Source organism: Lacerta agilis, chromosome 9 (genome assembly GCF_009819535.1).
Source record: "Lacerta agilis isolate rLacAgi1 chromosome 9, rLacAgi1.pri, whole genome shotgun sequence".
Lineage (NCBI taxonomy): Eukaryota > Metazoa > Chordata > Lepidosauria > Squamata > Lacertidae > Lacerta > Lacerta agilis.
In genome coordinates this window covers 4,865,521-4,987,416 of record NC_046320.1, presented here as the reverse complement: position 1 = coordinate 4,987,416, position 121,896 = coordinate 4,865,521, and the positions used below count along the sequence as shown (strand labels likewise).

Here is a 121,896-nt window from a genome sequence, read left to right as displayed (position 1 = left end):
TTATCTATGGCAGGTGTAAAAATGGGGAATGCTTCACAGTGGTCTGTAAGTATCCCAAAACCGAACAACAGATTCTGCAGCCAGCATATATATTATGAAAGAAAACACCATTTTTATTATTTCAGTTAACAAAAGGAGGAATTAAGCTCCAAGGTCAATGCAATGGAAGCTTCACAACAACAGAAAAGGCTGTGCACAGTACAATAAATAAAATACTTTTTTAAATTATTCAACTCAAGCTTTAAAAATACACTTTTGGAAAATGGGCAAATATCAGTGTAGGTTGCCACCATCTTACATGCAACAGAGTATAAATTTAAATGTGGACTTGAAATAATTTTTCACCTTTGCCGACAGCTCAAAATCTGGATGATGAGAGTTGCACACGTATCAGGTGGACAAGTGACTCTCAAGTCCCTGGTGCAAGTTTCTCTGCAGTAAGGTCTATGCTGCCGGGGGGGGGGGGGCATTTTGTGGACCTGCTCAAAAGCCATGCCGTTCTCTTTCCTACAAAGATTTGAATACTGCAAATGACAGACAACAACTTGGAGCCGAGGAACGTTCATAAAACTTCCTTTCAATGGAGAAAAAAAAATATTACAAGTTATGTCTTTAAGCTGCTGGGAACTGCAAGAGCGAAGTGGACCTCGCGAAACAAATTGGCCAAAAGTAACACAGCATATCAATGATACAGCTTTAACATGAATGAGGTCTCGACATCCAATCTTGGCCAACAGCTGTATGTGGTTAAATTAGAACCTGGTAATCAATTAGGATTTTAGGGAGGCTTACTGGAATCCCTGGAGAAAAGGGGGGGGGAGGAACGAATCATCATCAGGAAAAGATTGTCTGTCCCGATGGCAGCGCGACTCAAGTCACGCAGCAATACGAGCTTAGACTCAGCGAGTTGATACACAAGTTCCTGGACCAGCAGGGGCTAGGAAAATGGCAGATGCAGCACATTCAGCTCCTAAAGAGGAGGTGGGAGCTACGGGGGAGAAAACTATTGACGTCATTCACAAGCAACTGCTTTGGCTCACGTTCAGAAAGGCTTTGATAGGTTCTGAAGAAAGCTGTGCCGAGGCATTTTTATCTGTAATACAAAGCTTTGCAAATCAGAATCACCACAGACCAAGGATAAAGGGGTTGAGAATAAGTTGGTAAGGGCTGGAGGAGAAAGATCAGTTTCTTTCACGGCACGGAAGGTTCTATGATAAGGACAACTGTTGCCGATCGGTCCTGCTGTCAGCTCCAAAACGAACAGATTTTGGAGGTTTTTGGAGTGTTTCAAAAACTGACAAAACCTGTTGGTCCAGAGGGAACTGCAGGGCAAAGGGGAAAAGGAGTACGTCACAGAAAAAGGATGCCTCCATCATACCACCTTCAACTCTAAAAACGTCCTCCGCCTCCAGCCAAGAACAATAAAACAAGATGCTTCTTCCATCAGGAATGATATAGAAAGGTTGCAAAGAGAGGTATTGCTGTGATTTTTCATAGGAAGTGTTATTATTACACTTTTAAAGTTAAATACTTTAAAGAAATACCTTTTTTTCAAGTATTGCAGGACTTTTCAGATGATGGATGGTGTGACTGGATAATATATTATAACTGAAGACATCCCTTCCCACCTTACAGCCTCAGAAAGGCAGAATTGAACTCTAGAATGATTATACGTTATTTCCTTTTTGGTGCATTTAATTGTACATGCATTTGGGGGTTATCACTTAGGTGGATTGGCTGTTATGTGATTTGCATTACATCCAGGTACCGCAGTTTGGCTAAAATTCAGCAGCATGCAGCAGCGCTAACTTGATATGCGAAAAGCATTTTTTTTTGGGGGGGGGTTTCCAGGTGAGAAGTGCAGTTTTAACTCTTGCAGAATTCTGCCCATTAAGGTTTGAGCTTGATTTTAATGAAAGTGTTGCATAGTTTATTATTAGCGTCTGATGAAAGTCTAGCAGTGCAGCACAGCAGCTCTGAGGAACATCAAGTGCCGGTGGCGAACAGAAAAATCTGAAGAAGAGGCATAACTTTCAGGGTCGAAAGATCAGCAAGTACAGCCTGGAATAAAAGGGGAAAATGTCACGTTATGTTTATAATTAAGAAATGAATGTTGCTTTTTAAAAAAAAATTGCAACATTAACTAATGACATCTTCATTTACCTGCTTTTGCTTTTACCTACAGAAATTCACTTTAATTCTGAACCGTACTATGAGAGTCCTATACATAGTGGGATCAAGTACACTGAATCCTTATTTTAGGATTTAGGCCTCATTCAAATATAAGTGGTACCATGGGTGCAGAAGACGGTCTAACATTTCACCTTGTATCTAAAAATAATTGTACATTAGGAACCCTTATCCTGCTTGTCTGGAGTAGTACTTGAAAAATAAGTCTTGATTTGTAAGAATGCTGCACAGTGAGCCTTCTCAGTGAGAGCGATGTTTATTTTTTTAAATCTTATTTTAAAGTAAGAGTGCTTGGCATAATCATGTACAGACAACCCATTTTCATAAAGGCAGCAAAATGCAAAGATCACTCTCCCCAGTCCAAATATTTTGAGGGACGTTTTGTCCAGACGGAAATGATGCCTGGACAGAAAAGGTTATACCATGCAATCTACAAAATATCATGAAACTGTTAAGAAGTGGGACAGGGCTGGGGGGGGGAGAGAAGGGATGAATGGTGTTATATGTTTTGTTTAAAAATGGTTTAATAAATATTATTTTTTTTAAAAAGAGAAGGGATGAATGGAAGGATCATTTATGGAAACATAATAAATCATACAGTTAATCTTCTCATGGCAACAAAGGTGTTAATCTTTAAAGCTTTAGAGCCCAGGTCTTGGATATTTAAGTAGCCATATCCTCTGACATTTGTCTCCCCATTTTTTTTAGTTTTGGAATATGGCCTTTTTGCAGGTGGCATCACCATCTGAAATGGAGGTCATCACTACTGATATTAGGGACTTTTCTGTGGTGGCTCCATGGTAATGCTATTTCCTTCCATTAGAAATTTATGAGATCTGTATAGCCAAAGGTTGTAGGATGACCGTGGACCCCCCACAACAGAATTTTAGATTGTCTGCCTTAGATAGGGAGTTTCTGTTTCTGTATTGATACCATGCCTTTTTCTTTTTTTTAGGACAAGTTTTTTCTAATCATATAGTAAATGGGAAAAAAATGCTGTTTTTAAAAATGTTCTAATAAATCTAATCAAATATGGGCCACTTGGGGACCAAAAAGGCTTAAAAATGTATTAGTAACAACAACAACAACAAAAAGCAATAGTGCGAAACGAGCAAGGGGAGGGGGGAGGAAGAACCAAACACCATGAACATCTGTGGTTTCTGAAAATATATGACGGTGCAAATACTGGAAAGTGTACTCATCAGCTCAAAGTTTTAAATTGCATAAGGGCACGACTTATGTCCTGCAGAATGAGTATGGATGGACCTTTTAAATATAGCTCCCTTAATTGAGTTAGGCAAATAGCGGGTGTGTGGATAAATAACTCTTGAAGCGTTGAACACAGAAAGAAGGTGATTGGTAATGAACTGGTTTTGCATTTTCTTTAATACTACCTTTCTCAGGGGTTCAGGACGATCCACTATTATTTAGTAATGTTTTAAAGAGTTTCACACACACACACACACACACACACACACACTCTTTCTGGCTTATCACTGTTAACTGAGAACAAGAGCAGGTAGATAGGCGTGTTGGTCTGCCATACTCAAAACAAAGTAAAACATTCCTTCCAGTAGCACCTTAGAGACCAACTAAGTTTGTTCTTGGTATGAGCTTTCGTGTGCATTCACACTTCTTCAGATACACAAGAGTGTTCTAGTGTACAGCATAATCACTCCCATTTCATTTCCCCCCACCTCCCAATATGAATGGAATAAACCAGGGGATATTTCCAAAGCACATATTGTGTGTGTGGGGGGGGGGGGTGTTGCTCCTTAATAAGTCATGAACAGCTAGCCAACAACAAACCACGGCTGTATCTTGGGTAGAATTGTTGCCTGTTACGAGAGCCAAGCGTGATCCCTGGCTCAGAGATAACACAAAGCCAAGGTTTGTCTTGTTCTTACCAGGGGAGGGGCGAAGTGAGAGCCACCTGGCAGCCCATATAAACACAGAACTGGTTCTCGGAAAACCACAGTAAGTTAGAAATTGGCCTTGTTATGTGTGAATGGGGCTGTAGTACAGTCGTACCTTGGAAGTTGAACGGAATCCGTTCCGGAAGTCCATTCGACTTCCAAAATGTTCAGAAACCAAAGCACGGCTTCTGATTGGCTGCAGGAAGCTCCTGCAGCCAATCAGAAGCCGCGGAAGCCCCGTTGGACGTTCGGCTTCCAAAAATGGTTCGCAAACCGGATCACTTCCAGGTTTGCGGCATTCGTGAGCCAAAACGTCCGAGTACCAAGGCGTTAGGGAGCCAAGGTAGGACTGTATATGAACATTTTCTTACTGTCATTGCTCAACAGTTCACAGCTCAAGTTATATTTATTTATTTGTAATATCACAGCCCAAAGGCAAAATGTCAAGAAAGCCGCAAAGAGTCAGGCAAGATAAGCACCTGTGCACACATAAATTAAGCACAACCCACATTAAAGTTAAACCAGCGTTAGAACGGATTTAAGAACAAAGCCCTAAAAAGGTAATCCTGCAGCAATTTACAATTTTTTACCTCTACTCTGGCAATTAAGCCAGATTAACTACAGATAAGCCTTAACAGAAGCAAAGTCTGGAAAGAGTAAAGCTAGCGTATTTGAAGTGAAAAGCTCCAAGTACAGATTTAGTTTAGCAGTAGAATATAGTTTAGCTGAATGGGCTCCAACATGGGTGCAGTACAAGCCTATGTATGTCTACTCTTAAGTCATAATCAATTTATTGCATGTATCCAAAGGCATTCACAATAAAATCTGCCCCACTCTTTCATGGGACTGAATGTGTTTGTTCGTGCCTGCTGAGCTTCATGTTCCATAGCAGCCAAGTCACCTGAATTGCTTTGGGGCTACAAACTAGCCAAACACACCCGTTTTTGAAGGCCACCCATTTTACACAACTGGGGGAAAGCTAGCCATATTTAGTAACAGTCTGGAGAGCTCTGCAGATGAGCTGGGGCCCTAGAGATGAAGCATCGAATTGAGGAGTTGGGAAAGTTAAGAACTTTTGCGTGTTTGCCAACACAATGGGGCCAGGAAACTAACAATCATTCCCTTCCCCCAGGGGCGTCGCTGGGGAGGGGCGGTAGGGGCGGTACGCCCCCAGTGACAGGGTGAGCAGCGGCGGGTGGGGGTGTCAAGCGGTGGCCCCTCCCGTCACTCCCACGCGCCGCCGCTCCCTCCGTCACCCCGGGAGCAGCAGCGCTGCACGGACGGGGTGCTCGCTCGGTCCGTGCAGCGCTGCTCCTCCCGGGGTGACCGGTGGTGCGTGGGGAGTGGTGGGAGGGGCCGTCGCTTGACACCCCCACCCGCCGCTGCTCACCCTGCTCACCGCCGCTCGCTCCGTCGCCGTGGGAGCAGCAGCGCACAGTGTGTGCGGTGCTGCTGCTCCTGGGGCGACGGAACGAACGGCGGCAAAAGGGAAAGGGGGGAGCAAACGGGCGCTTTTCTCCCCTTTTGGCTGCTTAAACGCGCCAGCTTTGCTTCTCCCCCCCCCTTTCGGCCGCCCCTTTCAGCGCTGGCTGGGCTGCGGAGCCGAAAGGGGCGGCCGAAGGGGGGGGAGAAGCAAACAGGCGCGTTTAAGCAGCCGAAAGGGGAGAAAAGCGCCCGTTTGCTTCCCCCCTTTTCATTTTCGGACGCTTCTTTCGGCGCTGGCTGGGCTGCGGCTCTGCAGCCCAGCCAGCATTGAAAGAAGCGTCCGAAAGGGGAGAAAAGCGCCCGTTTGCTTTCCCCCCCTTTTCACTTTCGGAAAGCAAACGGGCGCTTTTCTCCCCTTTCGGACGCTTCTTTCGGTGCCGGCTGGGCTGCAGAGGCGCAGCCCAGCCAGCGCCGAAAGAAGCGTCCAAAAGGGAAAGGGGGGGGAGCAAACGGCCGCTTAAACGCGCCTGTTTGCTTCTCCCCCCCCTTTCGGCCGCCCCTTTGGGCGCCAAAAGGGAGAGAAAAGGAAGCAAAGCGCCCGCTTTGCTTTCCTTTTTTTCCCCTGCGGGGGCATCCCCAGGGGCGTGGCATCGCGCTGTGCACGTGCGTCATGACGTCATGACGCATGCACATGCCGCAATGCCCCGCCCCCAGGGGTGCCTCTTGGCTTGCCGCCCCTGGCAGCCAGGGGGCTAGAAACGCCCCTGCCTTCCCCAACCAGAAGAAGCTTTTCAGAAAACATCACCAAACCTCACAGTACTGGACTTAGCTTAAAAAGAAATAACAAACCCCAAAAAGAAAACCCCAAATTAGAATGCCATCCAGAATGCCACATGTACAGCTATCTGCCTGCTGGGTACAACTTGTGTCGACGTGATGCAATAACTGAAAAACTAGCTCTTCAGGACAAAGTTCATTCCTTTGAAGGCAAGGTGACTAATACAGGTAAGATGAGAGAAGCAAAAAGGGAGACCTTTAATCATATGGTAGGGAAATCCCAGTTTCCTGTTGGTAGTCCTGCTGCTCTTAGGGTTTGGACAAATGGGAAATAAAACGGGCAAATGTGATTAAGTGCAAGTATGTATAAAGTGTCGTACATTGGGGCAAAATATCCTAACTTCATTATAAACCTTCATGCGCCAGGGGAAAACGTTCCTTTTTAACCAGGCCTTTGGTTGATTTGATTGATATCCTATGCCCTTTTAAAATGTGGGTGTTGTTTTTTTTTAGGGGGGATGTTATTGCATTGTTGTTTTTATTCTGATTATATATTTTGTGGTTTTATATTTGGATTTTGTTGTGTGAACCACCCTGAGACCTCCAGGTATAGGGTGGTATATAAATTCAATTAATAATAATAATAATAATAATAATAATAATAATAATAATAATAATAATAATAAACCATGAGCCAGCAGTGACTGGCAGGAATGAGATCTTGGGGTCATGGCTAATAGCTAGGTGAAAAAGTCCACACAGTATTGCAGCAGCTATGAAGAAGGTAGATTCTATACTATGGATCATTAGGGAAGCAGAAGAAAACAGTGGTGTGACCAAACTCGTAATAACTATCATCAGGATATTGGAGACATGGAAACTGGCAATCGAAATGCTAAGAAGAAGAAGAAGAAGAAGAAGAAGAAGAAGAAGAAGAAGAAGAAGAAGAGGAGGAGTTTGGATTTGATATCCCGCTTTATCACTACCCGAAGGAGTCTCAAAGCAGCTAACATTCTCCTTTCCCTTCCTCCCCCACAACAAACACTCTGTGAGGTGAGTGGGGCTGAGAGACTTCAGAGAAGTGTGACTAGCCCAAGGTCACCCAGCAGCTGCATGTGGAGGAGTGGAGACGCGAACCCGGTTCACCAGATAACGTGTCTACCGCTCTTAACCACTACACCACACTGGCTCTCAAGGAAGCTGGAAATCTCCCCTATGAGAAGAGGTTACAACATTTGCAGCCATTTTGTTTAGGGGGGAAAATCTGAGTAAAGCAAAGGCACAATAGCAATGTGTAAAATTATGCATGGCCAGTTCTGTCTCCAGGACAGCCATCTACCAGCTCCATCTGGTACGCAGGCTGAGAGCCTACATGCCCACAGACTGTCTCGCCTGAGTGGTGCATGCTCTGGTTATCTCTCGCTTGGACTACTGCAATGCGCTCTATGTGGGGCTACCTTTGAAGGTGACCCGGAAACTGCAACTAATCCAGAATGCGGCAGCTAGACTGGTGACTGGGAGTGGCCACCAGGACCACATAACACCGGTCCTGAAAGACCTACGTTGGCTCCCAGTACATTTCTGAGCACAATTCCAAGTCTTGGTGCTGACATTTAAAGCCCTAAATGGCCTTGGCCCAGTATACCTGAAGGAGCATCTCTACCCCCATCGTTTAGCCTGGACACTGAGGTCCAGCTCCGAGGGCCTTCTGGCGGTTCCCTCCTTGTGAGAAGTGAGGTTACTTAAGAGTAGATGTTTAGAACTGCACTGTGAGAGTGTTATATTGTCTTTTGAAAACCTACACATAGTGGAAGTGGTTTGTAGTAAACATATTTTTTCCAAAAAAGTTATCCATGTTGGCCCAGGAAAAGGGTTCCAAAATCCATTATTAGGGCAATACCATTTATTAAGGCAACTAACATGTCACAAAATAGCCTTTATCAGGCTAGATGGTAAAAGAAAGCAACGAGGGAGAAAGCCTCATCTGAATACTTGCTGCTTCCACCAATATTCTGGAAGACTCTTAGCAGATGAAGATTCAAAGCTTCACCACCAGCCAATTTCTATCCTCTCCACTTGCCTAGTTCGGCCTCTGACTGAAGTTCAGCAGGAGTTGAAAACTCGAAAAGTATTGCCCTAAAGTGGATTTAGGAATTTCTCTCTCTTCATCTAGATGTTCTATCATTCTTCTCAGAACAGGGGCACGCATTTTTAAAAGTGTACACTCAAATTATATTAAAGGCCCTAAGTGGAATTGGAAAAATAATTCAATTATTTCACAGCGTTTACAACCCAGTTTAAACGTTCTTCTTTGTATTTGTCGTAAGAGTATCATGAGCTTCATCCATATATTTTCATAACTTCCTCTGAATATTTAGCCGAGATAAGAATTTCAGCAGAGAGCCTCACATTGCATGCTATGTGCACACGAAGCTTAAATTACTGTGGTTGGCAAGTTGTCACAAACTATTTCCATTTTCTCCCACTGAAACTTATCCTTACTTCAGCTGCAGCCAGTGATGTCACCTCCATTAGATTCACAGCTCGGAAAGCAAACACAGCAGCTGCCAGGACTGAAAAAGAATGCACAATATTTAGACTGGCGGCCTACTAATTAGTTGCTACAAATATTTTGGTCTAGCTATTCTTTACGTTCAATTCAGTAATCACTTACCGGTAGTTTGGGAAATACTATATAGCCAGCTTAAATGTGCCATTCTAGTAAATTTGTGACAGTTTCATGTTAAAGAAAAGCCGTACGAGAAAGTCATTTAAAGTGCACAACAGAATAAATATATTAAGAATCTCTTAAGTTAATGTGATCTTTGCCTTACTTGTAGTTCTATAAATCATGTGTCAACACGAATAGAAGTTATTAATATTGCAGCTGTTGTATAAGGGATTATTATTTTGACCAGAATATAATTGAAATTAATAAGCTTCTGGAACGCAGAAATAAAGAAAACAATCAAACCATCGAATCTAGCATGCTGGGAGCTACCTAAATTATATAATGCGGTATTTGAATTATTGGTATTAGTATTTGTATTATCAATGGGACGCGGGTGGCACTGTGGTCTAAACCACAGAGCCTAGGGCTTGTTGATCAGAAGGTCAGCGGTTTGAATCCCCGTGACGGGGTGAGCTCCTGTTGTTCGGTCCCTGCTCCTGCCAACCTAGGTGTTCAAAAACACATCAAAGTGCAAGTAGGTAAACAGGTACCGCTCCAGTGGGAAGGTAAACGGCGTTTCCGTGTGCTGCTTTGGTTTGGAGTATTCATTTAAACAACCTTAAATCAATGACTTCCCTTCTTCTCTTTCCATGGTTCAATTTACATACCATAAATCCCTGTATACTTTTACATAAATTAACCATTCAATATTCCATTATTACATCCATCAAAACTTATCTACACTGTTGAATTTATCTTAATGCTGCCAGCATTTTTAAATTTATACAATTTTCACCCATATATTCAATAAACATTCTCCAATCTTCTTTAAATGTATGTTCTTCTTGTTCTCTTATTCTACAAGTTAAATCTGCAAGCTGCGCATATTCCATCAGTTTAAGTTGCCATTCTTTGGTTGGGACCTCACTTGTTTTCCATTTTTTGGGCTAACGAAACACAGGCCGTGGTAGAAGCATACATAAATAGTATTTATTGACACCTGGGAATTTCCATCTGATTTATCCCCAACAACAAAAAATATTCTGGTTTTTTGGGAAAGGTAATTTTAAACATTTTTTTCAGTTCATTATAAATTATTTCCCAATACCCTTTTATAAGTCCACCACATATAGCAAAACATACCCTCAGCCTCATTGCATCTCCACAGCACTTATCCAATTCATACTTAAACATTTTAGCAACTCTACTCAGAGTTAGATACCATCTGTAAATCATTTTCAGATAGTTCTCCTTCAAAAAATAACATGCTGAACCATCTCCTTTCCTAATTTGGGTGCAACCCATCCAAGTTATAGCACTATCCTTAGTATCACTGGGAGCAATAAACTTCTACTTAAATCAATGGGAATTCAAAGGATTATAACGAAAGAGATTGTTCCTCGTATACCAGTAAGAAATTAATGCCAATAGTTTATGCATAAATTTGGGTGAATAGCTTTCTTGACTCTTTAATCTTAGCTAAGCCAGTTCTCAGAATAGCAGAAGTGAGTGACCAGGACAGAGTCCCAGCCACTCTCAGTGTCCAAAATTCTAAGTTTTAAGACATTGAGTCGGAGGTCACACAATGAATAGCTACTGAAACCATGCAATTGCACACGAGGAAACTGAAGCCTCTTGTGTTGATATCATTTTTCTTTAAAAAGGGAGAATATCAATACCATCAACAAAATATGTTTTCATTACCAGCAAGAATTTCCAGAGAGTTGTAGCCCAGAACTCTGTCCCACAAAAGCAGAAGCTGATCTGTAGCTAAGTAGCCGGAGAATGCTCGTACCATCCATTTAAATGATATCCTTAGACTACGAGTGGGGGGAAAACACACACACTATTATATTTTCCTGTAACATACAATCACAGTGGATTTGCCTTTTGACTTACATGTGCTTATGTGGATTTCTGAGCCTTAAACGGAAAAGAGCGCAGCTAAAGCCAAAGCCAGCTAAAGAAAGTAATTCTTCTTAATGCTAAATCTGGCATGATACACTAAGTTCACTAATTCAGAATCTATTTGCTATCTGGTTCTTGATCTTAACAGTATTTCAGTATTCAAAATCGAAAAAGAAAGTACTGTTTAGCATCAATTGTAAATGCATTCTCATTAGAGTAACAGCAAATGCTATGTGTCTCCACGCAGGTAAGAAAAGATGTCAACCTTGATTTTCGTTACTCTGAGTTTGTACCTTGAAGCAGGAGTCTTTAACTTCTTCAGACCTGAAAAAAACATCTTTAACCCAAAAATGTGTTTTGGGACCTGCTTCTTAATTTTTTAGCCTGTATTTGAATTGTGATATTTCTGGTGTTCCTACAGACTGATTCAGTAGTGGATCCCAATGAGTTACTGTAGACACCACTGGGAGGAATGATATACTGTACTTTCCCGTGTATAAAACTAGGGGTTTTTTCCCCCACTAAAAAATAATGTTAAAAAGAGGGGGTAGTCTTATACACGGGGGCAATCTCCCCCCATTTTCTTAATTTTGAGTCTCCAAAAATAGGGGTCGTGCATGACGGTAACATGAGGGTGCTGGAGGTGAAATAGTTAAACCAGGTTACCAATCAGAACCCAGAGGGGGTGGAGTCAGAGTGACAGTTAGTTGGCAGTTGAGATAGAGAGGTGGTTAGTTGTGGGAGTGGGTTGGAATTGGGAGGTTGGTTGGAGTGGGTTAGGAAAGAGTGTGGGTAGGTGAAGTTAGTGTAACAGGAAAACTGAGTCAAGACCAGTTAGGAGAATAGAATACAAGTAAAATAGCTGAGAGGTAGTTAAGTGAGGGGAAACCGGTAGAGGGAGTTATAGGTCTGGAAAGACACCCATGTTTGACGTTGTTTGCAATTGTTTATGAAACCACATGGTTGTTATTCTGTAATTAATAAACATAAGTTTGATGTTACAATTTAACCCTCACTGGACTCAATAGATTTACCAGGTAGGGCCTGGTTGGTGGCAGCGAGAGAAAAGAGCGTGGTGGCACAGGGATCAATCGACCGTGAAATGTCCGGGGAACCTGTGTGCGATCGCCACAGCATGTTATACACAGGGGTGCGTTATACATGAAAAAATATGGTATATGGTTTTTATTTGATTTTACAAGTGTAAAGTTATAACAATACCAAATACATATCCATATAAAGAGATTTCTCTGAATCTTGAGACTTCCCACCATCCCCTCCCTGGGTCCTATTGTCAACATTTTCAACTGCATATTATTTCATTATTTCTATATTTTGTATCTGTCCATAGTGTTTGTTACAAGTGTTACTAGAATCCTGCTGATGTTTTCATCTGCTTAAAGTGGTCTCCTAAATATGGGAGGAATCATAATTTTTAGGACATTCCAAATACAGTCAAACCTCGGTTGTCGAACGTAATCTGTTCCGGAAGCCTGTTCGGCTTCTGAAATGTTCGACAACCGAGGCGTGGCTTCTGATTGGTTGCAGGAGCTTCCTGCACTCAAGCGAAAGCCGCATTGGACGTTCGGCTTCCGAAAAACGTCCGAAAACAGGAGCATTTACTTCTGGGTTTTCGGCGTTCGGGAGCCGAAACGTTCCAAAACGGAGGCGTTTGGGATCCGAGGTTTGACTGTATCAGTTAAATTGCTACAGGAGTATAAAGTGGCTAAATGAGAGTTTTCCCATGTTGGTGTAAGAATACAAAATATTTACTTTTATGGACGTTTAAAATTTCAGTATGTCTCACGACCATCCGTGAGTCTTGGGAGACCTTGCAGGCCTTTTCCCTCCTGGCTTGAGAGTACGGGGCTCCAAGTGCAAAAGCTGAGGCTACTGAACAGACTCTTGGGCTGGGATATTGTTTAGGGAGTTTTCTTGGGGACTTTTCTTGCTATTGTTGCCACTATTTTTTCATCTTTATATCTTATTATGATTGATGTGGAAATTGTTTGGTTTGGTTGTGTACTTTTTATGTGTTTTATTGTTTATGACTAGTTATGCTATACAGTGGTACCTCAGTTTTCGAACAGCTTAGTCAGAGTTCCGGTTTGCAAACTTTGCTTCGAAAGTCAAACATGCTCCGTTTTGAGTCCTGAGCTTCTGTTTCTACTGTTGTGCTGCCAATTTGCGCCCCCCTATTGTAACTGAAGCCTTCTGTTTCCAATTGCAGTGTTCTGAGGTGATTATTTGGAGCTTATATTTGGTGCTTTTGTTTTTGCTATTTATTTTGCGTTTTTTGTTTTTGAGGATTTTTTGGTTAATTTGTTTTTGTGACTGTGTGGAACCCAGTTCAGCTACTGATTGATTGACTGAGGAAATGGATAAAAGTCCCCCATCCAGACAGTGACTATCATCAGTGCAGGTAAGAAAAAAAATTAATTTAAATTTTTATCATCTACAATACAGTCTTATTTATTTTATAGTACAGCACATTGATTATTGCTTTCATTTTATGGATCAATGGTCTCATTAGATAGTAAAATTCATGTTAAATTGCTGTTTTAGGGATTGTTTTTAAAAGTCTGGAACGGATTAATCCATTTTGCATTATTTTCTATGGGAAAGTGCACCTTGGTTTTGGAACGTTTTGGTTTTGGAACGGACTTCCGGAACGGATTAAGTTTGAGAACCAAGGTACCACTGTATTTGTAATTTAGTAAACTTTTTCAAGTTGTAAGCTGCCTTGAGCATGGTTTTAACTACAGAAAGGTGGAATGCAAATACAATGACAATGGTTTCAGTTTTTAAATATAAGGGAAAATACTTACGGCTGTGCTCCGATTTCTCGAAGGTGATAAAACAGCTGTGGTAGATGAGTTTGGAGAAGGGTTTCAAACAGCAAACATAATGATACAATGCCCTTTAAAAAAGAAAGACTACAATAATTCCCTTAAAAAGCACAACTATACAACAAGAGTACCTCTTACTACTACTGAGTTTTAAATATAGACAGTGAAAAAATATCCAATGTAGTTCATGCATAGATTGAAAACATGCATATAACAAGTGAAAGTAGTACAGTAAGATTTGATAAAATGAAGTTGTGGACTGTTTCACATTAAAATATTGTCAGTTGCAGACATAGACAACAGATTCTTTCCTAGATACATGCAATGAAGGGCAACAAACCGGAATTTAAGGCCAACAAAATTAATGTATGAAGATAATCTTGATTTCAGCATGAGTTTTATTAAATATAGGTTTAAACTACAAAATCAGCACTAAGCACACTCCACACTAAAATAAGAAAAACTGAATTCTGTGATGGATATTAGTTTTACAAAATAGCAAAGCTTCCATTTTTTCCTGTTATGTTGCCATTTTTACTGTTTTACATAATTTATCCTGGTGTTGTTTGTCATGAGGAAGTTGGGATTCCACCCTCCTTCCTAGGATTCAGTAGATATTACATCTTCCAGCATTTATTTGCAACCAAAAACATGAGAATTATGTTCTTGGTTGTTGTTGTTTTTTAAAGAAAGCTAAAGGATTCTTAGGAAGCCAAATTTAGCACCTAATACCTTTTCTGAGTCCCTGTGAAATCACAGTATTTACATAGCCTTGCACGTAAGGCTTGACTAAATATCTGGCATATTATTAATTCACCCATTGCGTTCTCCTGCTTTCTTTGCCTTTTGGGCTCAGGGTTTTTGATTATTATGTACCCAGTCCAGGCATGTAGGTATATGGAGAGGGTCAAAATCTGGTCATCTTGATTTGGAGCGGTCTCAGTATCGCCAGGTGTTTGGGGAACTTTCAAAGGGGGATAACTCAAGCTGAAGACAAATTAAAACTACACTCATCAGACTTCACATCAGCAATGCAGGAACAGCTTTAGCAGGGCCACTGCTTTTAGCCTTGGCTACTGTTTCCCCCCTTCCAGCCCTACCTTGCCCAAGTCCATTGGCATTCTATGCATGTGCTCTGTCACTGAGCTGCTATTGTTATTGTTATTGTTATTGTTACTGTTATTAATTATTTAAATTTGTATACCTATACCTGCAGGTCTCAGGGCAGTTACAACATAAAATCACAATATAAAAACAAAAAATACATAATAAAAACAAAAACAACTCAATAATCTCCCCCTGCCCGTAGGGCTTTCCCTCCCTATCTTCTCACTGTGAACCCCATAAATCCAGAGCAGATTTAGGGGTTGTGGCAACACACAAAGGCAGGGTAGAATCTTGTTCCATGAATGCAAAAACTCATTTAAACACACACACACACCCCGAGCCAACCTAAATCCCCTGGATAGAAAATATCAAACTTCTCCAGAACATTTAATGCATGGAAAACACTCTGGCCTGATTCAAACATAACACCTCTCTCCCTGCCTAGGTTTTAAGCAGCAAGCAACTCCTGTTAACCCTGGATAAAATTAACCTGGGTAATTTTGCATCGGGTAATTAAACTACAATCTCAAACTGAAGAGGATGTTGTCATGAAGGCTCAGTACGTTAGCCGTGGTTGAACATGACCCAAGGACTGCAAGACTTTGTTTCCAAACTCACTCCCATTTCTGAAATTCTTTTCTATCCCTGTACGTATACATCTGTCAATTTTTTTACATTGCTTTACAAATCTCACAAAGTGGACCCTCGCTCAGAAAAAGCTCAGGCCGCAAGAAATGTGTTTGCCTTTTAAACTGACACATAGTAGCATAGCTTTGCATGCAAAATGACATGATAGATTGTACAGTAGTAGCTCGGGTTAAGAACTTAATTCATTCCAGAGGTCTGTTCTTAAACTGAAACAGTTCTTAACCTGAGGCATGCTTTCACTAATGGGGCTTCCTGCTGCCGCTGCGCTGCTGGCGCACGATTTCCGTTCTTATCCTGGGGCAAAGTTCTGGAGCAACCACTTCCTGGTTAGCGGAGTTTGTAACCCGAAGCATCTGTAACCCAAAGCGTCTGTAACCCGAGGTACCACTGTATTTTAATATTCTGCTGGAAGTCGCCCAGAGTGGCTGGGGAAACCCAGCCAGATGGGCAGGGTATTTATTATTATTATTATTATTATTATTATTATTATTATTATTATTATTATGCTCCAGGTACAAACTCCAGGCCTCTAGTTAAAGAATCGCAGTAGGATTGGAAAAGATATCCAACCGAGGCTTTAAATTGTTGCTTCAGCTGGTTAAAGCGTGGTTAACACCAAGGTTGCAGGTTCAATCTCCAAAAGGGACAGTTGCATGTTCCTGCATTGCAGGGGGTTGGACCAGATGATTCTCAGGGTCCCTTCCAACTCTATGATTCTATTATCCCTACAAAACAGGCCAGTAATCTGACAGTATAAAGCTGTCTTGTGTGTTCATATGAAATACGCAAGAGATTTTATCAACACAGAGGTCTACGTTTTAAAATATTTTTGTACAAGTCAAACAAAGCGAAGGTTTGCATAGACAGCGGTCCTGAGTTTTTAGAACAGGCACGGTAAAAAGAGACAGGCACATTTTAGTTCGTTGCATTTTGCACGTTCAGATTTGTTCAAAGCAAACTTACAGACGGGTGAGAAGAGATGGAATGAAGTCGGAAGAAATAGCGCACGTATATTTCGCGAAACATCTGATACAGCTTGGAAGGTTCGTTATACAGGAAACAAAGTGGAGCAACTGAAAGGATAAAAGGCACTTGTTATCTCACCACCACTACTTGTTAAAATTGCAGGGTGCATGTAAAACAAAATCTGGATATTCTGAACAAACACCAGTTCTTTATGGAGGTAGAAATAAGAATAATACGTATGTTAATGCAGCCGCAGCTATGGAATAATTGTGTCTTTTCTCTCTCTCTTCCATAACAGTCATTCAAATATTGCTTTTTTATTGACAAGTGGAGTAACAAAAGGCCACTTTAAACATGTGATTACTTTGGGAATGCCAGTCTGACAGCTGAGACAGATTTGCTTGAAGGACCAACGCATGGGTTGCACATTAAAAGTCACAGTTTGTTTGTTTGTAATTTTTGTAAACTGCTAACCCGTGAAGAAACTGCAGCAGCCACATAAATACTATCCATGGATAGGTACTTCCATGCAACCCCAACCTGGATGCAAAATATGAACCACCTCAGATCCTGCGATCATCACCTGAGGCCCTTCTTTGTGTGCTTCCTTCCATGAAAGATCATGAGGGTGGCAACACAAGAATGGCCTTTTCTGTGGTTGCTCCCTGTTTATGGACTGTTCTCTCCAGGGAGGCTCACTTGGCACCGTCGTAATATCTCTGTATGCACCAGACACAAACTTTCCTCTACAACTAGGACCTTGGCCTCTAACTATCTGTGGCCTTTTAGAAGTGGGTGGGGTGTTTTTAATGTATTTTTTAACCTTAGTTTAAATTTATCTATGTGGGGGGGGGGGCGTGTTTGGTTGGTTACTTGGTTGGTTGTAGGTTGCTTTGACTTATCTTGGGCAAAATAAAGTGACTAACATTTAAATAATAATAACAACAAGAACAGCAGCAATAGAAAAATTAATTTAAAAAAATCAGAATTAGCCTCCTGGGCAGGGGCAGAACGTGGAAGAAGACTCTTTTTCCTGTGTATGATAAACACAGACAGATATTATATTGCAACAATATAAACTGACTTACTTATTCAATTAATCAAACTTCCATGTTTAGCTCCAGTGCTAGTACTGAAGAATCACTTACCGTACATTGAAAAGCCATGGAAAGGGATTACACCTGCAAAACAGAGACGTTCCAGTTTACTGTGAGGATTGTTCATGATTCCACAGTTCTTTATGCTTTGTAGGGGGAAAACCCCCAGACAAAAGTATACCCAGGGAGAATTGCACAACATATTTCAGAACTTGATTCTTTTCATATGCATAAGCACATCTTTAACTTTAGAGACTGAACTAATAACTGCTCTGCTGGAAACTGGAGATCAGGATAAATGAACCTGTGACCCAGCAAGCAGAATGCAGTCCACCTCTGATTTATGATTGCTAACCAGTGGATCAATAAAATCTCCTTTGTCTACAAATGCCAAAAACAGAAGGCCTAACAAGCTCAACAGATGGCTGGTGAGCTACGTTCAGTGTAAGGGTCATAAATTCTGCAGGCTTCTTTTAGTTCAGAGTTGATGGCTTTTTTTGAGCCCACTGTCAAATGCAAAGTTAGCCACCCCTCTAAGAGCTGCATGTCAACAATGTGCACACATTCATTGCACATATATGTTCACCGCACACACTTGCTGCACATGCAGACACAGTGTTTTCTCTTTGTCTTGAACTTCCCACTGTGATTGGAAGGAATAATAATAATAATAATAATCTATATATATAAAATGCAAGTGTCTCTGCGTCCAGTCCGTGTGTCTCTGGGTTTGCGCAACTGAGCATGTGCCCCAGGGACACAGGGATTGGAGCAGAGAGACATCGGGCCACGAGCAGCGTCGGCAGTTCAAGCGGGGCGGTTTAAATGGAACGTCCGCGCTGCAGAGGACGAGGGGAAGCCGAAGAGGGAGGTCACGCTGCTGCTCCCGCCGCTACAAGGAGGGCCTGTTGCTGCTGACCCCCTCCTGCCCCGTTGGCCTGCATGGCGCTGCTGCCTCTCCTCCACCCCACCCCCCACCCGCTAAAGCAGGCTTTGGCAGGCGGGCGGGGGGGCAAGCAGAGCTTCTCCGCTTTAACGGAGAAGCCCTGCTTGCCTCTCCTCCACCCCCCGACCACCCGCTAAAGCAGGCTTTGGCAGGGGGGTGGGGGGCGGGGGGGCAAGCAGAGCTTTAACGGAGAAGCCCTGCTTGCCTCTCCTCCACCCCCCGACCACCCGCTAAAGCAGGCTTTGGCAGGGGGGTGGGGGGCGGGGGGGCAAGCAGAGCTTCTCCGCTTTAACGGAGAAGCCCTGCTTGCCTCTCCTCCACCCCCCGACCACCCGCTAAAGCAGGCTTTGGCAGGCGGGCGGGGGGCGGGGGGGCAAGCAGAGCTTCTCCGCTTTAACGGAGAAGCCCTGCTTGCCTCTCCTCCACCCCCCGACCACCCGCTAAAGCAGGCTTTGGCAGGCGGGCGGGGGGCGGGGGGGCAAGCAGAGCTTCTCCGCTTTAACGGAGAAGCCCTGCTTGCCTCTCCTCCACCCCCCGACCACCCGCTAAAGCAGGCTTTGGCTGGGGGGAGGGGGGCAAGCAGGGCTTCTCCGCTTTAACGGAGAAGCCCTGCTTGCCTCTCCTCCACCCCCCGACCACCCGCTAAAGCAGGCTTTGGCAGGCGGGCGGGGGGGCAAGCAGGGCTTCTCCGCTTTAACGGAGAAGCCCTGCTTGCCTCTCCTCCACCCCCCGACCACCCGCTAAAGCAGGCTTTGGCAGGCGGGCGGGGGGGCAAGCAGGGCTTCTCCGCTTTAACGGAGAAGCCCTGCTTGCCTCTCCTCCACCCCCCGACCACCCGCTAAAGCAGGCTTTGGCAGGCGGGCAGGGGGCGGGGGGCAAGCAGGGCTTCTCCGCTTTAACGGAGAAGCCCTGCTTGCCTCTCCTCCACCCCCCGACCACCCGCTAAAGCAGGCTTTGGCAGGGGGGTGGGGGGCGGGGCGGGCAAGCAGGGCTTCTCCGCTTTAACGGAGAAGCCCTGCTTGCCTCTCCTCCACCCCCCGACCACCCGCTAAAGCAGGCTTTGGCAGGCGGGTGGGGGGCGGAGGGGCAAGCAGGGCTTCTCCGCTTTAACGGAGAAGCCCTGCTTGCCTCTCCTCCACCCCCGACCACCCGCTAAAGTAGGCTTTGGCAGGGGGGTGGGGGGCGGGGGGCAAGCAGGGCTTCTCCGCTTTAACGGAGAAGCCCTGCTTGCCTCTCCTCCACCCCCCCGACCACCCGCTAAAGCAGGCTTTGGCAGGCGGGCGGGGGGCAGGGGGGGGCAAGCAGAGCTTCTCCGCTTTAACGGAGAAGCCCTGCTTGCCTCTCCTCCACCCCCCGACCACCCGCTAAAGCAGGCTTTGGCTGGCGGTCGGGGGGCAGGGGGGGGCAAGCAGAGCTTCTCCGCTTTAACGGAGAAGCCCTGCTTGCCTCTCCTACACCCCCCGACCACCCGCTAAAGCAGGCTTTGGCAGGGGGTGGGGGTGGGGCGCCAGCCCCCTCCACATATATTGTAGCCCGTTTTTTTAACGGGCTTAAACCACTAGTAATAATAATAATAATACTGTAATAATAATTTTATTGTTTATACTCCACCCATCTGTCTGGGTTTCCCAGCCACTCTGGGCGGCTTCCAGCAAAATATAAAAAATAATAAAATGTCAGACACAAGAAACTTCTCTGAACAGAGCTGCCTTCAGATATATTCTAGAAGTGGTGTAATTCTTTATCTGCCTGACATCTTATGGGAGGGTGCTCCACAGGGAGGGTGCCATGGCTGAGAAGGCCTCTGCCTGGTTCCCTACCGAAAACTCATAAGTGGAGCCACTCGTGACAGTTCAACTGTGAAGGAGTTCTAAGGATGTGTTGGTGCTATTTGTCTGGGAATGTATTATACTGTCTTGCAAAGGCACCTCTTCTCTCCTTCTAGTGCAGCACCATTGCTAGAAGGTCTTAGCTCAGAGCTGCCATATTCCAGTCCCCCAAATACGGGTGGCCCAGTTTGCAAATTGTGCAACTGACTTGCTACTAATGCAAATCACATGGTGAGTTGGGAAAGGGTTCAGCAAGCCCGCTGCCGCAGACTTCCAACTCCAAAACATGAGCTAGTGGCAGAAAGGCCAGCTTGTGCTGTAAAAATTGTACTGAAGCATATGCAAAATATGTTCAGCCAAAGACAACGGTGGGATTAAGCATAAGATAAGATTTCTTTATTGTCATTGTACAAGTACAAGTACAACGTTGTACAAGTGCAACGAAATTGAATGCCATCCCATAAAAACAAGACAAAAAACACATTTTCAGCCACACATGCACATACATACACACCCATCACAACTCTCTAAGCATGCCCAAACAATGGCTAGAACATGATAAAAAATTGGCAACTCTAAAATAAGAGGGGAGCCCCTTCCTGTCAAACCCTGTTGTGTCTCCAGTTGTCCGTTACATAATTCAGGAGAATTCATGGTCTCAGAAATTACTGCAGTTTCCCCTTTCCCCACTAGAGGAGGCAACAGTATAACTCCTTTACCATTTGGTGGATAAAAGACAGCATATTCTTCCATGCCAAGTTTCCCTGTGAAAAGAACAGTCAATGGAAAAGAGTAAGTAACAGACATACAGTAAGAGAACACAGACTTTTCCAAACTGAAAATGTAGATCTGATACAGTTAAGAAAGTGAAACGGCAGCAGAAGATTAGGAATGATCATGGTATAATGCTACAGAGCTGTAAAACAGACCAATCTACAAAATAACCTTCTAAAAGAACGAACAATGAATGAGATCTATGCAAATATGTGAAACATGTCTTACTCAAACTTTTAATAGCCACCTATTGGATTTCTTAATATGAATTTTGGGGAAACAATCCTGCTCTCCATTTCTGACTTCATATGCAGACAAGCAAGTTGGACAGGATTGATTGATTGATTTTATATACCACCCTATACCTGGAGGTCTCAGGGCAGCTCACAGAACAAGTGAGTGAGTGGGTTTTTCACTTCACTTGCCATTTAGCAACAACAGTTCAAATACTCAGCACCAAAGCAGATGTGATTGATGGTTCGGTTCTCTCAAAAGTAAAGGTAAAGGGACCCCTGACCATTAGGTCCAGTCATGTGCGACTCTGGGGTTGCGGCGCTCATCTCGCATGACAAAGCCACTTCTGGCGAACCAGAGCAGCGCACGGAAACGCCGTTTACCTTCCCGCTGGAGCGGTACCTATTTATCTACTTGCACTTTGATGTGCTTTCGAACTGCTAGGTTGGCAGGAGCTGGGACAGAGCAACGGAGCTCACCCTGTCGTAGGGATTCGAACCACCGACCTTCTGATCAGCAAGCCCTAGGCGTGAGGCTGGTAGTTTGACTGGCAAACCATCACTGGGTGCTTAACCCTTTCTTTCTACAGCATTTCCCTGCTGTAATTATCCTACTTCATATCTATGTTGGAGATGGGAAGGGAGTTAAACATCCCTCCCACTAAACTAGCAGCTGATGCAGCAACTTTGGAGTAAAAATGTCTCTGGGAAATCCTCATCACGGATCTTTCCCATCACATTTCCTTTGCGGCTCAGGATTTGAACCTGCCGTTGCTCAACGTCAAGTGAAGGGACAATGCTCTCTCCTGGGCGGTGCGGAGATACGGGACCCAAACCTGCCTCCATTCCCCTCTTCGCCTAGATGAGCTCTGAAGGAAAAGGCCATTTATCAGGGATAAGACGAAAATGACTAAGCCCTCTCTGCAACGCCACTTCCCTGGTCAAATTAAAGTTCCAATGACAGGGAAAGGAAGTGTGAGGTTCTGATCATTTATGCCCTGGGTCACATCAGGCAGAGAGGAAGGGAAGGGAGCAAAAAGTGGTGAAAACTCTGCTGCCCATTCAGTTAAAGGGCTGCCACTTTTCCTCTGGGGCCTCAAGGGGAACAGAGCACACCATGCTTGGGGGGGGGGGAATCAGCTGAGACCTTCTATTGGAAGGAGAAGAGGATCTTAGGCTGTTCTACCCAGCACAATACAAAACTGCCTTCCTGCCTTCACTTTCTGTGAAGACAGACAGATTTCCATGACAAACTAAAGCGTCATCCCCCCCTTCTGCGTGGTATCAATAAAGCTTAAAAGAAATTAGCAGGACTTAAAAAGTGCTTTGCTTTGAGAGGATCGAACCCATTATTTAAACCTAGAGAGCAGAAATACTATTTGAGTGAAACTGCTGTTTTAGCATATGCCTACATGAATTTTAAAATAGGGTCATTTTCTCCCTCTGAAGTTAAGCAGGGACACATGATGTGGTCTGGAGAGAATGTAAAAGACGACAGTCATGGTTGGTTTTAGAGCCTTAGGTTTCATGGTAGACAAAAATGCTCTCTAGTTCTGCTTTTGATCTGTTTTCATCTTTTCTGTGTACTGCCCTGAGACCTCTGGGTATAGGGCGGTATATAAATTCAATCCATCAATCTTTTATAAATACTGTTCATGTGCAGAATGTTCAGCAGTGAAAATCCAATCCGCAACATTGAATCCTGTAGGAATTTTTAAAAAGCTGTATTATAAAACATAATTAGCATTTTTTAAATGCAGTAACAGTTGGGCACAAAGTCACAAACATTCTGTTGGCCAGGAAATATACATTTGTAGACTTCCTACTTTTATGGCCAGGAGAGAAATCCTATTATACAGCACAGCTGTTTAAAGTATTGAACTGCCTCACATATAGGCAACTGAAAAGAAAGCACAAACACACAGCCAGCTGCCTTTACAGTCACCATCAAAAAAAAGTACGGGTACATGTTATTTTTTCCTCCGCAGGGATAACAGGATCAGTGGGTGAGATTGTCAGGAGAAAAGCACTGCAAGAGGGAAAGATTAGAGAGAATGACCCTCTTCCCCTGGTCTTCAGCTTCAAATTGCAGCCTCAGTATATAGAAGGAGGGAAAACCCGAAAAAAGAAACACAGAACTACACATAATGTCTAGTTCTGCTCTTTGTCAGACTTGCGCAACTCAAGACTTGCCACCCCGAATGAAGCCCACCGGCTAGAGTTTGTACACTGCCAAGTGCTCGACCCCCGCAACAAAAAAGCCAATTAAAAAATCCACCTGTTTTTTCAGGCAGCACAAAAGTACCGATAGGTTATTTGTGGTGAACCACAAATACAGTTTGCATTGAAGTGTTAAGACCTGGGCCAGAGAAATCTGGTTTTCAATCCTGCTCAGCCGTGACGATCACCAGCGGAAGTCAAAGGCTGGTCACCAACAATAATCTTTTATAAATACCACCAATAAATATTTGTTTCTTTACCTCGAACGTATGACTTGGGTGGAGTAGCACTATTGTATGCAAAGTGTTCCAACACTGAAGTGTCTCGTGAAAAACAAAGTAATACCTGTAAAAACAACAACAGGAATACCAGAAACTGTTCAATGAATAAAATCACCTTGAAGTTTGACATTAAACTGCCATTTCCTGCAAAATAAAAATACAGGCAAATAAATTGACTATCTTAGCCTCTTCATCCTCTCAAGTTGAGAAAGGTGAGTTAAATCCTTGAGTTTCTCTATAACATGCAAATTGTCTCACCAATTCAGAGTGAGGTACAGTATATCTAATTCAGACAATAGCTCTGTCTTTACTTTTACAGCAAAATTAAATGTAATGCAAGAGATTCATGATCAGATGTCCAGGTTTCTTGGTTTTCTTAAAAGCAGCTAACAGGGAACCTCAAATTGCAGAAGAAGAGTTAATATTTTCCATCCACACCATCTTTCTTTCTTTCTTTCTTTCTTTCTCTCTCTCTCTCTCTCTCTCTCTCTCTCTCTCTCTCTCTCTCTCACACACACACACACACACACACACTCACTCTCTCACACACACCCCTGCTATTTGTCCAGCTGGGGAAAACACAGGTGAAAACAGAATTACATTTCCAGGAGTGCTTCAATCTCTTCAAAATCTAAACAAAAGAACTGGTCTTTTAGACAACTAATGCAAGTTTGAGGAGGAAACACAGTTTATCTTGCCTTCATTCTGAACAACAGCCAGAACTTCACTTTTCTCTTTGTATTCACCTCTGTTGTTATAAATTATCTTTTAATTTTTCCTATTTATTAGTACTTTGTTGAGTGTACCATGTTTTGATAGTTTAGATAGGATCAAAAGCTGGTAATGAATAATGTTGGTTGTAAAGTGTGTGTTTAAGATAAAGGCCCTTTGTCATCTGAAAAAAAATGTTAAATCTGCAAAATAGTAAGCTGCTCAAGGAAGTAAAAGCCAGAAAATTATTATGTCCTCTGTCAGAAGCGCAGACATTTTCCCAAGACATTTTTGCTTTTGACAAATATAATTATCAAAAGGCTGCGTTTACAAAAATATTAAACAAAAAGGAGCTGTCTGAGTGGATGATGTACAGTGAAACATTGCCATGGGATTCTAGGTAGAATGAAGGCAAGATAAACTGTGTTTCCTCCTCAAAATTGCATTAGTTGTCTAAAAGACCAGTTCTTTTGTTTAGATTTTGAAGAGATGGAAGGACTCCTGGAAATGTAATTCTGTTTTCACCTGTGTTTTCCCCAGCTGGACAAATAACAGGTGGAGGGGGGAGGGAGAGGGAGGGTTTTTACCTCCTTGAGCAGCTTACTATTTTGAAGATTACCGGTAACATTTTTTCAGATGACAAAGGGCCTTTATCTTAAACACACACTTTACAACCAACACTATTTGTTACCAGCTTTTGATCCTATCTAAACTGTCAAAACATAGTACACTCAACAAAGTACTAATAAATAGAAAAAATTAAAATTTAATTTATAACAAGTGGGGTGAATACAAAGAGAAAAGTGAAGTTCTGGCTGTTGTTCAGAATGCAGATCCACACACTTTTGCTTCCTGTTCTGTTTCCTGCCATTTACATTCTCAGCTTCCCCAAGAACAGTGAAAGCCTTATATTTCTAGCAATAAGCAAAGCTGAGATGACCCATCCCTGGGCAGAAAGGGCTGGGCAACCAACGAAGTCCTGCCAATTCAAGAATAGCTCTTTAGCAAGAACACTGTAACTGTTTAAACAAGAATATTCAGGCTTTACGTCACTTTATTTAGGTTTTGTGTAAATTTCATTTTACGTTAGCACTTGTTCAGATAGGGACCCATCAGAGAATACTGCAGTTCACCAAGGAAATTCAAAATGTGAAGTTTGTGTTTTATTTTGGTTTGTGTCCATTGCTATTGGCTGCTAGGTTTTACACTGATATAGAACCCCCTTGCTTTGTGATAGTCTGATGGCACCTATAAATAAATAAATGAATCTGAACAACGGTCAGCAGTGCAAGCTACCTCTCCTGCTAAGCAATGACTTCGTTTTAAAGAAGCTGAGGAGGATATGACTTGATCAGTCCAGACATCGCCTGCAATGCATTCTCCCCAATCTCATCACTGCATTTGCTTGTATGAGACACAGAGAAACATCTGTAATGAGACATTAAGAAAACTGGGGATGATCCCTTTGCAGCTAAAACACACACACACACGTCATTATATTTGTATAGTTATCAAGGTGTTCGTGCTGAATCAAACCTAATGCCATAGTACCACAAATGTCTGTATTTAGCCAAAATGAGATGGGAAAGACAAGTCCCTTCATTCTCCCCAGACAAAGGCGTTGCTCCCAACAGAACTTATACATGTTTAGTGTCCTCTGATGGTTAAGGTGAATGTGGGAAGCAGATTTGCAAAGGAGAATCAAGTAGGCAGGAGGAAGGTACCGGTACATTTGTACCTTGGTTCTTGAGCGGAATCAGTTCCGGAAGTCCATTCGACTTCAGAAAACGTTCGAAAACCAAATCACGGGTTCCGATTGGCTGCAGGAGCTTCCTGCACTCAATCGGAAGCCACGTCGAACTTTCAGGTTCCAAAGAACGTTCGCAAACCGAACACTCACTACCGGGTTTGCAGTGTTCGGGAGCCAAAACGTTTGAGTCACAAGGTGTTCGAGAACCAAGGTACGACTGTACTTGCTGCGCCAGCCAATAGTTCCCTGAAAAGTCCACTAGAACGTTTTCTCCATAGGCGGGCCTGGCTAAACGAAAAAGAGCAAAAAACAACATGTGTCCAAGGATAGAGTAACATTTCCAGGGGAATTGGGAGTGGGGGTGGGTGGGTTGCTGGATGCTCCCCGCCCCAACCAAATGACTCTCTATTCTAAGTGATGTGTCCCTCCCTACAAGGCATATGCAGTTAAAGAGCCCCAGTTTTCACTTTCTAATATGAATTTTTACTCTTAGACAGCTGCCTGCTATGAGCTATAGGAGTGACCACACCTACAAGAAAGTTTAATTCTGTTCATTTCCTGTCCATTCATTTGTTTTCCGTACTGGTCAGTGTTTTCATTGATGAATTAGATGAACAAGGACACATACCATTTTTGTAAAATGATTAACTTAGTACTGCCCTGGAGAGAGCAATTTATGGGTAAATGACTTATCTATATTTATCCCCAGCACTTTGAATGACATCAGACTATTTACTCTGACAGATGAGTTCGCACTGTCGTTAGCATTTCAGAGCTGATTCAGAAAGTGGCGTTTGAGACTTCCATCTGTCAAAACTGTCAAGCGACCACTGACTGGAAAGTATTTTTCATTATACCTGCTGCCAGTCCAGAAGCTGCTTTTGATTATGAAACAGATTTTTGGATTAATTTTGCCTGCCCAGGACTGGGCTGCACTTCCCCTGAAATAGCAGGTCCAGATTATGGGGGTACTTCTGGTTCTACCTTTGTCAATGGGGGCATAGGCAGCCTCAGGCGTTGAAGTGCTTTTCACCAGCTGCACTGGGTACAACAGCTACAACCAGGATAACTTGACCACAGCAGTTTAGGCGTTGCTGACTTCAAGATTGGATTACTGCCATGCACTCGGTGCGGGGCTTCCCTTCTACCTGACCCGGAAACTGCATTTTTTGCAGAATACAGGTGCTGACAGCTGTGGGACTCTGTCACCATGTAACACCTCTGCTCATAGATATTCACTGGTTGCCAGTTTGCTACCAAGCCAAGTTCCAGGTGTCACTGTTGGTAAAGGTTAAAAAAAAGGTAAAGGACCCCTGGACGGTTAAGTCCAGTCAAAGGCAACTATGGGGTTGCAGCGCTCATCTTGCTTTCAGGCCAAGGGAGCTGGTGTTTGTCCATAGACAGCTTTCCAGGTCATGTGGCCAGCAGGACTAAACCGCTTCTTGCACAACAGAACACCATGATGGAAACCAGAGTGCACGGAAACGCCGTTTACCTTCCCGCCTCAGCAGTACCTACTTGCACTTTACCTTCCCGCCGCAGCAGTACCTATTTATCTACTTGCACTGGCGTGTTTTTGAACTGCTAGGTTGGCAGGAGCTGGGACAGAGCAACGGGAGCTCACCCCATCACGGGGATTCGAACCGCCGACCTTCCGATCGGCAAGCCCAAGAAGCTCAGTGGTTTAGACCACAGCGTCACCCATGTACCAACAGTAACTTTACTGTAGGTATATAAACCCAGTAACAACTTGGGACCGGTTCAAATCAGTCTTTTAGTGTTGTGGTACCTGCACTTTGATACTCCCTGTTAATAGGCATTTAGAGAAGTGCTTTTGCTGTATTTTTTGGGCACATGATCAAAACATTCTTGTTTAGGCAAACCTATCAAAACATCTATATGGAGACATACTGGGCTATTTTTGAGGGTTTTCCCCACATTAAGGTTTTTTTTAAAACAACTTTTATGTACTTCTGCAAACTGCAGGGGTCCCCTGAACCTGTTAGTACTTGTGTATAGGTGCTGCTGCTTTGACTAGATAAGGACTCATGCTCAGATCATGAGCTTTCAATTGGTACATTAGTATTACAGTATATTCTGGCGTATAAGACTACTTTTTAATCCAGGAAAATCTTCTCAAAAGTCGGGGGTCGTCTTATACGCCGGGTGGAAAGTCTGTGGTCGAGTATATCTCAAACTCTATATTTTAACTGGAAAGGTTGGGGGTCGTCTTATATGCCCAGTCGTCTTATACGCCGGAATACACGGTACTAATAAAGATGAATAGGGAGGTATAAATTCTGCTGTAGAATTTTAATATTTAAAAAACAGCACCATACATATCACACAAAAAACAGGAGCCCTAATTTTTGTTAATTTCTTGCATTCAGAGAACTAAACGAATCAGTCTGTCCTCTAAGAACAGATATACCGTATTCAGCCACCAGTAGATTTCAGCTTGTCTTATGTAGCTATAATCGACAAAATGACAAGCCCGCCCTAACAGCTGTGACTAATCGAGTTGGAAGTGCCACGAAAACGTGAAGCTTCCCCCATGACATTTATGTAGACACTGCAATCAAATACACATTAGGAAATTTGCAAATGTAATAAGCTTCCATTTAAGGAGACTGAAAAGAAGCAATATTTGCAAGTCCATACAAATGAGTTGGCTCTCCTTTACTAGAAGCAAAGGCAATGAATTACGGGTGCTTGTTTACTTAACACTAGCACTTCCTCATCCTAAGTGTTCAAGGTCGGAAACAGTATTGTATAAATATAAGAATACAACATTTCCTGTGCAGAGCTTTAGGACAAGAGACTGCTTAATACTATTAGATTTAAGTGGTATTTACCTTTTAAAACTAGCATTTCTTTCTGGGAGCTCCTCCCAAAACTCTTATATCACACTTTTCTCAAAACTCACCTTTTCTTTGCCTTTTAATCTTCATCTCCAGTTGAAACATGGCTTTAGCACATCTAACTGCATTTGATCACATTTTTTTTTACCCTCCCATTTCTGCTTATTATGTCATCAGTGACAAAATCTAGGCTGCAAGGTCCTTGGGGTAGTGTACTACCCCCTTTTCCCTCAGGTCATTCTCTAAAGCACCATATATATCTCTATATAAATCATGATCAACAATACTACTTTTCTCCTGCAAGTCCCATAGGACTCCAATGTGTACATGCTTTCGGCATGCAGAATCTAGCCCCAGTATCTTTCAATATGCCTCTGCAGTTGCTCTTAATAGGCTAGATAGCTGTTCTTTTTATCATATAATGAAATGAACAGGATGTTTAAAATAACCTTTGTAAAAAACAACAACCCAGAAGCTTTTCTTTTGGGAATTACCATATTTTACGCTCCATAAGACACACTTTTTCCCTCCTAAAAAGGAAGGGAAAATCCCTGTGCACCTTATGGATTTCCTCCACCACCCCACGCGCTGCCCTCTGATCCCAAAAGCAGGCTTTTGGGATCGGTGCAAGGTGCGGGGGGGTGGGTGGAGAAAACAGCGGGGATGCTACTGCTTTCTCCACCACCCTGCGCCCCGCACGCTGATGCCAAAAGCAGGCTTGCTTTAAAGCGTTCTCCCCTTGTCCCCACGTCCCTTTAAAGCAAGCGGGGATGAGCCACTGTGAAGGGAGAAGGCCCCCTCCCCTCCAGCGCCCCCCTCCCTGCCCTTTAGAGGAGGAAAACCAGGAAAATATTTTTTCTGGTTTTTTCCCTTTAAAAAACAGGTGCGTCTTCTGGTCCGGAGCGCCTGTTTTGGAAGAGTATGCCGTATGGCCAACGGAAAATCAATAGAGGTCCACAAATTACTGCTATAAGTATTCGCCAGTGCACATCAACGGACAGTACAGTGGTACCTCTGGTTAGGAACTTAATCCCTTCCGGAGGTCCGTTCGTAACAGGAAACCACTCACAACATAAGGCATGCTTGCGCTAATGGCGCCTCCCGCTGCTGCTGCGCTGCTGGAGCACGACTTCCGCTCGCATCCTGGGGCAAAGGGAAATCTACTTCTGGGTTAGCGAAGCGCATAACCCGCAGCATTTGTAAGGGGTGGTGGTGGTACGTAACAAGAGGTACCACTGTACAGAAAAATCAAGCATCTCAAAGTGTAACCCTTTCCAGGGGATTCAATTTTCAGACAGTCTTAGATCCTTATAAGCTTAGTGAAACTTATTGAAACCATTCATCCAAACATTGTGGCTGCACAAAATGACAATCTGAATAGGAGTCTGACTTAGCCTGCTAGTTATCTTTAACTTTGGTGGCTGAAGGTTTTTTATGGTAAAAGTTAGCCATGCACAGGCATAGCTGAGTGATTCTGGACAGTGACTGATAGATCCATTTAACTGCGGCACTAAGTCATCCAGGCTGCAATCGTATACACGCTTCCTTGAGTGAAAGCCCCACGAAACATAGTAGAACTTCTGAGTAGGCATGCATAGGATTACACTGCTGGTCAGCTCAGTGCAACTGTAATTCATTACCAGTTTTACTGGGTTTAAAAGATACCTGGAACAAATTGTACCTACTTTGCGTGTCACTTTTTCCCACTGACAGGCTGCTGCAACAACAGTAATTACTTACCTGATATAAATAATCCTCAAACACAAAGTAGTAGTCGTCATTGCTGGCTGTCAGCTTCACATCCTGCAAATGAAAAACCGTAACAATTTGAAGCTGAGAAGTATATTTAACAGCTGGGAAGCTCCTGTGGTGCATAAGCATAACAAGATATTATTGTTGTCATGCTACAGAGTTAATAACCATTCACTCCACCTGTTGTCAACTTCACATTTCCTGCACACAGAAAAATTCTATTAGTATCATCATAACACTAGGCACTAATACCCACATGCTATATTTGATCATGTCACTTCTACTTAGTTTTCATCAATGGGAGTTTCCCCACTCTTTCAATGGGAGAGGGAATGCAAATTATCTCACAATTAACATTTTAACTGCATTCCACAGTCATCAAAGAACTGGAAAACTAATCATGCACCCCTTTGAGAGTTCTAGGTTTGTATTTCTCAGACAATAAGCTTTCCTTTGCCATGGCACGTGGCAATCTCTCTGAGAACTGAGGAATGGTTTAGAAGAAGTTTGTGACAATGCATGGAATCATAGAATTTTAGAGTTGGAAGGGACCTGAGGGTCATCTAGTCCAGCCCCCTACAATGCCATACCAAAAATGCTTGCGGGTCCCAGCTGAAAAACAACAGTAAAACTATCCATTTCTAAAACAACTTCCTTCTTAACTCCAGCCAAAAACACCAACAACCCTGTCTGAATTTACAAATGTTATCATGCATGGAATAGAAACTCTTTACCCACCTCACTGAGTTCTAAAATGAAGAAGTCCCTAAGCTTGCATTTCTATATGCCCTTCCTATCACACCTGATGCATGAAAGAGGCCAGGGAATCTGTTCTCGGTGGTTTGTAAATTGTTGGAGTATCTTAATTTATATATATATTTAATAAAATGGCTACACAAACCTATGATCCACATTCCATTTCTCTGGAAAATCACAGGAAACCACCTAAATAGTCTGAGCCAGTGAATTGTGAAAACATATCACACTTTGTTCTAATCATGTATCACTGCTGTGGCAGAATGTCACACTGGTATAACACCACCACAGACACAACAAAGGAGCATATCAGGGGAGGAGTCAGACTCAGAAAATTTATTTCCCATCCCAAGGTAACATGATACAAAAAGAGATGATCTAAATTAAAACACTCTGAACTCAGCGGAGAGCCAAAAACCATTTCCCCACTCTACGCACCATGCTTTTCCTATCCATTCATGACAAAAGTATAGATGTCTGACTAACAGCCAAAGTAGGCATTGTATAGGAGTCCATGGATGCTTTTATTGTTGGTTGTAAATTAAGGCAGGTTTCACATTTTTTAAAAAAATAGCTTCAGAAGGACTCTTATAAATCAGGGCTGTACTGAAGGATGACATTTAAGACAGAGCCTCTCTCTATTCAACCCAAAATCCTAATTTTCTCACATGCTTTTAGAAATCGACTCTCAACTTCTGTTTCCTTCTGAACAAGCTGTGCATGTAATTGTTACACTGGAAGAGCTGAGGCAACATTTCTTTCTGGAGAAATTGTTTGAATTTCTTCTGTCCGCATCAGAAAAATCTGTCCACTTTGCAGAAGTTTCTCCACCATTTTTTTTGGCGTGGCCGACCACCCCACCCTCAAATGCTGTGAAACAGGACATTGTGAAGGATGCAAATTATTGGCCAGGCTGCCACCACACTTGCAGCTGCAACAACCTGCAATAGTGGCAAGGGGACGAAAAGCCTTAGGGAAAAATGGAAGGAGCTGGGCTAATGCCACTGCTGATGGTGACCACCTGTGATAAGAAGGAAGCTTACCCAATCCCTGCCTGTTCTTTCTTTTCCTTTCCAAAATAATTCAATGGGGGGGGGAGCAGAAATATTAACCATTGCACTGAACCAATGCAGATATACTTCAGATACATGCAATTTCACAAACAATAACAGTTGTTTTTCATCTGAAAGTAGTAAAATAGAGATTCTGACCCTGTGGTCAGTCAGCAAATAGACAGAGAGAGAAGCCTTCTAAATGGAGATCATTATCCCAGTTGGTATCTGCATTGGGCAAATTGCTTTGTGATGCCTCATGGAAAGAGACTCAAAGTAAAAAGTGACGACGATGATGATACAAACAACAACAACAACAGACAGCGATATATAAATTAGAAATACTCACTTTATAAATCAAACTGTCCACCAAAAGGTCATGCTGAATCACATTAGACTTCAATTGTTCATAGTACAAAACATCCTAGAACAAAATAATGCTAAATATTAATCATTGTGTGAGACTAAATGACACACTTCGTAGTTGTAAGAGTTTTGCTTATTTTAATACCATATGATGTTAAAGTTGAAAATGGAGTAAACAGCTTAAAAAGAAGGATATCAGGACACAATCTGAAAGATAATGTTGAGTATATCCCATTACAATAAATGGGATATACTTTGCGCATAAGTCGATCAAAAACCAAAATCTTTTTCAAACATCCGAATATACTTCCTCAAGTCGCTTCCTTCCACACAACCTTCCACACAACCACACAATAAAGTGTGGTAACTCTAGTAACTACAGTAATTCCTCCTGGAGCCATGATGTAGAATCTATCACTCTTATGAATTCAGCAGTTAAGACTGAATCAACTAAGATAACTGAATTTGGATCCAACTGTTTTAGGTAATTTCTTGAACAGGATACAGGAGAGGGTTGGGCCTCATAACTCTTGACAGTCTTATTTGACTGATTATTTCAATAACTAACCTCAAACAGCCAATATTTTAAAGTCTAGTTAATGCATTAACCCTAAACTGCCAGGCTTAGCCAAGTCCACTTCCCCTTACCTTTGGAGGAAATGTGTAATCAAGCTATTGCTCCCCCCCCCATCTATGTGAGAAGAAAAATGTCTGAAGAGGTTTGAGCTGGTTGCTTCAGCTCAGACTGGATGGCTCTTCATCAGCCATTCTTGAATTCATATGCCAATAACTTAGGAACTTTCACTACTTTGGAACTAAACTAAATTTTGCTGCCTGTGCAACCTTTCTGACTGATATGTGGAAGAGCCTATGAACCTGACCTTTGGAGTACTTGTAAGTAAACGGTTTTAAACTTACTGAACATGTGGTCTTTTCCTATTCTGGGGGAAAAGGGGACTATTTTGGAACTCACTTAGAAAGATATATGGTATTTTAAAGGTCCAACAGCCTATATTTCCATGCTTTACTTTGGTGCATATTTTGCAATTTAAAATCTCTGCTGGGGCACTCTCACCGAAGAGTACCGGTATTTGCCCCAAACCTGGATCTTGGCATGCAGGAACTCTTTTAAACCTGTATTTCCCACCCACCCACCCCTGAATAAACATTATGGTGTTGGGAGTCGTTTTAGAGCCAAAGGATAATACAAAATCGCTTTACAAATTAAAAAAATGGCTCCATTTTTGAAAGTTTTTAAACGGATCTTTAAATGCATTTTTATTTCAAGATGCATTTAATTAGGATGCTATGTGTTAAGCTCTATATTGTTTAATGTGCTATTGATAGTTTTGGATCTGTATAATGGTTTTATATATTTTCTAAATATTACCAGTTGAATGAATGCTAAAAGCTATAAGCCGTCACTATTGGTCACAATGCGTAGGATACAAATAATTGATTTAAAACTGAACAACGACAACAACAGCAAAGCAAACATACAAAAATGCAAAAATCACTCTTGCATAAGTTAAGCACTTCACATCTCAAACTCCCCCTTATGATACTTGTCTTGGTGCCTAGCTCTCAACTTATTTGCAGCCAAGGCAAATTTTGCAACTCATGTAGTTACCAGCCAGCAAAATAGAGATTTTCTAAATACTGTAACTAATTATTTTATTTTATTTTTTATGTGAGCCACCCTGGAGGGCTTTGCTCTGAAAGTCAACATACATTAGGATAGCAATCAATCAACCAATAATATTCTAAGCATACAACAGAAGAGGATGATTCTTGAAGAGCCTATAAAACAAAACTGCAGGGAAAAGGAATTCTGTTAAATTCATGAGACAAGAAACTGGAGGGCAACAGTTAACAATTTTTCCTGAGAACGTCAGTGGTATTCCTCTAAATAATTTATGCAAAGCTATAACATCTTCACAAACATAGCTAGCTAGAAGCAGACTCTAGCCAAGCAAAACCTAGAAGCAGAGATACAGCCATAAACATAGCTTGGATGGATCCTATCAGGGAGACAGAAGCCACAGCAGGAAGAATATAATTAATGAGTTGGAATACAAATGTCATGATGGCTAACATCGTTTTGGAGGTGGTCCTGCAAGCACTTTGGCATAAAGGGAAAAAAGGGAGAAAGATAAGAGTAATTTGGTTCTCCTTTTAAGGCAGCATATGAAAACATAATAGTTATAAAATATACACATCACAACTGTGTTTATTGCATTTAATTATCTGCTTTTTCCATAAACACATTTTGTTCTATTTTAGGATTTTGAAGTTGATGATAGGCAATTGCACATCATTCCACAGATGGAAGAAGATGTAAAAAATTCAACAGTGCAAAGGACAAGACTTCATGATGAAAAGGAATGTGAACTAGACATGTTCAGAATATATATAAATAATCCACCTATCAGGTATACAAGCCTTTCTCCCAAACACAGTAACCTGTCTATAAAATGGATTGTTTTTATAAGAAGAATACAAGTCACATATGAAGAACTAAGAAGAACTGATATCCTGTTTTTGAAATTTAAAAAGTTTTCACATGAGTGTGAAAGTGGATTTGTTATTTATATAGCATATTAAATGAATAAGCAACACTATATTGGTGCCCTCTAGACATGGCTTAATTTACAAGTTTTTTAAAAAATGAAGTTCCAAGAATGTGTGGCGGTGAGTCGTTGGATGTTACTGCAACCCTGCATTAAGGGGAAAGAGCCAAGATCCAAAATATGAATCTGACCACGGGGATGAAAAAAGATTACGTAATATTATACAAGCTTCATAATTAAGAATAATATACCGTATTTTCCGGCGTGTAAGACAACTGGGCGTATAAGACAACCCCCAACTATTCCAGTTAAAATATAGATTTGAAATATAGGCCCACTCGACCGCAGATTCTCCACCCGGAGTATAAGACGACCCCCGACTTTTGAGAAGATTTTCCTGGATTAAAAAGTAGTCTTATACGCCAGAACATACTACATCGGTAGGGATGTTCAAAGAAAGAAAGAAAGAAAAGCTTATTTGTGGCAAGTTCTACCTCTCTCAGCATACCATCTAGAACTAGGGGCATTTATTTTGTGCACTGGGGAGCTATTACACCAGGCAGCTTCCGAGGCCCTATTCCATGACACTGGCCATATTTGGTTTGCAAAGTCCACTTTGCTAACTAGAAACCCCAAGCCCACCAACTGGAGTCAGGTGCAGAATAGTGGATGGGTGGAGGCAAAGCAAAATGCTAAGTATTGGGTTGGGGGGCAGAACCAATTATCAGCTGCTGATGAAATCACACAAGTAAAACACTTCAGAGAAGGTTTGATGTGTCTGCACTTTTAACTAGTCAACATACTAAGCTGCCTTATATGAGTTATACGGAGTGGGTGGCACTGTGGTCTAAACCACTGAGGCTCTTGGGCTTGCCGATTAGAAGGTTGGCGGTTCGAATCCCCGTGATGGGGTGAGCTCCTGTTGCTCTGTCCCAGCTCCTGCCAACCTAGCAGTTTGAAATTATACCATTGCAAGTAGATAAATAGGTACCTCTGCAGTGGGAAGGTAAACGGAGTTTCCATGCACTCTGGCTTCCGTCATGGTGTTCTGCCAGAAGCGGTTTAGTCCTGCTGGCCACATAACCCAGAAAGCTGTCTGTGGAAAAACATTGGCTCCCTCGGCCTGAAAGCAAGATGAGCGCAGCAACCCCATAGTCACCTTTGACTGGACTTAACTGTCCAGGGGTCCTTTAAAAGGTAAAGGTAAAGGACCCCTGACAGTTAAGTCCAGTTGCAGACGACTTTGGGGTTGCGGCGCTCATCTCACTTTACAGGCCAAGGGAGCCGGCGTTTGTCCACAGATAGCTTTTCCGGGTTATGTGGCCAGCATCTAAGCCACTTCAGGTGGAAGGGAACACCGAAACCAGAGCAGTGCCCAGAAACGCCGTTTACCTTCCCACTGGAGCGGTACCTATTTATCTACTTGCACTTTTGGCATGCTTTCAAACTGCTAGGTTGGCAGGAGCTAGGACCGACCAAAGGGAGCTCACTCAGTCGCAGGGATTCAAACCACCGACCTTTTGATCAGCAAGCCCAAGAGGCTCAGTGGTTTAGACCACAGTGCCACCTGCGTCGTAACCGCATTGTCACCTTTGACTGGACTTAACTATCCAGGGGTCCTTTACCTTTACCTATATGAGTTACATCATTGGTCCATTCAATTCATCACTGACTGACAACAGTTCTCTTAAGCAAGTCATTCCAATAACAACTACAATATAATTTCTTTTCTGGACTCATAATCTTTCAATTCTTGATATATTAATTAAAAAAAATTGAATAGGCTGTCTCACTTTTCAGTTAACATAGAATCACTGGGCAGTTTTACTCATGCAATGGCATTGTTGTACAAAAGGAATGCTGGCCGAAAAACTAACTCTTTTCCCTGAAACCTTTAAAAACCCCAGACACACACCTTACTTTGTTTCCCAAAAATAACATAAAATAATGCCAGGAGTTTCACAGTTTCAATGTCACTTTTGGTGGCATCATGTGGCAAAAGCCAAACAAAAAAAGTTATATAAATATTTATTATCTGCTTATCACATGAAGGACAGCTTTTATTATTAATTTCAAACTGAAGAAGCACAGCAAACACAATTATAAATAAATTACAGTATAGATAACAACCCAAAGAAGACCTTCATGGTGACTAGTCAGTCTATAGTACAGTAGAAATACAAATCTTATCTCATCAGGTTTCCAGAAACTAAATTTGAATTATTCATTACCATGACAAATATCTTGTTATACTGTGTTTGTTTTCAATAATTTAAAGCTCCGGGAAATTCAATTATAGCAGATCCATAGCTCCTTTGCTTGAATTCTACTTTTCACTGAAACTAAACTAAAATAAAAATATAAATAGGAGCATCCCCTCAGAAAATATAATAGATATTATTAATGAAAACACACAATGATATTACCATTGCTCAACAGCTTCCCTGACTGGGCCGGCCAAGGTATCCCAAATGTGGTGTTGGAGGAATCCCGAACAATAACTCTGGGTGATTTCAACATCCATGCCAAGCTGAGGCTGCTGTTGGATTAGCTCGGGATTTCATGGCTCCATGGCAACCATAGGACCGTCTCAGATTGTTCCTGGCTGAATGCACAGAGCACGACATACCCATGATTTGGTCTTTGCTCCAAGTGGGGCAGGAGGTAGTCTGGAAATAGAGGGGTCTCTGCGGCTCCACTGTCATGGTCAGACCACTCCTGGCCACTGAGGTCACATGGGCCTCTGGTGACAGAGGCAGATAAAGGAGTATGCCAGACTGTGTACCTGCTCCTTTGGAGAGTACAGCTCCATCCAGAACAGGCAGTTGACCTATCTTCCAGACACAGGAACCACATACCTGCAAGGCCATTGCCTCTACACCATTGCTATTTCTCTTCTGAAAACAAGATGAAGTTATCTTTTTAACCAACTAGCATCTATTGATGTTTTTAATTATGTGTTAAGGATATTTATGGGCTGGTATTATACAGTCATACCTCGTGTTACGTTTGCTTGATGTTGCGGCTTTTCAGGTTACAAACGCGGCAAACCTGGAAGTGTTTACTTCCAGGTTCGCCGCATGTGCAGAAGTGATCTGCGCACTTCGCAGAAACACTCTATCGTGCTTTGCGCACGTGTAGTAGCGGTGCTCTACTTATGGACTTTTCGGGGTGCAAACGGCACCCCGAAACAAGATCGCATTCGTAAGTAGAGGTACCGCTGTATTTTGTATTATGTAAGCCAAATTGATACAATTTATGTGTGGCTTGTAAATATTTATAAAATAGATACATCTGGGAAATTTGGCAAGGGGTATGATTGGATAAACGGTTGCTTCCAGCAAATAAAATCATCCTGACTATTGTACAAAAATGATATATAATGAACTGAAAAGGATGTTTAAAATAACGTTTGTTTTTAAAAAAAACCATAAGCTTTTCTTTCGGGAATTATAGGGACAGAACTACCTAAACTGTATTGAAACTTATTCATGTATGTGACTACAGCGGCAAGAATGTGACTCACCCCAAAATGGAAAGAAGCAGAAGTCCCAGCAAAGGAAGAATGGATACAAAAACTTACGGAATATGCAGAAATGGCGAAACTTATCAGAAGAATAAGATAACAAGATAACAAACTTTTTTAAAAAGAATGCAAATGGTTTATTGAATATTTACAGATAAACTGTAAACAGGTAAGAACATTGGCAGGATTATTGAAGTAACCTGAAGTTTTATAAGAGTATATATTTAACACAGATGAATAAATGAACAAATTAAGTTAATTGGGATATGCAGAAGATATTAAAAATAAATTTAAGGAACTGCAGAAAGAGGGGAAAGGAAGTCAAGTTTTGAAATGTTCAAAATAACTGTTAAATTAGTGAAATGTATAAATCTGAAAAGCATAAATAAAATTTAATTTTTTTTTTAATGTGTATATTTTAACAACACACAATTTGTTGTGGTTATTCTTATCTCATAATAGCCACAGAAGGGGAGACTGCTTTCAACCACCCTGCCTCAAAGCTGCCCTAGTGAGCATCGATTCTTTGAGAGACAGTATGACCTGAAATCTGAAAGGAACAAACCAGAGAGTGCTCCTTATTCTAGGCATTCATTCATACCTAACAACATAATATGCACTTTTAGTGTTTTCCTATCAGGATAAGACTTGCAATACTGCCAGCAGGTGTACATGCACAAACTCCCTGAAATGCTATAATTCTTTGAGATGTGAACAATACATCTGGCGCTTTCAGTGTTCTGTTGTTAATTTCAGTGACAAACGGACTGGTTCAATTGAATATTCAGCTTCTTGCAATGTGGATACATGGAGAAAACCCCCAACAGATTCTAGAGTTCTATGTGATTTTAATATACATACAGTACATTCTGCCTTTCAAATACATCCTCAACGTGTCCTATGAACTTGTGTTCATATATCCAAAGAAGTCTGTAGCATGAGTAAGTTAGCCTTTTGCTTATTTTTATATTTGTGCCTCTGTAAACAACCTATTTGTATAATGTTGTTCTAAACTGCAAATTGGCAGCTGTACCTAAACTTCGTGGAACACAAATTGGTTCAAATTAGATGTTCTCCTCTGAAATGAGTGTATTTGAATGCTCACACACTTCTCCCAAAAAGCTTCTGCTGTACCTTTCAGTGTCTTAACAAACTCTATTTCTCTAAATAAGATTTAGAGGTTCAAAAAGTCTTCAGTTTGTAAACACAGAGAAGGATAAATGGAAATTGACATACATTAACGAAGAAAAAGTAGCTCAGCCATTGAGTCAGTTACAAATGGCACAAGGGAGAATTTTAGGACTAAAACTTAACAGCATGGCTGAATTAGAAAGACATACTTTCTGATTTAACTGCTTCTAAAAATTACACTATAAATATATATTTTTAATTATTGTGCAATAAATATACATATCTATGACAGTCAAAATCATCATACTAAAATATACTTGATATCCACAGCTAGTGTGATTTGAATTTTTTAGGATGGAGAGGGGAGATGAGTAAGTGAAAGAGTTTTGTAAAATTATGCAAGGAGTGACTCACCCTTTCTCATAATACTAGAATCCAGGTCAGTCAATAAAGTGGAATGGTGGAAGATTCAGGACAGATTAAACAAAATATTTCTTCCTCTGGCTCCCTCAAGATGTGGTGACACAGTTTAGGAGGCTTTCAAGGGGCATTAGAAAAAGTCATGGAGGATAAATTGATCAATGTCATGGTGGCTATGTGCTTCTGCCAGGATCACAGATCCTCTGATTGCCAATTGCTGGAAAACACAAGCAGGAGTCTACTGCTACCCTCATGTCTTGATTTTGAGGTTCCCATTGGCTTCTGGTTATCTCCTGTGGGAAACAGACTGATGGGATTAGAAAGGGTTTTGGTCTTAATCCAAAGAGATTCTTTTTGTGTTATCAGATTAGCAATGCCAGAAGTTCTCAAACTATGGACCACTGGAGGTATGCAAGTTCCATTCAGTAGTCTGGAAGTCAAACGGAATCCGTTCCAGAATTCCATTTGACTTCCAAAACATTTGGAAACCAAAGTGTGGCTTCCGATTGGCTGCAGGAAGCTCCTGCAGCCAACTGGAAGCCCCATCAGACGTTCAGCTTCCAAAAATAGTTCACAAACTGGAATAGTCACTTCCGGGTTTGCGGCATTCACGAGCCAAAACTTTCAAGAACTAAGCTGTTCGAAAACCTAGGTATGATTGTAGTTGAGAATATCTTCAACCCATCTGACAAAATTTATTTTTCCAATTTTTTAAAATCAGAGCCAGATTATCAAACAGGCTAATAAGGCTTAATTCTTGGGGCAATGATCTTCATAATATAAATGCTCGAGCAGTCGACTTATTTCCCCTAGAAGACTATGGTAACCTAGATGTGTACTTTAATACGTTCAACAAAGAAAAAAATATATTACATGGCCTGAGACTCTGGTAATTTTCAACTGGTCCACAGAAAAAACAGTTTGAGAGCTGACATATTGGGTTTTGGGTGTTTCACACTGACTTACAATGACTCCACCATAACCGTTGGCTCCCCACCCTGTAACATTTCTTGCTATGGGCAAGGTTTATACTTGATTGCTTGTTGGCACAACACTGTAAACAACTTCTAGTTATGATTGGCAAGATTAAGGACAGGTTATATGATAAAACAGAACTGCATGGCAGTGAGCCAGAGCACTGTTGAAGCAGTTTCAAATAGTTGCTGTGTGGCAGCCCGAACTGACCATTTCTTTAGATATTTTACTTGGCAAATTAAGACAAAAATACCACAAATATGGTACCACTACTGTGATATGTAGTGAAGCCAGACAATTACAATTCATCTCTCTCATCCATTTACTATTGGAAAAGAGGAAATGAGCAAGGCTTTAAATGACAGAATAATTTGGAACAATTCAGAGTTAACTAGCCATCACAACATTGGTAAATGTTTTTTGTTATTACAAAAGCAGTGCTTTCTCTTTCAACAACGTATAATCCGCTACTTCTTGGATTGTTTCTTCTTGATGGTCTGATTTAAGCATATGCACCAAAAAACCAAAAATTTCCCCCTAGGCTTAGCAAAATCTTTTACAATAGTGCTTTTAAAATACTGAAGTCTGTTTTCACCATTAGTTACAGCTATCATCTTATTGTCAATCTATTCCCAATCATGTATAACAAGGAATAACATAAATTCTTTCTCTCTCTCATGCACCCATGCAGGCTACTTATTCATCATCTGTCCATCTTTTACAGTACTCTTAATTTCAATCAACTGAAAATAATATCTTCATAGCTACAGTATCAAGCATGTAACACGATACTCTATCTCTATTAAAAGGAAGACTAATAAAGTCATGATCTCTTTAGCTAGGTTGTGTTGGGCATTTTAAAGAAAAATTAAGGCAACGTTTACTGCAGCAGAGAGGTAGAGCAGCACATCAACCAAATAGTAAACATAAAGCAAAATGAGCAAATATAAAATAAAATAAGCAAACCAATTAAATATATGGTCATGTTGTGCGGATGCCTAATTATCGTCTTCCAAAGCAACTACTCTATTCCCACCTTAAAAATGGAAAGTGTAATGCTGGTGGTCAACAAAAGCTTACAACATGAAAATAATACATAAAAACAATCCAACAAAACTAGTCACAAACATTAAATAAAACATTAAAAAATACAAAACCAAACTGAATAATTTCTATGCGATCGCAACAAAACCTAAAATAAATATCCCCCCCCCCAAAAAAAACTGGCAGCAAGTTCTGCAATGTTTGGAGAGACAGGACACACACGGAAAGCGTAACACAGCAGCCGTGGCCTATGGTGAGCGAGGCATGGGGGAAGCGGAAACAGCCTCAGCATCCTTGCAGAGCCTCTGCACTTGTGAGGATGGGAATGAGGCAGTGCAAAGTCATAGGAGCTCTAGGAAGGCAGCTCCACAAGTGGATGAGCACCTGCAGGGCTGCCACTCCACCTTCACAGTACAGTAATATGTGGTCCGAACTTCTTCTGCACTTGCAATGGCGGGGTGCCCTTAAACCATCCAGACTGAACTACGTGGTGGTAAAAATCAACCGGGCCGTCCGCTCTGCAATCATACGTCTTGGCGGCCGAGTGGTTCACCATGAGGACAGCAAACCCAGGAGGGTAGAATTGTTCAGACCTGACGGGGTGTACCTGACCACCTTAGGGAATGAACTCTGGTTGGACGGTATCAGGTGTTGCCTGCAGGATTGGTCGTCAGGATGCTGAGGGTTTTTTCAGCTGTAGGTTGTCTTGGTGGCGAGACCGCAATTTTGTGGTCTCAGGTGGTGGTTTTAGGCCTTGGGCAGAATCTTTTTGTCTATCTTTCTTAAAGGGGGGTGTGAAGTGGTCACACACACACACTGCGGTGGCATTTCAGGGTTCCCCATTAAAGGGGGTTGTGTGAAGGGAGTCACTGGCCATACGCTGATAGGTTGTCAGTAAACCAGTTCTGCAGAGGGGGGAGGGCTTGCTGTGTAAAGATGTGTTTTGCAGTGCCCCCTCTGATCCGATTAACGCTGCTGTGCCTCAGTCTCCTGGCTGGGGGTCTGAGAGGGATACACGCCCAATGCCTAAGCCAAGGTTTCCTACATCTGAAACTGATAATAAAGTTGTGGCCATTTTAAATCCCAAAACACGTTCTCATATGTGTTTCATTGCTCTCGGGCTGTCTCTTGGGGGGCGGGTCTCCACCTGGGCATTCAAAATAAACTAGGGAAAGGGAGGTTCAGATACAAAAAGAAAAACACTGTTAAATGAACACAAACATCCTTGTGTGACCTTGCACAATAAACCAAAACTAGCATCACGCTTAATAACGCAGCCAAACATTGTTTATAATTTAGCTATTGGGTATGTAGCTGCTGCAAGTCTACATTTTTACTACACTTTTGCTACTTACCTCGGGTTGACTAGAAACGTTCAGAATCAGTGCCCACAACTCGGCTCGTAGCAAATTTGGACATCCCTGCCGGACATATTGTTGAGCTGCTGCACTATCCTGCTGTATTAAAACTACAAGAAATTCAGGTGTTAGTAATACCCACAAAAGACATACAAACACATTTCAGTTTTATATTTTATTAGCATTTCACTTAAGTGTTCCTCCAAGCTAATTTAAGATGGCGGGGGGGGGGGCTATCATTTTTTTGGCTATTCCACACAGATCTATGTAGAATATGAAGTTTGTGCACAATTGGAGGCTGAATCACACAAAATAACTTTTCAAAATTAGGGGGATTTTAAAGCAAAGAATACCGTACTTGGTTAGAAGTCACATTCACAGCACGATTCTAAATGCATCTACTAAGAAGTAAATCACACTGAATATTGGGAGGCTTACTATGGTTAATATGTAGAACTGTCTTGAATCACCAAGCTGATTGCCATGGATTAGTAATATTACTTTCAGACATTATTTACTATTTCTAAAAACATATTCTGTGTGTTGTGTTCTCTTCACTTCAGGCACATTCACACTATTTTTCAAACCTTTTCCAATAGTGGCACTACAGCTATAGAACCTGTTGCCAACTGTGGTTCATAATGCCTCATTACTGCTCACCTTTAGAAAATGCTTAAAAACCTATTTGGGGGCTGTAGGACTGAATTTGATTTAGTTTTATTTATCTATTTGAGTTTCCTATTTTACTGTGCTGAATGCTTTTTATTATTACGGCTGGTTCTATTGTTTATTTTAGTGCTATCTTTTACTGTTTTGTGGTTTTTATAACTTCCACCCTGCAAAGAGACCTCTAAATATTTCGAATTAAACACTACTCTTAGCCATTTGTTTTGTACAAACATTCCATTGTGTGAATGGCAGGTATTTCTGCAGCTCACCAATTCTCTACCATCTGCAAGTCCCTGAACCCTCTGAAAAGTCACTTTCAAGAATCTCCAAATCTTCCATATCCATAGTGTTTGAGGTGTGTTAGGCTGCAGATGGTATGTGTGAAAAACTGGCGAGGCAACTGAGTGTACAATTTAGGATTCAAGCCATTTCTGAAATACTTATTGGGTCTGGACAGCTAATTAAAGGGAGCCCTTTGAGTTTGGAAGCGCCTTTGTCCTTTATGTTAGGCCAAAGTAGTTTTAAGTAGAAGTGTGGAGTTTTATTAATGCCACCTTTCAATAGCATGTGCCATATACACCTGAACAGAAGTGCATGGAGTCATCACATGTATGCCCAGTTTGCATACTATCTCCTAAACTGAGGGGCTCAGCTCACTTGTAAGTGGCTAAAATGAATAACAGATGCGATTGCCCGTATTCAAGAAATATATATTAGCATGAACATAGTACCAGCTTTTTTGGATGTGTTCTTTTCACACCTCAAAACATCCCTAGAATCAAGGATGAAGAGTATTTGTTTTCTAATGTATTTGTTCTCTAATGGGGACACAGGTGGCGCTGTGGGTTAAACCACAGAGCCTAGGGCTTGTCGATCAGAAGGTCGGCAGTTCGAATCCCCATAACGGGGTGAGCTCCTGTTGCTCGGTCCCAGCTCCTGCCAACCTAGCAGTGTGAAAGCACATCAAAGTGGAAAGTAGATAAATAGATTGCCGCTCCGGCGGGAAGGTAAACGGCGTTTCCGTGCGCTGCTCTGGTTCGCCAGAAGCGGCTTAGTCATGCTGTCCACATGACCCGGAAAAACTGTCTGCAGACAAACGTCGGGTCCCTCGGCCAGTAAAGCGAGGTGAGTGCTGCAACCCCAGAGTCATTCGCGACTGGACTTAACTGTCAGGGATCCTTTCCTTTTTAATGAAGCAGCTTAGCAATTATGGCAACAGATTATTGCTCATAAGTCTTCCTCACATTTTACAAAGGAGATTTTAAAATATTTAGGAAGAGCACATTTAATAATTAAGTATCAGCAGATAGTTCACAGTGAAGAAAGAGGAAACGAACTGCCTTTCTGATCTTTGCTCAGATGAAGTTGAGAAATACTTGACAAACAGAGAAGCTGGGTGAGCTCTTATCTTGAGAGACAAAGAATCCATAGATTAAGGTTGGTGTACAGTATGTCAGAGAACTGACATTTATACAAAGGGAAAAGCCGTTGACAGTGATCAGTTGACAAGGGAAACTATTAATTTATAACCAGAACAACAAGAGCAGACTGTAGGTTCTGGCAGAGCAAACTGCAGTCGCTTAAGGTCAAAAAGGTGACATAGCAGCTTTAAAATTTCTTCCTGGGGGAAGACAAAAGGAACTGGGGACATCCAATTCAATGTGCTTAAAGTCCGCTAAATGGGAATAGAGCAGCACTTGACAACAAGCTTACAGCAGGACATGACAGGCAATTAAAGAAACCAAGGGCATAAAGGAAATTTAACATGCTAAAGGACTTTGAGGGAAGTGCTGAAATTCTGTGGCAGAGAACGTCCTGTCTGAAACCTTAGATAGCCACTGGAAGTTATGGCAGACAATACTGAGCTACATAGACCAAAAATGTAACTCAATGTAAGACAGCTTGCTACAAGAGGAATGCAACATACTGATGCTTATATGATTTAGTTTGGTTTTGCAGATTTCTACTCTGGAAGGTACATTTGAGCCACTTAACTTGTTTCTTCCTAACATCTGGATTGCAAAAAAAGAAACCGGGTATTGACCCACAAAATAAAGGTTTGAAAGAGACAATGCTACACCTGGCAGTAGATAGGGATAGCACTGGTGAAAATGCTAACGGGATATGTTTATGCTTTTCTGCTTCTTGGCAAGCTATACACAAACCAGAAATAATTTCCTGGGGCTGTCGGCCAAGATAATACTTGGCATTTCCTGGCTAAGCAAGTGGCACAAATATTAAGGCTACTCAATTAGCAGCAAGTCAAAGATAACTCAATAGTAACAGATGCCTTGCTTAAAGGCTATCTGGGACCATGGAAGAGCTTCTGTTCAGTATGAGCTTTGATGCCAGCCCCCAGTAATCAGGACACTGCTGGAAAAACAAAACAAAACAAAGCAAAACAAAACAAAACAAAACAGAAGGCCTGCTTGAAAAGTTTACAAGTGAAGATTAACACCTTTGATGACTAGCTTGGTAAAGCTCGCAGTGCATGAGTCACACAGTGAGATTATGACTCAACACAAATCACGCTTCCTATTTTTCTGCTGTCCACCTATTTGTAACTTACGAGGTACCTCCTGTACCCACACATTTCATTCCATTCCCCTTCCTTTTTTGCCTTTAATATTCAGTGAAAAGTGATTATCCAATATTTGTATAATGTCCAAATTCAGTATTTTGAGGAATTGAAACAAACCACTTTTTAAAAAATGGCTTTGTACAGATCTGAAATGATGCTATTAAATCAAGGAGGTCACAGCTGTCTAGGTTGCTTTCATCATCATCATCATCATCATCATCATATATTATTTATACCCCACCCATCTTTTCCCCAGCCACTAGGGGAGGCTCCCAACATAATATTAATAATATTCTATTAATTTAAGTGGTTGCCCGATTAGAAGAATGTCATTTTGGGTTTTCTCCCCCCCACCCCAAATTATCATAGTTGTCATGCTGTCTTTTAATATAATTTAGAACAGGAGAATGTGACATGGGCATGGCCTAATTCCTTTCACAGCCACTCTTGTGAAAGGAAAGGCAGAGAAAAATAATTTGTTCCATGTGTTTGATTTCTTTTAATTAAGGCGTGGGTTGATTTCCTTTCAACTGGTAGAATAATGACCTTATTTGAAAGGGCATAACCATATACACCATCCTGCAAGATGACTTAGTGCTACGTGTTTCTTTAGGTTTTGCACTAGCAACTAACCACCTGGAAGAATTAAAGTTATATTCTTATCTGATGCATGGACATAAACTCCATTAACACTAATGAGAGTTCTTTGTGCACAGAAGCAACTCTGGTGATTTTAAAATAAAATTCAAACCAGGAATTCAGCAATTTGGAATAAAGCTGTCATAACACACACACACACTTCATTTTTAATCTGCCAGCTGTGACACTCTTTATCTAGAACCCATAAATCTCTAGCAGTTCCATCACGTTAAAAAGGTGCAAGTTACATTTTTTTTACATCATTTACAATGCAATTCTATGGATGTTTACTCTGAAGGAAATCCCAATGCATCCAGTGGAACTTAATTTCTAGTATTTAGGATTCCAGCCTTATTACGCTTCATACCAGACAAAACAAAGAAAACCCACAGAGAAACTTAAAACACTTGCAATTTGTTTACAGCCAGTATCCAGTTCTTACCTTTCTGACCAATACGTACATGTTCATTTTCAAAGAGTTCTAAAACAGCAAAGCAAGAAAAGAGTGCAAAGAGTTCAAAACTATTTAAACTTTACAGAAGGACATTTGATTTAACTATCAAAAAATCTTATCTGAAAGCATGGCACCATACATGCACCAGAATTCCAAGGAGCATGCATACATAATCCACATGTGCAACATTTCTCTCCGAAAAATTGGCAAAACTTTTTAAACCCTTACCCTTTTAGTTCAAAATGTAATTTGAAGCAAGAGTTTGTTTGTTTTTAAAGGAAAACACTGCTGGTTCCCTCTCTCTACTCTAAAAGGATTAAAGGGCAGTTTGAGGATACAGTTATCAGAACGCTATATGAGATGGAAATTCAGAAGATGGCTTTGTGCATGTCCTTATCCTAGCTTCCCTGTATAGCCTGTTAGTGTGCTATTTTAAAGTATCATTTTATTTCATTCTCTCCTTTTGTAAGCCACCTTATGGGGGGGAATTAAGGTCCAATTTTTATTTATTTTTTGTCTAAAATAAACCATGTTCTTCAAATGTGCTATTTCTCATTCATGAGAAAGATGCTTCAACTATACTTATAGAACATCAGCAGTGTTATTAATTTCCACCCATTTAAATTTTGATGGCTATCTGCTTATTCCCATCATGAGACAGGTATTATTTCCAAGTGGCGAATGCATTACCAGCAAGGAGAGCTTCCTGTAATTTAGAGATGGAACTGAAGAGGGCATATGCTAATCTAGTTAGATAATAAATAGAACACAAAAAGATGCCTTGAGGCTCTAACTACTTTGCTGTAGCACAAGTTTTGTCCTTCATCAGTTGAATAAAGATAAATCAAGGTAATGTTAGGTATACAGAGTATTCTATACACACTAAGAATGCCGCCGGAGATAAAAGCCCATGCCGTGCCGCAATAACATTGTTCATCTCTAAAGCATGGCAACACTTTTCCTCTTGCTATTCTGGATTAATCTGCAGTTCTAAACTACTAGAACAATTCTGCCTGACAGCTGGTTTTCAATATGCAGGGATTTTGTCTGAATAAATTCCTAGTCATGTGATCCCACACCTGCACTCTAAAGTGCAGACCAAGGCTTACTACCTCAGTGACTATTAGTCCTAATTTTTTTTGGACTAAAAGATTTACATTCAGTCTAGGATCTGCTGTTTCCCAAATCAGGCTTCTCACATTTGCTTTAATAACAGCAGTGTTTTAAATTTTGCCAAATTCCGACCAAGAAAGGGCCCCAGGAATGAAGATACTGTACTCAGTAAGTTTTGGCTTTTCCTGCTATCATTACCATACAAGTTATACTTGCCAAATCTCTTCCTACCACAGTGCAAATAAAGACACAAGAATTGTCATTGGAATAGACTTTATTTAGCATCTGTATCTCACACGAATCCTTGTAAGAACCAAGAACAATTTTACTACTTTAAACGAAGGCACTAACCTGGAGGCACATGTGCAGAATCATCAATATCCAGCTGGCCTGTGTTCAAGTCTAGCTCATTGAAATATTCTTTCTTGAGAAAAAATGTACAAAAAGCCCACAAATATTTTATCAGCAAAGCATATTTCTTTAAATTTTAATTAGTTGTCAACAAAACTCCAAATTGCTATCAATTAGAAATATGATTTATACTACAATTGTCATTTAGCCCAGTCCTCTGACTTAGGAATGAGGCAAGAATTAAAAGCAGGGATGCTCAACTATGTGGGTACCCTGTTAAGATTTCTTATGAGCAGTACTGCGGTGGGCACAGCATGTTGTGAACAGGACTCCCACCTTGATTTGAGCCACATCCCAAGCAATGTGTCACCTAGTATTCTGTAGGGCAGTGGTTGCCAATTAGGGGTAATATCACAAATGTTATGGCCTGTTTTAGTGCTGTGCAATTTTTCAATATATTGGCCAAAATCGGTTTTGAAATCACACCGCAATAACGATTTTAACCCAGTGTCAGGTTCGGGGAATCGGCTCCCTCCCCCGTGGCCGTAGATAAGCAGAACAAAGGAAAAGGAGTCTGCTTACCAGTTAGAAATTTTACTAATCACAGCAAGAGAACAATCTCCTAGTGATGGTGGTGCTCCCAATTAAAGAGCCCACCCCCTTCGGTCCCTATGAACCTATGTTACTTCTACGTCTCGTAATCTGAGCTTATTCCCTCTGTGATTTCTGTTCTGCCACTTTCTGAGCCCTTCTCAACTTTGGGGAGGGTGGTGGAGGAATGCTGTCTAGAGAGTGTTAATCGGTTAACCCGCTCCCTTCCAGTGTTTCTTCTCCTAGCTGTTCCCCATCCAGTATATCCCAGCTTCTGCCTTCTGAACTATGTCCCTCTGCAAACCACTGTTCCAAATCTATATTGTCCTCCTGCTCCTGGGGAGATTCAGGATCTGCAGCAGGAGCAGGGGGAGGGCAAGTCTCCCACCATTCCTCCTCAGTGCAGCCTCCGCAGCACGGTCCCTGACACCCAGCACTACGCAGCAGTATGTAGCTACTTGCGCGAGGGGAGAGCCAGGGCAGCCGATTTCAAGGCACCACAGATGATCTCAGATGATGGCGCTGCCTTCCCCTGGCATGAGGCGATCAGCCTATTCTCAGTCAGCAAGAAAGCAGCGGCAGTGGACATGCTCTATGCTGGCTGCCCGCTGACAGTGGCTAGATGCACCCCCCCCCATCCCCATCTCCTCCCACTCAAAACCATGCAGTGAGGTGACTCCACTTCCTCTCCTCCCCCCAACCACCCAATCTCCACGGCTGCCCCTTCTCTATCCCCACGCCTGAGCTGCATGTACCACCCACCGCCCGATCTCCCGTGACTGCTCCTTCTCTCATCCCCACGCCTGATCTCCATTTCAGTGCGAGGGCCGTCTGGGGTTCCCTCACTACGAGAAGCCAAGTTACAGGGAGCCAGGCAGAGGGCCTTTCAGTAGTGGCACCCACCCTGTGGAACACCCTCCCACCAGATGTCAAAGAGAAAAACAACTACCGGTCATTTGGAAGACATCTGAAGGCAGCCCTGTTTAGGGAGGCTTTTAATGTTTAATAGATTATTGCATTTTAATGTTCTGTTGCAACCACCCAGAGTGGCTGGGGAAACCCAGCCAGATGGGCGGGTTAATAAATTATTATTATTATTATCATCATCATCATCATCATTATTCAGACATCGTGATATATCGGCATATCGGGATGTTTAGCTACTGATATACGATGCTGAAACCAAATATCGCTCAGCCCTAGTCTGTTTTTTCAGCATACCTGAAATCCTTTGCTTATTTTGGGTTACCCCAACATTTTGTTCAAAACATCGTCTTTGCAGAGGTAACAACCATAAAGCTATCAACTTTTTTAAAAGTAGGGGATCAGTGCTTGGTTCTGAAAAATAGGGGGTCCTCAATAATTAGCTAATTGGGAACCACTGCTATAGGGCATTATTTAAACATATAAAGTAGTGGGCAAATTCCCACCAGAAAACTCACATTTCTCCTGGATGTAAATTGCTCACCTCTGCTTCTTCTTCAACACAAGGACTTGGGTCCTTTGCTCCTCCAGCCTTCCTGGGCCAGAGCCCAGTAAACTCAAATTCTTCCCCACCCTCCAAGTGTCCTTTCCACATTCTTCCCTCCAAATGTTGGTCAGAGCACTACGCAGGCAGGTGATCATAATAAAGCAAATGACAAGAACACCCACTGAAAACAATGCAACCTATCTGAAGGCCCAAATAGGAACTGTGAATGTTTCCAGTATCTCACAGTTAAGAAAATGTAGCTCTTTCATTCATATATATTATTTCTACTATTTTAGAAATGCTTTTGAATGAATGAATAAATGATATTTAAAGATAATTATTATTACCAGTTCAGGGATGTCCTTCACTTTCAGTGGCACCTGAATTAACCCCAGGTGGTTTTCTAAAACTAGGCTGCTCACTGTTTTCATAATTCGGATTGCGAAGGTTCATCAATACCTATAAGGAAAGCAATACAAGTTAGTGTTTTCTATTGGCCTGATCAAGCAGGCTGTTCTTATGTTTTCATGTTCATTCATCATATTAAGCCACTGTCAATAATTCTGATTGCATGCTATGATTCCTAGGACGCTTACTGTAGTGTTCCTGCATCTCTGGACTTGTGCTATGTAAAACATGGTTAGAGAGACAGGAAGAGTCTGCTGTAAGTTTTTCATCTGGTCTCTTTTGTTTATATGAAACACTCCAGCTTGTACATGAATAATTTCTCCAAGTTAATACAGGATTATAGCCTGAATATAAATCTGTAGATGCAGGCCAAGCACTAAAAGGTTAACATTCAAAGTATGTCAAGAGATGTCAAGAAACAATAGAAAACACAAGAGACATAACAAAACACTGTTTACCTTATGCAAAGTGTTTTCATAAGGTTAAACTGAGACAGATTTAATTAGCCGTAATTGCAGATAAATGCTATAGTTACATTATAATTCAAGCCATCAGTAAAATTAAAAAAAAAATCCAAGTACATTTAAAGTTCAATAGTTCAGGCTTGCAATGTAAGCCTTCTACCTACATTTGCATGAGTGCAATAGAACGTTCATTAATATATGCAAATTAAGCTATGATAGAGTCAACCAAACTAATGGCATTTGCAATGCTAAATTGGAAAACAATTCCTATTTACACAAGGGAATTTTTCAAATATGAGACTTCATTTACCTTCAGACAAACGGCATCTCCATATGCTTGCTTTCTGTTCTGTTGTTTTTTATTAGGCAAGCTAATACCGATTTATTCTGCCATATGGAAATAGTTCTTGGTGGAAAAAGATACCATACTATTTTCATGTTCAAAAGCTCTATCAATCAATTTCAGTAGCCACTGGTTCAGGTTTCTTTCTGCTCATGCTTTTCATTTGGATTTAGTAGTTGTTTCCTTCTCTTCTCATTAAAATATGTCACTTTCTTCCTTGCACAACTCGATTTAGACCCCTCTCACTTCTGAAGCCACATGGTAAAAACAAGCAATGTGACCTTAAATATGACGGCAAGGGTGAACACACGGGGGGGGGGGGGTCCCCAAAGGGGCACTCTGTGTTGTCCTCTAGCTAGACCAAAAGATTGAGGACATGGATTGTCAAACTGTTCTGGGAGCCATGAAGTCCTTGGAGCTAACTGCTAAGAGATTCGTAATGACAGGGGAAGCTTTCATGAAAAGCATTTCCCCATCACTATTGATCTTCTCCCTGCAGTGTGCAGCTACAACGTACAACAATGCAATATATGCTGTGTTATGGTGGGACCCAGAAAGCTTGGCCACTGCTATGCATGAGCCGAATGTTGTCTGGGAATTTGCCTTGGCAATATGAATGGGGTTTAATGAACAGAGAAAGTGTGAAACCACTGACCTAGGATACAATGAAGTAATGCAAGTAAGAACAAGGATACAAGACGCAATGGGTGGGATCCAGTGGTGACTGTCCTCTGACAGAAAGGAATCTGTTGGCCATACAGCGGAGGAAATCGCCCATATTTCATCTCAATCTGCTTCAGGGGTTTGGGAAGATTGGGGGATGTTGCAGTGGGGTTCAGGGCACTGGAGGGGCAAGGAGGTCATCAAAAATGGCCTCTGGTCCATGTTCTGCGGCCCAACTTTCCCATCTGATGAAATGCAGTCCTATATTGACAGCCTACTGTGCAACAGACTCTTGAATTCCAATTCTTACAGTTGAGCAGAATTTGAATGCCGACACACAAGCTGACTGAATTGCTAAACGTTTGTTTCTGTCTTTAGTCTGTGCCCAAATACGAGGTTTAAAGCTTACTGGGTGGAATTCAACTTTGCACTAATTTGATTGTTCCAGCAGTGCAAGCATTTCTGCTTGCCAAAGGAAACAATTTCCCCTCTCCCCGCCCCCCCTGTTCTGAGGGTTTTCCTGACCCACACAGAGCAAATCTGGCGAGCTATTTTTTGCGGGGTGGGGAAGGAGAAGGGGAGGAGGTAAGCCCACTGCACTAGCAGGAAGCCTTGCAATGTCTTCCGCTAGCATGCCAGGTTAGCTGAATCCGGCCCAGTTTAAGGAATGGTGAAGGAAATGGCCTGGCGAGAATGCTGAGACCCAGTCAGAGAGGAAATTCAGCCCCAAGCCTGTTTTTCCCCACACCTGCCATAGAGGGAACACCACAACCTTTCTGGCTTTTAGATATTCCCAGTCCTTGTTTCCCCATTTACTTCCATAACCATGCCTGTAGTTTAAGCCATCATTTTGAAATGCCAAAGTCTATATGATCTTCATAACTCCAATAAGACCCTTCATATTTTATTGTAATAAAGATCTATAAATACATAATTGAAGATCTAACTTTATTTTTTTATTACCTCAAGAAAATCTTTAGGTGCATAAACGCGGCCTGAAGAGACTAGATCTGAATTAATAAGATACATAAAGTTATTTGATTAAAAAGAATTAACAAGATTCTTTTCATTCATGGCGTCTGATAGTTCTTTACTATACCAGAGGTTCTTAATGTGTGGCCCATGGATCCCTCTCTGCCCTCTGCTTTTGAGCTCTTGCTCTCCTACTTTCAAGGCCCGCCAGGTTCTGGAAAGGGGGGGGTCTGGAACGCTTTCTAAAGACACTGAGTCTTGTCAGCTGTCGCCCCCCTGCTGCTACTGCTTCTCTCCTCCTCCTCCTTTCCCATTATTTCCCAGCTTTTCCCCTCATCGGCCTCTGAGCTGTGACTCCCTCAAACCCTCAAAATAATTCTGAACTGTCATCTTCTTCTCTGGAAGGCTCAGGTTGGAGAGGTGGTCCTCCACCATTCCTCCTCTGACAGAAGGCTTTGTGAACTGGTGGAGGCTTCCATGAGAGCAGAAATGGGAAAGGTGGGGGAATTTCACTTTTCCCCTTCCCTCTGCACCCCCATCGGCTACAAAGGGTTGGGGAACCTTTGGAACAGGATGGGGAGTGGCTCGGGGGATGCAGGGGAAAAGGAGGAATTTGTGTTTCCCCTCCCTTTCTACTCTACGAAGCCCCATCGTCTCTGCCACTATGGAGCCAGGGCAGGTCCCTGGGTTCTCAGAGAGCAAGAAAGCAAGGGCAGATGATAACTAGGGGGGGGGGGATTAATTTCATTGTTTTTATTGTTTGATTGTGTGTTGGTATATGTTTGTATATTATTGGAACCAAATAAAGATTATTTAAATATTTAAAAAAAGATAACTAGGTGGAAATCTTACAGTGATTATGGCAGAGTGTGGGTGCAAGCACATAACCGCGCCTACCAGATGGCAGCAGCAAAGAAAGCTCTTGAGCTGCACTTTCTAGGGGGCTGGTTGGTTCCAACCTTTCTTCAGGGTCAATGGAACCCTAAGGCCAACCACAATAGATTCACAGGAGGTTAATCCAGTTATGTCAGATAATTACCTTTTTGCTCGGGTTCAGGTCTTCTTGAAATTGCTGTTAAACCAGGCACAGGGAACCTTTCTAGGAATATTTTATCTTGCTGCTGATTTAACATTGCAATGATTTTTATATTTTAATTTTGTTATGTGATTCTGTATTTTATATTATTATTATTATTTGTGAACCACTCTGGCATTTTCTAAATTAAGAGTGTTATGTAAATGGACCGGATAAATAATAAAAAGCCTCTCTATCAGCAATGGGGCAAATAGATAAAGTCAAATTTGCATAAAATAGGATTCACATACCTGGCTCATCTGTTCCCATTTCATTCCATTTACTTAGAAGTTCCTTTTGCTCATTGATTGATCTCTGTAAATGATTTTAAAAAATGCCTTTTGCAATAAGCCAACCAAGAACAAAAAGCAAAAGTTTCTGTTAGTTAGCATTTAATAACATGGATTAAAAATCTGCCCCCACCCCATTAAATTAGGACTAGCTTTGCCTAAGTGCTGCATTCACAGTAAAAGAAATTAACAAAGCTACCTTTTGTGCTAATGGAATGCCGAGTTCTGTACACATACTATTTAGGCTCTTCAGAATGCGTTTTTCCCAGTTTCCCTGCAACAGATGACACAAATCAATATAACCTTTCCATCTCTCCATCTTTCCATCTATCTTTAATTTTTAATTGGTGTTCTGCTTTTTAGCTTAACTGTTTAATAAATAAAAATGACAATAATAATTTAATTTATTTGACATTTTATAAAAAAAAAATACACAGACTTGCAGAACCATGAAATATGAAACAGAGTCAATTAACATCAAATACCAAGAAAAAACTAAATATATGGTATAATATATGCCGTACTTCCTCAAACAATCAATGTACCCACTGAATAGCTGCCACCAAACTGTCTTGTAGGGGAAACACATAGGCTGACAGCAAGTTGGCTTGGCCTAGTTACTGTTCCCAACTGCCACTGATATGGTTTACCATGCTGTTCACCAAAGCCATTGAGTAATTTGTGGAGGAGACTGGATTTTTTCTCTATATAAGCAATACCTTAAAAAAAGCCATAGCTTAGATTAGGGGGATTAAGAAGACTATAGCCTTGATCAGAGCAGGAGAAAGAAGCTCCATCCCTCTGATCAACGTTACAGCCTTCTAAAAACTTTTTTCTAAAAAAAAAGTCACAGAACACATGCATGCAGCTGCATGTTACATATAGTTTCAGCCCCAGAACCATCACTTTAAAATAGAGAGGTGCAATCGTGCTAGCTTGGCAGCACTACGCTGGTGATTTTTCCTCTAAAAATCCAGAACTGGAGTACTCCATATTGCAATATTTTGCTATAGGTCACACTTGTATTAAGCACTCTGAGGACATATAGCAGAGGTGGGCAACCGATGGCCCTCCAACTTCCATCAGGCCCAGCCAACTTGGCCAATGCTCAGTAGGGATGGAAGCTGCAATCCACAGGTTTCCCACCCCTGACATACAGAGAAGGTAAAGGTAAAGGACCCCTGGATGGTTAAGTCCAGTCAAAGGCGACTATGGGGTTGTGGTGCTCATCTCGCTTTCAAGCCAAGGGAGTCAGCGTTTGTCCACAGACAGCGTTCTGGGACATGTGGCCAGAATGACTAAACCACTTCAGGCGCAACGGGACACTGTGGCGGAAACCAGAGCACACAGAAATACTGTTTACCTTTTCATCGCAGTAGTACCTATTTATCTACTTGCAATGGTGTGCTTTCGAACTGCTAGGAGCTGGGACAGAGCAATGGGAGCTCACCCTGTCGCGGGGATTCGAACCGCCGACCTTCTGATCGGCAAACCCAAGAGGCTCAGTGGTTTAGACCACAGCGCCACCCACATCCCTATTAAAAATGTATACAAATACAGTATGTATGACAGTATTTAAATACAAATAGTAAAATTAAATCACAGCAAACCTGGGCTTTCCTCATGTAAGCCAAAGATTCTTTGGTGTGTTCAGGAGGAGCTGATGGGTGGCATGGTAAAGGGAACCTTGAGGAGGAAAGCAACAACAGGTTTTGTTTTTACTCCATTTATTACTTTGATTCTCTCTTCAGAGTTAATGCTAAAAGATTGAATGCATCACCACCACAATCATTTTCAGAGACACTAATGAGATAACAAGCAATCATCCTCAATTCACGGCCACCAGCCTTGTGAAAGATTACTACATCCCATTACTTAACTCTGCGTTGAACAAAATATAGTAATTTACTGGAAAAACAAACCCACGATGTGCCACTCACGACACATGCACCTTTTTTGGATTGCATATCCATTTAAGAAAACTTAAAACAGCAAAACATACTTGAGAGGGGAGGCAGGGAGTGAATTCATTTCTTACTCCATCACTAAAAGATTCTCCTGGTACTCTGTCAGAATTATGTTCAAACAAAGCAAGTCTAATACCATGGTTCAAGTCAGGCGTAGGCAAACTCGGCCCTCCAGATGTTTGAGACTACAATTCCCATCATCTCTGACCACTGGTCCTGTTAGCTAGGGATGATGGGAATTGTAGTCCCAAAACATATGGAGGGCCGAGTTTGCCTATGCCTGGTTCAAGTCATGACTATTCAGTATATATTTTCTAACACATCAAGCCATAGTACCAGGCCACTAGACATCTGAGATTGCCAGGTTGTTCAACTTGGGAAACATATCCCCCTCCATAGCTAAGATGTTAGGGTGCCATTGTCCACTTCTCCCCACAACAATTGTAACATTACAACCCACTCTTGGCTAGCCCCACCCCTCCCTCCAGGCTGAAAAACTCTTCCAGCATTAAGTGAAAGATAACTCCGAAACCTCTGAGGTACACACTCATTTAGTACTGGGAGCATTTCAAGCTTCAGAGTGAAGCTTGTGGTAGTATAATTGCTCTACAAATAAATACAAGCTATAGAGTGAGAAAATAGGGGCCATTTAATAGGGAATAAATTGGCTAAACAAAGTCTACTATTACAGCCAGACTTCATCAAAATACACTGAATTAGAGACCAACCTTTCATCCACCAGCAAAACCATCTCTACTTTTATTAAGATGATTAAAACAAAAAAGCAGTATGTCTCTTTTGTGCCATTTCCCTATTCATTTCTGCAGGATTCTCTACACAAAGCAAAAATTATAATCCATTGCAGATTTGAAAAAGTATCTGGCAGGGCCATCTTTGATGTACACATTAAGTGATATTACAAATGCATGCAGATAGGAAGACAAGAAAGACTATGTCCCATCTCTAAAAATGCAGACAAAAACAAACTCACACACTGAGTTCACTATAAACAGCATTTTGCAGCTTCTTTTCCCATCCTGGTAAAATAAGAGGTGAGAAAATGAAAGTTAGAGGAACTCATATTATTAAAAAAACCATCAAACTTCTATGTGCACTTGGGAGTAAAAATCTTTGAAGTGAAGTAAGCATACAGAGGTTCCACTACCAAAAGCACTCTAATAGCACAATCCCACTGCTCATTTATTCCAAAATTGTTTAACACTACTATCCCACAGTATTTGTTTTATAGATTGCAGACTAAAACTCCAATCCTAAACACATTTGCTCAGCAGGTAAGTTCCCTTGCACCTACAGAATTTACCCTAAGTAAATGCATGGGCAGGGCCGTCTTTAGCAGATGCGGTGCTGAGGTGCAAATATCCGCCTAGCGCCCCCAAATTACCAGGGATAGTGGGGGGTGAAGCTGCCCACTGCTAGCCATCGGGGGGGGCGGACCTCTCCCTCATGCCGCTGCGGGAGAGCAATCCCCATGCCAGAGGCTTGGGAGGGAAGCTGAGCCCCGCCAACCATATGGCTGGCAGGTACGCAGCTTCCCTCCCAAGCCTTCTTGGGAGGAGAGCAATCCCCACAGAGGCTTGGGAGGCAAGCTGCACGCCCGCCAATGATATGGTTGGCGGGGCGCAGCTGGCAGGCGTGCAGGGAAAGGGGAGGCTGCCGGCAAAGCCACACAGCTCCCCCACTTGCTGGGGCGCCCCTGGGAGGCCGGCGCCCTGGCACGACGCACCACTAAGCCCTATGGGAAAGACGGCTCTGTGCATGGGATTGCAACTCAAGGTTGTGGCCCTAACTGTACATGACATCAGCACATACTGCTAGCATGCAAACCATCTGCCTCAGCACATGACTATGTGGCTAGAAGACTATACAAGCGAACAGGCAGGCAGAGGAGCTCCAGAGGCGGATTTAGGAGTGACTGGTTCGGTCGCACTGGGCACGGAGCCTCGAGGGCGCCACAGCTATTAAGTAGACTGGAAGGTGAGAGGCTGCCGCTAAAATGTGACACACCAAGGTCCACCACTGGCAGTTTGGAAACTGGAAAAGAACTGGCCATTTGTTTTCCCTTTTAGGTGTTTACTCTTGCTGTAAGTGACTAGTCAAAATCTGTGTGCCAGTAACACTGACAAATTAATTTACAATACAGGGGTAAAGCAAGCTTCAAGTACATGGATGCTGCCTCAATATTCAGCACTGAGGCAGGCTAATAATAATAATCATATTTATACCCCGCCCATCTGGCTGGGTTTCCTTAAAAGACTTTAAAATGTAACAAACTAAAGAACAAACCTGATGTCTTCAGAAATTCCTTAATATCTTCCTTCAAGGATTCTAGCTTAATTTCTGGATTGTGCAGACTGAGCTAACATAAAAGATTTAAGAAAAAAAGTCAGAAGTGTAAGCATTCTTTAGAAAAATATTAATTTTAAAAATGTAATAGAAATGTAATAGAAAGGGCTATATAAATATTCTTAAGGCATAGCAAATGTTGAACCTGCAAAATGTATTGTGCTGCATCACAAACGACTTCACAAGATGTCACAAGCCTGGATTCAAATGACACAACAGGCCAAGGCATGAGGTTTGTAAATGCCTGTGCAGCAGAGCTAGGAGCAAGGTAAGAGTGAAGCAGGGTATTGTGAGCATCACGAATGTGCACCAGTACACAGCTCATTCACATTAAATTATAGTTAAATATCAATTATGGCTTAACATGACATGCTGACACAGCCACTATGAGCAAAGTCAAAGGAATGTTTTGACTTTGATCAATTGGAATGTGTGAAGGGGAACCGGCAATGAAAGGCTCCTATGAAATTGTGGCCATAACTTTTTCTGTCTGTATCTTTGTGACCATTTGATGTTAAATGATCAAATGTCTGAAATATCTAAACAGTTTCCTTTCCAGGATATTTCCTTCTAATTTTGCAATCCACAATTTTTTTTACCAAACTTGTTTTTAAGTAGGTAAGCTACTAAAACAAAGTGCGGGCTAGTGAATGTTGTGAACCATCACAAGGATATATTAGATACTATAAAGCTTTGAATGTCCTGGACATCTGATTTGACTTGACAATTAAATTATGCATCCTTAAACATTTCATGTTTAAGAAAAACATCCAAGTTGATGAAATGGAAAATAGCTAAAAAAATAAAAAAACTAGCTTTCTCACTCATACATAAATAATTTTGAGTATCAAAAAATTGAAATAACTTCACAGATTGTCTGAAGTGTCTGGAGTCCTTCATGTTGCTAGCTATCAATAAGGAAACAAATATATACAGGTGAAACTCAAAAAAATTAGAATATTGTGGAAAAGTCCATTTATGTAAGCAATTGTTTTCATTAGCTACTGGAGTTTAATATATGAGATAGAGTCATGACATGCAAAGCAAGATATGTCAAGCCTTTATTTGTTATAATTGTGATGATTATGGCATACAGCTGATGAAAACCCCAAAGTTGAAATTGTTAATTTGGGGTTCTCATCAGCTGTACACCATAATCACCACAGTTATAACAAATAAAGGCTTGACATATCTTGCTTTGCATGTCATGACTCTATCTCATATATTAGTTTCACCTTTTAAGTTGAATTACTGAAAGAAATGAACCTTTCCATGATATTCTAATTTTTCGAGTTTCACCTGTAAAGTATTTAACATATACATTACTAATAGCCATCTGTTATACATACTTTTGAAGCACCACAAATTGGTATTCAACGTAGATGTTATTTGTTTTGTTTCGTAAACATACAGCATCTATCAGCTGGCAACTAACTAATAAAGACAACAATTTTACTTTATTTATTAGTTTATCAGGTATTATGCTTCAGGGTGTGTTATTTGCTATAAATTTCAACATAAAGATGTATTGTAAATATGATCATTTTCTACACCACAGATTTCATCTGAGGAAAAGATTATTCTTCTAATAGCAGATGCTTCAGGAGACAAATGAGGGAGAGCAGGGAATGACTGTAAATAGTTAACACTGTAGTAATGGAAAGCAATAACAGGTATTTATTGCAACTCATGTAAATAAATACCCCCCCCCCACTTAAAATTGGTAGTAGGTAGCACTCTAAACTAAAAGGAGGAAGTAGTGAACTATAGCAAACAAAATTGCAGGGATATCAGCAAAAGGTTTACCATCTGTAAGTTACAATGTTTATGAAACATTAATAACAAGTAAACTAAGAACACATTAAAGGAAGAATTGGATCCAGCTACTATAACTAGACAAATTCTTCAGTCAGAACAGTATCTCCTAATTTTAACATAAGGGGAAATTATCACAAATTAATCAATGGCCTTAATCGCAGGAAGAATATATAACATATATAAAAAAAGAATATATAACATATATAAAACAGGTCAGAAAATGCATTGGATTGGCAGATGAAGGCTCATTACTCTGGGATAATCCAGTAATGTCCACCTTCTTGAAAAAAGAAATCTGCTTGTGCAAAGGGACTTACCATTTCTCGTCTTCCTGCTCCAGCCCCTGCGTACCTCCTGAATCTGCTTGAGGGGCCCCCAACCCTTCCCAGCAGATTTTAGGGGTGCACAGGGGACTGCATGATGGTAGAGAGTCCCACTCAAACTACATTAGATCTCAACCTTCACAATTTTTTCAGCACTAACCAGCTAGATTTTTCTGAAGAACTTACAAACAATAACCCTGTTCACTTCTTTGTTCCCAAAATCTGCTGTTCAGACATATACTGCCTCTGACAATGGAACATCCATGCTGCTGATGGACCTTCCTTCATGCTATCGTATTTTCCAGCATTCTATCTCTGCCCTCCAAGTTACAGTATGTAAAGCAAATTCCATCACTATATATTTCAATTAAACAGAAACGACACCTTTATGTCAAGGATTTTTTTTTTTTTTAAAGCAAAATGAACATCAGTTGGGAGGGAGGGGTTGCATAAATTCGAGGGGCCAAACTAAAGTGTGATTTTTCAGACTCCTTATCAACAAAACTAACATTAAATAAATGATACCAAAAGGTGATAAAATAAATTTGGAGAGGAGAAATGAATTGCTGTATCCTTGCAAAAAGAAAAAAAAGACATGGTAATTACACAAAACACAAAACAGAATCTTCTTTTGGCACCATGAGCTTGTGAAAGAAGCTGTTAACAGTTCTACATAGTAGATGGTGGGGGAGGAAGAGTGGAGGAGAGAGATTGGGCACCAAGTTAGAAAAAAAGGAAAGAGGCAAGACAAAGGAAGGAAGGGCAAAGAAAACTAATGTCATCTACACCTGTGGGGTAAACCAGGGAACTCCTAGATCAAACGTCACCTCTGTGCTGAGACAGATCTCTATCAGCCTCAGTCACCAACTCCAGTATGGCATAATGATACATACCGGTAATATAATGCAAGAATGACTGAAATTTGAAAGAGATGTGAAATAGAAGATCCCTGCTCAGATTCCTTACAGTTTGGCCATCACCACTTTGACACAAACTTATGAAGCTGAAAGGGGCCTCAGCATGATTTAAAGGTAGGGTGGTTAACTCACCCCCCTTTCCATTTTACTGTTCTAAATGCCTTCCACAAAGCTGCTATGAACCCTGACGCCGGGCCAAAAAGTCAGGTACCTTCATGTCTGCATTTATTTATTTTTAGGTTAGGCGTTTCACTGTAACTTGCAGGGTGGGGTGGGGGGGGGGGGGGGGAGAGATTTAGATCCAGAAAATGGTAGGAATGGTAATGCTCAAACACTTGTCCCCTGTGTCACTTCCCTTATCAAAATCAGACACACAAGAGAGAGCTGCTTTTGAATAGGGGGAAATGCTTTTCAATTAAAAAAGAGGAAAAGGAGCAAGCAGCAGCCACTGCTTCTGCACGCTCATCTGCAGCTCACTCTCTCTCTCAGTGGTACCCCTGTAGATCCTGCCACCTTAGGTGATCGCCTCATGGATAGCCCAACCCTGGTACCTGTGACCCTTCAGATGCAGGGATTTATGATATGTAAAATGAACCATATGTAAAGAAGACTGGAAAATATTTACGGATTATTTGGGTGAAAATTGTGTACATTTAAAAACGCTGGTAGCATTAAGATAAATTCAACAGCGTAAATAAGTTTCGATGGATGTAATAATGGAATGGTGAATGGTATTTTTTTGTAAAATATGCAGGGATTTATGATATGTAAAATGAACCATGGAAAGAGAAGAAAGAAGTCATCGATATCTTAAGGGTGTAAAAATGAGTACTTTAGATTGTAAAACAGAAATTCAATAAAAATTATATACAATAATTTCATTTACATACTGTTGTATTGGAATGACAGTGGGTTCCCCCCCCCAAGCTGCCTTTTGTTTCTTTTTTATTTTATTTTCTTCTCACTTTTATTTTGTTTAACTGAAATATTTTCAACAGAGAATTGGAATATAAAAAGCTAAAGGGGAGGTACAGGAGAAGGGCGAGGAAGGGGCAGGGCGTGAGGGGAGCGAGGAGGCAGGAAGGATGCTGAGAGAGAAGAAAGGAGGAGGGCCTGCGCGGGGCCGGGAGGGAGCCAGCTCACCCGGGCCTGTCGCTCCAGCTGGGCGTGGAGTCCGGAGCCCTTCAGCCTCTGTACGACCTGGGCAATGGTCAGCGAGAGGCCGCCGTCCTGGCCGAGCATGGTTCCCCTTCCCAGGAGCCGGGAACTGGGACGCCGCTCTCCTCGACGCCGCAGGTGGGGTTGGCGCAGCGGGCGGACGGATGTCAGCGACGCACACACGCCTCGCCCCGTCTCAAGCCGAGGCGTTGCCGGGCAACGGAGGAGAGCCGGGGGCGCTGGCGGAAGAGGTTCCGTGGGAAACGCCGCCTCCGGAAAGAAACGTTCCGCTGGCAAAAGCCCCCGGAAGCAAAAGTCACGGTTTTTGCCTTCTTGTGATATGTGTATACAGTATATGCTTTCCCCTTTTTCACATATTTACTACGTTCCTCCCTTGCGGATTAACTGCATGAGATTTCCCTCAGTTAAAGTGCACTACATCTCATTGCACTTTTAGGCAGATGCTTGTCAGGCAGGTGCCTTTTAGGATTCTGTTATAGTTTTTCATATATATATAAGCTGTCCTTGTAAAATGTTTTATGGAGGAACAGGTATGTGTACACACACACACACACACACACAAATATTTTTTAAAGCTACTACATATTTTTTAAAGCTACTATAGCCAATACTCATTGACATATACATTCTCCATAGACCATTGGTCTAATACTTTTTTAAAGATAGCTTATGACCGGCGAGCCTTGCATTATCATTTTTAAAGCTGTTATGTGATGTATGAATAAGCACATTCTTTTTATATCCTACATCTGATGCTAGCATTTTATTGGATGGCCCCAAGTTTTAATATTATGAGAATGGAAAAGTTGCCTCTATTCCTTTCTATTAATTCCCTCCAGTTTATTACTTTATAAGCCTCTATCACGAACCCTTCTGTTTGTAGCCATATATATATTCTTTTTTCGCATATTTAGGATACTCCGTTCCTCCCTTGCGGATTAACTGCATGAGATTTTCCTCAGTTAAAGTGCACCACATATAATTGCACTTTTAGGCAGACGGTGCCAGGAAGGTGCCTTTAATGACTCTGTTATGCTTTAGTTGAGATTCCTTGCATTGCAAAGGGTTGGACTAGATGACCTTTGGTCTCCCAACTAGACAATTCTATGATTCTACGATTCCATTATTAGAACTGCATGGCTTTTCACTGTCTCATATTTCCTCTTATTGAACTGACATGATCACAATGAAAGATGGTTGTAGTCTATCTGGGAGAGCACATTATGGCATGAAAGCGATATATAAATTAAACCATAATAATTGCTGGTCTCCATTTCATCTTAGATCCCCAAAAGCAATAGAATTTAATCTGCAATACCTGCAACTAAATAGGACTGACTTCTGAGTAGATGGGATTAGGATTGTGCCGTAAATTCATCATGGCTTCCTTATCCATTGGTTCTAATGGGATTTAGACAGAAGTAACTTTAGCAGGTTTACAAGCATGAAATCAAGTATAAAATCCATACGTAATTAAAATGCACAGTAAACCAAATACCATCAGAACATTAAAAACACCCATACTTAAAATATACAGTAAAACAAGCGCATGAAAAAGCACCACTGTTGTAACCAGAAAATAGCTTATCTCCTGAGTTTACGCCAATAAAACTCAGAAATGTGAGGAGTTAGGAGTCCAATGTTGATTATTGCAAAGCAATAGATTACAGTCGGATCGTTCCGCAAAACTGCAACCCCCCAGTGGTCGAGGCAGTGGTATTTATAAATTTCAAACAAAGCATTTCAATTTCCACCAATCATATATCATTGCCTCATTTCATGTTTAATACATGTGCAATAAGCACCGGCAATTTCTGCTGATTAAGTTCTGATTCCCACCGTGTTCTGTTACGTTGTGTTAGTGAGCATGTTGGAACCTGTGTTACGTGTAGCCATTTGCACCATGTACAACTTATGTTCTAGCTTTGAGCTGTATCTTTGTGATTCACATATTAGCTTGTATACTTTTGCTTCTTAATGATTTTGCGTTCTATGCTTATGTACAGTTATTTTTGTGTGCTGATACCTTTTTTGTACATACTGTACATGTTATATGAATAAAATAGACTAAAAAAAGGTCTGCAAGCAGACAAGATCCATGAAAAAAGAAAGGCAGAGAGATGTAGAAATGTTAAATATGTTGATGAATTATGTACCAATACTAAGGAATCTAGCTTATCATAGCAAAGCAGTTTGTGCTCCAACATTGGAAAGGCAGAAGCACCACCAATTATGCAGTGGGCTGCAAGTCTTAATGAGTTAGCAGCATTTGAGAAAGTGGCCTGTTGCAAGCTTCATCAATAGGAAGACAAATATTTAGACATCTGGACTCTTTATATGGGCTTGTTTCCATGATGTGCCACTGGAGTATGGACTGCAATGGTGGCAGCATTTTATTTTATTTTAAGGACTAGCGAGTTCTAGGTCTTCAGTCTCATCTTGTACCCCCCAGATCTGTCCTTGCTGAAAGAGGGGGACTTATATTTTTCAAGAAAGACAAAGAGTGAATTTGATGTAATCAAGGCATGATATGCTTGCTGGAGGAAATCCACTGACTCAAAAAGGAATGAATAGTTCCTGGAATGTAATCATTGTCTGAATCAGATATGGTACTGGGTTTAAGGAATTCAGTTAGGCCAGAGGATCCCAACTGTTGCAGGCACATTCAGAAAATTCAGGAAAGCGTTGTGCTGGTGGTCAACAAAAGAGGTTCAAAGACTCTCTCCAGGCATCTTAAAAAATGTAGTATAAACACCGACAACTGGGAAACACTGGCCTGTGAGTGCTCCAATTGGAAACAGCCTTTGCCAAAGGTGCCATGGGCTTTGAAGATGCTGGAACTCAGGATGAAAGGGAGAAACAAACTAAGAGGAAGGCATGCTTGGCAAACCCTCACCATAATCCACTCCCACCCGGAAACCAATGTCCCCACTGTGGAAGGACGTGTGGATCCAGAACTGGCCTCCACAGTCACTTACGGACTCACTGTTAAAACCTTGTTTATGGAAGACAATCTTACTCGGTTACAAGTGATTGCCAAAGAAGATTCACAGAATGGCTGCTGTGTGGTGGGTGCAGCCAACAAAGCATACATTTCACAGAAAGGAAACCGCTGTGCCTGAAATACATCAAACTTGGCCAAAAAACTAAACACAAGATAGCCATGGGGGAATGTGGTCATGGTGCAAAATATGTGTTTGACCCTCCAGTTTTCTGCTCCAACAACCTCTAGAGATACACGTGAAAACCGTGGGAGGAATGGGGAATGATTAAAGGAGAAGGGGTAGAGTTATGAGGCCAAGACCAACACAACCAAGAAGAAAATGTCTCTCCCCCCCCCCCCAGCGCACAGGGCTGGCCTAGCACATTCCACACCGCAGTTCAGTTTGCATTGTGCTACAACCTTTATTTACATCCACAAGCGAGTAAATTACTACTAGTGTTACACCAGCTCAGTGTATAATGGAAATCACCCTGCGCTGAGGCTATCATCAGAGCCTTAAACCTCACATCAGGCTGACATCTGCAGCCCTAATCTTATTTGTCACTGCAAAGCTTTATTGATTTGTTTGTACAGAGCCACAGACATGCCCTATAATATCTATGTATCTCGTTGCGGAAAGCACAGCACCGTATCTTCCTAAATTTTAATACCTTATTTATAAAAAAAATAACCAGTTCACAGGTATCAACGTAATGAGATTTTTATCCCTGTGCTACAGACATAATCTTCAGAGTATAGTTGGGGATGGATAATGCATGTTGACATATCACAGAAGAAAATATATGCCGTTGCTGGTATTTCTTTGTGAAGAGCACCATTTTTTTTTTAATCAGTGAATGAATCTGTAGACTAAGTTTCACTCTCACAGCCTTCAAAATCAGCACTTGTATTCATAGAATTATATGGCTTTAGTTCTAGATTTTGGCGATATTATTGTATTAATTTCATATTTGAAATAGGATAAGGATTTGGCTTTCTGACAGAAGTAATCTCGTGATTGCAGCTGTCAATCTGCTTACTTGCTCTAAAAAAATGCAATATGGACTTCAGTTGGATTACACAGGTTGCAGATCAAATAAGTTAGATATTGTGCACCAAGTGTCATCGAATGGAGTCAAGATGGAGATGGCCCAACTGCATTCCTAGGTTCAAATCCCCCTAAGCCATGAAGCTCACTGAGTTAGCTTGAGCCAGTCACAATCTCTCAACCTAACCTAGCCATGCAGAGTTGCTGGGAGGATAAATGGCAGGGGAGAGGAAGGAGAAAACAATGCCCACCACCGAGCTACTTGGAGGAAAAGTGGAACTTAAATAAATAAATTTTGGATCCTTTATTCTATCAATATTATTGCATGCCATTAAACAGTCTACATTATGTTTTCAAATTTTCTACTAAATAAAAACATTAGAATAATCATCATTTTCTCATGTCCCTGATTTAGTTGTTATCGGAATGCTACCACAATTTAAGCAAATGTTTAAATGGTAAGCGCTTGTTTATTACAACTGTTAAGTTTTCACATCATAAAATATGGGGCTGGTTTGGGGGCATGATATCTGCCCCAGGTGCCAAAATGACTGGTTCTGGCCTGCAATGATACCTTAGCTCCTGTTTACAAATCGTAGGCTAACAATATGACTAGGACAAATTTCAATGGATTCCAGTCATTTAATGTCAAATTATAATTAAATACATGGGCTAGAAGAAACACGGGAAAACATTCTTAATTGCCTAATTGCGTAGCCTAGCAACCAGTTGTTGGATTTTCTCACGTAGAAATTTTTATCTGAAGAATTCAGTACTGTTTCCCTCATGAGCTGTTCAGATGTGTGAGCATCCCTGGTATTCACTTCCAGGTCCCTGCCTTGATATTTTGGGATCTGGAGGAACGGATAATGCTAGCTCACCCCCTGCACAACCGCCAGTCCCCTTGATGCTTAATTTCACCTCCCCCCCTCCATGACTACTGTACTAAATAACCAGAGTGACAATGTTCCAATAACATGTTCTAAAAAGGTAATGCATGGTACAAGGGCAGCAGACCAAAGTTAGCAATGCGTTGGGTATCTAGCCTGCTAAACATATTTCTTAACGGACTACCTACACTAATATCTGCAAAGCCAGCCAGCGGAGCATTCCAGAATCCAGACTAACACAAAGGCATGCCACTATTCATTTCAGTTTTCCCCTTCGCTGTGTTAACAGATGCTTGAATCTGAACCATTGCGAATACACAGGTCCCTAAATTCCGCCCAGTTCGTCAAAAAGGGGAAAGCATCCAGCCTCTAGGCAGTGAAGAAGTCTGCTGATCTTAATTAGCAATTAACGAGTTATCTCGGTGAACGGTGAAAGTTGATTTTGATTTTGAAAGGAAAGGAAAGGAAAGGAAAGGTCTCTCCTAAAAGAAAGAGGTGAGGAAATGTCCAGGAAAAGGGATTGTGTGACAGTACACCAGGTACCTCTTTAACATTAGTACAAAATGGTAACCGATCCTGGGGTTATCATTTACTTATCTGAACAGGCATTATATGGAAAACTTCCAGTTTCTTAGAAACTCTCACAAATAAATTAGTACCTTATAAGCAGAAATGCATCTAACATATTTATTCTGAGGAGTGTAATCTTCACTTCTCTGGAAGTTAACATTCACTATATATTATTATAACTCAAGATTATCCAAGTGACCATGGCTAAGCCAAATGTCAGTTATGAATCTTTTGGGTAGCCTTGTCCCTATTACACACCTTCAGCCCAGGCTTGTTGCAATGATCAAACCTGGCAGGCGAGAATAACGTACACTGCTTTGAGCTCTTAGGAGGCAAAGTGGCATAAAAAAGCAATTTATAAATATATTAACCCTGCAATTCTCTGCCTGCGTAAGCAAGAATTGTTCGTTCAGATAACAACCTTGGATCAACAAAAGCTGAAACAGCATTGAGCTTCTTCTTTCTTTCTTTCTTTCTTTCTTTCTTTCTTTCTTTCTTTCTTTCTTTCTGTAATTCTTATCACACAGGGAGAAAGCAATTTGGAGAGTGCAATTTTTAGCAGGTAAGCAACAAGCACAAGAAAGGGTTAAGCAGAACACTGCCGTTGTAATCAATGTTGCTCATTTAAGAAAAAAATCTCCAGAGAGAAGAGAGAACAGAACTCCCTGTCACATCTAGTCTGGCCCTCAGAATAAGAACAGAGAATGAATTATAGCTCTGGGTATCAGTAGGCTAAAAGGTAAAGGTAAAGGTACCCCTGACTGATTAAAACCCTTCTGTTTCCATCACCAAACTTTGCAGGGGAGATTTTGCAAATGTTTGGCACCATTTTTGAGTGAATTAGATATCGTCAGATTTTTGGTCAAATTGTGAGCCCGCGGGTTAGGGATTTATTTATTTTTTTAAATTGTGTCCGCACATATTAAGGCTTTGAGGGATGATTTTTTGGCCTATGATTAAAACCCTTCTGTTTCAATCACCAAACTTTTTAGGGGAGATTTTGCAACAGTTTGGCACCATTTTTGAGTGAATTGGATAACGTCAGATTTTTGGTCAAATTGTGACCCTGCTCGAAGCCCTAAGTATTATGCTAAAGGCTAAGAGCAAAAAAGAACACATCATCTATAAACCTACATTTTATAAGAATTATGCACGCAAAACATCATTCTGAGCAATAGTTAGATTTATATAACTCCCCATGTACCGTATTTTTCGCTGCATAAGATGCACTTTTTTCCTCCTAAAAAGTAAGGGGAAATATCTGTGCATCTTATGGAGCGAATGGTTGTCCCTGGAGCTGAATTGCCCAGGGGCCAAAAGAGGATCATGCTTTTTATTTTACAAAGAGAAAAGGGAGTGTTGAAAGGACCCCGCTGATCAGCTGATCAGCAAGAGATTGGGAGAGAGATAAGAGTCCCGGCTCCCTTTCAGCCCCGCCCTCTTGCCCAGGCCTCCTTTGTTGAATGTGCTGCAGAGGGAGGTTGTTTGTTTCCCCAGCGACATGTGACTGGCTGATTAGATTATCTGTCTGGAAACTGTAGAAAAGGCTCCCTTTCCTTTAGAAGCTGCAGAAATGTGAGTTGAACCCCATAAAAATAGGGCTTTCCCTCTTTGCTTTTCCCCCCTTTGCAAAAGGAGCTTTGCTTTTCCCCCTTTGCAAAAAAAAAGCTGCAAAACTTTTAGCTGATCCTCAAAAATACCAGGGCTTTTTCCTTTGCAAAAAAGCTGCAAAACTTTTAGCTGATCCTCAAAAAACCAGGGCTTTTCCCTTTGCATAAAAAGCTGCAAAACTTTTAGCCGACCCTCCAAAAAACATTATTTCTAATGTTTGAGTTCTGTTGTGACAATGTAACAGGGAATTTAAAAAATTACCTTTCCCTTGTACGTTTTGTTTATTACGTTGCATGTTCTCCCACTTTTTCAATATCTCAAAAACTGAGGGATTTGCTAACTAAATGTGCATGCTAAGTGCTATAAACCAAACATACATGATTCATCAGGTACACATTTATTGCAACCTTACTTAGCGCAGAAGCTGAGCAACAGGTTATAGCAAAAATAGTTCAGTTCTGGATGCAGGGAGGAAATTGTATAATCTCTCCAATTTATAAATACTTATTGAGAACACAGATGTTTAATTTAGTAAGAGACTCACTTGCCAAAGTTAATATAACCTCTACAGGTGCACTGTCTGATACAGCAATTGGGTCAGTCTCACACAAAAAACTCCAGTAGAGTAGCACTGAAAGAAACAGAAATAATGTCACTGTGACATAGACGTGAAATGTAACTACCTGTACTCTTAGTATCAGGTGTCATCTTATTTTGCGTCCACACAGAACTGCTTTGGACTCATTCCACAAGACCTGTGCCTGCAGCTAGTGACTGGAATCACTTGTTATTTGAAATATTTATATCAAACCACTCTACCTTCACTTTCAAGGTAGCTTTCGACAAAATTAAAAAAAAAATCTATAAAATAACTAAAACCAATAAAACAAAAGCATGTTTCTGTATATGCTGGAAGCTGCCCAGAGTGGCTGGGGAAACCCAGTCAGATGGGTCGGCTACAAATAATAAAATTATCATCATCATCTTCTTCTTCGTTGTTGTTGTTGTTGTTGTTGTTGTTGTTATCAGTGCTTTTTTCCGGGAGGACGCAGGGGGATGCATACCCCTAAACATTTTGTGAATCTTTGTATTTTGGTCCATTTACTGTACTTATTTCCACCGGTTTGAATGAGGGAAATGGTGGTTTTCTTGAGTCCAAATGAGAGTACCCCTAAACTGCTTGCTTCAAAACCTTAAGATGCATCAAATCCTGTAAGTGAATGCCTAAAAGACCTTGGATTCCTTAAAAGCTTAAATAAGCTGAAATAACTATAGGTTTACCGGTAACTGTTGCAGAAAGACTATGAAGGAAGTGCTGAATGAATGGGGCAGAGGGAGGATGCTCCTCAGTTATGGTGCCCCTACCAAAAAGGCCCTGACTTCTGTTGCTACTGGGCTGCCAGACCTCCATTCTGACCCCACGTTTGCCTGCCCTACTCCAGATGCCAGGTAGAAGGCTTGCACGTTCAAGCAAGTTAGAGGCATTACAAAATAACAATTTCATTAAGAAGACAGTGCGTGCAACTTGCAAGCTTCAGCCAAGCAGGAACAATTAAGCCCTTCTGGCTGGAAGAAAGTTGGCTGAGCAGGTGAGAAGGAAGCACTATTTATATTTTTTATTTTTATTTTTTTTGTAACAAAGTAAGTTGAGGAACCTCCTGGCCATGGAACATGACAGGCCAAATAAACAGCTTATTTATATCTTTTTTAAAATGTTTTTTTCTGTCCTTTTAATACCATATCAGTTGGATTTACCTACATGAATTCAAATTGCCCTTTTAAAAAAATAATAATTAGGTTTCCCACTCCCGTTACAAGCATATGTCCCATTACAATCCTGATGTTACAGCTTCATTCTTCTTCTTTAATCTCCTTCTCAACCTTCTACTAATTTTAATCCATTTTCATAGCCTGCCGATCTTGTTACCTCGCAATCAGCACCATTGCTGTTTCCAAAACGTATAAAAAATAATCAAGGTTTTAATAAGGTGAATTCCAGCTACCTGTTTAAATACCTGCAGTGATGGCAGCTAACTGAATTTCGTTTGCAGGTTCCATGACAGCTCAGAAAACCATTGACAATTAAGCAGGAAGCTAGAGGAATAACCCTGCTCCCTGCTCCCTCCTCCCCAAGTTTATCACACTCAAACTATCAAATAGTGGGTGGACATAGCAGACGACAGGGATTTTCAAGCAGCTCTCTTTATTCTCAGGCTGGAACAGAACTGAACTGAAGGGCTGAGCCAGCCTGCTTATATAGTACTCAGTAACATGCAACAGTAACAACTCTCTCTCTAGCTACCCAATCCGTGAATGGCACTCTCAATCCTTCATTTGCATGTGCGGACCTGAGTGAGAACTGCAGCCACAGTAGGCAGAGTGAAACTATATACACAACACCCCCTAGTGGCCTAGGGTGAGAACTTCAATACATAACACAAACACTGATTTTTAGTTCCAAAATCTTCTCTGACCAAGAAGGGCTTTCAAAGTATCGCAGAAACTGTAGTGGAATAAGTGTTGGGTCTCCTTTTGATTTAAGACTATTAGCAGAATCTTTTGCACAGAAATAAATGTGCTGTCACAATAATAGAATCAGAGAGTGAAAAACTGCCAGGTTTTTAAATTTCCAAATAGCACCAGCTCATAGGCTTTTGTTATGTTGCACTTTGGCTATGGAGCTTCCTCCCTCCTGAGACCCAGTTGCCACCATGATTGCTCATCTTTCAATGTCAATTAAAAACACTGTTATTCCCCCAGGATTTTTCTTCAGATTGATTTGTTACAAGCTGTAAACCTTGGCTGCAGTTTTGGCCGGAGACGGACTGATGTTGAATGATTGAACTGGTTGCTTTTATTGGATCCGCCCCGCCCCCAATATTTTAATTCCCGTTGTTTTTATGCATCTTACCATTTTGCAACCCAACCGATCGCAGGCAGGGAAATAAATAATAAATTAATTAAATAATGAATAAATTGATATCAGAATAGAGGGGGAAATGTGATCCTTCCCTTCCTGGCTGCAGTTCTGGGGAACATCCCTTCTCTGAAGCTGCTGTTTGTTTTGGGGAGAAATTCCCCATCGACATCAATAATAGCAGGGGAGGAAAGAGTTTAATTACCCCTTTGCCTCTCCTGCAGCTGAAGCTATTTGCATTTTTTTAAACAACACAGCTGTACAAACATACACTAATGTACATACATACATACATACATCACATACATTAGGTAAAGGTAAAAGGACCCCTGACTATTTGGTCCAGTCGTGTCTGACTCTGGGGTTGCGGTGCTCATCTCGCTTTACTGACCGAGGGAGCCAGCGTACAGCTTCCGGGTCATGTGGCCAGCATGACTAAGCCGCTTCTGGCAAACCAGAGCAGCGCACGGAAACGCCGTTTACCTTCCAACCGGAGTGATACCTATTTATCTACTTGCACTTTGATGTGCTTTCAAACTGCTAGGTGGGCAGGAGCAGGGACCGAGCAACAGGAGCTCACCCCGTTGCGGGGATTCGAACCGCCGACCTTCTGATCAGCAAGCCCTAGGCTCTGTGGTTTAACCCAGAGCACTACCCACGTCTCTACATACAGTAATGTAACATTAATTACAAAGATGCATTTACTGTTGGGTCTAGTTTGGCCCTGTGAATGTCACACCAGGACTCAATGCGACAAGGTGCTGCCTCCTTTCCTTTTTTTACTGAATAAAAATCTACCCAAATATTTGCCAGGCACTTGATTTCTAATGCTCCTTTGGTGGATGAAAGATACTCGGAGTCCAGTGTGACTTTCATGCTCTTTATTCAGCTCATAGTAGTGAGGAATGCAGTTCCCCCAAAACGTTTGCTTTATATACACTATTTACACAATGGGCCCCACGTGATTGGCTAATTCCGGGATACTCTTGTATGCCAATCGGAATGCGGATTCACTTCCACCTGGAGCTGGATTGGGTGGCTCCTGCGGACCAATCAGACTGCTGCAATCTCAATCCTATTGTTCTGGGACCAGTCAGACTGCTGCAATCTCAATCCTATTGTTCTAGGACCAATCAGACTGGTGCATTTTGGATCCTATTCAACTCAGTACATAACAGTGGACAAGAAAGGAACCTTGATTTGAGTCTCCAGGTGGTTCCAATTTCCACACTGCAATTTAGAGATTGACCATCTTCCCTAAATGTCTGAAAGGTCATATATAACACCGACAAAAACAAAAAACAAAAAATTGTTCCTGCAATCAAGATTTCCCAGACATTCTCTGCTGTAAATCTAGGGCTACACTCGATCTTTTAAAGGGGGAATTAGGATTGCTTCAAAGGTAAAACTTAAAAATAGAAATATAACTAAATAGTCCTCCACGAAGGTGCTCTTCTTCCCTTATTGGGGAAAATGCTTCAGTGCTGCACAACAAATGCAGTAACTCATCATTGAGGCAAGCCAGTGAGCCGTTCGGCTTGTTTTGGAGGATGCTGTAGCTTGCCTCCTGCACAGATGAGAACAAAAGTAGAATTAGTTGGCGCTGCCTATCATTGGGCCCCACCTCCTATTAGTTATCCTGCTTCTTGCGTCTTCTTTTTTTAAACAAATTTTTATTAAAGATTTATTGGTTTTCAAAAGTATGTCCAATGTCTCTTTTTTCAAGTTACATGTTCTACAGATCAGGTTCATTTGTTGAGACATTAGTGTTACCTCAGGAAGAAAAGGGGGAAAGAGGTGGAGAGGGGGGCATGGTGAGTGGGGGTGGGCTGGGGTCACAACGTTTCTATTCTACTTAATGTATGTGTGGGGTTTTGTGTCAGTACTCCCGGCTGCAGAGTCAGCTCAAGATGTTTTGCTGCCTGAGGCAAAGGAAAGATGGCGCCTTCCCACTTAAAGAAGCCAGTTTGACTGGTTTGAATGGAACATTACTCCAATACTGGTGAAAGGGGAATGTCTTCAACTGCACTTGAGGGCAGCAGGCTAGCAAAGAGGAGCAGGAGGAGGAGGAGGAGGAGGAGGAGGAGGAGGAGGAGAAGAAGAAGAAGAAGAATGTGCTGGCCCCAAGGGTTTGTCCATGAAGCGAGGTCCAAATCCAGTCCTGGGTCTAGGGGTCCAAAGGAGGTCAATCCGGCAGGGAGCGAGGCAGGGAGCAGATCAAGGTCCAAGGCAGGTTCAGGCACAAGGTTGCAGGTTGAGCACACGCTTGCAACTAAGTTGCTCACGCAACTTGGGCTGGGTCTGGCTGGCTTTTATCTGGCCCTATGCTTAGGGCGGTCCCGATCCTCCGGAGACTCGCCTCTCCTCCGGGCCTGGAGGCGAGCACTCCTCCTGCAGACACTTAACTCCCTTCGCCTCTCTGCCCTGAGCCTCTGTAGCTCAGGAGAGGATGGTGGGTTACTGGACCCAGGGGATGCCTCAGCTTCCTCTGAAGAGGCTGGGAGTGGAGCACCTGCAGGCAATGGGTCCTCCCTCCCATCAGGAGCCAGAGCAGACTCTGCTGATGCCTGCACCTGGGGATCCAGCACAGGTGGGGATCCTTCAGGCTCAAGCCCTGGCCCCGGCTCAGCTGGTTCTGGAGGCGGGGAATCCCGTGCAGGCTGGGATCCCTCAGGTTCAGCATCAGAGTCTGACTCCCAGGCCATCACACCATCCCCCTCCCTCCCAGGCCCCCCCCTCAACCGAGGGGCCGGACCAGGCTTGCTGGGGTAAGCTGCATGGAAATCACGGAGGCAGGCAGGTGCGTGGACGTTTTCCGCTGGTTCCCATGAACGATCCTCAGGCCCATACCCCTTCCAGTCGATGAGGTATTGGAGCTTCCCCCTGCGGTATCGTGAGTCGAGAATGCGCTCCACCTCGTACTCAGGCTCCCCCTCAACCAAAACTGGCTGCGGTCGTGGATTGTCTGGGTGGAACTCGTCGGGCGGGGCGACTGGACTAAGTAGGGACCGGTGGAACACTGGGTGAACCTTGAGCGATGGAGGTAACTGGAGGCGAAACGCCACCGGCGACACCTGCGCAGTGATGGTGAATGGGCCGGCAAAACCGTGCATCCAGCTTTCGTGAGGGCCGAGAAGGATGCAGGTGACGGGTAGAGAGCCACACCCGATCGCCAACATGGAGTTCTGGCCCCTCCTGACGATGTCGGTCAGCCTGGGCCTTGTATGCGTCCTTGGCCTGGCGCAGTTGCTCCATCAATAATTGTTGCTGGGACTGAAGCTCCTGAAGCCAGTCTGTCACTGCGGGGACCGCGGAAGCTGGCAGCACGTCCGGGAACAAACGAGGATGGTAGCCGTAGGAGGCCTGGAACGGGGTCTGCTGGGTGGAGGCGTTCACTGCATTGTTGTAGGCGAACTCCGCCAATGGCAAGTGATCGACCCAGTCATCCTGCTGGAAACTGCAGTAACACCGGAGGTACTGCTCCAGCACCGCATTTGCCCGTTCCGTCTGGCCATCGGTCTGCGGGTGGTGGGCCGAAGATAGACAGACCTCCGTCCCAAGGGTCTGGTGCAGGGCTCGCCAGAAGTGGATGTGAACTGGACGCCGCGGTCAGAAACCACACGCTCGGGCAGGCCATGCAGGCGGAAGATGTGCTGCAAGTACAGTTGAGCCGTGTCCTAGCTGTGGGTATGGACGGGCAGGGGGCACAGTGCACCATCTTAGTGAAATGGTCCGTGAAAACCAGGAGGCAGGTACAGTGACGAGATGGGGGCAAGTCCACCACAAAGTCCAGCGAGAGACCGTGTGCCAGGGACGCGGTGGGACTGGTAATGGCTGGAGCAGACGAGGGGGTCGCCCGGTAGGACCCTTGGCCCTCCGGCAGACATCGCAACCAGCAACATAGCGTGCCACATCAGCCTTCAGGCGGGGGCCACCAGAACTCCCGGCTTACCAGATGGGTGGTCCGGTACCGCCCAAAGTGCCCTGCTGCTGGGGCATCGTGGGACATCTGGAGAACCTCAGCCCGCAATGGTCCTGGTGGGATGTATAGACGACCCTGGTGCAGCAGTAGGCCCTGGTGCAGGGCCAGCCCGGATATCGAGGGCATGACCCGTCAGACAGTTCCCGGAGCCTTCCTGTGCCCAAGCATCGACCCGTTGCTGTTCTCGCACCCGAGCCTGCAGCGGCTTGGCCTCCTGAGTGGCCAGGAATGCGGCTGGTGGTAAGATAGTCGTCGGTACTTGCCTGCTGTACCGTGTCTGCGACGTCCTCAGGTTTCCGGGACAGGGCATCCGCTTTCCGGTTTGGGAGCTAGGGATGTAGCGGATCCGGAACTGGAACCGGGAGAAAAACAGCGCCCACCGGATCTGCCTTTGGTTCAACTTGCGGGTGGTCTGGAGGTACTCCAGATTCCGGTGGTCCGTTCTCACTTCCACCGGGTGTCGTGCCCCCTCAAGATGATGGCGCCAGACCTCAAAGGCCACCTTGATGGCAGTAGTTCCCGCTCCCACACGGTATAGTTACGCTCCGCCGGAAGGAGCTGCCGGGAGTAATAAGCGCAGGGTAACAGTGGCCCATCGGGTCCTTGTTGCTGAGACAGGATGGCACCGAGAGCCGTACTGGAGGCATCAGTCTCCACCACGAAGGGACGAGAGGGATCAGGATGCTGTAAAATCGGCGCCCTCTGGAAACAGGCTTTCAACCCCTGAAATGCCACTTCAGCCTCCTCATCCCAGGAGAAGGGCGTCTTGGGGCGCAGCAGTCGGGTTAATGGGGTGGTGCGATGAGCATAATCTGCAATGAAGGTCCGGTAATAGTTGGCGAACCCTAGGAACCGCTGTAAGTCCTTGCGGTTCCGGGGCGCTGCCCACTCTCGAACCGCAGCCACCTTCCCAGGGTCCATCTGCACCCCGTCAGGGGAGAGTCGGTGTCCAAGGAAGTCTACTGACCGCTGGTGGAACTCGCACTTGCTGAGCTTGGCGTACAGTCGGTGCTCCCGCAAGCGCTGCAACACGGACCGAACATGACTCTCGTGACGGGCTGGGTCACGGGAATAAACCAGAATATCATCTAGGTACACCACCACGTATTTGTCTAGCAAGTCCTGGAACACGTGGTTGATGTACCGTTGAAACACGGCGGGCGCGTTGCATAATCCGAACGGCATAACCAGGTATTCAAACTGCCCATACCGGGTCCCGAATGCAGTCTTCCACTCGTCCCCGGCACGGATCCGAATCAGGTTGTAGGCCCCTCGGAGGTCCAGTTTGGTGAACATCTGCGCCCCCTGCACCCGCTCCAGCAATTCTGCAATAAGGGGCAAGGGGTACCGGTCTGGGATGGTGATCTTATTCAGGGCCCGGTAGTCATGCAGAGGCGAAGCTCCCCACACTTCTTCTTAACGAAGAGTACAGGAGCGGCAGTGGGTGAGGTAGAGGGCCTAATGAACCCGCGTTCCAGGTTCTTGCGAAGGAAGTCCTGCAAGGCTTCACGCTCTGGCTCCGAAAGAGAATATAAGCGGCTCACAGGCAGGGGCGCCCCAGGCTGTAGGTCTATGCCGCAGTCGAAGGACCGATGAGGCGGCAGCTTGTCTGCTCCCTGTTCCTCGAACACGTCTAAATAGTCCTGGTACACAGCAGGGAGCGTTGACAAAGCCTGACCCGTGGGGGCAGCTGCTACTAACTCGGACTGAGCATGGGAACCCGGGTCTGGGAAGCGTACCGTCCGATTGACCCAGTCGATCTGAACATTGTGCGACTCCAGCCAGTCCATCCCAAGCACCAGGGGAAACCGGGCATGGTGGCAATGTCCAGGGTTCGCACCTCCCGGTGCTGCTGGTAGCACAGGACCAAGGGCTGGGTCTCCCGAGTAACAGCGCCCGAGCGTAGGAGCCGTCCGTCAATTGCCTCCACCTGTACTGGTTCCGGCTTGTTCTGAAGCGGCACCTGATGCTGAGTGGCGAAGGCAGAGTCCATATAGGAGCGGGTTGCCCCCGAATCCACCAGAGCGTGGGTGAGAATCCAGGGCCCACCGGGGGGGTATAGACGCACCGGTATCATGAGGTGTTGCAATTCCACTGGTGAGGGCCCATCATGCGATGCTTGGGACCCCAGGTAGCCTGGGCCATCGGCTACTGGGGTTGGCCGTTTTCCCTGCGGCTGGCGTTTCTCAGGGCAGGTTTGGGCGTAGTGTCCACTCCCACCGCAGTAGAGACACAGGTTCCCCTCCCGACGCCGAGTCTTTTCCGAGGGGGAGAGGCGAGGCCGCGCTGCCCCGAGCTGCATCGGCTCCTCCAACCGATCGTCTATCTGCAGACTCCGTTGGATGAGGGCATCCAGTGTGGCAGGGCGATCCAACGTGGCCAGCTGATCCAGTATCTCGTCTGAAAGTCCCTCGAGATACTGGTCCCGCAGGGCAGAGTCGTTCCAGGTCAAGTCCTGCGCCAGCAGCCGAAATTCCGTGGCATAGGTGGCCACTGTGGACTTGCCCTGTTTCAACCGCCGAATTGCCCGATTGGCTTGACTCCCCTTCTGAGGGTTGGCGAACGTGGTTTCCAGATGATTGCAAAACCCCGTATAGTCTGTCAGCAAGGGGGAGTCTTGCCGGAGCAGCGGCAACGCCCACTTGGCCGCCTGGTCCTTCAGCAAGCTGATCAGGAAGTGCACCTTAGTGCGATCGTCAGGGAAATCCCGAGCTCGCCCCTGAATATACAGCTTGGCCTGGGCGAGAAACATGGGAAAGCTGGCTGGGGACCCATCAAATTTCTCTGGCAGGGCCACTGGGTACTTGCCAGGAGCTGGGGCGGCGGCCCCAGGAGCCAGTAAGGCATCCAAACGCTGCTGAAGCGCCGTAACCACATTGCTTAGCTGCTGCACGGTGTGGGTCAAGGCCTGGTTCTCCTGGGCCAATGCCACCAGCGCAGCCGCCTGGTCAGCCATGGCTACTAGTTCCTCCCGAACGCACCCCAGCGAAGGGGGAGTGCGGGTGTGGCGTGAGCAAACTGTGCTGGCCCCAAGGGTTTGTCCATGAAGCGAGGTCCAAATCCAGTCCTGGGTCTAGGGGTCCAAAGGAGGTCAATCCGGCAGGGAGCGAGGCAGGGAGCAGATCAAGGTCCAAGGCAGGTTCAGGCACAAGGTTGCAGGTTGAGCACACGCTTGCAACTAAGTTGCTCACACAACTTGGGCTGGGTCTGGCTGGCTTTTATCTGGCCCTATGCTTAGGGCGGTCCCGATCCTCCGGAGACTCGCCTCTCCTCCGGGCCTGGAGGCGAGCACTCCTCCTGCAGACACTTAACTCCCTTCGCCTCTCTGCCCTGAGCCTCTGTAGCTCAGGAGAGGATGGTGGGTTACTGGACCCAGGGGATGCCTCAGCTTCCTCTGAAGAGGCTGGGAGTGGAGCACCTGCAGGCAATGGGTCCTCCCTCCCATCAGGAGCCAGAGCAGACTCTGCTGATGCCTGCACCTGGGGATCCAGCACAGGTGGGGATCCTTCAGGCTCAAGCCCTGGCCCCGGCTCAGCTGGTTCTGGAGGCGGGGAATCCCGTGCAGGCTGGGATCCCTCAGGTTCAGCATCAGAGTCTGACTCCCAGGCCATCACAAAGAAGAAGAAGAATTTGGATTTGATATCCCGCTTTATCACTCCCTAAGGAGTCTCAAAGCAGCTAACAATCTCCTTTCCCTTCCTCCCCTACAACAAACACTCTTTGAGGTGAGTGAGGCTGATAGACTTCAGAGAAGTGTGACTAGCCCAAGGTCACCCAGCAGCTGCATATGGAGGAGTGGGGACACGAACCCGGTTTACCAGATTATGAGTCTACTGCCAACATACAACATAAAAACAAGATTCCAGGGAATCTCCTGGCCTCCCCTTCTCCCCTTTGTGGGTCCTATTGTTAATCATTTCCTCCTGCATCTTTTATGATAATCCAGATCTTTTACATCTCCATTGTCTCCAAAATTCACCATTAAACTACAAGTGTTATTCCAATCCTACTAATGATTTTAGGCTTCAGTGCGTGAACAGCAGCACAGACGCTGTGCTGCTGTTTGCGCGCTGCAGCTTTAAAACTTGCCGGTACCCGGGTCGGACCGCCCCCTACGCCCCCCTCGCTTCGCCCCTGTATACCTTTATTCCAGTAAGGTAGTTCAGTCAATAGAGCACGAAGCTCTTAATCTCAGCATCATGAGTTCGAGCCCCACATTGGGCAAAAATATTCCTGAATCACAGAGGGTCAGACTGATGATCCTCATGGTTGCTTCCAACTCTACAATTCTATGATTCTGTGTAGCATTTGGCCTGCCAGACTGATAACTTTCAGGTGATTAATTCTCAAACTAAAAAGGATGTTCTCTTCTCAGCCTGTCTTCATTTTCAATACGCTGTTCGATACAGGAAAATAAAAGGAAGAATTGCGGCTGGCGGCACCATGCAGTAATATTCCAGGAGCTCCCAGATACAGCCAGAGTCATGCGGAGGCACCAACTGTATGAACTGGTGCCCTCCAAGGGATAAAACAGGCATGCAGTTGGCATGATTTATAGTTTTGTGGCGACTCTTTTTTATTTAGTGACATAATTTATTTCCCACACCTTCGACATCGATTTAGGTTTCCAGCACTGCTAACAAAGTATTAAGAAACAATACGAGCACAATTTAAAAAACAACAACAGGAAATGATAATGCAAGGCATAAGAAGTAAAACTAAAAATGCAACTCCATTCAGCTACAGAGTAAAACCAGGTTTGAAAAAAAAAACCCTAAAGTTAGCAGCTCTAAACAGCCTGGGGAAACAGAGATGTTTTTGTCGGCAGCAATAAGGGAGCAACCAGCTGGACCTCCTGGGAAGGAACCACCATCAAAAAGGTTCTCTCTCTCCCTGGACTCCACTTCTCATGGCAGGGCACCCAGAGAAAGGCCTCACATGATTATTTAAGTGTAAAGAGGTTTAGGAGAAGGCAGTCCAACAGGTATTTGGTCCCTAAGCTGCTTAAAGGCTAATACCAGCCCTTGGAACAGAAATCAGAAACATACCAAGAGACAATGGAGATGTTTCATTGTGAGTTGGACTGGGACCTGGGAGTCTAGGATAAATGGACATAAATCTGACATCAGAAATCAAAAGACAGAGAAACCAGTAGGAGAACACTTCAGTCTCCCAGGACATTCTATACAAGATCTCAGAGTAGCTGTCTTACTACAAAGGAATTTCAGAAATAGACTGGAAAGAGAAGTTGCTGAATTCCAACTCATTCCCAAACTTAAAACCATGGAGAGACCTGGTCTGAATAGAGACATTGGATTCTTATCTCATTATACATTATACACGATAAAGCTATTTTTAGCCATCTCACCCCTTGCTTTTTCCTGTAAGATCAATTGCAGTCGCCAACAGGTTTACCACACCTATCAGCCAATCCCCCATTCCCACCACTCTTCTGAGTAATACCCCTGCCCACCCTCTCCCTATATATAAGGGTCTGGTGACTTCTGTTTCAATGTATCTGAAGAAGTGTGCCTGCACACAAAAGCTCATAACAAGAACAAACTTAGCTGGTCTCTAAGGTGCTACTGGAAGGATTTTTTTTATTTTAATTTTGTTTCGACTACAGCGGACCAACACGGTTATCTACCTGTAACTGGATTTCTTATGGACAGTGCCAATGCTTTATTTCTGGAGGGACGGAGGGGGACGCATACCCTTAAACATTTTGTGAATCTAAATTTGGCCTCATTGAGGGGCAGTATTTCAATTTGAGTAGGAAAATGAAAGCACCCCTAAACATTTTTAAAGAAATAAAATCACTGGACAGTGTCAATCCTGATTGTATTAGATTTGTGACCATTATGCTCATTTGCCTTCAGTAGCAGTAAAGCTCTGCTGGATGAAATGCAATTGTCATGGTCTATTTTTGGGGGGAATCCTGCAATGTGTTTAAGTTCTTACTCTGCTAACTATACATTGGAATCTGCTCTGGATCAATATCGAGTAGACTTCAATGACAAACCTAACCCACCTCGCAGGGTTTTTGTGAGGATGAAATGGGGAGGAAGAGAACCACATACATCACCTTGAGATCCTTGGAAGATAAATGGAATAAGTGAATAAATGAATAACCAGCCTTTAGCTGCAGTGTTCTGGGACGAGCTGCCGTTTCTGGACTGTCTTCAATGGCAGATCCACATCAACCTCATTGCTGTTCTACAACTTAGAAATCGGGTCCTCCCTCAAAGAGGGCACGTGTTGCAGTGCAACCTGGCAACCAAACCCTTGTGTTGTGGGTGGGAGCATTTGGATAGCCACAACACCCTATTGGTAGGTCCTTCGATGCTGGGTACAATCTGACCAATGGGATGCAAGATAAAGGACATTGAGGGACCTATTTAAACCCATGCACGTGTACCTGAGCTTCCTCTTGGGGCTAGTGCATCGGAACACCCGCCCACCTCTCCCTATATTTAGGGCTTGCGCTTGACCTTGCTATGCCGTCATGTGTCGCCTGTCATTGGGACAGGGGCACGGCAGGAATTTTCCCCACTTGGCTGATTGGCTGGTGCCATTTGGATTTCGCCTGCCGCGTAGCACATCGTCACAACTTGTAAGGTTGCAGATAGGCTCTGGTTCAGGTGATAGGCGTGGCAGAACACTCTAGCCATCCCTACGCGAAGGGTATTCCGTTAAAGGAATCCAGGGACTCTATGGTTTGGTCAACCCTGAGAGGGGTTGTGCCCGTGCCTGAGTCCAGAGGGACACCTGGGTGGTGGACTAGCATGACCCCGCTTTCCGCTGTTCCAGGTGTTTACCCTAGGCTGATCTATGCTGGTGCCCTGGGTCAGCGCTATCTGCCATGGTGCAGGGAGCTAGTTGAACCAGAGCCTATGCAACCACTTACTTGCTGTAATCAATAAAGTTGTGACCTAAATTTTGTAAAAAAAAAAATAATACCAAAATTTTGAGTCTTGTCTGAATTTATTTAAGGGGGAGGTTAAAGGTCTACACATGCAAACACCAGGGCATAGATAACTGTGGCCAGACTAGCTCTGCCCAGGTCAGGGTTGCAGTCAGCATGTAAGTCTTGACAGACTGAAGGTCCTTTGTGCCACCAAGACTACTAGAGTTTTAATTCATGGAGATTAACCTAAATGCAGTTTCAGAATGCACACCCGGTCCTTTAGGGAATTGCAGTGATCTCTGAGTCCATTAGGACTCTCCAGCACCATTTCCACACTTCTTCTGCCTCAACTGACTTAGCTGGAAAGGACAGATAAGAGTTGGGTGTCATCATCAGTGTATCAGCAGTGGTTGTTGTTGTTGTTGTTTTTTTAACTAGCGTGAGTCTACAAAATGCGGCAGTGGCATGTCACTCTACCTGGAGGCACCAGTGTGCTAAATACCTCCATACCCTCCAACATTTCTCTGATGAAAATAGGGACGTCCTATTTAATAATGATAATTTTACTATTTATACCCTTCTTATCTGATTGGGTTGCTCCAGTCACCCTGGGTTGTTTCTAACAAACATAAAAACATAATTAAAAAACTTCTATTGAATATTTACAGATAAATTGTAAGCAGATAAAAACATTGACAGGATTATTGTAATAACCTGCAGTTTTATGAGAGTATATATTTAAAGAAGATGGATAAATGAGTAAATTAAGTTAATTTGGATATATATTTTTTAAAATTAAGGAACCGCAGAAGGAGGGGGAAGTCAGGTTTTGAAATGTCAAAATGATTGCAAAATCAGTGAAATGTATAAATCTGAAAAGTATAAATAAAAATGTAAAATTAAAATTAAAAACTTCCCTATAAATAGGGACACTTGGAGGGTCTGTATCTCCACATTATTCTGGATAGATCATATAGGCCATTTAGTGGCCCTGTGAGTTCCCAAGCGCTATTGTGTGGGGCACCTGGTTTCATGAACTACCTCATTCTCTCTCTCTCTCTCTCTCTCTCTCTCTCTCTCTCTCTCTCTGAAATAATTTTTATTTGATTTTACAAGTATACATATCCATACAAAATACATATCCATATTTGGAGATTTCTCTGAATCTCTAGACATCTCACCTTCCCCTATTATAAACCTTTTCAACTGCATATTATTATTTCATCATCCAAATTTTATGTCTCTCCATTTTGTCCATGATATCTTCTACATTACAACTGTTATTGCAATCCTGCTAATGTTTTCATCTGCTTACAGTGGTCTCTCAAGTGAATTATAACTTTCCCCCATTCTTTATGGAAGCTTTGGTCTTCTTGGTTCCTGAGCTTAACCGGACTGTTTTGCCATTTCGGCAGAACTGCCTCATTCTCTTGTCCTTCTCTGTTATCTCCTCTCTCCCCCTAAGTCATGGGTTGCTAACTTGCCATTTGACCTTCTCCTTGACCTCTAGATATACCTTGTTATCAGGCTGCTTTGCTGCCAATGTCCCTCCTGGAAGGTCTCTACTATGGCTAGCTTTCCAAACAAAGACCTAGATACTTCTGGCAAGTCGATAAAGAGTCAAATCCTGCAAGACTAATTAACGGAAGATCCGTTTATAACAATCCTTTGGGTCGTCCCCTGCAGAATGTCTACTTTGTTCTTAAGCCCTGCTTTACTTTTGTCACTGACCGATGTGCATCTCACTTTGGCTGCTTTTTAAAAAATGCCGAAACGTAAATGAAGGCTTGCTAATGGGAACAAATATAACATTTACATCCTCCCAGTCCTACTTATTGCCTGCACAATATAATACTGTATAAACACAGAACGCAGTCCAGATTACCTAGGGCTGCATTTTCTTAAGAATAATATAGACAAAAGCATTACTGTGGAGGCTGATAGTGTAATCTACAAAATTAATCCATAGCGAGAGTCTGGAAACTTTTGTTCTTGACAGCTGGTGGATCAGATTCTATTATGATGTTACGTGGAAATAATTTAGCCTGATTCGTTTTATCCCCACCCCCAATCCATGGGAACATGCATTGTTATAGAGCGACCGAGGTGGCCTGGAAATAGTGAAAAATTCCATCCTGAATATCTAGCCATGAAGGTAAGACTGAAGCTGAGGGGACAGGTAAACATTTGCCACAACCTCAACTAACTTTGAGGACAAAAGTGGAAAGGACCTAACAGAAGCAGAAGACATTAAGAAGAGGTGGCAAGAATACACAGAGGAATTATACCAGAAAGATATGGAGGTCTCATACACCCCAGGTAATGTGGTTGCTGACCTTGAGCCAGACATCCTGGAGAGTGAAGTCAAATGGGCCTTAGAAAGCCTTGCTAACAACAAGGCCAGTGGAAGTGATGATATTCCAGCTGAACTATTTAAAATTTTAAAAGAGGGTGCTGTTAAGGTGCTACACTCAATATGCCAGCAAGTTTGGAAAACTCAGCAGTGGCCAGAGGATTGGAGAAGATCAGTCTACATCCCAATCCCAAAGAAGGGCAGTGCCAAAGAATGCTCTAACTACCGCACAATTGCACTCATTTCACACGCTAGCAAGGTTATGCTTAAAATTCTACAAGGCAGGCTTAAGCAGTATGTGGACCGAGAACTCCCAGAAGTGCAAGCTGGATTTCGAAGGGGCAGAGGAACCAGAGACCAAATTGCAAACATGTGCTGGATTATGGAGAAAGCCAGAGAGTTCCAGAAAAACATCTACTTCTGCTTCATTGACTACGCAAAAGCATTTGACTGTGTCGACCACAGCAAACTATGGCAAGTTCTTAAAGAAATGGGAGTGCCGGATCACCTCATTTGTCTCCTGAGAAATCTCTATGTGGGACAAGAAGCTACAGTTAGAACTGGATATGGAACAACTGATTGGTTCAAAATTGGGAAAGGAGTACGACAAGGCTGTATATTGTCTCCCTGCTTATTTAACTTATATGCAGAATTCATCATGCGAAAGGCTGGACTGGATGAATCCCCAACCGGAATTAAGATTGCCGGAAAAAATATCAACAACCTCAGATATGCTGATGATACTACCTTGATGGCAGAAAGTGAGGAAGAATTAAAGAACCTTTTAATGAGGGTGAAAGAAGAGAGCGCAAAATATGGTCTGAAGCTCAACATCAACAAAACTAAGATCATGGCCACTGGTCCCATCACCTCCTGGCAAATAGAAGGGGAAGAAATGGAGGCAGTGAGAGATTTCACTTTCTTGGGTTCTATGATCACTGCAGATGGTGACAGCAGTCACAAAATTAGAAGACGCCTGCTTCTTGGGAGAAAAGCAATGACAAACCTAGACAGCATCTTAATAGCAATGACATCACCTTGCCGACAAAGGTCCGTATAGTTAAAGCTATGGTTTTCCCAGTAGTAATGTACGGAAGTGAGAGCTGGACCATAAAGAAGGCTGATCGCCGAAGAATTGATGCTTTTGAATTATGGTGCTGGAGGAGACTCTTGAGAGTCCCATGGACTGCAAGAAGATCAAACCTATCCATTCTCAAAGAAATCAGCCCTGAGTACTCACTAGAAGGACAGATCCTGAAGTTGAGGCTCCAGTACTTTGGCCACCTCATGAGAAGAGAAGACTCCCTAGAAAAGACCCTGATGTTGGGAAAGATGGAGGGCACAAGAAGAAGGGGACGACAGAGGATGAGATGGTTGGACAGTGTTCTCGAAGCTACTAACATGAGTTTGGCCAAACTGCGGGAGGCAGTGAAGGATAGGCGTGCCTGGCGTGCTCTGGTCCATGGGGTCACGAAGAGTCGGACACGACTGAACGACTGAACAACAACAACAACTAACTTTACCACACATCCCTCCTCCCCCAGCCCCTATTACCTCCTGTTTTCTTCTTGCTCTCTCCTTCCTATGCCCCATCGCCATGGCAGGTACATTAAGAACTCGGTAGTGGTAAAAGGGTAAAAGAGTATTGGGAAATGATATATAATGAACTGAAAAAAATGTTTCAAAAAAAACCCCAGAGTCCTTTTTGTTGGGGATAATTCAGAGGGAAATTCCCAGGTGTCAAAAATGATTATTTATGTATGCTACTACTGTGGCCCGTGTTTTGCTAGCCCAGCAATGGAAAACGAGCGAGGCCTCAACCAAAGAAGAATGGCAACTTTACACTGATGGAATACGTGCAGCTTGCAGATTTAACATATAGAATAAGAGAACAGGAAGAATATATATTTAAAGAAGACTGGAAAATGTTTACGGATTATTTGGGTGAAAATTGTGTAGATTTAAAAATGCTGGTAGCATTAAGATAAATTCAACAGTGTAAATAAGTTTTGATGGATGTAATAATGCAATGCTGAATGGTTGAGTTCATGTAAAATACGCAGTGATGCATGGTATGCAAAATGAACCACAGAAAGAGAAGAAGGGAAGTCATTGATTTAAGGTTGTCTAAATGACTATCTTGGAATGTAAATCAGAAAAAAATATAAAAACTATAAAAAAGAACTTATTGGTGACATCCGTTACAGAAGACAGAACTCTGGGTGAAACCACAAAACTGACAAGAAGGGGCCTTAAAACTGACTATCTATACATTACAGATAGGTAGCTGTGTTGGTCTGCCATAGTCAAAACAAAATGAAATAAAAAATTCCTTCCAGTAGCACCTTAGAGACCAACTAAGTTTGTTCTTGGTATGAGCTTTCGTGTGCGTGCACACTTACATTGCCATTGTCATGTTAATTTGTGTCCTCATTTGTCCTGTTTTCTGGCGGCATGTTTTCTCTTTCTTGACAATGCATAAGTGACCACCCTAAGTGCCAGTTAATACATTTCTAAGGCTGTCCCAAAGTCTTTTAGTTGATTAGTCATCTGAATGAATTAAATTTAAATGTCCTTGCATGTTGCCAAATCTTTGATACAAGCGCTTTTTATGGACACTGGAGAATATGGGTGATAACATTTTACATCACAAACAAAGACCCTGTATCTCCTTGTCAGAAGCAAACTCTGTCTGGTATTTTCTGTTAAAGCAAAATTAACATTTGACATAACGAACAAAGCTCTGTATCTCCTTGTCAGACGCAAGCAATGCCTAGCATTTTCTTTTAGAGCAAAATGAACCATCTAGTTTTTTCCTCCAGCCTCAGCCACCCTAATTGCAATTTGCCTCCATGAAAGTTTTACAAGCTTAATCCACCAATTAAATTGATTAAAGCATTGACAGCTTTGATCCAGTACAGACTTTACAGTTTTCTGCTCAGATGGAGATGGAGAAACCACTCGCTGACTTAAACACTTGTCTTACATACAGATGACTTCAAATGAATGGTTTTTGGGTTATTATTACAAATGAATAATAATCCTTATACACATCGCTCCCGCTATCTGAACACAATGTGTTCTCAGGGAATCATTCGTTAGGGGAGCCCATTGCATAATGAGTTGACGAATTCCATTGATTCCTATAGGGAGATTCTAATGCATTCCTGACCATGAAATTTTGACCCCAAAATGACACACACACACAAAAGGGAGAAGCAAGAAGACCTACTAAAACCTTACAAAAGGCAAACGAGGAAAGGAAATCTACTCTTATTTGTCCATTCTCTCTCAGTACTACACACAGGTCTTGCAGTCTGGATATCTGAATTGGTAGTGGATATAACAATGTTTGGATAATAATTCCTGATGTTTGGATAAGTGAATATTTCATATGCCAAAAGTGTTAGGATAGAGCAGGCATGTCCAACAGGTAGATCGTGATCTACCAGTAGATCACTGGACATCTGTGGTAGATCACTGGTAGATCATTGACACCCCCCAAAGAAGCTGAACAACTGTGGCTCCCCTAAAAAATGCTCAACATTTTACCTCCTCCCTGAAAAAAACTCAACAACTTTGACCCAACCTCCCCCAAAATGGGCCTTCCTGAACCCCCAAAAAGGGGGTAGATCGCTGCCAGTTTTTACTCTGTGAGTAGATCACAGTCTCTTGGGAGTTGGCCACCCCTGGGATAGAGGGACTGACATGTATGTGGTAAATTACCATAATACACCCAGCAGAAAGACTGCATGCTGTTCAGTGCAGTTCAGTATCTCATAAATGTAGCATTCTACATGTGACAACATACAAACATGTAATCAACATGTGACAACATACAAACATGTGACCAGTGCTTTTTTATGGGGGTATGCAGGGTACGCATACCCCTAAACATTTTGTGAATCTTTGTACTTTTGTCCATTTACTGTATTTATTTCCCCCAATTTGAACTATAAAATGGTGATTGTCTTGAGTGAAAATGAGAGTACCCCTAAACATATTTTTAGAGGGGAAAGCACTGCATATGATCAACCCCCACCTGTAATCTGAAGTGACACAGTCCTTAGTTCTGTGTGTAATGTGAAGAGCAGTTCTAAGGGTCAACTTGGATGTAATTCTCTCTCTCTCTCTCTCAAAAGCAGGTAAAAAGGTGGGATAACTTCAGCAGGTGAGAAGGAGGGACCACTTAATCCTATTTCACCAAGTTCAAATGTTCCTTTGCTTTCTGCAGCAGACAAATGATAGGGACCCCATATATTTGCCCCCTACAGGTGAGGAAGTGGCTTCTGGGTGGTGATTTTGAGCCGAAAACGACAGGGAAGGAGAGAATGGCACAACTCTCCCTCCACTCTCGTCCCTTCACCTCCAGCTGAAGCCTCAGACACAGCTTTTGTTTAAAACGAAAAAAAATACGATAGGAGCTTGTTAATGTGTATGATCCATAACATTTACTTATTTAGGTCTTCATGGGATCAGAGCGAATCCTGAGGATGAAAAATGCTAGACTTAATGTACCTAGCACTCTCAGCCAGATTCCAACAGCGTATTAGGTGTTCCTAGGCTCTGTGTACTAAAAATATGGATTTAAACTGCCCCCGTAGCCTTTTTCCTAACCTCCTATCTAAGAGAAACACGGAAGTTATATGTAATTTAATAAGGGACTATACTTTTTAAAAAGTTTATACTTTTCAAGTTTACACATTTCACTAATTTTATGCACTTCACCAATTTTACAGTCATTTTGATATTTCAAAACTTGACCTCCCTCTTTCTGCTGTTCCTTAAATTTATTTTTAATATCTTCTGCATATCCAAATTAGCTTAAGTTGCTCATTTATTCATCTTCTTTAAATATATACTCTTATGAAACTGCAGGTTATTACAATAATCCTGCCGATGTTTTTATCTGTTTACAGCTTATCTGTAAATATTCAATAAACCATTTCAATTATTTCATAAAAAAGTTTGTTATCTTCATTTCTTATTCTTCCAGTAAGTTTTGCCATTTCTGCATATTCCATAAGTTTTTGTATCCATTCTTCCTTTGTTGGGACTTCTGCTTCTTTCCATCTTGGGGCGAGTAACATTCTTACTCCTGCAGTCCCATACATACCTGTAAATAAGTTTCTATACAGTTTAGGTAGTTCTGTCCCTATAATTCCCAAAAGAAAAGCTTCTGGGTTTTTGTTTTACAAAAGATGTTTTAAACATCCTTTTCATTTCATTATATATCATTTCCCAGTAAGCTTTAACCTTTCTTCTTCTTCTTCTTCTTCTTCTTCTTCTTCTTCTTCTTCGATCACTTGTAGCCAAATAAGATTGTCTTCCATAAACATGGTTTTAAAAGTGAGTCCATAAGTGACTGTGGAGGACTATTCTGGATCCACACATCCTTCCACAGTGGGGATATTGTTTTCCGGGTGGGAGTTAATCACGGTGTGGATTTGCCAAGCATGCCTTCCTCTTAGCATGTTTCTCCCTTTTGTCCTGAGTTTGAGTGTCTTCAAAGGCCATTTACAGGTAGGTAGCCGTGTTGGTCTGCCATAGTCAAAACAAAATAAAATAAAAAATTCCTTCCAGTAGCACCTTAGAGACCACCTAAGTTTGTTCTTGGTATGAGCTTTCGTGTGCATGCACACTTCTTCAGATTCTTCAAAGGCCATGACACCTTTGGTAAAGGCTGTTCTCCAATAGGAGCGCTCGCAGGCAAGTGTTTCCCAGTTGTCGGTGTTTATGCCACATTTTTAAAGATTTGCCTTGAGGCAGTCTTTAAACCTCTTTTGTTGACCACCAGCATTACGCTTTCCATTTTTAAGTTCGGAATAGAGTAGTTGCTTTGGAAGACGATAATCAGGCATCCACACAGAGAACCTCCTTTCTCTTTACATATCCAACAATTGGGACTGTACTTTTTTTTTTAACTACCTGTAAAGCACTGTGGCCTTAGGCTGCCATCCCGTGCACAGTTTGGAGCAAGTCCCGTTGAACTCGGTGGATCTATGCCTGAGCAAACGGGCATAAGATACGGCTGCGCAAATCTCATGTATTGACTCAAGTTTATAAATAACTGTGACCGGAGAAGTCTTGAGCATCTGCTGGCTGGGAGCAATTGCGCAAGGGGTTAATTTTGCAATCATTCCTCGGCATGGTTATATCCCATAGCCACCTCCGTCCGTAAAAGAAAGGGGTGGATCCAGAAGAGAGGAATCAGAGTGTTTGTGTGCATGCCTGCATTTCTCTCTGCGGCATTTAAGCTGCCTCACTCTGTCCTCGAAGCAAGCGTCCCCAAGCTTCTTTGAACTGCATGGACTAAGCATTCCTGATGGGTGGCTGAAGAAGAATAACTCTGGACAGCGACTCTTGTCAAAGCTCACCGCTTCAGGATTCTTTTAGGCCTGAAATAATGGGCTGATAGTCCCCAAACTATGCTTGCTTGCCTTAGAAACTAAACTCTGAAGAGTGAAGGATGGATATATGTAATTACAGCCTACTTGACACCAATATTTCTGTTTTCCTGTGCGAGCTAGGCTTGGAAAATGACACCATTGACTCCACGAATCACTCTCAGCCTAAAGGTAGGATACAATTTATTTATATATCTGTATCAAATACATATGCATTTTTAACACCATCAGCTTCATCTGCAACTAGTTTAGGATAAGCAATTGATAAAGGTTTTTAAAGCAAAGCTCTGTGAAAACATTTGCTGACAATAATTAGATAATAATATGCCACATTTCACTTCCAAATGAATACCAAGGTGGCTCACTAGGCAATAAGACAACAGCAAAATACAACAATTAAAACCGTGTCCACGAAACGAGAATAAAGCGTCAGTATCAAATACATCACCCAGAACCTCCAAAAGCTGCTAAAAATGGCCAGGGTTTTTTTAATGAGAGTGGAAAGTCAAAATAAATGGTTTTACTTTCTGATTGTAACCATTCCTACAAAGCAACATTATATGTTTGCTGGAAAATTGAACAATTGCAACTCAGGGCAGGAAATGCAAAGAGTAAGCTGAAACACTGGTGCAATTTTAAAAGTTTTTTTTAATAAAACACACTCTCTCTCTCTCTCTCTCTCTCTCACACACACACACACACACACTGCAGTTATTATGAACTGCATATAGAAGGACGTGTGTGTGTGTGTGTGTGTGAAAACACAGAGTCATATATTACACTACCTGTTGTCTGATATATTCCTAAGTGGGTAGAAATAGGGATTTGCAAGCTGCATAATTTAGAGGGGTTATATTGTAAGAAGTACCAGGTCCTGAATATGCTATGCCTTTGAGAGAAGGCATGAGATGTGTTCCTGATAGAACAGAACTAAGCTGCTTAGAGCTAACCTTGAGAGCACAGCAGAAGGAACGAGACCAAACACAACCAGATCTCTGGTTTACACCAGCCTGTCTAGAAGGGCTGGTTGCCACCCTTTTCACAGCAGTCAATATAGCACTGCCTCACATTTTTATTTATAGCTTCCTTCATGTTTTAGGGCAGAAGTACATGTCCCTCGGCAGCTGATACAGAATCCCAGCCCCATCTCCGTCTATGCTGTGCAAATTGGAGGCGGGCGGGTGGGAGTATCTGCTGGGGAGAAGCAACAGGCAGCAACTGTCTCTGCACAGTTGCTTTCCCCCTATAACTTTCCTGTATGTCCCTGCCCTACTCTTGCTGCATTGACAGGCAAACAGTCTCAGGACTCCGGCTGGGAGGAGAGCAACCAGAGATAGGGCTTGCTAGGGAGACATAGACCCCTTGCACCCTATCCTCCCTCCTGCCTGACACTTGTCCCCTGTAAACGCCTACTACACACACACACACCTTTGCATATCTGGGTGAACAGCTGCAAAGAAGGACAGGGCTCTTGGGCCAGCACTGTCGTTTAGAAGAGGGCATTTGGGAAGTGCGCCGAGATGGCAGCAGGAAAAATAAAGAGCATGTTCTGAAAAATGCCAGCCCTCCAGATTACCCCAGGGGTCCGGCAAGCTTCGTGTGACAAGGATGAGAGAGCTGTCGCCTGCTGAAATAACCTCTTTCCTGCAGCTAGGAAGGGTACAGAATCCCAGTCCATTTTACAGCCCCATCTGCATTGTGCATTGGAAGCAACATCATTCCAGGGCTTCCCACAAAAAATCCTGGGAACTGCAGTGTCTTAAGAATGCTGAGGGTAGTTAGGAGACCCCCCTGCTCCCTTCACAGAACTACATTTCCCAGGCGGGTTTAAGAATCAATCCCTCTTCCCAGGGAACTCTGGAAATGGTAGCTCTGGGAGGGGAACCGCGGACTCCTAACAACTCTCAGCATCCTTAGCAAACTACAGTTCCCAGGGTTCTTCGGGGGAAGCCGGGACTGTCCAAAGTGGCATAAGACTGCTTTAAATGCCATTTTAGCCATTTCTGCATAGTTCATTGACTTGGCTAAAATGACCGGAAGAGTCAGAAATTTTAATAAGGAATGGGGGAAATTTATAACTTATCTTAAAGACCAATGTAAACAGTTAAAATTGTTAGTGGGGTTGGAATATCACTTGCAGTTTAAGGTTGAATTCTGGACATAACGGAAGAGGTAAAGAGTTTGGATTATCACAAAAGATGCGGGAGGAATTGATTAATAATAGGACCCACAAAGGGGAGGGTGGAAGTGCAGGAGATTCCTTGGAATCTTGTTTTTATGTTGTACATTGGATATGTGATTGTAAAATTTTAGGTTGAAAAACCAAATAACTAATTTTTAAAAAAGACTGCTTTAAATGTTTAGGGTAGATAATGACGACGACGACAACAACAACAACAACAACAACAACAACAACAACAGGGCCTTAATCTCCAAGCTCAATGGCGGGATAGGCAAATCTGTCATTTGAGTGACTATCTGTAAAATGAAGACAGAAAATAAGTTCTGTACAACTTGGTGTGGCTGCGCAGCCGATGATCTCCTCACTGGCCTCTTCCAATTATGACGACAATGTGTTTTTTGCTTTCTGCTTTAGACCAAGCCGTTCGGATTCTTCTCTATTCTCTGATATTTCTGCTCAGTGTCTTGGGCAACACGCTGGTGATCGCCGTGCTGATCCGGAACAAGAGGATGAGAACGGTGACCAACATATTCCTGCTGTCGTTGGCCATCAGTGATCTCATGCTGTGCTTCTTCTGCATGCCCTTCACGCTCATTCCCAACCTCCTGAAAGATTTCATTTTTGGCCTTGCTTTCTGCAAACTTAGCAGCTACTTCATGGGTGAGTCGATGAACATCCACATTTTTGACTACACACATGCCAAGCCGTTTTCAAACTGTCCACTTTCAGAGACATCTTCCATACCACTGGGAGGTTGACCGTCCTCACAGCTATTCAACAGACTAGAAATACTATATTGTTGCTGCATAGGCTGGGATCTATCCAGTTTTAAAGCTATGGATCACTGGTTTATTTCAGACCTGTTGCCTGCTCCCTACCCCTCACCCACCTATTTACCGTATTTTTCGCTCCATAAGACGCACCCTTTCCCTCCTAAAAAGTAAGGGGAAATATCTGTGCGTCTTATGGAGCGAATGATGGTCCCAGGAGCTGAATTGCCAGGGGCCAAAAGAGGATCATGCTTTTTATTTTACAAAGAGAAAAGTGGGTTTTGAAAGGACCCCGCTCAGCAGCTGATCAGCAAGAGATCGGGAGAGAAATAAGAGTCCCTGGCTCCCTTTCAGCCCTGCCCTCTTGCCACGCCCTCCTTTGTTGAATGTGCTGCAGAGGGAGGTTGTTTGTTTCCCCAGCGACATGTGACTGGCTGATTAGATTATCTGTCTGGAAACTGTAGAAAAGGCTCCCTTTCTTTTAGAAGCTGCAGAAATGTGAGTTGAACCCCATAAAAACGGGGCTTTTCCTCTTTGCTTTTCCCCCTTTGCAAAAGGAGCTTTGCTTTCCCCCCTTTGCAAAAAAAGCTGCAAAACTTTTAGCTGATCCTCAAAAAACAGTGTTTTTCCCTTTGCAAAAAAAAGTTGCTAAACTTTTAGCTGATCCTCAAAAAAAAAGGGCTTTTAGAGGAGGAAAACCAGGGGAAAAAATTCTGGGTTTCCTCCTCTAAAAACGAGGTGCGCCCTATGGTCCGGTGCGCCCTATGGAGCGAAAAATATGGTATTCTCAATAATGTTTCACACTTTGACCACTGATGCATGGACGTAGCAAAGGCAGCTGCCCTCCAAATAAATAAAAATAAATAAAAATACATAGCTAACTGAGGTTCTGTCCCCCCCACCCAAGAAAAGGTCTGCACCCCAACAAAAATCCTGACTATGCCCAGTGTGTTCAACTGCCACTGTGGTCTAAACCACTGAGCCTCTTGGGCTTGCCGATCAATTGAATTCAATAGGAATGACTTTTAAATGGACGTTGATAGGATTACACAGTTCAGGTACAGACTTTGGGTAATATGGTGCCTAGACCAAGGACAAAAATATTTTTTATCTTCACGATAATTCCTTTTGTTATAGTTGCTTCTTAATGAATCCTCTCGGTTGGTACCCGTATAATTACAGTTATTCCAATTGTTGTTATTGTTCTTTTGTGCCCTTTGTGGGGGAACTGCCTGTACTGCCCTAAATCCAGTGCTTCACAGATAAAGAATAGAAGGCAAACCTATGGTCCGGTTATTTGATCTCTCCTCCCACTCACATGCATCCAATAGTATTGTGTTATATCGACACTTCCAAAATCGACAGGAGGGCCATAGCTCAGCAGCAGAGCCTCTGTTTCACATGCAGAAGGTCCCAGATTCAGATCCTGGCACCTCCTGGAGGATCTTGGCCCGAAACCTTGCAGATCCATTGCCAGTGAGAGTAGATACAACATGTCAGGGACTGTGCTGAGGAGGGCTGCACAGAGGGAAAATGCCTGGGAGCCATACCCGATCTTGATCCTGAATCTTCCCAGGAGCAGGAAGGCAGTATAGATTTGGAAGAGTGGTTTGCGGAAGGAGAGAATAATGGAATCATAGAGTTGGAAGAGACCACAAGGGCCATCCAGTCAAACCCCCTGCCAAGCAGGAAACACCATCAAAGCATTCCTGACAGATGGCTGTCAAGCCTCCGCTTAAAGACCTCCAAAGAAGGAGACTCCACCACACTCCTTGGTAGCAAATTCCACTGTCGAACAGCTCTCACTGTCAGGAAGTTCTTCCTAATGTTTAGGTGGAATCTTCTTTCTTGTAGTTTGAATCCATTGCCCCGTGTCCGCTTCTCTGGAGCAGCAGAAAACAACCTTTTACCCTCCTCTATATGACATCCTTTTATATATTTGAACATGGCTATCATATCACCCCTTAACCTTCTCTTCTCCAGGCTAAACATACCCAGCTCCCTAGAGGTTCAATAATGGTTAAGGCACCATTGGCCCAATGGTAGTTTGGTGTGTGTGTGTGTTTGTTTTTAAGAACTGGAATTATTACGTACCCAAAATGTCGGTGAAAAGCCATAACAGTGACAGAATATTGGACTAGAGAAGTTTATAGCCTTACCCACCAAGACAGTTTTTGAATCATGGATCCTCTGGAGAGAACAGTTAGGGGGCTGGGGTTGGGGGTACCAGTCTCGCTTTGGGCTCCTGGGTTGTGGTGCTGGAAGGACGTTGTTACACTCCTGGGATACATAGCACAGCAGTGAAATGGGAATAATAATAATAATAATAATAATAATAATAATAATAATAATAATAATTTATTTATACCCCAGCCACTCTGGGCGGCTCCCAACAGAATATTAAAAACATAATAAACATCAAACATTATAAACTTCCCTAAACAGGGCTGTGTTCAGATGTCTTCTAAAAGTCCTTCACATCTGATGGGAGAGCGTTCCACAGGGCAGGTGCCACTACCAAGAAGGCCCTGTGCCTGGCACAGATGTCTAGAGCAGAGGCAGTTGGTGCAGTGATTGGAGGGGAAGAGGAGAAAGCAAGTCATTTATTCTCTCAGAATTGGGCTAAGGCTGCGATGATATTCGGAGCTCCTCGGAGGAAAGGCACAATACAAATGTAACAAATAAACAGCGGGTGGGCATGCTGTTAGGTGCTTGAGAGACAAATGAGCCTTAAGGGATATAATTTGCTTTGATACCTGCCTGCCAACAATCAAGGCTGACTGAAAAGCCTTGCAGATTTGGGAAATTGCTTAGTTAGAAATAGTAGCAGCAAGCTGTGTTCAGCCCAAGTAGAACGGATTCTGCAATTTTCTCAATTGCTAACCAAAGTCAGCGGACTGCTTTGCAGGGGGTTAGACTAGATGCCCTTGGGGTGCCTTCCAACTCTGCAATTCTGTGATTCTACAGTATTATTCCAGACTTAAGTCTCAAGCAAACCTAATAAGTGGTGCATTTTAGTGTCTCCTCCAGTTTTGCCCTAAATGAATGAAATATAATTTTCATCGACTTTTATATTGCTATGTAACTTCTAACTAAATATGCTAAGGGTTACAACTGAATAACTAGGGCTATAAACCTAACCCCACTTACCTGGAAGTAATGCCCATTGAATTCAACAGGATTTACTTCTGAGTAGACAGGGTTAGGCTTGTGCTGTCGTCTCTCTCCTTGGTAGAGAACTATATCCTACGAATGTAGGAATAATGGATGTAATTCAACTAACTTCTACTCAAGAGTAGACCCACTGAAGTGAATGGCCATGTCTATTCATTTCAATGGGTCTACTCTAAGTAAAAGTTAGTTGAATGCTACCCACTGTTTTTCTTTTCCTAAAGAAATAAAGCATTTCATCGTGTCAGACAGTATAAAGTTGAGACCAGAGTTACTAAAACTTCAATTAGAACTTGGCCTGAGGGAGGCAACTGAACACTCTCAGGGGTCAGAGTTGAGTGGGGACATCTTAAAATAAATGTTCAATTTTCTGTCATTTCCCCCTAGAGAAATGGCAGGAAAATATTATTGTAGCCTATTATCTAGGTTTTAGATACTTGTTTTCATAGGATATAGCTGACCCCTTTCTTTCTGGTAAATGCCAGCTTTATCATGTTGTTGTTGTTGTTGTTGTTGTTGTTGTTGTTGTTGTTGTTGTTGTTTTGTTTTGTTTTATACCCCAGTCACTCTGGGCAGCTTTCAGCATATACAGAAGCATAATAGAACATCAAACATTAAAAACTTCCATATCTATGCTCAAATAGTTACTGTGTGTACATGTGTGTTTTTAAGGAAAAGAATAGTTAGTTGGACTTTGAAATGGAATTGACTCTGAAATTAGTAGGACTTTCTACTTCTAATTAATGTGTTTCTGATCAGGATACGGGTTTGACACAAAACTGTGTAATTTGTAAAGATCACAAAGCTTGATGATGGCATTTCTAGGACTGTCGAAAAGGATTAACTCAATTTTTACTATTATTCATAAACACAAGCATGTAAAGAGAAACAGGACATGGGTGTCTTTCAGTAGTAGAATTGCTGATTGATTTGGTTTTCAGTTGTTAGCATAGGAAAAAAAATTGTCTCAAGCTGCAATATTATATACATTTACCTGCGAGAAAGCCTGATGAACTCGGTGGGATTTATTTCTGAGTAAGAAGGTGAAGGATTGTGAAGTCAAAACAAATTGTTCCTCAGATAAGAGAATCTGTTGTCTTGGGCAGCCTACATCCAAAAAACCTCCGCAAAAAACCCCCACAAAATAAAAAACCTATAATAAAAATAAGATACAAAGTTCATTTTTAAGAAACTGGGAAACACTTTTGATTAGACGATCAATAAAACAGTGAAACATAAAAAAATGGCAGTCAACAAGTTAGAGTTAATTGCCGATATAAAATCTGAGGCATGGAAGCTTGCCCTTTTTCTTGGTAATTACCGCCATAAAGACATTTCAGGGGAATACATCACTACGACATTTACAACAGTATCAATATATAGCCCTTTGGGGATTTATTATGTAAGAGATACCTTACGCTTGCTAAAAGCTATAGTCACACAAAGTATATTTTTTACTTCAACACTTTGCTTATTATAGACACTTTTTATGCCTTAAGATACAGGATGCCTTTTCTCAGATAAGTTTTACATTTGGCACCCAAACCTTTACATTAGTGAAATTGCGTTTAAAAACACACACACAAAAAAAAAAAAAACCACAGGTATTGCAACGTTAGAATCAAGTGCCGTGCTTTTGCTCGTTTATCAGCGTTGCGGAATAAGTGGGAGATGTTTTTCTTCGAGCCAAAGCAGTGGCAAAGGCAGTGGTTTCCAGCTTGTGTTCTTGGAAGCTTATCAGGAGAGGAAAACCAATAACAGTAGACAATCTCCCCTAAAAGACCGGTTGCCACTATTACTTAAAATACATAGCCATAGGAGGCTAATGGGTGTTTTCCCGGGTGCCCTCTCAGTTTATGTGGAGATACATTGAGACCCACCTGGCTGTGGGAGCCCCCTAAGTTGCGTTCCAAGGCACCCGAGCTACAAAGTTCCCAGGAGACCAATAAAACACATTGACATGGAGTATTTTGGTTTATGGGTTCAAATAGCTTTCACGTGCATGCATACCAAGAACAAACTTAGTTGGTCTCTAAGGTTAAACCACAGAGTCTAGGGCTTGCTGATCAGAAGGTTGGCAGTTTGAATCCCTGCCACGGGGTGAGCTCCCGTTGCTCGGTCCCAGCTCCTGCCCACCTAGCAGTTCGAAAGCATGTCAAAGTGCAAGTAGATAAATAGGTACCGCTCCGGCGGGAAGGTAAACGGCGTTTCCGTGCGCTGCTCTGGTTCACCAGAAGCGGCTTTGTCATGCTGGCCACATGACCCGGAAGCTGTCTGCGGACAAACGCCGGCTCCCTCGGCCTATAGAGCGAGATGAGCGCCGCAACCCCAGAGTCGGACACGACTGGACCTGATGGGCAGGGGTCCCTTTAAGGTGCTACTGGAAGGAATTTTTTTATATTTTTAATTTTGTTTTGACTATGGCAGACCAACACGGCTACCTACCTGTAACATTTACCATTTCAGTGAGGCTTCCTTGCTGCAGACCTGGAGCAACAGGGAAGAGTGCAAGGTTGCATCTTTGACCAATAATCTAATTTTCTGCTCTGTTAGATACAGATTGTAGCTGAATTATACAGCCACGCGTTGAGAGTTACAGTTTTAAATCAGGCCAGCTGTCAGAACTATATTGGCTTCTTCCCTATAAATAAGATGGAAAAGCTCGTCTTCATGTTGAAGGCCATTTGCTGCCTTTCCCTGAGTGTTAATGTGTGGAGTGTCAAAGGGTTATTCCTTCCAAGAATCAGGAACAAGACATTATCCTTCCTTAATTAATTAGATACTCATAAAACTGCAGGAATGAGTTACTGGTTCCAAATGTAATATTAAAAAGGTCTAAATGGCAAATGCAACTACAGATGGGCATATTTACTATTTGCTACATTGGTTTCAACAAACTTTGTTCTCGTTTTCTGAGCAGCCCCTGCAAATTTTGCCAGCCTGCCCATAATATGTCTCTCCCAATTGGGCTGCAGATAAACAACGGTCCAGCTGTCTGCATTGGCTAGACTCACAATTTCTCTATATGTTTATTTCTTTAATTCAGCTTATATTATACACTGAAGTACATCGTGTCACACAGTGCTTGAAGTGGGTCGGGGATGCAGTAGGGCTCTGCCCTCCTCCTTTTGAGGCAGATCTATAACCATCCTATAGCTTTTCAGGTAAAATAGAACTGAATCTGGCCTAACCATCCACGAGTCACGATGGCCCATGAAGGGTTGGCCACTTCTGGATCTGGTTCTCTGGCTTGATCCGGTTCCACAATCCTGCTCTCCAATCCTGCATTGGTGGCTTTCATAAAATGAATATTAAATTGTTGGGGAAGGGGCATAGCTCAGTGGTAGAGCACTGCAATTGTAAAAAGGTAAAGGACCCCGGACGGTGAAGTCTAGTCAAAGGCAACTATGGGGTTGCGGCGTTCATCTTGCTTTCAGGCCGAGGGAGCCAGCGTTTGTCCACAGACAGCTTTCCGGGCCATGTGTCCAGCATGACTAAACCGCTTCTGGCACAACGGGACACCGTGACAGAAACCAGAGTGCACGGAAACTCCGTTTACCTTCCCGCCACAGCAGTATCTATTTATCTACTTGCACTGGTGTGCTTTCAAATTGCTAGGATTCGAACTGCTGGCCTTCCAATTGGCAAGCCCAAGAGGCTCAGTGGTTTAGACCACAGCGCCACCCGCATCTCGAGCACTGCATGTAAAGGGTCTGAGGCAAACAGTACCTGCCATATTCAGGTAAGACTGGGAAGGACTGTTTGCTGAAACCCTGGGTAGGATTTAAAAATAAGGGGAACCCTCCTAAGGGGTGCTGAGGAGGCACACCAGCTCACGCATCTCATCTCAGGTTACCGGAAGGATGCCAATCTCATAGTGTTCACCACACGGGGTTTTTATACACTGGGATTCTGCAGCAGGCATGCCAGGTTGCTGTATCAGGCTTCAGATCAGATGTCTTATGTGTTTATGGCTCCTGACCCAATTCCACGCGAAACCTGCTTACTTCAGCATATAGGCAATAAAAACTTCTCTGTTTTCACCCACAGCTGGGTCTTGAGCGTTATTTATCCTCTATCTAGAAAGGGAGGCGGGGGAGCCACAATGCGCTTGCCACACAACTTGTTCAGTAACCTGCTCATCAAATGGCCACTTATCACTGTAAATGGAGCAGTTCCCCAGTTTAGTTTCAGCAAAGTTGACATTTAGAAGTTCTCTGATATACAGTACCGTCCCATAACTTCTCAGTAGCCACTGGAAAACTATTAGAGGGCAGCAGAACAGTATCATCGGCGTAGAATTGTGTGTTTACTTTGCACAGAAAAAAAAATGGTCTATTTGCTTTGTAAGGCAAAACTCATATGGGAAGATAAGTAGCGTTTTGTAATTCTGGAACCGAGTTGTTAAATAGAAAGAAGTGGCCTTCAGTTCCACATTTAATTATTGGGTCTGTATGGAGCTTTCTAATCAAGGCAAACAGCCATCTATCTACTTTTGTGCTCTATAATGTTGGCCACAGTTAATCCTCTGAGGTGGTATTATTTGAAAAGGTTAGAGGAGATCCATTTTGTGAAAGAATGTTTTCTTTTGTCTGATTTCTTTTGTCTGTCTTGAATTTCAATGGGTGACTTCCGGTATTAAGAGAGATGTCGAAAAGCATCTCTCTATCCGTTTTCTCTACACCACACACAATTGTTTTAGACCTCTTTTGTACATAGAAGACGTTGGAATATTCTAGAAGAAACTTGTAAATGGCCTTGAGCAAGTTGCTAGGCAACGGAAAACTTCCCCGGCAACAGGTGTCCTTATCAGGGCATGCGATCAACTAAGTTGGGGTCAGTCTAAATGAGTATGTGAACGAGTAAGCATTAGGTCTCTGGCTGGATGGCTAAAAAGAGAAAATGATTATGTTTATTTCTTTGTTTTTTTTCTTTATTAACGACCAGGTGTAAAGTTTTGTTAATAATAAAGACTCTTTATTCCTGGAATGGGAATTTCACTAAGAGATAGCTGGAATGCTGCTGCTGCTGCTGCTGCTGTAAAGAAGTAAAAGATGCAGGAAAACTTTTTCTGTAAAAAGAACTCTGCTGCAGAAAGAAATGAAAACTCAATTGACTGGGAAATGCCCCGACACACTGTTTCAGTATAACTTTTAAATGATTTGACGTTCCACTGTCGGTAGCAATATTTCAAATAACTGATCAATCAATACTTTTTTAAATTGTTTTACAAAATCATCATGTGTCTGAAATGCCCCATAATAGGGTTGGTTGGTCTCATTGATCAAAATGGAACACCATCCACAGAAGCCAGGTCTCTTAGGAACCGCTGAGTCCAGACATAGAGACTTGGACTTTGAATGGTTCTGCGATGTTAAATGGTTCTGCTGGCTGCTGGCAGATAGGTCATTGCTGTGCTGCCACTGGCGGAGGAAGAGGGGGGCAGGGGGAGCGCACTGACCTCTCACCACGATCCCAGTGGGGTGCCATCACAGCTGCCCACCCCCTGTGCTGGGCACCACGCCCCTGCGGGCGGCGCGCCACACCACCGGGACACTTGCCCGCCACGTCCCCATCTGCTCTCCGCCCCCGGTGCCGGAGCATGAAGCTCTGCCACTGTATGCTGCTGGTTATTACTGGTCTGATTCCCACCGCTTGCCAAGAGAAACAAGAGACAACCATTTACTCTCTCCGCTCTCCTTCTCCTCCCCCCCTCATGAGCCAGTGTGGTGTAGTGGTTAAGAGCGGCAGACTCATAATCTGGTGAACCGGGTTCGCGTCTCCGCTCCTCCACATGCAGCTGCTGGTTGACCTTGGGCTAGTCACACTTCTTTGAAGTCTCTCAGCCCCACTCACCTCACAGAGTGTTTGTTGTGGGGGAGGAAGGGAAAGGAGAATGTTAGCCGCTTTGAGACTCCTTCAGGTAGTGATAAAGCGGGATATCAAATCCAAACTCCTCCTCCTCCTCCTCCTCCTCCTCCTCCTCTTCTTCTTCTTCTTCTTCTTCTTCTTCTTCTTCTTCATGCGCTTAGGTGTCTCAGTCAGTGTTTCGACCTTCAGCCTGGTTGCAATATCCTTGGAGAGATACGGCGCTATTTGCAAGCCACTGCAGTCTCGGGTTTGGCAGACAAAATCGCACGCTTTGAAGGTGATCGCCGCAACCTGGTGCCTCTCCTTTGCCATCATGACGCCGTATCCGATTTACAGCAATCTGAAACCGTTTGTAACACTCTACAACAGCACAGCGAATAAGTGTCGCCTGGACTGGCCAAGCCGAGTGGTAGAGCAATCTTGGTAAGGGCAGATCTCAATATATATCCACCCCATATATACGCATGGATATGGCAATTCGTGGGAGATGGTATTAGATGGTATTATTGTAGGTTCAATTTAATATGTCAAATTATGGACAGCCAGTCCTACAGCCTGCCAGTGGGGCAAAATAAGTGCAACATTGAGACGTTCACTGCATCCTATTATAAACATGGTGATTGCATCGGCCAGTTTGCCCGCTGCCTTGTGGGACATCTTCAGGAGACGAAAAGGCTCAGGATTAAACCCTGCACAAATCCAGATTGGAGTCCCTAAGATGGTTGGGTGGCACCTAGTATGCCTCCTTCCAGCAACTCCTACAGCCAAGCTGGTGCCGAAGATATAGCTCTGCTTTCTATATTTCATCAGCGAGGCTTAGTTGGGGGTCTTGTCATCTGGGCAGCCCAGGACCTCCCTGTGCACTGCCCAGACTCACTCGCTGGAGGGGTCACTTCGGTGCTGCTAATGCAGCAGAAACAATGTGGGAGGCAGCTGTTTCGAGCTGCGGTGGTTTGCTTCCCCCCTGGAGGCGCACTCCATTGTCTCGTGAAACAGACGGATGCCCACAACCAACTTCCACTAACTATTGGCCATGTTAAATAATCATAATCATAATCATTATTTATTATTTATCCCCTGTCTATCTGGCTGGGTTTCCCCAGCCACTCTGGGCAGCTTCCAACAGAATATTAAAATACAATAGCCTTGTTGTTGTTGTTGTTCAGTCGTTCAGTCGTGTCCGACTCTTCGTGACCCCATGGACCAGAGCACGCCAGGCACGCCTATCCTTCACTGCCTCCCGCAGTTTGGCCAAACTCATGTTAGTAGCTTCGAGAATACTGTCCAACCATCTCATCCTTTGTCGTCCCCTTCTCCTTGTGCCCTCCATCTTTCCCAACATCAGGGTCTTTTCCAGGGAGTCTTCTCTTCTCATGAGGTGGCCAAAGTACTGGAGCCTCAACTTCAGGATCTGTCCTTCTAGTGAGCACTCAGGGCCGATTTCCTTGAGAATGGATAGGTTTGATCTTCTTGCAGTCCATGGGACTCTCAAGAGTCTCCTCCAGCACCATAATTCAAAAGCATCAATTCTTCGGCGATCAGCCTTCTTGATGGTCCAGCCTATTAAACATTAAAAGCTTCCCTAAACAGGGCTGCCTTCAGATGTCTTCTAAAAGTCTGGTAGTTGTTTTTCTCTTTGACATCTGGTGGGAGGGCGTTCCACAGGGCGGGTGCCACTACTGAGAAGGCCCTCTGCCTGGTTCCCTGTAACTTGGCTTCTCTCAGCGAGGGAACTGCCAGAAGGCCCTCAGCACTGGACCTCAGTGTCCAGGCAGAATGATGGGGGTGGAGACGTTCCTTCAGGTAATTAATTAATTCCACTATCTGGGGCATTTTATTATTTCAAATCTTCCTCCAGTGGATTCCAGGCAGTTTACTGTAAACACCATCCAGCCCAGGTCTTAAAAGTTGCACATGTAGGAGAGAATCCATACAGGGGTCAACCGAGCTCTTCTCCCTCCCTGCCTCTTCCCACTGGGCCTGTGCATGCACACTGCAACACACCAGCCATCACATCCACCCCAAATGATCCTCTCCTCCCCAGGACCAAGTGGGCAGACGAATGGTCTGGCCACAGGTTGCCTCCATGCAAAGCTCTGTGAAGGAGCAGGCCCCCAGAAGTACGTACAGGAGATGTGCACAGACCTTCTGTGGCAGATAATGACTGGATGTGGTTGTGCTAGGGCCATGGGTGAGAATTGAGGTAGGGCGATCCCCTTCCACATCAACTCTTAAAGGAGTTAATGGGGGGTGGATCGCATGCCCATAGTTGTTTTGCACCTATTAACAGGGGCGCTGCGTCAAGTTCCTATGGAGCGATGCAAAATTCAGAGCACGTTTCAAAGGCCAGGAGGGGGGCAGGAGTTTCATCACACAGCCTCTCCAAACAGTGTCCTGATTATGAGGCGCAGTGCTGAAAAACAAGCCCGTCATGTGTAATTGCTGCTACAGACCTTTTCTATTCACCTCGGGATTTTCAGAATTCAGATAATCAGAGTGATAATAAATTCCACAGAGGCAGCTGTGCTCATTTGTTTCAGGAAAGACAGAGAATAGTGACAACTCAAATTCAAACAAATTCATTGTGGCTTCAGCATTCTCGCCCACCCCCCTATAATTTTTTTACTAGAGTATCTGTTTTATATTTTTTATTAGATTTTCTGTTTTACATTAATTCAAACAACCTTAAAATATCAATGACTTCCCTTCTTCTCTGTCCATGGGTCATTTTGCAAAACATAAATGCCTGCATATTTTATATAAACTAAACCATTCAGTATTCCATCATTACATCCATCAAAACTTATTTACACTGTTGACTTTATCTTCATGCTGCCTATGTTTTCAAATAAACACAATTTCCCTCCATATATCCAATAAACATTTTCCAATCTTCTTTAAACGTATGTTCTTCTTGTTCTTTTACTCTATATGTTAAGTCTGCAAGCTGCACGTATTCCATCAGTTTAAGTTGCCATTCTTCTTTAGTTGGGACTTTGCTCAATTTTTATTTTTGGGCTAGCAAAACACGAGCCGCAGTAGTGGCATACATAAATAGCATTTTTTGACATCCGGGAATTTCCCTCTGAATTATCCCCAACAAAAAGGACTCTGGGGTTGTTGTTTTTTGAAAAGTACTTTTAAACATACCCCCCATTAATTATGGATTATTTCCCAATACTCTTTTACCCTTTTACAGGTCCACCACATATGAAAGAACGTTCCCTCCACCTCTTTGCATCTCCAACACTGATCTTATTCAGTATTATATATCTTAGCAAGTCTACTTGGAGTTAGATACAATCTGTAAATCATTTTCAGGTAGTTCTCCTTCAAGGAATAACATTGTGGCTTGAGCATTCAAGGAGTGGAGCACATATGTTTTTTACTCACTTAAACGGGGCGATATGAGCAGAAAGGGTCTTTGGGCTGTACTTCTATGCCCTTTATCCCTTACCCCAAACATCCACGATGTAGGGAAGCCTATGTATGTCAACCCCTATGTGCCTGGACTTCCTTGGATCATGGAACCTTGGAGTGGGATCCAGGACTCATTTGAGTAGACTTTCCTTCCTTAGATGTTGCATGTCGAGGTCCCCAAACCACCCCTCAAATGAAACACACTTCACACAGAGATTTAAGTTTAAGGGGTTTTTTGGCACAATTTTGGCCACAACTTTATTAAAATACAAAATATGTAAGTGGTTGCTTAGGCATTGGTTCAGACTATCTGTCCCACTGGGGACAGAACTGACACCCGTGGAAATCAGTAAAGGGAAAACACTTTGGGGAGAGAATGGGAGCCGGGCGTCTGACCCTCACCTCTCCCCTAATGCTCCCAGGGGCTCTTGCGTGGCCCTGGCCCCCAACCGGGGGATACGGACAAAAGCATGGCGAGCCCCTGGATTCCTTTAACGGAATTCCCCACGCAGCAGCAGCATTGGAGGGGCAGACACAGCCAATCTTTACCCCTCCAGCAACGAACATGAAAACTAATGCCTAACCGCCAACCTTACAAGTTGTGACAAATTGCTACGCAGTAGGCGAAAACCAGATGGCACCAGCCAATCAGCCAAATGGAAAAATACCTACCAGGCCCCTGCCCCAAAGCAGACGACCCCATGACAGGCACAGCAAGGTCATACGCAGAAGCCTAATAATAGGCTTTGTTGCACCTTGTCTGAAGCCAGGCCCCGCAGCCGTTTCTACCCAAGTTGCCATGCATGAACGGCGATTATGCCTACACCTTATTTCAAACATAAATTAGTACTCAGGGCCTCCGACATGTTACATTCCAAGATGCAAACTGTCTGAGGAGGAGAGGGAGTGAATGTAGGACCATTCTACTTTTTTTTCCTTTTTTCTTTTTTTACAAAACTATCACTTGTCTCCCGCATCACTGAGTTTGGGGAAGTTTTTAATGTTTGGTGTTAAATCGTATTTTTTATATTCTGTTGGGAGCCGCCCAGAGTGGCTGGGGAAACCCAGCCAGATGGGTGGGGTATAAGTAATAAATTATTATTATTATTATTATTATTATTATTATTATTATATTGGGACTTACTGATCTGCAAAGCGACCTGAGCAGCTAAAAGGGGTGGAACCCCCCCCAACTTTTCCATGTTTCAGAACAAATACTGTGGGATATCTTTTGTGAACTCTGACAAGTCATATTACCAACATTACATCATTTTCAACTGTGAGCTATCGTAATTACACTTGGTTTTAAAACGAGAGGAGGCAGTGCACCCAGAATCAGCTTTAGCCCATTCCAGAGATGAGAAAGAAGATGGTAAGATTATTTTAACCTTTTCTCTGCTGGTCTAAGCCTCTCTTGCTGTTTTTGCAGGTACATCTTCCTGCTCCTTATCCTTTTCCTTATCCCAGGGGTCGTAATGATCATTGCGTATGGCTTAATCTCCTTGGAGCTCTACCAAGGGATCAGATTTGATGTCAGTCAGAGGAAGTATTCACGAGGTAATCTTCATGACCAATCCCATTCCCCTTCCTTCACTCAGATGTGAAAATGTGACCAGCAGACATTTTTTCCCTGGTAAAAAAATAAAAAAATAAAAATCTGCAACAGAGCAGTCTTGCAAATGTCTCTGAGTTACGAATCGTAGCTGGGATTTTTTTTTTTTTTTTTTAAAAAGCATTAATTATTCTGTGTGTGTGTGAATGTGTGCATTTGTGTATCTGTGCAATTGTATTCCTTCCCCTCTGGTATTTTCATTCACTTTTAACAAGAATAGATACAACTGTATTCCAAGACAAGCAATATAGAACTAAGCACAGTGGTACCTCGACTTATGAATTTAATCCGTTCCGAATGCACATTCGGTTGAAAAATTCGTAAGTCGAAAAAAGCGATTTTCCCATAGGAATGCATTGGAAACGAAAAATTCTGAAAAATTCGTAAGTCGAGTAAACCGCATCTAAAATTCGTAAGTCGAGTAAACCCCATCTAAAACCGCCAACGGATGTCCTTCGGATGTTGAAAAATTCGTAGGCGTGTGGGCACTTTTTTCATTCGTAAGTCAAAAAATTCGTATGTCGAGTAATTCGTAAGTCGAGGTACCACTGCATTTTTTAAAAGTTACATAGAAAGCTGCCTTGTACCAAGTTATTCCATTGCTCCATCTTGCCTAATATTGTTTGTGTAATAATTTTTATTAGTTTTCAATTACAATAACAGCCTCATTGTCACAATACCAAATTATAATACAATTAATAATGCCAATTGTTCAGATCCCAAATTATATTATTTTGTGTGTGTGTCCCCCCACGTGCTAGAATTGATGATTCGATAATTTAGTTTAACTCTGCATTCCGAAAGCCTGATATTGTTGACACTGAAGGACAGCAGCTCTCCAGACTTCAGGGAGGGATCTCTTGGCAAAAGCCCTCTCCTGCCTCTTTACAATAAATGTACAATCCATGCACAAATAGTATTCCGATCTGGGAAACCAGAGGCAACAATTATAAGTAATTGTTGTAAGGTATTATGTTTCAAAACACCCTAAAAACAGAGACCAGAGTTATCCTAGTTTACCCCAGCAATAATGAGAATGCACTGGGGGGGCACTTACAGTAAAGGATCTATTTCTGGGGAGGTGCCTAACCTCTCCCATGCCCCCCCTGTCCTCTTCAGCATATTTCCCCCTCAGCCAAAGCTCCTTCCAGTTTTAGGATCCCTCTAGTTCAGGCATAGGCAAACTCGGCCCTCCAGATGTTTTGGGACTACAACTCCCATCATCCCTAGCTAACAGGACCAGTGGTCAGGGATGATGGGAGTTGTAGTCCCAAAACATCTGGAGGGCCGAGTTTGCCTATGCCTGTTCTAGCTGGATGGGGCTGGTGGGGGGAGTCACTTAGAAACGTCTGCAGAGCTCATGGGGGGGAATCAGCAAGTGGGTAAGGGTTAAGAAATTCTCCCTGTCTACTGATTCCCCCCCCATAGAATCAATAGCACCCACACGTTAATGTAATAAATAGGAGAAATACACACACATGGGTGTAGCTGGGGAGGCAGAGGGGGACAGTTGCCCCCCAATCAATAAAAATAAACAAAAATACCTAACTAGCTGAGGTTCTGCCCCCCACCCCCAACTAACATAAAGCCTGCCTCCCTGACATAAATCCTGGCTACAACCATGGAAATACAGGGCTGAGACCTGTTTTTATTTATGTAATAAATAAATAAATAAATAAATAAATAAATATTGTGTTGTTATTATTATTATTGTTATTGTTATTGTTATTCGTTCATAATATCTGGTCCCACCCAAAGTGTTTGAGATCACTCAGTTGACTCTGCGTATCTCCAAGAGACTGACATTTCCAGTCTCAAAAACTAAAATGATTATTTGCCACTACAGCTACAAAAAAAATAAAAAGCGCTGTGTTGGGACTCAGTTCCATACTAATCAGACATTAACTATCAATAGCAATGATTAAATGGAAAGAGCATCCCCTGGCTACAATCACAAATCTGGGTTTTTTTTTGGGTTGGGGGGTACAGAGCTATTTGATAACTTATGATATTAAGGCTTTACAAGAACCACATCTCTCCAGCTTCAGGTGAAATTGTCTCCTGACTAACTAATCTCACCAGAATCCCAGAGGTTCTGGGAAAAAGATTTTTGATCGAGCAGAGGGGAAAGTGCCTTGTTTTTAACGTAGCCTATGACAAAACAGGAGGCCTTCTGAAGAAAGAAATATTTACTAGTAAGCTAAATGAGTCTCTGTGGGATATGGGTGGCACTGTGGGTTAAACCACAGAACCTAGGGCTTGTCAATCAGAAAGTCGGCGGTTCGAATCCCCGCGACGGGTGAGCTCCCATTGCTCGGGCCCTGATCCTGCCCACCTAGCAGTTCGAAAGCACAAAGTGCAAGTAGATAAATAGATGGGAAGGTAAACAGCATTTCTGTGTGCTGCTCTGTTTCGCCAGAAGCGGCTTAGTCATGGTGGCCACATGACCCGGAAGCTATACGCCGGCTCCCTCGGCCAATAAAGCGAGATGAGCGCCACAACCCCAGAGTTGTCCCCAACTGGACCTAATGGTCAGGGGTCCCTTTACCTTTACCTAAATGAGTCTAGGTGGTTCAAAATTGCACTGACATCGGTTCCAAAGTTGCCAGCTAGTCAATGGGCCTAGTAGTGTACTATAAGCATTGAGCGTGTTTTTTCTGAGACTAGATGGTGTTATTATGCAATTAATCCTGATGGAAATGGAGGACTCTGTAACAGAACATTTTGTACAAAAAAAGTCACTTTCAGCGAATGATCAACTGCTATTATGTCATTAATTGCACCAAAATACCATGAGACTACCAGGCAATACCCTGAGATCAAAATAAATATGTGCCTGGGCACCCATAATTCCTGAAATTAGCAAAAGTTAGAATTAATAAAGGTTATAGGCTAAAATTGGGCCAAACATGGCTGGATTGAAACAAAATTAAAAATTAAAAAGTTCCTTCCAGTTTAGGATAACAAGCTGTGCCAGCTTGACATGGCTTGCTAGGGAGAAGCCATTAGCAGACAAAGGCTTGAAATGGCCAGTCATTAGCCCAACAGTGGGAGCCATGGCAAGACAGAAGACTCTGCAGGACAGAGAGGGGAAAGTTGCCAGGATTACAATGGGCAATGTTAAGGGGGAGGGAGTTGTGTTTGGCAAGGATTTAGGGGGAGAAGGAGAATGAGAACAGGCTGTACCCAGAGACCAGGGAGCTGTTGCTCCAGACCCAAGCTTGCTGAAGAGAAACGACAAGCGACACTCTTGAGGTGTTATGCATGCCCTCCACTGAAAGATTCAGGTTGTCAATTTGTTGTTGTTTAGTCGTTTACTCATGTCCGACTCTTCGTGACCCCATGGACCAGAGCACGCCAAGCACTCCTGTCTTCCACTGCCTCCTACAATTTGATCAGATTCATGTTGGTAGCTTTGAGAACACTATCCAACCATCTCGTCCTCTGTCATCCCCTTCTCCTTGTGCCCTCCATCTTTCCCAGCATCGGGTCTTTTCCAGGGAATCTTCTCTTCTCATGAGGTGGCCAAAGTATTGGAGCCTCAGCTTCAGGATCAGTCCTCCCAGTGAGCACTCAGGGTTGATTTCCTTCAGAATGGATAGGTTTGATCTTCTTGCAGTCCATGGGACTCTCAAGAGTCTCCTCCAGCACCATAATTCAAAAGCATCAATTCTTTGGCAATCAGCCTTCTTTATGGTCCAGCTCTCACTTCCATACATCACTACTGGAAAAACCATAGCTTTAACTATATGGACCTTTGTCGGCAAGGTGATGTCTCTGCTTTTTAAGATGCTGTCTAGGTTTGTCATTGCTTTCCTCCCAAGAAGCAGGTGTCTTTTAATTTTGTGACTGCTGGGTTTTGTGCCCTTGCATGTTGGAAAAGCTTTGTGCGCTCTTGTTAACATGATCGCATTTGCTCTTCCCGTACAGAAAGGAAAACCAGCACCAGCAGCAAATTTGAAGACAGCGACGGATGCTATCTGCAGAAAAGCAAGAAGAAGAAAAAGATGCCCCTTCAACAGTTTCCGTCAAGTAGGAGCATCGCCAAAATTGACCGGCCTCGAAGCAATTGCTCCACCGCTAACTTGATGGCCAAGAAGCTGGTCATCCGAATGCTGATAGTGATAGTGATCTTGTTTTTCATTTGCTGGACACCAGTGTTCAGCGTCAACACCTGGCGTGCATTCGACAGTGCGTCGGCGGAACTGCTTCTCACGGGAGCTCCCATCTCCTTCATACACTTGCTCTCTTACACCTCCGCTTGTGTGAATCCCATTATCTACTGCTTCATGAACAAACGCTTCCGCATGGGTTTTCTGGCGACGTTTACCTGCTGTGCCAAGCAAAAGCTTCCAGTGGCCAGAGCAGAGATGGCGGAGGAGGAGGAAGGCAGAACCACAGGAGCAACGCTTTCCAGGTACTCTTACACCCACATGAATGCATCTGCTCCTCCGTGAACATGCCCAAGGGGGGGAAATCGATTATTTTATCTCCTTCTGTGGTCTTGACTTATTTTTAAACCATCTACCATGTCTTTGTATGAACATGCTTCAGCGAAGTGTAGGAGAAGAATAATTTGCCAAAGGTCTCCCATCAGTCGGCAACACTTTTCGGCTTTGGGTCTCATAAATAGATAGAAGTTACCTCAGGTAGAAAAGGTCAGTGACGATAGCCCTAGGGGCACATTGGAGAGGCTGAGAAACCGTCATGGGCACCACCATAAAACAACTCTCATGCAAAAAAAAATAAAAAATGCCACTCATCCCCAAAAGCAACAGACTTTGCCAATAGGCTTTGACATCACATTTTTACTCAAGGCACTTCCACAAAGCATCAACGTTATTTTATCTGTGACAATTTCACACAATAGCTAGAGGTACGCATCAGATATGGAAGAATCCCAAACCAACTAAATGAAGCCTTGATATGATCTAGCAGAGTGCTTATTATGTTCCTAATTAGTGGGAATAACCATAAAACAAAGCAAAAAACAATCCCTTGCTCTGTCAATGTTTTGACCTGCAGCTATTAGAGGGTTGCACTGACCTCAAGATTTGGTTCAGATGCCAATTCATTACTTCAGAAAACAATTTGATTTGGATCGAATCCCAATTTAGAAAAATAAAGCTACGGTCATTCCCCATTTAGATTATAGGGAAATGGGGGCAGGATTGCAAGCCATTTTATCTTTTGATAGAAATGGATGAAATTTGCAGGCAAAGTAGCAACTCCTGAGGGAATAAACCCTGCCAAATTACTAGGTCCGGGGTTTTTTTTTTGTACTAGGCCCCTTCAATCTGAATTGAGGAGAGGACCAAAGCAGAGTTAAGGTTTTGTGGGGAATTGTTTCATTATGAAAATGGCATACAGTGTCAAGTTACTCTGACCTGCATCATTTCAGAGTGTTGTAGATAGGCTAATCTACTTGCCTCACACCTGACATCAGATGTGGCATCAGATGTGAGGTAGGTGGCATGGATTCGGGTGGGAAATGGCCTGGTGGGCCAAACAGACAGGGCAGAAGTTCCCTACCCCAGGAGAGTTATGGTGAATGGGGGGGGGCTTCAGATTTCTGCCCAATTGGCACCCAAGGTCGCAAATCACAGAAGCTAAGTGCAAAGCTCATTCAACAATGGCACAGAGGGAGAAGGACTTAAATGTCCAGCATTTTTTCCAAGAAAGTACTACTAGCAGATCTAGCAAGGAGCAGAGGACAGCTAAAAACAGGGCATTATGTTGCTGCAACATTGCTTTCCCAAAGTATTGTGATTGGAGAACCCTGCTAAAATCCCCTGATCTTTAAGATCTTCCAAGGATACCCTGTTGGTCCTTCCACAACCAGAGGATTGTGACTCGGTGACAAGGTGGGTGGGTGTCTTTTCGGCGATAGCAGCCATGCCATCCTCTGGAATGCCCTCGCTCAGGTGATTTGTGAGGCAGAGAGAGAAATAACCTTCAAACACCTCTTTAAATCATGTATATGCCTACCTTTCCTGGACTCCAACTCTTCATGTTTTTTGCCTTGTACATTGCTAAGTTTTACTTGTGATTACACAGTTGTGTTTTGTTTTTATCTAATTTTAATCTAGTTTTTAGGGCAAAATGATTGAACGTTGTGTTTTCACTGTTCTTACGTAGACTGCTTAGAGATTTTTGTTATATTAAATGGTATACAAATGTTATAAATAAATAAAGTAAAATATAAAAATGGTACTAAGAACTAACTACTGTCTAGATAGGTCATTTCCTGGTCACACTGAGAATAATTTATTTTATTTTATTTTATTTTAATACCCCTGGGATGGAACTGTGAGCTGCCCATAAAAATCAGTAGAGAAATCCAAGGTATGGTAGCTGGAATTAGCCATTGGTGATATTCCAATCCTTGCTTGATTCAAAAAAAATAGCAGCAAAGAGGACAGCTCCATGCTGTTTCCTACTTTGTTCTTAAATAAACATCCTGCTAATTAAAGTTCCAAAGCAAAATTCAGTTCATTGCTCCCGAAATGAGCTGTGGCTGGAATAGCAGAGCTCTATGTGGTGCCTTCTTCTTCAGCGATAACTCATAGCCGAGTAAGATTGTCTTCCATGAACACGGTCTTAACAGTGAGTCCATAAGTGACTGTGGAGGCCAATTCTGGAGCCACATGTCCTTCCACAGTGGGGACATGGGTTTATGGCCGGGAGCTGATCATGGTGAGGGTTTGCTAAGCATGCCCTCCTCTTAGCGCGTTTCTCCCTTTTGTCCTGAGATTGAGTGTCTTCAAAGGCCATGACACCTTTGGTAAAGGCTGTTCTCCAATTGGCGCACTCGCAGGCCAGTGTTTCCCAATTGACTGTGTTTATACTACATTTTTTAAAAGATTTGCTTTGAGAGAGTCTTTAAACCTCATTTGCTGACCACAAGCATTACACTTTCCATTTTTAAGTTCGGAATAGAGCAGTTGCTTTGGAAGACGATAAACAGGCACCTGCACAACATGACCAGTCCAACGAAGTTGATGTTGAAGAATCATTGCTTTGACACAGGTGATCTTTGCTTCTTCCAGTACACTGGTATTAGTTCTTTCCAAGTGATGAGTAAAAAATTTCAGAGACACTGTTGATGGAATTTTTCGAGGAGTTGGAGGTGGCGTTTATAAGTGGTCCATGTTTCACAAGCGTACAGTAAGGTTGGTAGTGCAATAGCTTTGTAAACAAGCATTTTGGTTTCCCTGTGAATGTCCCGGTCCTCAAACACTCTGCACCTCAGTCGGGAGAAAGCTGCACTCGCAGAGCTCAGGCGATGCTGGATTTTGGCATCAATGTCAGCCCTTGTGGAAAGATAACTGTCCAGGTAGGAATGTAGTTCATTCTGTATACAGTAGGAGTGTAGTTCATTCTGTATAAAGTTGACTACATTTACAATTTATTTTTTAAAAATAGTTTGGAGTACACAGAACTTCAACTACATGAAAAGGCAAAATGCAATAGAAGTCATAAGCCATTTCTATGAGAGGTTTGGAATGCCCTGAATATACACACAGGCTATAAAAATGTTTCCTGTTCTATTTTACTGCGTAGATGATTGATGTGTGTATATCTGTGTAAGTAACTTTACAGCCGAATCATGTAACTTCTCTTTGTGTTTTCCTAAGTGCTTATTTTAATCTGTCTTGATTATACTGTTTGGATGTGCTGGTTAGCTACAGGCCAAATTCTTCACTCTCCAGAACAAAAGACAAAAATGGGCATTACACGATTTATACTCAGTGTATGTATTTTCTTTTGTGAAAGCTCGTTCTGAACATCCACACAGATAGCTATGTAATTTTAACACACTGACTTTCACACTAGTATGACTACAAATGCATCTGTTTAAAAAAGAAGTGTTGGTAAGACGCTTAAGATTTTTTTCAATATAGAAATGGGTTATTTTAGCCGCATGAGAAATATTCTGATAGCTGAATGAAAAAAAACAAAAACAAAAAAACCACTGTCACAGGAAATCTTCATGCAGTGTGTGTGTGTGTGTGTGTGTGTGTGTGTGTGAGAGAGAGAGAGAGAGAGAGAGAGAGAGAGAGAGAGAGAGAGATGCATGGAGGGACAGGGCTGCAAATGCTGGCTGCACTCCATACTGGCTGTTCTCCTAGCATCCACACATACTGAGCAGGATTGTAATGGATTGAGGTTGAATCCTGACAAGACAGAAGTACTGTTTCTGGGGGACAGAGAGTGGGCAAGTGGGGGAGACTCCTTGGTCCTGAATGGGGCAACTGTGTCCCTGAAGGACCAGGTGCGCAGCCTGGGAGTCATTTTGGACTCACAGCTGTCCATGGAGGCGCAGGTCAATTCTGTGTCCAGGGCAGCCACCTACCAGCTCCATCTGGTACGCAGGCTGAGACCCTACCTGCCCACAGACTGTCTTGCCAGAGTGGTGCATGCTCTGGTTATCTCTCGCTTGGACTACTGCAATGCGCTCCACCTGGAGCTACCTTTGAAGGTGACCCGGAAACTGCAACTAATCCAGAAAGTGGTAGCTGGACTGGTGACTGGGAGTGGCCGCCAGGACTATATAACACTGGTCCTGAAAGACCTACAGTGGCTCCGAGCACAATTCAAAGTGTTGGTGATGACCTTTAAAGCCCTAAATGGCCTCGGCCCAGTATACGTGAAGGAGCATCTCCACCACCATCGTTCAGCCCGGACACTGAGGTCCAGCTCCGAGGGCCTTCTCGGTAGTGGCGTCCACCCTGTGGAACGCCCTCCCATCAAAGAAATAAACAACTACCTGACTTTTAGAAGACATCTGCAGGCAGCCCTGTTTAGGGAAGTTTTTAATGTTTGATATTTTATCATGTTTTTAATATTCTGTTGGGAGCCGCCCAGAAGTGGCTGGGGAAACCCAGCTAGACTGGCGGCATATAAATTATTATTATTATTATTATTATTATTATTATTATTATACATTTGTACCTAGGCACCCCACATGACAGGGGTCTCAAATGCCTAGATTACACCTATGCAAAGTATGCGTGTATAGAAGAAGAAGAGTTTGGATTTGATATCCCGCCGCTTTATCACTACCTGAAGGAGTCTCAAAGTGGCTAACATTCTCCTTTCCCTTCCTCCTCCAAAACAAACACTCTGTGAGGTGAGTGAGGCTGAGAGACTTCAGAGAAGTGTGACTAGACCAAGGTCACCCAGCAGCTGCATGTGGAGGAGCAGGGAATCGAACCCCGTTCCCCAGATTACAAGTCTACCACTCTTAACCACTACACCACACTGGCTCTCTATATAGTTCCTCCTGCTTAACGCCATGATTTGTTCTGACACACACTGCTGTTGAAGCCATCAAAATTTGCTTCAATGCCGAGAGAGCATTTCATTCCTTAATGTGCAAGCACAGCAACAAACACAAAGTAAGACAACGTTTTTAAATATCCAGCTTTGCACCGCGTTGTAAAAGGGTTATTTTTACTATTCAGCTCAGCATAATGGAGGGTTTCTCTCTGTCTTTTGCCCTGCAATAATGCAGGTGATCTCATAGTGCAGGGGGTGGTAAATTTATGTTTTTAACATGAGCAGAAATTTAACTAATGATGATTTATACAGCATTGTTAGTGGACGTACAGAGCACTTTATATAATTATGTAAGTTAAAGACATTTCCTTGCCTCCAGTGTAAAGTTATGTTGCCAGGTTTTCTTCACATTCTGTAACAAACAAAACCCAGTCAAGTTTACACGGAGGAGAGAACTGCTACATACATTTTCTTATCGCATATTAGTGAACTATCGACTGGTTTGGCACAGGCAAACATCAGGGAATAAGTTATGTGTGTGGATGAATCAATGAAAATCTACTCTGTGTGTGTGTGTGTGTGTGTGTGTGTTATTTTTTTTCATTTGTTATGATGCCGTGTGTTTTTGTGGTTTGATATTGTAAACCGCCCTGTGATCTTCGGATGAAAGGTGGTATAGAAATTTAGTAAATAAATGAAAAAATGAAAAAGCAATATTACCGCAGGCAGAATATTGGTATCACCTTAAAAAAAAAAGGCTTTTTGGATGGAAGCAGTTTGTTCATCACACTTGCCCTCGAGTAAACAGATTTTTCTGGTTTCTGTGTTGTTTAAAAACCTGCAAAACCCGCTTGACCAAAGTTGGCAAGGCAACAAAACAGATGTGTGCACACACCAGACAGCATCATGGGAGCCTTTTTCAAGCACTTTGTTATCCCGAAATCTGTTAAGGTTCGTAAATATTTTGAGACCTGCATAGTTTTAGCAGCAAAATATATGGTCATTTGTGAAGACCTATGGAACATAATAATCAGTATACTTGCCTGTGCACTCGTGTGGTCGATCTGATACTGTGTACTTGCTATTATATTTGTTGTAGTAGGGGCACATATGAAAAACACCAGATTCAATGCTATACGTGCTAAGAAAAATATTGTTC

The 121,896-nt window shown here is 42.9% G+C and overlaps 2 protein-coding genes across 2 annotated transcripts; one reads left to right on the top strand and one right to left on the bottom strand.

The window, feature by feature from the left end:
- Positions 1 to 1,677: 1,677 nt before the first annotated feature.
- On the bottom strand, positions 1,678 to 64,866 carry TBC1D19 (TBC1 domain family member 19). Its single transcript, XM_033160202.1, is given in 22 exon segments — positions 1,678 to 2,061; positions 8,811 to 8,881; positions 10,684 to 10,799; positions 13,716 to 13,807; positions 16,455 to 16,564; positions 17,606 to 17,638; positions 21,049 to 21,093; positions 23,817 to 23,901; positions 30,900 to 30,962; positions 33,069 to 33,143; positions 44,107 to 44,219; positions 48,441 to 48,479; positions 49,917 to 49,989; positions 52,326 to 52,379; positions 52,381 to 52,437; positions 54,820 to 54,866; positions 56,155 to 56,218; positions 56,393 to 56,467; positions 57,804 to 57,879; positions 59,152 to 59,197; positions 60,465 to 60,537; positions 64,726 to 64,866. Coding segments are annotated over 22 exon segments (1,581 nt in total). The 5' UTR covers positions 64,825 to 64,866; the 3' UTR covers positions 1,678 to 1,986.
- Positions 64,867 to 94,313: 29,447 nt separating this feature from the next.
- Positions 94,314 to 116,175, top strand: CCKAR (cholecystokinin A receptor). Its single transcript, XM_033160357.1, has 5 exons — positions 94,314 to 94,600; positions 97,026 to 97,271; positions 106,585 to 106,846; positions 111,273 to 111,400; positions 115,386 to 116,175. The coding sequence occupies exons 1-5, from the start codon at positions 94,492 to 94,494 to the stop codon at positions 115,910 to 115,912; spliced, it is 1,272 nt and encodes a 423-aa protein (XP_033016248.1). The 5' UTR covers positions 94,314 to 94,491; the 3' UTR covers positions 115,913 to 116,175.
- Positions 116,176 to 121,896: the final 5,721 nt, after the last annotated feature.

What these genes read in the sequence shown, in the direction of transcription:
- CCKAR (XM_033160357.1), top strand. Translation starts at nt 94,492, where the DNA reads ATGGATATATGTAATTACAGCCTACTTGACACCAATATTTCTGTTTTC. An exon ending in ACTTAGCAGCTACTTCATGG is followed by an intron (nt 97,272 to 106,584) that starts GTGAGTCGATGA and finishes TCATGCGCTTAG; the next exon opens with GTGTCTCAGTCAGTGTTTCG. An exon ending in TCAGAGGAAGTATTCACGAG is followed by an intron (nt 111,401 to 115,385) that starts GTAATCTTCATG and finishes CTTCCCGTACAG; the next exon opens with AAAGGAAAACCAGCACCAGC.